Genomic DNA, 144179 nt, shown 5'->3' with positions numbered 1-144179 from the left:
TTGAAAAACAATAAAGTGATTTTCGATGTTTAAAATTTGTTTTTGTTCTCTAATCCCGACATATAAAAGGCACCCCTCGTACATTTTAAAATTTATCAAACTGTCGAAATTTACAATTGTATAATATCAATAAACTGCGTTCATACAGGGCAACTTTTGTTAAAGCAACTCATAAATTGTGGAAAAGGCGCATACGAGGAAAGTAGAGAAGCACTAAGGTACTCACGCTCAGGCAACTCCCCTTTTGCTTTCGTTCTTCCCATTTGAACATTCTGATAAATATAAATTGCTCAATTAAAAACAATGAATTTCCATACAAAATTACAACATATGAACAATATTTCTCTAAATTTTCACTGCAAAAAACTTAAAATTGTGCGCAGGACAGTGAATCTGCGGAGGAGTCTCGAAAAAGAAACCGTTTAGCGATGTACTAGGTTGTTCAATAAGTTTTGAGGTTCGATAAGAGAGGGCGCTGCTACTAGCCTATTTTTGTTATGTTGATATACTCTTCATATGAACGAATGTGAACTTTGATTTCAATCTGTCAATTCGTTCTTTGTTTACAAGCCATTTATCCACAATGGCAAAAATCAAGTATCATGCAGTAATTGAATTTATATTTTTGAAAGGTTTAAAAGCAATGGTAAAAAGAAATTTATGAATGAATGTTGAAAGTGTGTAAGGAGTTTTCGCCATCAATTAGTACAGTAAAAAGATGGGTTGCTGAATTTAAATGTGGTCGCACAAACCTTGAAGACGAGACACGTCAAGGGCGCCCAAAAACAATAGAAGAAATCGTAGAAATACAAGATATCGTATTAGAAACTCATTGAGTGACTGAAAGAGATTTAGCAGAAGCCCTAAGCATCTGATTGGGCAGTGCAAGCAATATTTTAACTGAAATATTGGGTTTATGAATGCTGTGTGCACAATTGGTGCCGCATTCGCTAAGAATGGAACAAAAACACATTCGAATACGACTTTCTCAGCAATATTTAGAGCATTTTCGAAAGAATTAAGTGAATTTTATGCAACGATTCACCACTATTTGATGAGTCTTGGATCTATCACCATGATTTTAAATCAAAACAAGAGGCTAAAGAGCGGTATGGACCTGGTTCTTCAGCTTCGAAACGAGTTCGTATCCAGAAATCGGCCAAGAACGTGTTGGTATCAGATTTTTGGGATGCGAAAGGAATTTTTTTTGTGGATTACTTGCAAACCGAATGCAAAAGAATAAATTCTGAATTTTATTGTAACTTTTTAGACGAGCTAAAGAACAAAATCGTGAAAAGACCCAGTTTGCAAAAGAAAACAATTATTTTTCATCAGGGCAATGCACCGTGTCACGAGAGTATGTTGAAAGTGGCTAAAATCTATAAATTAAAGTTCGAAATGTTGGAGCATCCACCGTATTCACCAGATTTGGCCCCTAACCACTTTCATTTGTTTCCAGACCTAAAAAATTGGATGCGTGAGAAGCGTTTTTCATCAAATTATGAGATCACAGCTGTGAAAGCGTATTTTGCAGCCCTTCTATATTCTCGCTTCAGTGATGGAATTTATAAATTGGAATCTCGTGGAAACAAGTGTATTGACGTTCAGGAAGACTATATTCAATAATTAAGTGTATTTCAAATCATAAAATTGTGCTTCTCTTATTATAATTCGCAACAAACTAAAAAATTAAAAATGTGTTTACTAAAGAATTTTTTGTCGAGCTAAGTCAAAGAGGATTTTTTTTTTGACTTTTCAATTTTTCGTAGCGTTGGGAAGCCAAAAAACCAATTTTCGGTGAAAAAATTGCCAATTTTTTTTTATTATAAGATTAATAATTATCCAAAAAACTCCCAGGAATGTGAAGAAGGACAGTCCAATTGGTCCAGTAAATTTTAGGCTATGGCGAACACGGACTTCAAAAAGAACAAGTTTCAGAAAAACGCTTTAAAATTGAGTCAGGGTGCATTAAAAACACAAATAAACACAGAGGTTTTCAATTACCGATGGTAAATGACGAAATCAAAAATTGCTGTAAAAAATATCTCAAAAAATAGTAGATCCGCCCGAAGCCTATTGTCACTGCTCTCGCGCACAATCGGCATATTACGTCTCCAATGAAAAAATAGCCCGCGCAAGTTGCAGATATGTACGAAGACAAAAAAACAAGCCCGCCCAACGAGCTAGCAAGCAGATAACTCAAATCAAAACTGATACTGTTAGACTTAAATTTAGTTATAGCCGAATTAAAAAATTATGATTATGGTTTCACAAATCGGGAAGTATGGCTACAATCTTCACTAGCGACATAAAAGGCGAAATTTGACGAAGATCCACGATGATACAAGAAATGATAGTTAGTTAATTGATTACTGGAATGGTTTACAGTGCAAGAATATATCTGTTCGATTTTCGAATTTTTAATGGAAATCAATGCGTTTTAAACAATATTTTCTAAGATTTCGGTATGGATTTCAGTTCCTTCTTCGAATTCTCTTTTATGACTTCAATTGTCTCAAAATGTTTTCCACGGAGCGGCAACTTGAGCTTGGGAAACAGGAAAAAGTCACATGGAGCCATGTCAGGCGAATACGGTGCATGCGGAACGATATTAACATGGCGAGCATTTCCTTAGCGACAGTTTTGCGTTGGTCTTTTGGAAGAAAATTCAAAAATTTTGGAACAAGACGCGCAGACACTCGTCTCATGCCCAAGACATCATGAATAATAGTATGAACGGATCCATTTGATATGCTCAGCTCACTAGCTATCTCTCTTTCGGTCACACGGCGATTTTCAAGCACAATTTCCTTTACTTTTCCGATGTTTTCGTCGTTTACTGATGTTGCTGGACGACGTTCATGAGGCAAGTTTTCAACCGATGCACGGCCCTCTTTGAACGATTTGTACCACTGGAAAACACGTGCACGATAGAGGAGAGTCCCCATAGGTTGTCTGCAACATTTTTAAGGCGTCTGAAGCCGAAATTTTGTTGGAATAACAAAATTTCAAACAAATTCTTTGTTCAACTTGAATTTCCATCGTTAAATTCGAAAAACACACTCGAGTTGACTTGTTTACAGTAGCACAGAAAACCAACTATGTGACGTATCACGCTGAAATTTGCCATGTAAGCTTATAACAGTCCTACCATCCAACAAAAAATTTATTTTTGCCATATGTCATCCGCGGACCGTTTTATTGATAAAGTCAGGTTCATGTTTGAGCAGAAGTATATAATTGGCGCGTACACCCTTTTTGAGTGTTTGGCCGAGCTCCTCCTCCTATTTGTGGTGTGCTTCTTGATGTTGTTCCACAAATGGAGGGACCTACAGTTTCAAGCCGACTCCGAACGGCAAATATTTTTATGAGGAGCTTTTTCATGGCAGAAATACACTCGGAGGTTTGCCATTGCCTGCCGATGGGCGACCCCTATTAAAAGAATGTTTTTCTTAATTTTTGGTGTTTCAACGAGATTCGAATCGACGTTCTCTCTATGAATTCCGAATGGTAGTCACGCACCAACCCATTTGGCTACGGCGGCCTTTTACTTTACTGAACCTTTATAAAATTCCTTTTATCCGTTGCGAAAACCAAACCTCATATATCACAAGATTGTCAGATGGTGATGTGAAAAATTTATGTTCATCTAATAACGCCACATGATAAGTAAATTTGATTAGCCGAAAATGTTTATGTTTGGTTAATGTTAAAAAATTTAAATAAAGCGCAGTATTGGCACCAATGTTAAGACGAAAGATGGGTTTTGGATAACAATCGTTTCACGAGGCGATGTATCATAAAAGATGTCTAATTTTCAAAACCTCTGCTACATACATAGATAGAACTACGGCAACAGAAAAACTTCGAAGTAAAAGTCCAGCGCACGATGTTGAAGAATATCTCGTGCGACGTTCACTGCGTGATGCATATCGCCACTCCATTAGAACCCCATGTCGTGAAAGTCCATATCTTTCTGTTTGGGCAAAACTAAATTGGCTACCATTGATTTGCTAAATTTGCTCTTGACGAAGATGACAATCCTGATGTACAAGCCAATGACGCTGCCGGCACAAGAACTAAGTAAGTCCGCACGAAACACTAAGTGAATGTTCGTATAAGTTCTAGTCATCCAATATACGGCAATTTTGCTTTTTAACATCCAAAGCTCTGCTTGATCGTTAAACATGATTTATTTGAATATTTTTTTTTTCCTTACTCACTTCTCTCGGGCGCATAGGGTCTCGACAAGACTCTTCCATCGTACACGGTTCTATGCTGTTGTTTTTGCACCGTCCCATGAGATGTCGGCATCTGCTAGTTCGCGCAGCATCGCCCCTCTCCAAGTGTTTTTTGGGCGACCGCGACCTCTGCTCCCCTGCGGGTTCAGTCCAGTGCCATTCTAGTGATGCTATTTGGTGGTTTTCTCAATGTGTGACCTATGCATCGCCATTTTTTTGCGTTTGATTAGCCTCGTTCGTTAATTTCCACAGTGTGTCGTTACTGATGGTGTTTGGCCAGAATATTCTGCAGATGATGCGGAGGCATTTGCTGATTAAATGAATGAAATGATTTGAATATATGTAATCCGAAAAGTTCTGTGAATCTCACCATGAAAGTAGCGGGCGGCGTTTTTTTTTTTTTGAATTCTAAGACTATTTAACAATCATAAACAAAATTCAACTAAAATAAAAAAACAAAATTTGAACACAAAAAAAAAAATACTTTTTTACGAAAAAAAATACATTTAATAAAAATAAAAAAACATCCCAAAAATTTTCAAATTTCCAATAAATTTTTTTTTTACGTTTTAAAATTTTCAACAAAAATTTCTTTTTAAATTTTCAAAAAAAGAAAATTTTAATATATTTTTCCCTAAAATTTTTAAATAAAAAATAAAATTTATTTTTAAAATTTTCAACAAAAATTTCTTTTTAAATTTTCAAAAAGAGAAATTTTTAATATATTTTTTCCTAAATACTTTAAAAAAAATTATAAAATTTTTTAAAAGAACCACAAATAAACTTTAGAAAAAAACCATTGAAGAAACTCTATAACAAAATGATCCACATTGAATAAATCTTAAAATTATTAAATTTTCTTATACTCAATTATTGATAAAATCAAATTTGCCAAAATCTTGCTTACGTACCCATAACCTATAACTGATCACAGCAAGAATAAGACCCAATAAAAATCTACATAAGCTTCTAAGTCGTAAAAAAAATATAAAAGAAATATTTTATCTAGGAGCAAAATTAATATCGAAATTTATTTTCCGAACAACTTAAAAATAATGATTTGAATCGTGGATATCTCCTTCGCTTCTCTATTAGTAGTTGTTTTTTTTTTCTTCTTAGAGTAAGTGTTCCAGTACATTTTATCAAAATTATACCTTTATTTTTGTATTTGTACAAGGTAGTTCACGAAAGACAGGGCGTGCTAAGAAGGACTTGGCTTCACATGGCGCCGATTGGTACGAAAAAGAAACGACTGGTGCGTTTTGTTCAACTCGGCCAAAGTCGCTTAAGCGCCTAGCCTAACGCGCCAATCAAGAAGAAGCAGAAGACTAAGACGCCGACAACACTTTATTGTTAAAGGCGTAGCAACGTAAGCAGGGTATTTGCTAGTTCTCAATGTAGACAAGGTCGCAAACGTCCAAAAAGTTGTTACCCAGTATGCATTTTATGAGTTTTTTAGCCTGGTTTGTCTAGTTTTATAGGCAGACGCAAACTGTTCGGTCTGCAAAGCCTCGAAGGGAGACGAAAATATTTTTCGTTACTGTTTGTGTATGTAGAATCTTTTAAGCTCTAATACGCTATGATCAGAAAGTACCGGGAATGTTTAAATAAAACAAAACAGAGTTAAATTTCAGGCAAATTTATTTTATCTCCTTCAAAATATGACCCTTCTGAAGCAACACCATGTGCCAACGTTTAACCTAGTCCTCCATGCACCGCTGGTCCGCCGACAAAGGGATGGCCTTCAGCTCCTTCGACGCATTCTCTTTGATCTCCTCTATCGACTGAAATCTCCTTCCGTGGTAACTTCAACTTGGGAAACAAAAGGAAGTCGCACGGAGCCATATCATATTTACTGGGTGTTTGGTCAAATAATCCAGCACAATTGGGCTCGGTGCGATGGCGCGTTATCATCGTGCAAAATCCAAGAATTGTTTACCCACATTTCCGGCCGTTTGCGACTTATAGCATCTCTCAAACGCTTCAAAACGGATAAATAATATTATTTATTGACGCTCTGTCTCGATGGAAGGAACTCATGGTGCACTAGGCCTTGGCAATCCAAGAGAACAGTCAACATCACTTTCCCGGTACTTTTTGATCATGAGTATATGTACGCGGCTGTCGTAGCCGAAAAGGCTAATGCGTGAAACCATTCTGAAGTGCGGATGAAACACTAAATGATATAAAAAGTGTTTTTTAATAGTGGTCACCCCTCGGCAGGCAATGGCAAACCCTCGAGTGCATTTCTCTTAGGGAAAAACTCCTCATAAAAAACCATCTGCTGTTCGGAGTCGGCTTCAAACTGTAGATACCTCCATTTGTGGGACAATATTAAGACGCACGGCACAAATAGGAAGAGGAGCGCGGCCAAACACCCAAAAAGGGTGTAAGTATGTTTGTACATGCATATTCCAATGACTTATTGAAGTTAACTAATATTCATACTAGACACCATGATTTAAGCCGGGGCCGGTTATTTGTATACCAAGTCTTCAAAACTAATTTAATGAAGCAATGGAATCTGCAATAAAATAATACCAAAGAACAACAATTATTTACAATTTTTAATTATTTACTCTTAACATATTTTCCATACAAGCCTGTCAGATTCATCTGTAGGCTGAAAATGCAAATAAATCTATTTTAAAATGTAAAGCTTTAAAATTTTATTATTTCCTAATTTCTTCACCACTTTGCAGTAATTCGTGCATTAATTTTCTGTAATCTTTCACTTGCTCCGTTGCATGCCGCGCGTTCTTGCTACTAGGTACTACGTAGCAAATTAGTTACGCCTTAAGGAGCAGTAAGGAAACGTTAAGTATTTTAAAAGCATCAACTGTCATATCCATGTCATTATAATTGTTATTACGAGATGGAAATTTGAGCCTGACATGATGAAGATGTTATCCGACGTCGACAAGTAATCCGACATGTGTCACATCAAACTAGCGGCGCTGAGACCAAGAAGTTTTTGCACACAAAAACGAAAAAAATGCCACATCCAATATAAGAAAAGATATAGCAACCAAAGCAGAACATTCACACACACACACACACATGTAGCATAATATCGAATGCAAAAATGCAGCTATGGAACGTACTTACACAGTAGTTTCCTGTTTCTTCTATTGTAAAAGTAACGCAAATTCTTCAAAACTAAAATGAACTCTAAATTTCCTTTTTCCAATGTTTGCATCCTTCTGTATCGCCACTTTCTTACTATTATTTCATATCTATTTCAGTTCATTCGCCTCAGTAAACGTGATTTTCAATGAGATATTTTATATTTTTCTTAGTCACATATGCAGGCACATACCTAAGCAGTATTTGGATTCAAGCTTTTCGAATCTACTCCTACATTTTTTGTTCATGATTTCTTCAATGATTTTATAGCCGCTGCACTGCAGTGCAACTCATAAAACGAGACCACAATAAAGAAATTCGCTCTGCTGGAAAGAACTACATGAATAATGGGTCAATAAAATGTTCGTTTAAATGTTAAGACTCCTTCGACTTCTATCGTTTAATGGGCAAAAAACTAACATGTCGCTGAAACAACGAAAACATGACAGCTGGGGAAGGCAGCAGCCGCGAGGCGTCGTGACGGGGGACTTACTGGCTCACTGACTGACTGGTGTACTGGGCAGAAGAAAATTAATTTTTCTTTGGCAATGCCATGAAGCCACTAACCGGCAGGGCATACCAAAAATACACGAACACACTTACACACATATGCAAACACTCGCATGGCATGTATACACTTTTCTTACACACACTCTTCGGGTGGCCTAATATCCGCTGGCATTTCAGCCCCGCATAATAACTTGAGGCGGTCGTAAGCTAACGGCAACACAATCAACCAATTCCTCAAATGCAGTCGGTCCCCATTCCCGACACTTACTTCTTCACTCACCTCCCCGCCCTCCCCTCTCCCACTCTCGGCGTCAATGCATTCACATTCTTAGTAGAGGCCAGCCAGCATTTCCGCTTGGCATGCGTCGTGTATGCGTGCATTATGGACGAATAACTCCAAAGAGTAAAAGGCAAAGAGTAAAAGGGTTGCGAATTCAAAACTACTCGTATAAAAGAGGAGGGAGGAAATTGCATAGAGTAGTGGCAATGCAAGCGCAGCTTTAATGGCTACTAAAATTGTGCGCGCACTCGCCTATTGAAAAGCAGGAATGTTGCCTGAACGTATGTATGAATGAATGTAATTCAATGCACATTTTTATGTACCATATGTACATATATTTACTACCTACAAATAATATATTATATGTGTATATGTATGTATGTACATACGAGTACATTAATGTGCGCTTGTGTGTAATTTTTAAAAGCTTAAAGTAGAGTATATGAGAGTTGCCTTTGTGTGCATGTATGCATGTATGCATGTGCAATCACATACTTGTTTGCCTACATGCATTTGCACTGGTGCCAAACACGCCACATGAATTCAATTTAAACGCCTAAAAGTGTGCCGTAAAATTTAGACAACGCCTTGTTGGCGGCACCTTATAAATATTATGTTTGTTAGAGACCGCCGCTATAGACCAACGATGTTACAAGTTATGCGCGGCGTACTTATTGCTTTTAGAAATTTATACTTATACGTAAACCCGTCAACAAAACAAAACCCCCGCATTCCTTGTGGTTATGGTTATATTAGGTGCGCAACTAAGTTCCCGCTGTTCGTCAATAGATCCCGCCAGCAGTGTGTGCTAGTCGATTCTCACATAACCTAAACGTCATAAGCCAAGCTTAGACAAATGGTAAACAAACTGCATCGATTAGTGATTTTGTTTTGTGAAAATGTCTCATTTTGTGCCGAATAATCGTCATTTGCGGGAAGTGTTGATTTTCCTCTTTCATTCGAAAAAAAACGGCGGCTGAAGCGCATCGAGAGCTACAAAAAGTTTAATTGAGATGCTGCTTTAAGTGAAACAACGTGCCGAGATTGTTTCCGTCGCTTCAACGACGCTTCAAAGGGGATTTTAACGTTGACGTCCGTTCGCGTGAAGGAAGGCCAAAAACCTTCGAAGACGCTGAATTGGAGGCATTGCTCAATGAGGATCCGTGTCAAACGCAAGAAGAGCCTGCTGCAGTATTAGGAGTTACCCGCCAATCTATTTCCAAGCGATTGCATGCTTTGGGAATGATTCAGAAACAGGGGTCTTGGGTTCCTTATGAGCTAAAATCAAGGGATGTTGAACGTCGTTTTTCGCCTGAGAACAACTGCTCCAGCGGCAAAAAAGGAAGTGTTTTCTTCATCGCATCGTGACGGGTGATGAAAAATGGATTCATTACAGCAATCCAAAGAAACGAAAGTCATGGGGACTGCCTGGTCATGCTTCTACATCGTCGCCTCGGCCGAATATTCACGATGCGAAGGTTACGCTATGTATTTGGTGGGACCAAGTTGGTGTTATTTATTATGAACTGTTAAAACCAAGAAAACCATCACTGGGAATTGGTATCGACTTCAATTGATTCGATTGTTCCGAGCACTGCGCGATAAGCGGCCGCAATACGCGGAGAGGCAAGTGACTCTACAGCATGACAACGTTCGGTCTCACGTTGCCAAACCTGTTAAAACCTACCTGGAAACACTGAAATGGGAAATCCTACCCCACCCGCCATATTCTGCAGATATTGCGCCGTCCGATTATCACCTGTTTGGATCGATGGCACATGGTGTAGCTGACCAGTAGTTCCATTCATATGAAGACATCAAAAAATTGCTTGATCCGTGGAAAGCCTCAAAAGATGAACAGTTTTACTGCGACGGTATACGAGATCTACCGGAAAGATGGAAAAAATAGTAGCCAGCGATGGATAATTCTTTCAATGATGCACCTGGAACCATTTTTTCAGAATAAAGTTGTATTTTCAAGAAAAAACAGCGATAACTTAGTTGCCCACCAATATATTTTGATACTTATTTTAATTTTTACAAATTTCCAATGAAAACATAATTAATTTTTTAGCAAAATCCATATGAACCAAAGTTCCTACCTTTGTACGAAAATCATCAAAATTCATCGAACATTCGAAGTTTTTACTTAAAATTCTTAGAAATTCTTTGGGGGTGCAATTTTATGGTTTAGTACAATAAAATGAAAGTCTGTATTCCTACAAATATCATATTCTTCTTGAGCAATTTTTTAATTCCTTTTTTTTTATAGAGGTTTTCCTCCATATAAAATATGTGTTAAATGCCATCAGTAAAAAAATTGTTAAAAATCAAGCATCTACCTTTTTACAATAAAATTGGATGAGCTATAAACCTCTTTAAAAACTATGATTAGAAAGTTATACATTTTTATCAAAACTTTGTGAATGTTTCTAACAACAAAATTTTCCGAAATAACAAAAGAGGTATCAAAAGTTTTAGCAGTTTCCGAAAAACTAATTTTAACCAAATAATGTAAAGAATAAAACAGACGCTATTAATTTATGTTAACAAATATTATCAAAGAATAAAATTATGGAAGTCTCTACTTATAACTACAGATGTAGAAAATCGTAGAAAATTTCTTCGAAAGAGCATCACTCAGACACTACTGCCCCGATTTCAACATTTTACATCATTGGAAAGCCAAAGGGTTGCAGATAGTTTGTGTGGAGAACTCGCTTTAGTATGATTAAGTAGTTATAAGTGCTGGAGAAAATAATTTCAGTAAGAATCTATGCGAATAAAAAAAGTATAGCGTTGCCACCTGAGTTTTATAATATTGCAAAAATAGATTGTAGATAACCCAAGATTTCATTTGAATATTGAGATATGGGTACCAAATAAAAGATGTTTAAACAAGCTCCAACAAAAATTTGTTTATAGCTGGCGTTGCCACTTATTTTTTTATATTTCTTTTTGTTTTTGTAAACTAAGTGATAAATATCTTAGCTGTGAAAAAATAAAATATGCAGTATACATATATTAATGTAAAAGTATTTTTCAATGGCGTTGCCAACTAATTTTAAAGACAAAATTAATTAATAAAAAGTTGTATTAGAGTTTATGTTATGTATCAAGCAAAATGTTGTGCAAAATAATGAGCCAAACTTTATTAAAATTATTTGTGTAAGGCGTTGCCACCTAACGCTTCAGGCGCTAATGGTACAGATGAAGTATTAGGATGTAAGTACCACACAAATTAGTATTGAAAATACCGAAAAAGACAGAATTTTGGAATGCACCAGAGAAGACAATCCATCTGACAAGCGCTGTGTTCAGTATGCCAAATATATTCTTGAAAAAAGGCGCACACTTCACAGAGTTCGGGCTTCTCATTGAAAATGATTTTGCTTCTGCAGTCGAACGAGTCCTTTTAGCAATTAAAAGCATCTGGACGACCGGAAAGCCCCACTTAGAAGTCATAAACTTCTTGTTCACTAAGCAAAAATTGAATCAAAGCTGCTTAAAGTTTTGTGGCTATTTGAAAGAAAAACCAGATTGGTTGAAAAAAAAAATCATCGCAGCCGAACGAGCACTTCACCATCGCCTACTTTTGACGAAGAAAATCTCGTTTTGAAACCTAACCTCGAACCGTGTTTCTGGTTAAAAAAGCTCTTTATATGACAATGCTTTTCATAAAATTCCTGTGTGTAGATGGTATAAAGATTCTGGCGTTTGTCGCCATGTTAACAAAATCCATCTTAACAACAAAACCTGTGATGGTCTTATGTGCCCATAAAGTATTGAATATTAATTTTTTTATTATTATAACAAATAGAAGAGGTATATTGATTTTTATATTTGGTATATATTTTTTTTTTTGTTGAATTTCTATGGTAGACCTATAGAAGGCCACATATGTATTTACTGTGTGTTGAATTGGGAAGGAAGCACATCTTGCAAACTGTTTTTAACAAAGAATTTATAATATTAATTTAAAGAAAAATCAGACACTTTTTCGATGTTTTATGGGGATAATTCGCTCAGTGAGTGACCTAATATTTCCAATTCCAAGCCCATCGTAAATAATAAATACCGCTTTAATGGAATAGGGGGTGTGAAGCAAAACTCGGGTCAAAGTACTGAAAATAACGCAGCCGTAAAGAGTTCAGAAATTAGAAAGCTCGAAGTATTTATTGTGTTGCATTTTGTGTAAGATCTTGACTTGCACACTTATAAGATCAAACTCACTTAAGAAATAAATTCTATTGATCAATTAAAGTGCCGACAATTCTCCACTACCCTTTGCAAAAGTTATGTTACGTCCTTATTGCAAAACCAAATTGCAAGTTATGCCGTCTTACTGGAACCAAATGTCGTCGATGTTTAGCTGATTAATTTTTGGAAACAAAAATGGCTCATTCACCGTAACGGCAGCTGCTACCTAATTTCGAAATAAGCACTGATGTTGCCGCCAGTGGTCTAACAGTGAACTTTGCGAACAGATTTGAGTATCTTTGTTTTCCAAGCGAATTTCTGCAATTCGGAAGCGTTGTTCTGACATCGCGATTCATGATGCGACACAGTTATCGATGTGAATAATTATCATGCAGCTAAAAAACAGCTGATACATGTTCAGAACTTTCTTTGTGTCCGAATTTGCGTAAGTACCTGGATATAAGTTATAAATATCCAGCATTCGCAACGTAAATGCCAATGTGCGAAAGATTAACAAGTGTTGCATATCTTAAGGGGAGATGGGAAGCCATTTGATATTGTAGTTTCTGTACACTTTTATGATCTTTTTATGCTGATTTGGTCTGAGAAGTTCGCTAGTGAAATTTTCTGAGGAATCATTTTCTAAAGACTTTAACCCTCTAGCGACCTTACAAATGTATTGTTTTTCAACCTTCTCCAAAGAAAGATCAAAACAAATTTAGTTTGCCGGAGGTAGTGGGACAAAATATTCTACAAAAATATTATTCGATATTTTGTCAAGATAACCACTTTCTCACGTAAGTGTAAATTTGCTTAATGTGTATTGTACGTTAATTTTAAGAATTGTTTATTTCTTGTGTTTAAGTTGAATTTGAGCTTGGATCTATTAATATAAGTCAATTAATATGATTGTTGAAAAAAGTGGAATTTTATGGCCAATATTTTTGTGGCATATTTTAGCCCGGTATATACCTCCGTTATGTGTTTTTTGGCACTTTCTCACAAAAACGGCAAAAAATACCGATTTATTGAGGAGTTAGAGGGTTAAAATATTCCACAAAAATGGACACCGATGTTTTTCTCATAGAACTGCTGAACACATCATATAACTAAAATGTAAAAATCGCATATTTTTCTATGCGGATTAACCATAAGAATGTGCATTATTGTGCAAGGCTTCCTGAAAATCATTACAGGTATGGTATAAAATATTTGGAGAATCATTGGAATGAGTGTAATTGAATTGGGAGATATTATGTTGAGTAAAAAAAACTAGTTTCATGAGGGTCGTTTGAAAAATGCGTGAAAAGACTATTTAATTGTTTGGTGTAAACCCTTTTCTATTTTTCGACATTGTCTTCTTTTAGGCGTATATGCTTCTTCCAACGCTATTCTAATTTGTTGATTTCTTCTGAATAATGGGATTGGTCCAAGTCTGAAAAATAGCCATTCGTTTCTGCAATCACCTCCTTGTTTGAATAAAATATTTTTCCCGCCAGCCTTTTCTTTCAATTGGGGAGTAAATAGTATTCAAAATGATCCGAAGGAGTCAAATCTGGCGAATAGAGGGGATGTGAAACGTTTTGGAATCCTATTTCCATTAGTTTGGCAATAACAACTGCTGAGGCTTGAGTTGCTGAAAAAATACGTTTTTTTAAATCACTCGACTTCCACGATTCAAACAAATGTCAAACAGAAAAAAATAAACCGGACTCGAACTTGTTGTGTATTCTTCCAAAAGATGCTACTAAACTATACATAACCTCGATATGCGCCAGTAGTGCCATCTCGCTGACTTTTCATGGACTTTTTAAACGACCGTTGAATTTTATTTTTTTTTTTCAACACTTTTCAAGCAACCTACTAATAGGATGGTACTGTTGACGAAGTACTTCAAAAACCAAATACTCTCCCTGAGCATTGAATTCTAAGACGCAGAATTAAAGTTAGATTAGATTAGATTTGTGGGGGGTTGGACAAGTCCAAGCACTCAGTCAGTATACCATTGTACTACACCCGGACAGATCTCAGTAGAAATAATAGAGATAGAAAAGATAAAAAGTGGATGGTAAGACGGATAAATTAATTTGAGGCCACTCTTCCACAAATCTCTTGGATTCGTTGATGAATTTTAAGAGATCCGGAAGAGGAAGAGTATGAACTTTATCCATACTCAGTGTATCGCAACCCAACATCCTAAGTCTGATTCTGGAAAATGCAGCACAGCTACAGAGAAAAGGCTCTGCAGTGTCGTCATTCTCAAGACAGGATAGGCATATCGGGCTGTCTCCGTCTCCTTTGGTAGCCATATGCTGACCACAGACATTGTGCCCTGTGATTACACCCACCAGTACTCTCAGGTCCTTTCTGCTGAGTTTTAGGAGAAAAGTCGCTGTTTTACTGTTTGGTTCTTTCACAAAGCACTTAGCTACTCTGCACGAGCTCAACTCAGACCAACGACCTCTGTGGGTAGACCTCATGAAGTCGTCAATCCATAGTTGAATCGATGCGGAATTGACACCTAGAAATGGTTCTGGGCCTAGTGCAGAGCCTTCTTTAGCCAGTTTGTAAGCTGACTCGTTCCCTTTAATACCGCAATGTCCAGACACCGAAATAAGACTAACTTGTGTTGTGTTTTGCAACATTGTTCAGTTTTGTCTAACATTCACCGACTAACTTCGAAAAGCAGCGTGGGTTAGCAAAGGCTTTCAGTGCAGCTTTACTGTCACTACAAAATCTAATACTGTTACCCCGCCACTTTTTCTCAATTAGCCAGTACGCTACATTCAAGATGGCATAGATTTCCGTAAGAATACCGTGGTGATCTGTCCTATGGCATAGCAGTACTTAGTGTCTTCGTCTAAGTACCATCCAGATCCGCTTCCATCACTGCTTTTGGATCCGTCGGTGTAGAAAGTGTGCTGATAGGTTAATAGGTTCTCTGGACTTAATCATTGATCTCTATCTGAGATCAAAACATCATACTTCCTACCGAAGCCAACGGCAGGCATCCGATTGTCCACCGGCATCGAGAACAGTGTGCATCGCTCCGACAACTGGTGGTATATCTGACAGTGCCCAGTGCTCACTTCATTTTCCCAGACTCCGTTTAACTTGTGCCTGTACGCCGCCTTCATTGCTTCCTTTCAAATTTGAAGATCTAGAGCAGTGATTCCCAAAGTGGTCTATATCGACCCCTGGGGGTCTATGACAACTTGCAAGGGGTCTGCGTCAGCGAAAAAAAAATTTGGGGGTCCATGAAATGAAAATGGGGGTCCACGATAGTGGATCTCAACACATACACTGATAGTACCTATTTACTTACATCATACTATCTTATAATATCAAAATATATTTACATTATTTATAAAAGTACCTATGAAGTAAAAAATGTATTATATATAATGTAATAAATGACGTTGGCAATATTTTAATCATTATAATAATATAATATTTTAATCATTAAAATTTTAATCATTAAAATATTGCCAACGTCAATCAATGGAAACGTCAAGTGTCAAACTTAGACAAGGACGGCACTACACGGACAACACTGAAACGACGAATGAACGAAGAGGAGTTGGCGGGAAAGAACGACAGAAGTGAAGGTTGGAAGTAAGGCGGCAACTTGTTCAATTCGTCACTCTATAAATACGAATGTGGGGAAAATACGTTTATTCAATATTCGTTTCCTGAATCTTGAAAAGGAAAGTGCTAAGAAAATATTTTGAAAAATATAAACAGAACACAAATTATAGTGAGTCAGTGTTATTTTGTTTGAGAGTGCTGGAGAAAAGTAGGTACATTATTTTTTATTAAATTTTAGTTTTGTACTCGTAGTTAGCAAAGATAGATAAATTACGCCAATCATGACTTTAGTTATTAGTAGTTTAATATTCAATCATGCAAAATTACACGAGTAGGTACTCCTCAATAGTTTCTTATTAAAAGTTTTAGCAATCGGTATTATAATTACAGTGCAATCTCCGAAATTCGAGCTAATTGTTGCAAGAAGATGTTCGAATTATGGAATGTTTTCGGAAAAATCAAAAAATATTTTTAATATACAGCTGCTGGATTTTCTGTCTTATTTAAATAATTTAATTTTGCCCACAGATGACTGATGCCATATCCGAATCCAAAAAGAAATGTAGACAGTACATTGTTGATTATTTGAAATTTGGCTTCATTCCATCATTGCCGGGCAAACAATTGTGCCTTTTATGCAACCAAGTTTTGAGCAATGACGCTATGAAACAAGCTAAACTGCAAGATCATCTGAGAAGATGCCACCCTGATAAAACAGAGAAAGATTTGAAATCCTTTCAAACCCTCGAAGATGAATTTCAGAAAACACCTACACTGGACAGAATGTTCGCCCGACGTCACAAAGAAATGATGATGGTTTGCGGGCGTCTTACAATATCTCGTTACTTATAGCAAAATCCGGAAAACCGCATACTATCGGAGAGAAGTTAATTTCGCCAGCCGTTGAAGAGGTTTTAAAAACTGTTTTACACAAACCTGCATCTGATATCATTAAAAAAATTCCCTTAAGCAACAGTACTGTTGAAAGACGTATTGATGAAATGAGTTCTGATATTGAAAGCTTCTTATGTAATTATTTGCTAACGACCCACTTCTCTCTACAACTGGACGAGTCAATTTTACCTGATGTGCAGCATTATTATTGGCATATGTTCGTTTTATTATGAATCGAGAAATCTACGAAGAACTACTCTTCGCAAGAACTTTGAAAACCGACACTAAAGGTGAATCAATATTTCATGTTTTGAAGGATTACTTCATTGTAAAAGCAATTCCTTTATCAAATACTTATAATATCAGTAGCTACAGATGGAGTTATTGTGGATTTATAAGCTATTTAAAACAAAATGTGCCAGGGGTGTTAGCAATACATTGCGTCCTCCATCAACAACATTTAGTTGCTAAAAATTTGCTTCGAATCCGAAGCAACGTGTTGAATTCGCGGTTATTTGCGCAGTTGTATGAAGAAAAGGACGAACACTTTTATCAATTACTCCTTTACACTGAAGTACGCTGGCTGTCGAAAGGCTTATGTTTGACAAGATTTTTTGCACTTTTTGAGACTATTTTAGAATTTCTGGGTACTAAAGATAAAAATTTGAAAGAAAATTTAATGAAGAGGAAAACACACATCGCCTATTTAACAGATTTGTTTAGAAAATTGAATATGGTTAATTTGTAATTACAAGGCGACAGTTTAAATTTGATTAAAACAAAGTCCATCTTATCAGCGTTTCTTGCCAGAGTTAAACTAATGAAGCAAAATATTGGACGGGGCGAATTTTCTCAGTTCCCCAATTTGTCACAGACAAGCTGCCAGGAAGACGACGTTTCAACTTACGTTCAACATTTAAACGCCCTCTATTCAGATTGTTGGGTTGGTCCCCATAATATGGGGCTCAAACCACCACTTAAGCCTCCTCCTTGCCGCGGGGAGACCAACATAACCAAAATTTTATTTTGAGTAGTTTTAATTTAAATTCAATTAGTAAGTAGGGGGTCTACCCAACACGGAAAAACATGGCAAGGGGTCTACGACACAAAAAAGTTTGGGAAACTCTGATCTAGAGATTGCAAGTTCAGAATGGCATTAAGCTCACACTTCTCTGTAGCCTGTTTGGGTGTTTTACTCGGGAATTAACCATTGTGACTTTCCACCATACTATAGAGGCGTATGTAATAATGGGTCTAATCAGGGTGCTGTACAGCCAGTGTACTATCGCCGGTCTTAGACCCCATGTCTTGCCAAAGGTTCTCTTACACTGCCAGAAGACTTTTAGTGTTCGAAAGACCTTCTGCTCGACGTGCTTCTTCCAGATAAGCTTACTATCTAGGATTACTCCTAAATATTTATCCTCAGAAGACAGTTGCAGTGTTACCCCTTTCAATGTGGGTAGTAGCAGGTCTTCCATATTGCGTTTCCTGAAAAGTGAAAAGCACTAAGGTACTTTTTGTAGGATTCACCGAAAGACCATACAATTCGCACCAATACCCAATCTTATTTAGAGCTACCTGCATTTTATTGCATGTAACTTCAAGTGATCGTCCTGAGATTAATACGCACACATCGTCTTTTTCGATTATGCTAACCCACCGTGCAAAGCCGATTCGCAAGATTTCCCACTTTGATAAGCATGTTGTCTGACGTTGAGAGCGGTTCGACTTAGAACCCTCGTCCTAATGTGCTTCCCCACCATACGTCCCAGACCCTTAAGCATAAACGACGTCAGGCTTATATAGTAGGTCTGAAACTTTTTGATAAAGCGTAGCTGTCCTTGCCTGGCTTTGGGCCAAATACAACTTTCACCAAACGCCACAATTGGGGAACATAAGCGTGCGCAAGACATACCGTAAAGATTATTTTCAAAGCCTTTATCAGTTGTTCATGATTAGGTAAATGCCATCGGGTCCTGGGCACTTAAGGTTTTCGACCGACGAGAAGGCGAACCCTATCGTTTCCTCGTTAACTATCCTGGATGCAATAAACCAATCACGTCTGCTGGTAATTATATTAACCTGATCATTGATCGATAGAGCTTTGGCCAGCAACACTTTGTACTAACTGTAATTGCTAAGCAAAGAATAAACAATTGTAACTAAAATTTAAAAGCATTTAATATGCATTTGCTTTTGTTTAGAAAATTGGGATTTATTAGTTTGTAGCATTATCTTTGATCCACTTCTTGGCCATGCATAGCTCATACTTCCCTTTCAGCTTAAAATTATTAAATATTCAGTTGAGTTCTTATTCATTTTAAATCCATAATTTTCACATTGCCACATTAATATTTTAAATACCAATAGCCTAGTTAAGGCCCGACAATTTTTCTATGGCACTCTTACCAAAAACAAAAAAAACGCTTTTAATTAAGCTCTACTAGGATAACAACGTTGCCTAAAAGGCCTAGATTTACACGAACACTACTGCCAGGCAGAACACACCAAAGCACAGACAACCGCCGACATTCACGCCGACTTGGATGCACTAATGCCATAATGCCAGGCAACAGCACCAGCACCACCGCCACCACCACCACCACTGCAATGCGAATGGCAGTGCTTGATTTGTTTGGCAACTTGCCACATTTTGTGGCAAGCTTTGCCATACCAGTAGCAGCATCAGCAGGAGCATGGGCCATACAATACGATAAACGGTATTCTAACTATAATACAAACGCAAAGCAAAAAAAAACACAAAAGCTTTACACCGACACAAACAAAGAGTTTAGATTGAGAAATAAAAAAGATCTGCAGCAGAGAAGCAAGCAGATACAGGGAAGGACACACTTTTCGGCTGCTAGCTGCAAGAACCGGTAAACTGATGTCTTTGTTGTTGGTGCAATCTTGCCTGCAACGCGACTGCAACTAAAACTACGACTGCCTGCATGTCGGAACGGTTGATGAGTAGTGGCAACGACAACAAAAACATTTTGCGGCAATGCATGGAAGTATCGTCGTAACACTGCCAAATCATTTGCCAGCAACATGACACAGCCAGCAACAACTCATTCATATACATATGAGCACATATACAACCACACACCCATATGTGAGCATATATGAATGTATGTGCATATGTCTGGACGCGGTTGTAGGCACACGGTCACTGCGTGCAATCACAGCAGCCAACAGCGACCAGCCGGCAACTTCGAGTATGGCATGCGGCATGTGGCATGTGACATGAAGTGTACAAATACATTCGGATGCCACCCAGTTGATGCATTCCAATGAACTTGTGACACATTCGCATACAATGCAACTATGACGCGCGCGGCCAACGGCATTCTATGCTACCAACTCGATTTGTTCTGCGGCCACTGCCTTTTGATTGCATCGCACCAGCGCAGGGCCAACGATTTGGCAAATCAGTAGAGGGACATCAGCTCTGCCAGCGTCACCACACCCATACAAGTATGCCAAACAGTAATCATTACAACAATTTTATTCGTAAAATTGTGTGCCACTTGATCGTACGAGTAGAATAGTATTCTAGAGAAGGAGTGGAATGAACACAACCGGCGTTGAATTCGGTTATAAAACTAAGCGGAAACGAGTTCGAGTTTCTTTAAAGTTCTAACCGATCATCACAAATTTTGATGAAATTACATGTAATACGAAAATATTTCTCTACTCTGCATGCATTACCCATTGGAAATTTAAATATCCTCACTGCCTCAATAGATGAAGCTGGAACCCAAAGATATTTCTTGGCACAAAGTGGTAATAGTTCGAACATCAAATTATTATTAACCTTTAATCTGTTGGGAAAATTTGTCATTATCTTGCCCCCAAAAACATTAATGGATCAGAAATATAATTGCAGTTGAGCTGGTAAAAATATTGCCTTTTTTATGGCAATTGCCGCCACTGCTGGTGTTCTATTGTTTTGTTGGTTACCCGTTTGCCATAGAAAGCTAAATACGGCGGCCGCCGTAGCCGAATGGGTTGGTGCGTGACTACCATTCGGAATACACAGGGAGAACGTAGGTTCGAATCTAGGTGAAACACCAAATTAAGAAAAACATTCTTCTAATAGGGGTCGCCCATCGGCAGGCAAAGGCAAACCTCCGAGTGTATTTCTGCCACGAAAAAGCCCCTCATAAAAATATCTGCCATTCGGAGTCGGCTTGAAACTGTAGGTCCCTCCATTTGTGGAACAACATCAAGACGCACACCACAAATAGGAGGAGGAGCTCGGCCAAACACCCAAAAATGTAGGTCCCTTCATTTGTAAAACTACATCGAGACGTACGCTACAAATAGGAGGAGGAGCTCGGCCAAACACCCAAACAGGGTATAAGCGCCAATTGTTTATAAATGTTTTATTTTTTCATATATTTTCTTCCCTTATGTCCAAAGGTATCGAACGCTCCTTAAGAGACAAGCAAGCTGGTTTTCGCCCTCACCGAAGCTATGTTGACCAAGCCAGCACACTTCGGATTATAATAGAACAATCAATTGAGTGGCGCTCCCCGCCCTACACGCTGTTCATAAACTTTAAGAAGGCGTTCGACACTATCAAACGAGTCGTAATATGGCTGGCACGGAGTAGAAAGGGAGTTCCCGCTAAAATAATCCGCCTCATCAAAGCCCTCTATGAGAACTCCGAACTGGCAGTGCTTCTCAAAGGCGATATCAGCGATCCATTCACTACCAACGCAGGCGTTAGGCAAGGTTGTCCCCTGTCGCCCATTTTCTTCGCAATCGTCCTTGATGACGTCATGAGCCAACTGACCCTGCACAAAAAAAGCATTGTATGGAGTGTCACCAGACATCTTGAGGACCTGGGCTTAGCCGATGACATCTACCTCCTCTCTCACAAACTCTCTGACATGCAAGCGAAGGGGGACAAGCTAGTCGCGCTGGTACGCACTGTCAAACTGGAGGTCAACATCGCCAAGAAGAGGCTATAAGAGTTAACCATAATAACGCAAGATATTGGTTGACGGATGCCCGGTGGAATTCGTCAAAAGCTTCTGCTACCTCGGCTACATCATCACGGCAGATGGTTGAGCAGATGAAGAAGTCGACTGCAGGCTAAACAAAGCGAGGGCAGCATTCGGGCGAATGCATACAGTATGGGGGAGTTCACTAATCTCCATTCGCACCGAATATTCGTAGGCTCATTCGTAAAGTCAGTATTGTTATACGGAAGCGAATCATGGCTGGTCTCTAACACCATCACACAGAGGATACAATCCTTCATCAACAAATGCCTCCGCATCATCTGCAGAATATTCAGAACAAACACCATCAGTAACGACGCACTGTGGAAATTAATGAACGCGGAACCCATCCTTAGGCAAATCAAACGCAAAAAATGGCGATGCATAGGTCACACAATGAAAAAAACTCCCAAATAGCATCACGAGAATGGCACTGGACTGGAACGCGCAAGGGAGCAGAGATTGCGGTCGAACAAAAAACACTTGGAGAAGGTCGAACTAGCAGATGCCGACATCTCATGGGACGGTGCAAAAACAACAGCACAGAACCGTCCCATTTAGCTATTTCGCTTAGTTTAGTGGACGTACAAGAAATTCAACAACACCAGAAATCGTTGAACAAATGTATGATATGCTTTAGAAGGTCCAAGATTTACTAAGCTCAAATGAACGAGTGCTCTATATTTTAAACGAAGGATCAAATATGGAAAGGCTGTTCGGAAAGTTATTGCCACCTTCGATAACAATTCAATAAAAGGATGTGTTACGGTATTTTGCAGAGCTTTCAAAAAGTCATTACAGATAACGTATACAATTATTTGAGGATCATTGATATAAATTTGTTGAAATTGAGGAGGTTATATTGAATAAAAAATGTGTTTCAATTAAAAAGTCAAATTTTTTCTTTGTTGCTCGGATGCAAGGCGAAACTATTAAAGGTGTTGTTGGTAAATAAGCTGATTTATTTTTTTTCGCCGTGTCCGTGTGGCTGTCAGCTCAGAATGACACACGGCGAACCCATTATTTGTTTTCTAGTTTCTCAATACTTTGCTTTGACAATCAAACGTACAGAACATTGTGGTTGGTTTAGTGCCACCACCTTTAATGAATGCGCCTTTGTCGGATTCAACGTGAATTGCTGGAGTGAAGGGAATAGAATCGAACAACTGTTTCGAAAATTAGAAAAATATATTGGCACACATTATTTCGCCGATTACGAGTTACTTTGAATGAAACGAAACCGATTTGAAAAAAAAAAAAACAAATAACGGCTGCAAAATGTATACATTTATTTAATAAAAAAAACAAGCGCGTTCCGAACTTAATTCGACTGCATAGCTCTTATTTGAGCTTCGCAAAAGTACTTCATACGGTTCGTGACAACAACTCGGGTTTTTTATTGGCATGGAAAAAATTTATAATAATATGATAATACAAAACATGCACAAAATCACTTTTGGTGCTCGAAATCGATTGCATTTACAAAAAGGTGGGCTAAAGTTAATAAAAAAACAACATTTTTTAAATTAGAACTGTCAAGGGAAAGAGGATAGAAGATTGGAATGAATGAGAAATAGATAAAATTAGTTTGTCGCGCATTCACAACACAGCAACAACGCTATTCCGCTTTACTGACATTTCAAAATTAAAGGCGAGTTGTAGAACAAGCAATAAACTATTCTAATCACACCACCTTCTATATACGCCTTGACGAAAAGCAAGCGAACAAACCAGTGTTGCATTTTAAATGCATATAATAGGGATAATATAAATATAAAAATATAAGCTACAAGCCTGGTAAAATCTGGTAAGTATATTATACAAAATATATTATGCGAAAACAGCGCTGTTACACGCGTCAATAATTTTCAAAGCACTTTTCTGTTATAAACGAGGTAGCGCAAAAGTAATCACCCAATTTCGTTTTGAAATCCGGTATCTACGCCAATTTTCGGCGAAACGCCTCATAAAATGAAGCTACTCTACAGGATATCGACGATTTTGTGAGGGATTTTATAGCTGCCTGACCATTGGTGAAAATGTATGTATGTATTATCACCAGCAACAATACAAAACCGCGATATAGCCACCAGTTGAGCCCAAAAAGTCCTGTAATAATCGGGAAGATGAAAGGAAACGAAGACCCCAAGTTGAATCGAGTACAACTCGAGACTCTTCCCCTGAGACTAGTCGCTTTATGAGCACTGTAGTAAGAATTGCAGTAGCTAGTGCAAAGTTCACCAGTTGAGAACGGTGTAGTTCGGGCATTAACTTCCTATGACCGTAGCTTATGTATGATTACATTGTTAAAATGTTCGATCGAATAGGCAACCAAAATTACACAAAACAAAACACCATAAAGTTTTTCAAATATCTGTTACATTTTTTAATTGCCAAAGCTCTACGCTCTCAATGCCATTAAAATGATTTTTTTTTTTTTCAAAAACAGGGATACCATATATTAAGAGTCAATTCCTGTCAAATTTTTAATTATTTTTTAATATAATTTTGATGTTTCATATCCTGGCATTCGACTTCAATTTCACAACCCTCGAATACTCGGAACTCTAACTATGATACATTGCCGCAAATAGAAGAAAAGAATGGCAACACTGAATTTTACTACGAGCTTACACCAAAAATTTCAACAATGCAATATGTAATTCAGTAAAAGCAAAAGAAACACAAATAAATCCAATGCCCTGTCACTGTTGGTGAATGTCCCAGCAGACTACGAGAGTGCAACCCCCGATTGAGAGACTTAAAAACTCCACTAACTCCTTGCATTAACATTTGCTATCACTACACACAGCTTTTGAATTTACTCAGAGTATGCACTGCAAACATGAAGAGTCAGCGAAGAAAAATTGTGGCAACGAGCATAAGAGCTCTCTCTCTCTCTCTCGCTCTCTCTATCTTTATTTCCCTGTTTAATCTGCTCACAACAGTCGGCATTGCACCGTGTGCGAGGCGGAAAACTGGAGCTGTCCAAAGAAGTAGTGAGTGAGTAAGTGAGTGAAAATTGTAAATTTGTGTGTAAAAAAATTCATATAACTAGAAAACCGTTAATCGATCGATTTGTGACGAAACAGTTCACTCCATTCCCACTTCTACTAAATAGCAGCCTCAAGTTGGACTCTCTCACGCGCTCTCTCTCTCCCTACTTAACTTTTTCATTTATTGTTTTCAATGGTCTAAAGCTAATTCATTTTTTAGTTACCTTTTTTTTCTTTCCTTTACCCAAGTTTAATTTGTATACATATTTTACTTTGTAATGGATTCTCATTGCGTTTTTTCTTTTAGCTGTGGCTATTATGCTGAGTTCTATCTTTCGCATTTTACTTTAGCTTGTAGTCCACACATAGATCTCTCACTAACTAGACCGTTACCAAATTCATCATCCCCGTAAATTACAGCACGCACCATTCACCGGCCTCCATACCCACACTCATATACATGGCCCTTCACACAAACAACATACAAAAAGTCTCCCTCCACCATAGCACATACAACAAACACTCTCACATTCATACATTCTTACTATCACTTCTGCTGAACACCTCACTCCACAAAAGAACACGCATTCCCCAAGCATTTTCCTCACCAACCGACCGCTCAACATGAATGTTGAAAACAAAACAGCAATAAAAAATTTTAAGAAAAAGGGACCAACAATAGTAGCGACAACATTGGCACACATATTTCCCTACTTTGCACATGTGTACGTAGTATAATTAAACACATGCATACATATGTATGTGCTTACAAATGCCTGCATATGTATATACATAAGTAATCTATAAATACCTACAAATGAAGTACATAGAAAAGCTCAGTAACAATTAATAAGTAAAACAGTTACTCACTTAAATATCCGAAATTTTATGGGTGGAACTAAGGTGAACAGTTTGTTTTGTTTTTTGTTTCACATTTTTTATTTGGAAGGCAAAGTATTGAGAATTGAATAGATGATGTAAAGAAACGTACTGTTGTATAGTATGCATTGTATGCCTAAGCATCAAGTTTGCGATTTTTGCGAATCAAGAGCGCAGAAAAAATTGCATGAATGCTTCAGTTTTCGATTGCGTACGCACATCAAAATCATTAATGTAAGGAAAATATGTTTGCATTTATGTAAATATATACATATATGCATGTACATGTATATATAATATTTACATATACATATCTATTTATCAAGTAAGTTAATGTGTGTATCTATGCCAAACTGATAAGATTTACGGGTGGCACGATAGTACTATTAAAAGAAGAGGAGTCATCTAGTTGGTGACATAATCGCACACGAATTTTATTATATATTATAAAATTTGAAAAAAAACCAAAAATTCATATTAAAGTCAACTAAATTTATAATTATAAAATAGAGAAATGTGGATTAGGATGACCAAAAAAAAATTGTCTTTTAATGCTACCCCCTAAATTTGTTCCATAGCAAACAAAATTCGCTTGATAATATTTAATATGAGAAGAAAAATTAAACAGACAAAGAGAAGAATTAAATCCTTTAATAAAAATATGAAAACGTGGGCATGTTTGTGAAAATTGTTTATGAATTTCTTATAAAAATTAAAAAAATAATAATTGGCGCATACACTTCTGTTAGGTGTTCGGCTGAGCTCCTCCTCCTATTTTGTGGCGTGCGCCTTGATGTTGTTCCACAAATGGAGGGCCTAGACTCCGAACCGCAGATATTTTTTATGAGGAGCTTTTTTATAACGAATACACTCGAAGGTTTGCTATTGCCTGCCGAGGGGCGACCGTTATTAGAAACAACTTTTTCTATATTATTATTTCATGTTTATGCATGGGGACTCGAACCTGTGTACTCCGAATAGTAGTCACGCATCAATCAACCCATTCGACTACGACGGCCACCATTTTATATAACAATATTAAAAAAAGGGGGTAAAATAGATGTAACAGTAATAATTTCTTGAAATATGACATTTCACATAAGTAGCTTTAAAGCTTCGAGAAAAAAATAAATTTTTTGGAAAATAATTTTCAAGCTATTTTTTATTTTTTGTTTTAATTAATAATTTGAGTTCAAGGAATGGAATGTTACCAGTTTCGTATGGTTTTGGAAAAACCTTGGAAAGGCGCATTCATTAAAGATGGTGACGCTAGACCAACAGCAACATTTTGTACATAGGAACATCACGACAAAAGAAAGTAGAAGAGCTCAAGAACATGAAGTTAGAGCTAGAAGCATACGATGATAGTGCGAATGGAACGGCTTTTCGTCATTGCATTTTATGCTAACATCAGAATGTACACGGCGAATGAAACAGCACGGCAAATCAGCTGGCTTACCGATCAAACCTTTAAAAGATTCGCCATGGGGTTTTCCCTTTATGTTAACTAATTTACCAGAGTTTACATAGGAGTTTTCTTTAAATTTTTTACCAATTTATACTAATTCGAAATTTCTTTTTTCAAAGTAGATTTCGGAGTACTATGTTTTAATTAGGTTTTTAGAAACTTAATAAGCTTTTATTCAAGAAATAATTAATTCCGTTGAAAATTAAGATCTGTAATGTATTATGAATCACAATTTCCAAGTTCTCCTCACTGTGTGTATTTTCCAAATTTCGGAATATTTTTGCTACTTACTAAAATTGTCAGTATTTTATTTTTCGGTTGAAAAGTTTTTTTGCTAATTAATTAATTTTTAATTTGTAAAATGTTTGTGTCTATTGCGTTCCTAGCAGAGGTGTTGAGTCAAAGAAACTATCTTTAATTCATACGTTGATCTCACAGACAGTGGAATACCCTGACGTTTTAGGAATTTTCATCTCACTATTTAATTAACCGTTAAAAAAAAGTATGGAGCTTGATATTTACTTAAATACTAAGAAGGTTATTTTTTACTTGAGAATTCTTTGGTACGTAGAATTTACTTTTACATATAACTCTTGTTTAAAGAACCGAAGTATGGTGCGAAATATTAAAAATAATTTTTTGAAAGTTTTAGTTCAATTTGCAATTTAAAAATAAATCATGCAGTCACTTTTCTATGACAATATACAAATATATCATATAATTCGCCTTGCAGCGTCATTTTGTGATTCTTGGAGTAAAACATCGATATTAAAATTAAAATTTTTGCATACGATGTTGAAAACGGCCTTCCATGTGAGCACAAGTGTAGCCTCCTTTAAAATTTTGAGAGCTCAAAATTGACTTTAGAGCTATGCTTTAATCGACTTTTTTCTTATAATTTCACGTAGAAGCGGAATCTGCTGGGAGTGACGTCGAAAAAAAAATAGTTCCATACAAATTGATGCACGCTAATTTATGTATATACTTATATATTCAAGTACACCCCGCGACAAAGCCAGAGCATATCAAAACTTTGAACAGTTTTGCCTATTTTGTTTTTTTTTTTTTGATGTTCATTATTTTCTTGTTTGGTAAAAATATAACTCGTTGTCTAACAAAAACCATATGAACCCAATTTTATAAAAAATTAGAAAAAAACACAAACTTGTTACATCAGTTCCACGGCAATTGTTCGACATTTTTTTTTTCATATGAAAAAAATTTGCAACACAGTCAAGGAAAAAAATTATAAAAAATCAACAAGACTTTTTATCAACTTTAAACTTACTTTTTATTTGGTTAAAGCTTAATAAGTTATGAAACTGTATGCCAAAAATCTGTCTAGTAATTCCAATTAAATACCCTGGAATTGTGATGGAAAGTATGTGAAATTTTTCTAATTTTTTTATAAAGTGTGAAAATTTCTTTTACATGGCTTTTGTTGGCAATGAGCTATATTTTTATACAAAAATAATTAGTGTTGAAAAAAAACGCACAGAAAAATAGTCAAAAATTGGTTAAAAGGGTGACGCGCTATCATTTGTATACAGCGCGCGGATGTATGTATGTATCAAACGATTGAAACAGAAAAAATCTAATTTTTGTTATATATCCCATTGTTTTGTAAGTTGTGGTTTATTGGGTTAGACGAACTACTCTTAAAAACTGCTCACTTCGTGGGTACAAAAACCCATTGTGATGCACAGCAAAGCTTTGCCCTTACCTACCCCAACATGCACTTTAGCCATACCGATATTTTTTGGCAAACCCAATCAGTTGTGCCTTAACCGCCCAGAACTAGAAGAAGTGGTCTCTAGAGATCTTACGTGTATTCTTCGAAATGCTGCACTTACTTCTCTTTTTTTGCAAATAATATTACAAAGAATTAACTTTTTTTGTTTTTTTACTTTTATTTTGTACTTTTCATATCCACTATTTTCATGAACACTACGACTTCTTCCTTTGAAAATACATTTTTAAAGGATTGTTTTTTATTGAATATTTTATTTTTATTTTCTTTCGAAGAAATTTTGTTTAATTTGTTTACTTTTATTTTTCATATTCATAGAATTCAAGGGATGGAATGTTACTATTTTGAGGTAATTTTTCTAAAATTTTAATGGTCTATGAATAAGTTCGTGCGGTTTTTTTTCGAAATTTGAATTTCGGATCATTCCCATGGCTTTTAAACGTTTGGAAATGGTTGATTAATCAACTCCCAAAGTTTTTGCAACCTCTTCTTGCGTTTGAGCCGGATCTTGATCGAGCAATTCCTCCAATTCGGTATCCATGAACTTTGGCGGCGCGGCCAAAATCACCACTTTTAAAGCGTGCAAACCACTTCTGGCACGTTCGCTCAGCTAGAGCATGCTCACCATAAACTTCCACCAAGATACGATGACTTTCGGCTGCTTTTTTCTTCATATTAAAAAATTCCCCGCAAGAACACATTATTTGGCACGAAATTCGACATTTTCAAGTGTGGTAAAAATATTGTTGTTTACGCTTCAAATAAAAAACTTATACTGACGTTTGTGCCTTACGACAGTAGCTCTCCAATGAATGTTTGGAAATGTGGATCGATGGAATAATAATCAAGTTACGCCATCTGTTGTAAAACCGCACGAACTTATCCATAGACCTATTAATAAATTTTGCAAAATTTATTGAGCCATTTCACAACACAGCCTTTGATGTTAACAATTAAAATTGAAGCATCCGGGTTCAAAAACCCCACACGTAATTACGGAAAATAAAACCAAATGCTGGAAGTGACCGTTTGTACCGATTTATTAAATAATCTCAGCAGTGGTGCTTCTTGAACGCCGTAGAACCGAAGGTTCTCTGTGCTGCGGCTCTCTTTGATCGTTGAACGGACAAAGCGTTTGTTATCCAAGCAATTCGGAAAACAAAGCAGAAACCTTCAGGAAGATTTTAGAAAATAAGAATGATAATATTTACCATTCGCATATATTAAAAGAAGCTATAATTGTTACTTTCATTTTATTTTTGAAAAGACTTTTTTAACCACCCTTTTAAGTATTCATAGATAAAAATAATTTTTTTATGCTTTCTATAAAATTCATGCATAGTGTATGTTTGTGTATGTATGTAAAAGGAGGCATACATATGAACGCACATTCTAAAAGTAATTTGATAACACCTCAAATTCTTCAGTGCATACAATATTCGAATGTCTCCCTCCTTTTTAACTCTCTGGCGTATTACCTGTTCTCTCAATGCAACAGCGGCATCCGTTTCTGAGCAATTTGCTCCATCGCCCAAAAAGCGAATGCAATGAACAGAGCAGAACCTTTCGTTGCTAAATTAAAAACAAAAACAATGTTGTGCGACGAGGGGTTTGAGACTTGACGAACAGTCCAAATAGCGGCCCGCTGCTAGCTTTCGACTACGATTTCAGCTTGAATTTCAACTTCGACTTCGGCTTTGATTTGTTTAATTTCCGTTGATGCTGCCACGCATTTCCGGCAGTGAATGAGCCACGATTACGAATAAAGGGTACGACAACAACAAATTCGATGGCACGATGGCACGATGACACAATGACAACGACGATTACGTACAAGCCTACATAAAAATAGGTACAACAACGAGGGCGCACAACGATGCAGGTGCAGGTGATTGTGACGATTACGTTATATGGCAAATGGTAACAACAATGCAACTCTATAGCTACTATGTATACATATGAGTATGAGAGCAAGCTACACACAGCGTTCCAGGTGCAGTCAGTGTGAGTGCCTCAATAGCTCAAAATTTCGATGGACAATATTCAGCTTCGCGCTCCTCTGGCACACATCTAGGGCGCCACAATCGACAATCGACTATCTTGTAGCAGGATTGGTCCACGCGTGCAGCGACTAAACGCCAGTGAGTGAAATAATGCCGGCTGTCACTATGAAAACGATCAAAGGCAAGCTGCACCGCGAAGATTTAACGTACTCAGGGTGCTCGGGTACTGATTGCATATGTGGGGAAGGTGGTTTTGATTGGTTGAGTGGGTGGTATGCGTTACTTTTCTGACGCTGTTGTTGTTCTGGTTTTTGTTGTTGTTGTGTCTAAACTGCTAGTATTTATTGGACGATTACGATGACTACGGCGATGACCTCAACGTCGGCGATTAGCGATGTTGTTGTTGGAGTTGTAGTTGTTGTTGTTGTTGATGACAGTGATGATAATGGTGGAATAGTATTTGCAGTTGTAGAAACAAACTCGTTGTATTTCGGTGGTCCAATAATCGTATTGCTCGCAGGAAGTACAAACTACTATTTCACTTTTCGCCCCACTTTTTCAGTTAAAGTTGCCATTTCTTTGCCCTTCGGTGCACTTCGCTTTTCACGTTTTTCCACCACACACTTAACAAGACTCAATACATACATATATGTATGTGTACTATACTATACCGAATTTTTTCACTTGAAAATAAGTCGCGAAGGGACAATTTTGTACAATCACACATACACACGCGCGCGTTTCACATGCGTATACTTATATATGTATGTATTTGTAGATAGGTACTAATCACATAATTTTCTCACAAAATCAGGAAATTTCGAATAATTATATACACAATTCAGTATTCGACTTTTTATGTAGGAAAAACTTTTCTTTACTCCTGACTGAATTGATTTTTTTCTATAACTTTAGGTGTGAGCGGGGAATGGAATGTGAAATTTTACTTTGGCTATGTGTGAAGCGAAGGAATGCGTCCGAATGGCAGTGCGAAGCTTTTTCTTATGCCTCGTACAACGGTTTTGTGTGACCACGAGATGGCTTGCGAGAGCATTTCACATTCATATTTGGTCCTTTTCCCCGATTTAAATCTACGAAAGTACGCATACAATTGCACGCACATACATACATGCAAACGATTCCGACGCGTGCGATACCACGCGATGTCATGCGATGCGATGCGTTGCAATGCGATGGAACGCGGTTAAACGTTCCGATTACTGCACGACTTTTACGATATGTGTTGAAAAACTACGGACAGTCATTATAAAGTAAACACGGTAGAGGCTTTTAATTTCAATATTTTTCTGTTCGATTTCCTTTCTATTCAAAAATTGTATTCCTCCTCCTATTCGAAGATTTGCAGCACTTCCTTCATAGTTATTTCATATACAAGGATTTTGTGGCGATGTGTGAACGGGACAACCTACTTCCACATCATACTCGTATTTGCAGGATTTAATTTCAGTATAATAAATATCTCTTTAGCCAAATACATCCGCCGCGAAATAGAGAGAGAGAGAGAGTGAGTGACTGAGTGGCAATGCAGAGCGCTTAGTGCAGTGGGAGGCGAGAGTTGAACATCCAAATTGGCAGCGCAGCAAAAAAATGGCACATACTCAGGATAATTTAAATGTGGAACAGGATACTTATCATCTCATGTGGCTATCGGCAATCCCAATTTTTCATTAGTATTCGTTCATTTAAATCAGCAAAGAAAATTTGTTTAACCCAAATTCTTTATGCTTTTTCTTAGGTTTTGCACACTTTTCGCTTATCGCTATTTCACTTCCGTCTCTATTTTCGCCAAATAGAGTACACAAACTTTGATATAGGAAAAATTAAGTGGTGAAAAATCAGCAACACTCTAGATATACGGTATAACACTTTTTACTTTTTTATAAAAAAATCTGTATTTTTTGTTTTTTTTTCCTAATTTCTCTTTCGTTTTCTGAAGAGGCGCACAATTTTATTGTATAAATTTCTTTTAATTTGTTTATTTAAATTTCATCCACTTTTAATATTTGCTATTAGTGGACGCGCGGCACTGCTCCACTGCTCCGCACACGCACTCGGCTCAACTCGAAGTGAGACCGAAAAGTATGCGAGCGTCGAGCATCGCTTTTGTGCGATACAATTTCCTCGTTGGTGAAAGTTCTGTAACCTGCAGTGGGTGGTGTTAACGGGCCGAGGTAGAGGCAATACGAGCGCCATTTCATACATGAGCAGGTTGGTTTGAAATGAGCGCTAAGGATTGGTGATAGTGGTGGTAGTGGTGAAGTGTAAATGCGAGAGTTAAGCTCTTCATTGACTTTATGGAAACAGTTTTGCCGGGAAATGTTAGCGCAGAGTCGCATTTTGCAACAAGACTAAACAATTATAGCTTTTGGGAGAATTTGAATAAATTAAGGATAAAACAAACAAAAAACCAAGTTAAGAATAAAATGATTAAAATTATGGTTGCCCCCCGCGATAAGCTGACTCACTCCTTGTAGAATTAAATTAGCAAGTTGTGTTATTAATTTATTATTATAATATGTATATTAAATTTATGCAACCGCCGTACCCACATGGGTTTGTGCATGACTACTATTCGGAGAATCTGGGCTCGAAACCCACGGGGAACATGAAACATCAAACTATAAAAAAAATAGCTTGAAAAGCAAGCCTTCGAGTTCATTTCTGCCAAGAAAAATACATCATCTCAGCATAAAGCTGAAGGACTCTTCATTAATCTTTACCCTCTGTGTTCTTGAAGGCCGCAGGATAAGGCCGACGTCGATAGATACAACACATAAAGCACACAGGATACTGAATGTCCCTGTAAATGTAAGCAACATTAAGACGCACACCACAAATTAGAGGAAAGGCTCGGCCAAAAATTTCACGAAGGATGTAAGCGCCATTTACACTTATTTATATTAAGTTTGTTCTATAGTCAAAAAATGCGGCACTTATTAAATATTTATTATTCCTTCTAATAAAAAAAAACCTCCCAAAGTATATCCTGCTTCAGAATGGGCGCAGTGGTGTACTAATATAAAAACCTCAAACTTCGACAGGGTTTTGTTAGAAAACTCAGATATCACCCTATTTGGGTGATTGATCGAGCTCCTCCTTCTATTTGTGACGGGCAAATGGAGGGACCTACAGTTTTAATCCGACACCAAACGGCAGATGGTTTCTTTTTTTATGATGAGCTTCTTCATGGTAGAAATACACTCGGAGGTTTGCAATTGCCTATCATTCGGTATTTCATACAAGGCAATTCGAACCTGTCATTTCCGAATGATAGTTACAGACACGATCAGTTTCAATAAAACTTTTATTTGAGCGAGATTGAACTAGGAACGGCAATGTGAACAGACCGAACTAACATTTTACCAGACCAAGAACGAACCATGACCGGCACTATGGTTTGAAGCAGCTTTAAGACCTCATTCTTTCCTTCCTTATTTACGCAATATAAGTTTTTCTATTAGCAGTGGCTCCTTAGCAGTCAAGGGCAAACCTCTTAGTGCCCTTCTGCCGTGAAAACCCATATCGTACAACCATATGCCGTTCGGAGCTCAACAAAGTGTGACAGTTATTTCTTCCTAGTTCTAACTATCGCCCAATTAGAAGCAAAAAGGGTAGGCAAATCTTTCTCCACTTAGTCTTTCCAACGTGAAGGGGGCTTACCTCGGTCTTTGGCACAACCAGCAGATACCGCCTGGAATATTCTCAGAACTAGAGCATTTGTACTCATTGCTATAGTTTAAAGCTCATTTATACAATCAGAATCAGTGGGCTTTAGCCATTCACACAAATTGCTCAACAGAGCCTCTTATTCTATATAAAGAAGGTTTATTTCCCGATAATTTTATTCGTCCTACCATATTCCATAGAGGAGTCGATGACTGCACCTTTCAAATTGACCTGCATTTGAATACATGAGGTGGTTAGTATGAACGTTATTAGCCACTGTTGGACGTCATCCTCTAATACAAAGCCCCTTCTTCCTTTTGCCACCTGCTTGGTTCTTTTCCTTCTGTAAATTTCCTGATATTGATTGTTCGTTACGAAACGACTGGAGATCTAGACATGATCAGTCTGATTCCTTCTTCAACATAAAACATCACATTTATGGGAAAAAATTGTATACTCATAAAAGCGGTCGCACTACTCAGACCATTGCTACTATTCGGAGGTGGCACAAAATGAAGGGTGCTTTGTTTGTAGGATAACATCAAGAAGCATACTAACTTATACTATTTCAGTAGGTTAGTTACTTAAAATACAAGAATATATTATATCTAAGAATTTGAGTGAAGATCCTACTTACTTACTTAATTAGCCGTAACAACCAGTTACCAAGTTATAGCCTCCCGAATAAAATCTCGCCAGGTGTCTCTGGTTTTCGCACACGTTTTCCAGTTTCTTGAGCCAAGAGAAGCAAGGTTCAATTTGGTCCTTCCACCGGGCACGAGGACGTCTTCTTCGCCGTGGACCGCCAATTACCATTTCAAACACCATCTTCACAGTTCCTTCCATACGGACGACATGACCCAGCCACCTTAGCCGCTGCAGGGTGAATCGTTTGAATATGCCAATATTTCTGTAAAGCTCATTCAGCTCGTGGTTCATTCGAACACGTAACCGTCATTTACGCGAGCAGGGCCAAAGATCTTGTGAAGTATTTTCCACTCGAAAACTCCAAGGCTGCATTTGATTGTTTGACTCTCAGGCTTCAATGCCATAGAAGAGCACCGGGGTGATGAGCATACTCTGTAAAGCGTTGCTTTCGTTCGTCGAGAGAGCGCTTTACTACTCAATTGCGCACTTAGCCCAAAGTAGCACCTGTTGACAAGAGTTATCCTTCATCTGTGGTTCCAGACGCCGCCACTCCTTGCAGGACATCAGCAAATGCTTGGTTTTGCGCTCGTTTACCGTCAGACCCAATCGTGCGGACACCTTTTCAATAGCTGTAAATGCAGCAGAGACATACCGCTTGGTATGAACGATGATGTCGAAAATCCTAAGATGATCTGAATTTAAAAAGGTAGTTCTTAAATATTTGCAAATATTCTACTATATTTGTGGAATTTAGAATTGAAAAGAATATCAGAATATTGCCTATGCTCGGATATTTAATTCCAAGCAATCCAAATCAATATTCAAATTACACTGTGGTACAAAAAAAAAAGTTGCAAAAAAACTTTGGATCGGACATGGTGAGGGTTGTAGCTTATGAAAAACTGAAAATAATGGTATAGTTGAAATTTCCAATACACCCCCAAAATCTCATTTTATGGCCATAAAACCGTTTTTCAGTAGGTTGATATGAACAATCACTCCTAACTTCGCCAATTTCCATCCGATTTCGAATTTGCTTTTTTAGTTCGAAAGAACAAAAACAAGCCTTTTTGACAGTGTGTTAACATTTTTTCTGAAATGACAACTGACGAGACTGTAGACGGAAGTATTTGGAATTTTTTTATTTTTTCTCTATTTTTTCGACTTTGACATAATTTTTACGATATTATCCGATATTGAGGATTTTTTTTAGTACACTACTGTTATAGTAAATTTAATTTTGCGTCAAATGAGCTATATTTGACTGTAATTGAATTAAAATTAGTAGAGTTGTGCGAGTTTTAAGATTTTTTGTTTTTTTTTTACTAATGTGGAATGTTGGTATAGCTTACGCTAAATGGGAATAAGGACGTGTTTTGATGCGTTATTATAGATACGTAATATTTATTGGAGTATATATGAATACATAAGAGTACACTGTACTGCATACAACAGAACTGGTTAGAACTTACGAAAATATCTGACATATTATAGCACATTTTTTTCAATAGAAATATGGAAAAGCTCCCAAGTGTGCCAAACTTCACACTGTACATTGATTAACAAAAGAAGTTTGTTATTATAATTTAACCTTATTAAAACGTCAAAGTTTTATTGTTTGTTTCATTGAAATTCAAAAGATATAAATCAAAACGTTGCCAGAAAAGTCAAATTTCTCAATATTCTCCGATGATATGGCATCATCAGCCTTATCATAAGCCAGATGATTGTTATTTTTGTAAAACGGACGTAAACGGTCATCATTATAAAACTCGAAAGCACATAAAGTATGCTGATGTTGCAACTGTTAAGAACCCCGTAGTCTTGGACGATATGATTGACTCAACTGCAGGTCATGAACTGAAGGAAGTTCAACTCATTGCTGATGATGATCAAACTGATAACAATAAACCTGATGATGAAGAGTACTTTCCGTCTGGTTCTAAGTTTTCAGAACGAGACATTGTATCAAATTCAGATTTTCAGGATCTTTCTCCTGATTTACATACTTCTATCGGGAAGACAATCTGAAACGCTCGCTTCTCGATTTAAACAATGGAATTTAGTTGATGACGACTTCAGATGAATGATGATGCTCGAATTTCTTACAGAGAAGTATTCAAAACTGATGAAGAAATGACAAATGTACCGTACCATACTAAACTCCAAAGGGCCGTTTCCAATGCATTTTTAAGTTTGGAACCAGTGCCGTTGTGTACTGCACCGTGCCATACCGTACAGTGCTGCACTGCGCAATACTCCAATAAATATTATGCGTTTATAATGACACTTGTTATTATTTTCATGCTTCGAAACGCATACCAAATCTCATAGTAAAAAAAGAAAAAATCTTAAAACCCACACAACTCTATTAATTTTAATTCAATTACAGTCAAATATAGCTCATTTGACGCAAAATTAAATTTACTATAACAGTAGTGTACTAAAAAAAATCCTCAATATCGGATAATATCGTAAAAATTATGTCAAAGTCGAAAAAATAGAGAAAAAATAAAAAAATTCCAAATACTTCCGTCTACAGTCTCGTCAGTTGTCATTTCAGAAAAAATGTTAACACACTGTCAAAAAGGCTTGTTTTTGTTCTTTCGAACTAAAAAAGCAAATTCGAAATCGGATGGAAATTGGCGAAGTTAGGAGTGATTGTTCATATCAACCTACTGAAAAACGGTTTTATGGCCATAAAATGAGATTTTGGGGGTGTATTGGAAATTTCAACTATACCATTATTTTCAGTTTTTCATAAGCTACAACCCTCACCATATCCGATCCAAAGTTTTTTTCCAACTTTTTTTTTTGTACCACAGTGTTATCATTGCTTAAATAAACAGAATTAACCACCGTTATTGGAAATTTTGTTCTGCCAAAAATATTTAAAATCATATATGAATAGAGCATTTTTTCTATCTAAGGAAATATTCTGCTGCAGTTTTCAGTGCCCAGAACTAACATAACTCGAAAAGATACATTGTTAGAGGTAATCAAGCTAGAGGTGAAGGTTTACGAAAAGATGTCAGAAAGATCATTTCAAAACTTAATATTTATTGATTAATAGAATAAGTATTTTAATTGATAAACTCTTTCAAAGGTTTGCAGTGAGCTTAATTATAAGAAATGTAGCGAAATTAAATTCTTTATTAATTCTATGTTTCAATGGCACTTAATGCGCGAAGTACCCTGTTTCCATGGAGCATTTGTAATTCACATTGGCAGCTCTCCCTCTTGTCCTTGTTCTTTGCTCTTTTCATTATTATTATTTGTTATGAATATCGTTAATAGAGAAAATACGAATTTAAAGCTAAGATTTCACTTAAGTTACCTCTTCCATTTGCCAGCAATAAGAAATAGTGCCAGCAAATAGCAGCAGGCCGGCGAACGGACCCTAATAGCTAGAAATATGGGGATAGAAGATAAATAAGTTGAGTCGCTGCCGAAAAAACAGCAACATACCATTAGATATAGTACAGGAGATGAATAAACTAGAATAAAATTTGGTCTGCATAAACATCAACATACAACCTTTTTCACAATATCATTTTTGGCTAACCTTTCCAATACTACCACGATATATTTGGATGGGGGGCGGAGGGGGAGTGGCATGGCACCATCCAAGACGATCAATAGCAAGGTCACACCATTATAACGATGAAAGTTCCAACCTCCTAGGGCCCCTATAGAACCCCCACGAAAAGCTTAAAAATTAGGTTTCTTACGATCGTATTTGCATCTTGTACTGAAATATCGTTGAACAGAAATATTAACCCGGCAAGCATTTAACTTAGATTTTATAATTTATACTATTTATGAAAATGCTGTGTTATCGTAAAATTTATAAGTGACCCTGGCGAAAAATTTATTATTTTTATAAAAATTTTATTTTATAAAAGGTTTTTTTGTTTTCTGTAACATGTATATAAACCTGTCTAACTTGTATATAAAAACATTTTTCTAATAGCGGTCCCCCTCGGCAGGCAATGGCAAACCTCCGAGTGTATTTCTGCCATAAAAAAGCTCCTCATAAAAAATATCTGCCGTTCGGAGTCGGCTTGAAACTGTAGGTCCCGGTCCTCTCCTTTCGCGGGCACATTGCCTCACAGGTCCCCTGTCTGGCCAGCTCGTCGGCTTCGCAGTTTTCTGCAATGTCACTGTGACCAGGTACCCAAACTATCTTTATGTGGAAGAATTCTGATGCAATCGAGAGTGAGACCAGGCATTCCCTGTCCAGCTTCGAATGCACCTTAATAGAGCCTAGGGCCCGAATGGCCGCTTGGCTATCGGAGTAAATATTTACCTTCTTAACAGTTATTACGCAAGTAAGTAGCCAGTCAGCTGCTTCTTTAATTGCGGCCACCTCTGCTTGGAACACACTGCAGTGATCCGGTAGCCTGAATTTGAGTTTGATGGGGAGCTCTTTCCAGAATACTCCTCCTCCAACCCTACCGTCCAACTTCGAGCCATCCGTGAACAGGTTAACGAGGCCCTGTCCCCAGGTGTTGCCCCCGATCCACTCCTCCCTTGGTGGAATATGGGTGGAGAAAGTTCCGCTTGGACTTAGCGAAGGCACACACTGGTCCGTCGAGGAGGGGATGAACTCAAAGTTTCTGAGGATGCTTGAGTGCCCATATGTGAGGTTGAGCTTATAGCCCAAGCCCCTCAGTCTGATTGCGGTACGAGCAGCGGCAATTCTGCCTGCGATGTCTATAGGCACCACATTTAACATTACATTAAGCGCCAGAGTAGGAGTAGTTCGAAGCGCCCCACTGATTCCAATGAGGGCAGACCTCTGGAATCTCTCTAGCTTTTTAACTGATGTCGTCCTCTCCAGTGAGTTCCACCAGACAGTGACTCCATATAACAGAATTGGCTTTATTATGGTCAACAACAACAACACCGAGACTCACACCACAAATAGGAGGAGGAGTTCGGCCCAACACCCAAAAAGGGTGTACGCGCCAATTATATATATACATATATATATTATTAACATGTATATATGCATCTTTTAAAATAAAAAAGCGCCGCAGGCGAAAATTTCGACTAAATATCGCGCGAGTTTTTATTCCAAATTTTCACTATTAATAAAAATATTTTTTTGTAACATATACTGGGTGGGCCATATAGCGTTTGCTTTTTGAACCAGCTATTTTTTTGAGAATGGTAACACAAGTGACATGTCAAATGTGTTCATAATTTACTTAAAGGTTTGACATTTACGAAATGGGACGCTATACGCTTGAACAAAATTGGGAAATATTGAAAACCTATTTCCAAAGTGGTGAGTCGTCTTCTTCTTTTCTGATTTTCACACCGGTGGCTACGTCAATAAGAAAATTGTCGGATTTGGGACTCAGAAAATCCACACGTTACTGTAGAGAAGCAAATGCATCTACAACGAGTCACTGTTTGGTGCGGTTTTTGGTCTGGCGGCATCATCGGGCCATTTTTTTTCGAAAATGAGCGAGGAGCCGCGGTTACAGTAAATGGAGAGCGTTACCGTGACATGCTCAACGAGTTGTTTCCAAAAATTGAAGAGGATGACATGGACGACATTTGGTTTCAACAGGACGGTGCAACTTGTCACACTGCCCAAGTTACACTCGAACTTATGGCTACCGTTTTTGAAAACCGAATAATCAGCCGAAATTCCGATATCAATTGGCCGCCTCGGAGCCCGTTGGACTATTTTTTGTGGGGAGCCGTTAAGGTACTTGACCACCTTGGAAAGCTAAAAAGTACAACATATTCAATAATTTTTTTTTCATGTTCTGTATAATATATTAAAATAAATTTTTTTTTTTATTTTTATTTAGAGCTTATATAATACAAAAAAAAATTGATTTATTAAAATTTCTTTTTTTAACATATATCCAGGAGGCGCCAAAGTCGAGGCCTGAAGAAAATCATGTCTTGCGGCGGACAGTTAATCTTAGAAATGGTAATTCTAAAACAAAAGAGAGAAACAAAATTTTCAAAAGGAAGGTTCCTTGCGTGAGAATTTACCACAAACTGACAAAAAAAAAAAAAATAAAAATTTGGCGGATGTTTGAAAAAAAGTTAAGAAAACACCCCTGTTTTTCACAATGTTATGCTTAAAAAGCAATACTTTATTAACTTTTTTTTGCAAAATGTGGTAAATTGGCATACAAAACATCTTAACAAATAAAACAAGACCAAAATCATTAAAATCGGCTAAGCAGTTTCGGAGATAAAGTGTCCGCCATTCGAAAAAAAGTAATTTCTGGAAAAACGCGTTTAAAGTTAAAACTTGCTATTTTCTTTCCGCTGAGTCAGCAAGTAATGAGTGCAGGATGCGCCTGATTTTCACTGATTTCACTTTGTTAGAATTCGAATTTAAAAAAACAGTTTCAGGTGATGATTTTTAAAAGTATAAGGATTGAAAAAATGTAAAAAAAAAAAATTTTAATTTTTTGAAACTTATAAGGTGGTCAAGTACCTTAAGGACAAATGCTATGCGAACCATCCAGAGACGATTGATGCTTTAAAACACGAAATCGAAGTTGCCATTCATGACAATCGAAAATGTGCTTAAAAATTGGGTTGATCGAATGGCCTACTGTAAAGCCAGTCGTGACAGTCATTTGAACGATATTATTTTTCATTCATAAATGACAATGTTCAATCTTCAAAATAAAAATAAAAGTTTGAAAAAATATTGATTAGTTTTTTTTTATAGCCGATTCAAAAATCAAATTTTACTCGTATATATGGATATTTCCAAATAAAAAAGTGCCGTAGGCGAAAATTTGGAATAAAAAATCGCACAAAAAAAAATTTCACTTTTTATGAAAATATTATTTTATCGCGATTTTTTAGTCCAAATTTTCACTATTTTTGAAAATAATGATTTATCGAAGGTCAAAGGTTAATTTAACTCTTTTAAAAACTACAAAAGTTCTATCTATCATTGTTGGTTGACTGGGTTTTTCTTTTTTTTTGTTTCGCTTTATTCTCATCCCATTATCATTCCTTTGACAGTTCGTCTCGCACATTTATTTTGCACGGTATTACAAAAGTTTAGAAGGACATTTGTAATAATAGAATTTTAATAAAATTCGTAGTATAATTGAGTAAAACTAGCATTAAATCAAATCTTGAATTAACAAGAGTTTATAAGTGAATACTGTTACTTTTCTGTGTTTGTATTTAAGTAAAATTAGAGTCTGCAAAGGGAATTTTTTCAGGGTTATGCAAAAATTAAGCATTTTTAACGTTAAATATTGCTATTAATTCTTAATGGTAATTTATAAAAAGTACTATAAATCGAAAGACTGATATAGTGACTACATTGAGTGTTATAATTTTTAAATTCGATCCACGCACTTAGACATTATAAGCAAATTTATCGTGGTAGCAATGGAAAGCCAACACTCAGTTTTTGCTTACATCATTAAAATTTAACTTTTTCTAGTCACTATTCAACGATTGTTAATTTTATTTTAGTTTACTCTTCCGTTTTGGTTTATCAGCTTGATAATAGGCAAGGCAATTGAGATTAAAAGTACGTTCACATATGGCAGATCAGCTGCAAAATTGACAATCAGCTGTCAGGATCGTTTTGAAAAGTTTTTCTTGATAGAAATTGGTTTGGTGTAATATTTTAGAGACTTAGGTTGTGTGGCCAATTATTATGAACGATTTGGAAGACAAAGAGAAGCAAAGTTAATTAAATTGCGCAATTTGCTGCTGCTAGTATCAGACAGTTGGAGGGAACGACGTCTACTTAGGTTACACAAAATTTCAATACGTATACGAAATTCTAATTATTATTATTTCATTTCTTTCTTTAAACTCCTTTTGGAGTATGGGGCGTCTAAGCTCGATATTATATAATATTTAATAGTAAACAATAATAGGCCAAAGTAAGAGCACACGCGTTTTTCTGTAATATGAATGCATAATTAATAATATCTAACAATTCTATTGAAGGTAGCGTCTCCCAACACAGTTACTTTATTTTTTGCCTTTTTGGCAAGTCTAAGGTCAGGCTGCTTTCCAGTACAAAACAAAAGAACAAAGCAAACAGAAGGAGGAAAAGCTACATGTTTGAGAAAATACATTGAAAGTCTTGGTAATATTGTGATTTGTGACATTTAAAATAATCAAACTAATGAAAACGAAGTTCCGCGTGTTAAATTGTGGAATCACAAATGAATATAAAGTCTCCAAAGGCAGTATTTTGCTTATGACGTCGTGGCAATTTTCTTGTATTTGGTAGTTAAAATTGATTTTGCCTACTTTTCTTCTTCACAAACAAGTAATTCCTCTTCTTTTTGTTTATTTATTCATGGAGCCTGACGACACAGGGAGTTCGAAAGGCGCAATCTCTTACTCTACCATTCTTGCTTACAAGTGAGGTAAAGCGCTCTCAAAATTTTGGCAAGGCGGATTTGTAGATGAGGCGACAAAACCCCAGCTGATTTTTTCGCCATAGATATAAAGAATGTCAAATGGGTTTGTTTTGTTTGTAAAAAAATATTTAAAGAGAAATATCCCAGAAGGAAATGGTGCAATATCTTGCCTTCATAAGCTATTACAGAACAGCTTCTAAGCAAGTGAAATGCTTATGTCAACAGCACTGCTCACAGAGCGCTTCCAGTGCTCCTTCTCGAGAAGTGAGTAGGCAAGGTGTTACAAAATAAACTGTCGAGCTAACGTTTGTACCTATACACATTTGTCGAAATTTACAGTAGGCGGTACAAACGAAAAAAAGTGACGCGTTCATTTCTGTAAATTTATTAAAAGTGTATTTTTGTGATGAAAAGACGTGCTTCGGAAAGTTAGAAATAACTTAAGTAAAATTTATAATAAAAAGAGTGAGTGTAAATTAAATAAATAAAAAGATGGGTAGAAGAGGAATGAGCGCGAGTTCTATAAAAAGAAAAATTTTAAAGGAACGAAATAATTTAATACGCAAACTTCAGCTATGTGAAAGAAAGAATGAAAAAGTAGAAGCCCCCTCCATAACAGATATTATAATGCTGATATTGGTTTACGTGAAGAACAGGAGAGATTTATAAGAAATCGACATGGCAGAATTACAAGCTACAGAACTAAAAACTGGTTCCTAAGTACCAACTCCCCAGATGATTTCTGTTGTACGAGTATAAGCCCATTTACCCTAATTAAAGTGACAGGCTTCTTGGATGAGGCTGGAGGACGTGTTAAAGGCTTGAAACTACAAAATTTAAAAAACTTTTTTGACGAACCACTGGAATCAATGACGTCTTTAGGCATCTGCACAGGAGAAATTAAATCAAATCTTGCCTTGCTAAGAAAAAAATAATTTAATTACATTTATTTATCTTTTTTGTTTAAAATTCATATTTATAAAAAATAAATAAATAAATAAATCATCTATTAAAATACTTATAATTATTAAAATTAAAATAATTTTTTGAAATTATCGTTGCTGTTTGGAAGTAAGATAACATCACATGACAAAGACGGCTTCCTGCAGCCCTTACAAAGTAAGCGAGCAAGAAGGGCATACTGCCAGGCGTTTGTGAAGCGCTTGAAGACAGCTCCTTCTCAAAAGCATTCTCGTACACGCGGTGGCATAATGACTTGCAATAACACCTTCTATAAGATGTTCCGTCGCAAGCGAAAATGTAATGCCTTGCGTTTTGGCTCATTTCATATAAAAAATAATTAAGGAAATCATGGAGATGGTAAGGCCCTCCCGATTCCAAAGAAGAGCTTCTGTAATCGTTTTTCACTCCTTCTTTTTTTTACTGGGATAGAAAAAAAACAACACATTAAAAAGTGTGTGTTGTATTTGGAGAAAGTTGAGCGGGGCAAAGGACCTTTCTTTCGCGTTCTTGGTAAGAACCGAACTTGCACATGTATGAAAATAAGCAGCTTATTTATATTTACTTGATGAAATCCAAAAACATGTACATGTACATATATTTTTACTTATACAGCGCACGCTCGATAACGTGGGTTAAAAAGGGTTCACGTTTTGAAATGCCCAAAAAACTAAGTAAATATATTTTTTCACATTTAAATTCACATTTTATTCTTGTTTTCGTAACATATTAATTGAAAATTAAGTCATACGATGGTTTTATTTAAAAAAAAATCAGTTATCTTTTTTTGTATATTCCGTTTTTCTAAAACTTGAAGCGCAGCTTTCTCCCTTAACCGTCTTAGCACACTCATATCATTTTGATCGACGTCTTCATGACCAGCCCTTATTAACGCCTTGTTGAAAATTTCAACTTCAGCTTCAGTCGGCTTAATTTTCTCCAGTTGCTCTGATACGCTGTCATCATCGGATTCGTCCTCTTGTTGATGATCGTCATCTGTATTGCCCTCCTCGATATCATCATTCCATTCATGAATGGCTGGTAACGTGAATTCAATCTGAAATTTTTAATAAAAAAAATTTTTTCAATAACCCACATACATATCTTTGAGCATATCTGCGAACCTCAGGATTTAAACTACTATGGAGATCGACGGTGTTGCTCATCAAGGAGCGAAGCTCAGCTTCCCATTTTTCTTTTAAAACCGCCAACGGAACATTATCTTCGGGACCATCATTGTTTACCGCAAAATTTAAAATACTGTTCCAGCTAATGTTGCTTCACCAACACGAAACCAAGCTACATCCATAAGATTTATAGCTGTTTTTATGTAAATTTTTTTCAACGACTCGAGCAAATCAGACCAGAACCAGTTAACCTTAAAAATCGGACAAAACTTAAAAAGAATATTCACCTGTGGAACAAATGACTCATACCGTACCTCTTCTTGAATCCTTGGAGCCATCCATCACTAGCGAAGGAGTTTGCTCCATTTTCTTTAAATTTTGCATGCAGTGTTTTTGTCTTTTCTTTCAACATTAGAGCAATTAAGGGGCAGTTTTTATCTCGCATTCGGATAAACCAACGATAAAGAGTTCTCTCCATTTTAGACAACTCAGAAGAACGCAGTGTTTTTCTATTTCTAGGTCCACAATACGGGTTGTTTACGCTTTTTAAAATCGCTTGCTTTTTCGCTGTAATGTTACAAATTGTTGATTTAGCAACATTATATTTCTTTGCTAAAATCGTGACAGATGAGCCGTTTTTTAAAAAGCCGAGAATTTTAGCCTTTTGTTTTAATGTCAAGCACACGGTTTTTGTATAACTCATTTTCACCAGAAAACATAAGACGAAACACTCTTTGCAAAACCAAAACCGCGACTGAAATATTTTACTCCTTACTTGCAATTACGAATAAAATGCCTATTTTATAATAAGGGGATTCGCCAATTTCAGAATTACTTGAGATCAATGTAAACTACATTCAAATAATTGTAACGTTATTGTTCATGTTATAGAGCTTTTTGGGTTTGTTCACGTTTTAGAGTAGTCAATGCACAAAAATTTCTGCTCACGTTTTGAGTGTTCACGCTTTAGAGCGTTCACGTTGTCGAGCGTGCGCTGTATACGGATGCTATCAACTATAATAAATTCGCCTCTACAATTAGAAGGTGAATTACAAATGAGATAGCGAATTACGAAAGGAAGAGCGAATTACGTGCCGTGGGAAGATAGCATAAAAACCGTGAACTGTAATATTACAGTTTAGGGTGATTTTTAATGTTGAATCTAAGCACAATATATAAATTTTACTTATTTTACGATCGTAGTTTAAGAGCATTAATTTTCCGATGATTTGTATACCTTTTTTCACTATTTACTCAGTTTTTCAATATTTTTACTTTGACTTGATTATTGTTTTCAAAAATAAAAGAAGAAATTATATACAGTGGCTCAATAAAGAACTCGGACAAACCTTAGTTAAAACTTTGTATAGAAAACACTGCTAAAATAATGGCAATTTGAAACAATATATTTCGATTTCTAAATGCTTTATTTATATAATTTAAGAAATAACAAAAACATAAGATAAGTCGTGTGCACTCCTTTTTCAATAACAAAAAACTTTCAAAATGAGGAGAATTCACGCCAAAAAAGAACTCTGACATCTGGCATCACTTCGTAATTTCTGACAGTTTAAATGGGGAAATCCCATTTTTTAAATTATATATAGTTAATTGAGGAACGATCGACAGTTTTGGAAGTAAATTGTGTCAAGAAAATTGTGTCAAGTACGCATTTTTTTTCTTTTTTGTAAAATGAGTCGACAACGTGGCCAAACTTCGGTGGAAGTGCGAAAAATAATTTTTGAGCAACATAAAAATGGAAAAACCATGCGTGACATCGGAAAACTTGTAAATCGACCGCGATCAACTGTATGTGACACCATAAAACGCTTTAAAGAAACAAAATTTGTAGAAAACAAAGTGAAAACAGGACGGCCAAAGCTTTTTACGGACACTAACGAGCGGTGGATAGTAAACCAAGTTAGAGCAAGTCCTCATTTAAATGATCCAAAACTTACAACACAAGTTATAGAACATCTTGAAATTGACTGCAATCCAGAAACTTTGCGATTAGTTCTAAGAAAAAACAACCTCAATGGCAGAGTCGCAAGAAAAAAACCCTACATTAGTAAGCAGGCGGCCGCCGTAGCCGAATGGGTTGGTGCGTGATCACCATTCGGAATTCACTGAGAGGTCGTTGGTTCGAATCTCGGTGAAAGCAAAATTAATAAAAACATTTTTCTAATAGCGGTCGCCCCTCGGCAGGCAATGGCAAACCTCCGAGTGTATTTCTGCCATGAAAAAGCTCCTCATAAAAATATCTGCCGTTCGGAGTCGGCTTGAAACTGTAGGTCCCTCCATTTGTGGAACAACATCAAGACGCACACCACAAATAGGAGGAGGAGCTCGGCCAAACACCTAACAGAAGTGTACGCGCCAATTATTTATTTTTTATTTTAGTAAGGAAAATAAAAACAAACGAGTTAATTTTACAAAAACCTATAAAAATAAGGATATTGAATTCTGGAAAGATGTGATATTTTGCGACGAAAGCAAAACAACATATTCAGATCAGATGGGCAGTCGTATGTATGGAGGAAGCCAAATGAGGAGCTGAAAGAGAAAAACCTGCGTGCCACTGTTAAACACGGTGGCGGTTCAGTGATGGTTTGGGGATGTATGTCTACCTCCGGACCCGGAAATCTTGGTTTTGTTGATGGCATAATGGATCACAAGCGATATCTTTCAATTTTAAAAAGAAATTTAATTCAAAGTGCTGAAAAATTGGGTATAAACGAACAATTTTATTTTTACCAAGGCAAGGACCCCAAGCATAAGGCGCTTGATGTTCGCTTGTGGTTGATGTATAACTGCCCGAAAGTGCTCGAAACTCCACCACAGTCCCCTGATATAAACGTCATTGAGCATTTATGGGCGCATTTGGAGAATAAACTCAAAAATCACAAAATTTCAAACAAAAAGGACCTCGAAGCTGCTCTTAAGGACGAATGGGCTAAAATTGATCCTTCCGTTTGCAGAAATTTGGTGGAGTCAATGCCGAAACGACTAAATGCTGTTATTAAATCCAAAGGGTTTCCCACAAAATATTAATTTTTATTTTTATTGGCTTTTAAAGTAAAATTAATTTCCATGTCCGAGTTCTTTTTTGGCGTGAATTCTCCTCATTTTGAAAGTTTTTTGTTATTGTAAAAGAAGTGCACACGACTTATCTTATGTTTTTGTTATTTCTTAAATTATATAAATAAAGAACTTAGAAATCGAAAAATATTGTTTCAAATTGCCTTTATTTTAGCAGTGTTTTTTATACAAAGTTTTAACTAAGGTTTGTCCGAGTTCTTTATTGAGCCACTGTATATATACATAATAGGGGCGTACACCCTTTTTGGGTGTTTGGCCGATCCCATCTTCCTATTTTGTGGCGTGGGTGTTGACGTTGTTGCACAAATGGAGGGACCTACAGTTTCAAGCCGACTCGGAACGACAGATATATTTATAAGAACCTTTTTCATAGCAGTAATACACTGGGAGGTTTGCCAGCGCCTTTTTCTTAATTTTGGCGGCCGCCGTGCATAAAAATAAAAAAAGTTAAATGAAAACGTAATGGAAATTTTTTAATAAGAGCAGAGACCACAAATCAAATTATTTTTACTAGACAGAATGAATTTTCTCGCTTTTTAGCTACGAAAACATCAATTATTCGAACATGCTTATGTACTGAGAATAGCAGCAAGAGAATTTTTTATTATTGTTTTGGTCATTTTTCGAACTAAAAAATACTCCATTCTCCGCATTGAAACAAGAATGTGAGTGGTAGAAAATGCACAAAATACGCAATACTTTCAAATACACCATCTAATTGTATCGTGAAGGCACCAAATAAGTATTGCAGCCCAGCCGTGGTTGCATGATTTTAGTAACATTTTAGCCAAGACTCAAACTTTTCTGACGCGCCATCTATGCGACAATAGCTCATTTAACAATCAAATGACAGACTTGCATTTTCAGAGAGGCAAACAAATGCATTAATATTTGTTAGGTAAGATTTTTTAGTACATTAACAAATTTTTGCTGCAATTGTATTGCAAAAATTTCTCAATTAAACTAATCGGCTTTATTTCACTCTCAAACTTATCACGCTTGTTACCCTGTGTTTTGTTCCCATAGCTCTTGAATAGTCAGCTGACAAAAACAACTTTAATAACTTTTAATAGAAACGGCCGAATGCAAATTATTGCAGCGTTGTCAAGGAAACTAGAAAAATAACATCGAGCCAACACAAAAACTTACGACGAAACATAAATTTCCTTCCGGTCCACTAAGCTCAAGAAAGGACTAAGTTTTGTTCTGGCCAAAACGCATTCTTTGGACTTTTCGTCCAGTTGTGTCACATCGCAGTAAGTTCCATATTGTAATTACAAATAAAGCGTCAATTTGCAATTAACAACAATCAATTGGTGCTAATTGCATTTATTGCAGAGAGACACCACGCCTTCGGCTAACAGATTAGTCTCATACAATTGAACCTACATGAACGCACAATACGGCCTTAAAATACGCCTTATTATATTTTTTCGGAAGGAAAAATAAGTCATTGCTGTAAATAAAAAGTGGACACTTGTGACTAAGGATTCTTATTTCGCCAGAAATCAGGTGCATTACACCAGTAATAAGCAAGGTAAGCTTGGCAATAGTGTTTTTAAGATATGCTAGGGAGCTGCCAAAAGGAGATAACATAAAACGTAAATATTGAAAATTATTTCCTGCACCAGGAAGTATATTTAAAACTAGTACCTTGTTAGAGAATGTTCCTAAATAAAATCTGTATAATCTGACGGAGAAGTAAAATTTTAAAACACTATATATGTATGTACATACATATGTGTTAACATGAATGTAAATATGTGTATAATAGGTTGAAATATTTATGTGCATCAATACATTCTGCTACTAACATACATGCGGGTCTCCAAGACACCAAATTCGTAGAAAGACAAAAGACGCTCATGACAACGTTCCCATGGCAGTCGGCTCTACCTTACCGGCGGACAAAGCGGCTGCCGTTTCCGAATGAGTTGGTGCGTGACTACCGTTCGGATGCGCACAATTTCAAATTTCCGTGCATGAAACACTAAATTTTAGAAAAAGCGGTCGCCCATCGGCAAGCAATGGAAAACCTTCGAGTGTATTTCTGCCATGAAAAAGCACCTCATAAAAAAGCATCGGCCGTTCGGAGTAGGCTTAGAACTGTGGTCCTCCAATTTGTACAAAACATGAAGACGCACACCAGAAATTGGAGAGCTCGTCCAAACACCAAGTAAAGGGTGTAATCGCCAATGATATATGTATGTACATATATGCATAAAGAGCTATCACTTCAGCAGCATTCCCCAAACATTTTATGGGGAGTGTTTATGCTATTACAACAACAATTACGTTCCCACTACAGTTGATTCTAAGTTACCAGGACAACCCGTACTTATATTCGACAAACGACTGTCACTTCATTTAAGGAGTAATTCTTAAAATTTTACGGGGAATATTTTATGATTTTACAACTACAACGCGCCCCACAAATTTGAAGCGAATCTCTGCCTTAACAATTTTCTAGAATGTATGAATTTTGGGGTATATTAAAATTTATCAAGATGAATTTAATGTAATTTGCAATTAAAAAGCATTCATAATCTTGCTATTTGAACTATTATTCAATATTTCAAGATGCATTGCTTATGAACAAAATTGTTGAGCTTATCGTACTTTCCTTGTGAACATAACGTTTCCGTGTGCACACAAATCTTTACAATACGAACTACATAGAAAGAAAACTGGGGAAAATTTACTTTTGTACAGTAATCATTTCACGGAACTTTTCTATTTTATGAAATTCTAAAATGGAGATTCATTACCTCGGTTAAACATTTTTCAATCCATTGAAAACGAAGTTAGAAAATTTGTTTCTATTATGTATGGCAATTTATGGGAATAATTTGTTCATATGGAACTCACGAAAAGAACGTGTACGTTAGCGTTAATGCGATTAGATTTTCTAGTATAAAAATTACTAAATACAGTAGGTTCTGTTTTTATGCGGTAGATACGTTCCGCAAGAAACAGCATAAAGAAAAAACAGCATAAAAAAAGCTACTAGTTCTATAGTAAAACTATAGATACGTTTCAAATGCTAAAACCGCATAAATCTGAAATAATCGCATAAAAAAGGGCACTAGTCCCATATTATTACTATAGATACGTTCCATAGACCGCATGAATCTGAAATAATTAAATAAAATCGCATAAACAAAATATTGTATCTTTGAAAATTATATCTTTATATATCTTCCATACTTGTAGGGTTAGCATTTCTGATGCAATCTGTGATGAGTTTTTGCTTAGCTGGTTTAGAATCTTGTTTATATGTACAATTCCCCATAGGTCGACATGCATTTTGTAATTTAAAAAAAAACCGCACTATTTCAAAACCGCATAAAAAAAAGCCGCATAAAAACAGAACCTACTGTATTGAACAAGCACATATTTCGCATACAACGCACTTACCGGCAGAACCCTAAGTTTACCATACTCCTCTAATGAAAAATAAGGGCCCATTTTCTTCTCCTGAGATATGTACTGTTAATAGATGCCGCTATGAATTTTGTTATTATTTTGGCAAACGTGTGATATATTGATACGCCACTTTTTAGTCCATCACTCAAAAATGAATTTATCTCGAGCTATGTACGCTTGTTGAAATCGATGGGTGTACTGTTTTCCCGAATAAATATTGCCTTGATACAATTGGCCATAACAATTACCACATTCATATATTGGTTATCAAAAGTGTTTAAAGTGTAAGATCATAGTATATCAAAATTGTAGTAACTTCCACAAAAATATTCGTCAGTAAGCATTGAAATTAAATTTATATTATGGCTTAATTATAGTTTAAACACATTTTAAGAGAAAGGCTTCTCCACGATGTGAAATATGTTTAGGCCTATTTCAATGTTCCCTTCTTTGCTTAATCGATATTTTTGATGTAAAACCGCAAACTTTTCGATGTGCTCTGCTGAGAATTACTTTTATCAATTCCCAAATTCCCTTTTCATTTTAAAAAAAAAGAGGTTGTCTGTAAAGTCGGTTTACTGACGATAGTTTAACGTGATAACGTCATAAGAAAATACTGATTGAATGGTTGCATTTTTCAAAAGAAAATTTTAATTTTATTTGTTTGATAGATATTTTGTATGGATATAGAGAATGAGTTAACATTAACATAACATAATATATATTACTTTAACATAACATAACATAACATAACATAACACAACATAACACAACATAACATAACATAACATAACATAACATAACAAATTACCCCGTATTAAAGCACTTATCAACAGCTTTCATTTGATACCCATATTGTACATACACAACCAAAGGTTACCCGGGTCCACGTTTTGACCTATATCTCGAGACCCCAGTCACGGAGCGGCATGAAAAATACTCTGTACTAAAGCATTCACCAACAGCTTTCATTTGATACCCATATTGTACATACACGTCCGAAGGTTACCCGGGTCCACGTTTTGACCTATATCTTGAGACCCTATCTACCAATAGGTATTCAAACTATACGGAAGTCATCTTCAATACCTACTTAACAATGCGTGTAAGTTTGGTTTAATTCGGTTCAAAGCCACGGTGGGTCCACGTTTTGGCATATATTTCGAGACCCTAGTCATCAATAGGTATGAAAATTACCCCGTATTAAAGCACTTATCAACAGCTTTCATTTGATATCCATATTGTACAAACACATTCTAGGGTCGACGTTTTGGTCTCTATCTCGAGACCCTAGTCACGGAGCGGATGGAAATACTCTGAACTAAAGCATTCACCAACAGCTTCCATTTGATACCCATATTGTACATACACGTCCGAAGGTTACCCGGGTCCACGTTTTGACCTATATCTTGAGACCCTATCTACCAATAGGTATTCAAACTATACGGAAATCATCTTGAATACCTACTTAACAATATGTGTAAGTTTGGTTTAATTCGGTTCAAAGTCACGGTGGGTCCACGTTTTGGCATATATTTCGAGACCCTAGTCATCAATAGGTATGAAAATTACCCCGTATTAAAGCACTTATCAACAGCTTTCATTTGATACCCATATTGTACATACACATCCGAAGGTTACCCGGGTCCACGTTTTGACCTATATCTCGAGCCCTATTTCCAAAATAAAATATAATCCATGTTACTCGTGATGTAGCTTTCGAATGGTGAAAGAATTTTTAAAATCGGTCCAGTAGTTTTTGAGCCTATTCATTACAACCAAACAAACAAAGTTTTCCTCTTTATAATATTAGTATAGATATGGTAAATATTACCATACATTTTTTCCTTCAGATATAATAAAAAAATAATAATAATAACATTAAAACAACAGGTATTATTAACAAACTTGGTTTTATTTGAAATTCTTCAAGTAAATCAAAATAATAATAATCAATAAGAAGGCATATGCCAATACAAATACGTGAATTTATATATGTACATATGCGCATATACATACATACATATATACGCTCACTTAAGTAGGGGAGAGCAAGATGTCGAACGTTGCCGTTCGTTTGCTTTGTTTGCTTTGTCGTTCCTTCCGCTTGCAGTTGATATGAGCAAGGTAACACTAATATGAGCAAGGTAACTACATATGAGCAAGGTAACACTAATATGAGCAAGGTAACTACATATGAGCAAGGTAACTACATATGAGCAAGGTAACGACACATTTTTTCGTGCGTGCAGCCTGTTAAATCGAATTATAAGACGTTATCACGTCAATAAGCTTAACTGCGGTAAAGCCTCTGCATTTTGAATTTAACCAGTAAACATAAAACCGTATCATATCTCAAAGCCAACCTAAATATAATTCATATCGTAAATTCACTGCGTTAAATAACCATAGCACTAGGACTTATTACAAGTAGTGACAATTAATTTTTTTTAATTTTTTTATATTTTTTTTTCTTATTTAATTTTAATAAATATTATATATATATATAATAATAATTAATATAGTTCATTCTCCAACAAACACCAAATAAAGTTTAAAACTTTGCGCAAATTAAAAACAATAAAATCAAATCAATCGTTTTAGTCAGTATTAAAATTAAAATTTATACACAGAAGAAACCACCCAACATCGTCAGCAAAAAAAAATTGTCAAAAATCAACGCTGTTTTTGAGCCATTTGAAACTTGCACTTAATTTTCAAAATTCCAAAATTCAAAATTGCGGACTCTAAAATTTTGATTAAAAAGTTTTAAATTTTTATAAAAATTGGTCGAATTTTTATAAAATTTGTACACAGCCTGAAACTTTCACTTATACGCTATTTATTGTAGAATGAACTATATATTTTTTAAAAATACAGTGCACTCGCACGACGTGCTAACTCGAACACATTTTTTCCCCTATTGACTTCTTTGTAACTCGAACAATAAAAAAGCGCTATAACTCGAACAAAAAAACAAATTTATTTGTACACACATTCTTTTCAAACATGTACATTTTGTACATAGATACATACGTAATATATTAGTATATGTATATAAATTATATGTATACTAGTGTATTGTCCATATGAATATTTCGGCGTTACTATCCCGTTAGTTTTCTGGGAACAACATCTTGCATTGACCAAATTGCTTTAAATTTGTCATTTGTAGTGTATCAGTGCACGTGAGTAATGGATCGTAAAAGGTTGAAGTGTTTAACATTAAAAGAGAGGGCTGAAGTCCTTAACAAAATTAAACGTGGACGTAGTGTTACTTCTCTAGCGAAGGAATATGGGGTAGCCAAGTCCGCCATAAGTCTTATAAAAAAGAAAGATAAGGCAATTTATGGCTTGCACTAACGCTACCGGCAACCATAAGCTTAAACTTCTCGTTATTGACAAAGCAAGAAATCCTCGTGTTTTCAAAAATTTTAACTGTCCGGTGGAGTACAAAAATTCCAAATCAGCCTGGATGACTTCGGCGATTTTCAAAGACTGGTTTCATAATTCGTTCGTGCCGCAGGTAAAATCCAGATTCATTAAAACAATTTTTTTAACCAAGTTAAATGACTTTAATATTTAGGTAAGAAAATATTTGAAAGATGGGGGACTACCTGCGAAGGCTCTTCTTCTAATTGATAATGCCCCATCACATCCCAACGAAATCGAATTAAAGTCCGAGGATGGTTTAATTTTAACTATGTTTATGCCGCCGAATGCGACACCATTGATCCAGCCAATGGACCAAAATGTAATTCGTATAACGAAACTATACTACAGAAATTTTCTACTGGCTTCCATTTTCAACAATCGATCGAAAAATCGATATCGATGACTGTTTTTTTAACATAGCACACTCAATTGATAAGTCGAACAAATTCGATAAATCGAACAGCGCCTGTTTTAATTAGTTCGAGTTATCGCGAGTGCACTGTATATTGAAAATTAAAAAAAGCAAAGCAAAAGCAGTCAAAATTGCTAAAAATAATGGTATCTATTATTTTTGTCATAGGGTTAGTTTCCTGAGGAAACCAATTGAAAAAAGTAGTTAACTCAATCGGTATAAAGTCTCGAGTGATTTTCTAAAATTAAAAGCTTTTCCTAAAAAACATCTGACGTTGTAAGGCGGCATAAAACTGTCGTTTAATCCATTTCCAGGTCAGCATCATGATGCACATCACAAATTAGAGAAGAAACTCAACCTAAGTGTGTAAATTTGCCAGTTTATTGTTATTATTATCGGCCGTGTATTGCTTAATGATTGCCTCTTAAATGTTTCACTCTTAATTTCTGATGTGATTGCCTCCATTCATGCGTGCAGGTTTTACAGAACATAATTTAAGTTCTAAAAATTAAGTAAACAAAAATCCACCAACTTAGTTGAACTTAATTACTGTTTTTATTCTGCCGAAAATCGCGTTTGAATTGCCGAAATGTAAAAAATTAAGTTTAAAAGTTTCAGAAATAATTCAATTAAATCGAAAATACAGTAGATTCTGTTTTTATGCGGTTTTGAAATAGTGCGGTTTTTAAAAAAATTAAAAAATGCATGTCGACCTGGGAATTGTACATATAAACAAGATTCTAAACCAGCTAAGCAAAAACTCATCACAGATTACATAAAAAATGCTAACCCTACAAGTATGGAACCGCCTGCATCACCATCCTGATCAGACGTGTACATTTCCTCAAGTGATTTTACACCAAATCCTAAACGAATGCGCAACATGCGGGTATTTTCTGATTCTATTTCTGACGATGTAAATTTTTTTTCGATTCTGACGTTTCTTAAATAAAGATATAATTTTCAAAAATACAATTTTTTGTTTATGCGATTTTATTTAATTATTTCAGATTCATGCGGTCTATGGAACGTATCTATAATTATAATATGGGACTAGTACCCTTTTTTATGCGATTTTATTACATTATTTCAGATTTATGCGATTCTTAGCACTTTTGAAACGTATCTATAGTTTTACTATAGAACTGGTAGCTTTTTTTATAATTGTTTATTATAAATATTGACAATTCAAATCTCTTAATCATGCTTAACGTATTGGAAAGAAGTTTTAAGCGCATTTATTATCTCTCATAAATGTTTGCTTCACTCCTTCTATTTGTGTTCCTATTTGCGAAACTTCAAGCTTCGAAAATAATTTTTTGGTATAATTCGCTAAAAAATAATATGCTTATTTCTTGAACAATAATTTCGTATGTATTATAGTTATGCCCGCAACATAAATGTGTAAAGATGAGAAATTAGGAAACCAAGTTTGAAAGAGTATTGTTCTATGAGAAATAGAAGGTTTGGTTTCTGATATTAAGAATTATTTGTGAGCATCCAAAGGTTAATGAAGTCAACCCATTAACTCAAAATTGGTTAATTTGCACTTTTTTGGCTTTTAGCATAATGGGAACGATATGTGTATGTACAGTTGCAAACACAAAAATAAAATTAATAAATGCAATATTTTTTTAATCTATGATGTGATTAGAAAGCTTTTATTATTATTTTGAAATATTTCTCTCCTCTTTAACTGAATATAATTTAAATCAATTCTATAACGAAAAACAAAAATTTGATCGTCTGAATAAAGAAAATTTTGATACCTGAAAAATACAGGTTGAAGCAATTTTCATAAAAAATAGGACGCAGAAATATGTGAATGGCAGCTGAATCAAACCAGAAGCGCCACCCGAAGCAGTGAGCGAATGGATAGATAGCAATGCCAAAACAAAATCTGATTTGGTGTTATCAATCTCTCCAAGCGAATTACAGCAAACTAAGCATTGTCGAACATCGAAGGATTTTTGGGATAAGCTTCATTCGCTATATCAGTCCCGCAGACCAGAACGTCAGGCAATATTGCTCAAATCGCTCATATTGCACAAAATGGCACCCGGTGATGATATGCACGAACATAGATGAACTATTGACCATCCTGCTATTGTACAGTATTCCTAACGAATATGAAACGTTTAGAATTGCAATTGAGACGCAAGAAAAACTACCGAAACTTGAAATGCTGAAAGTAAAGTTATTAGAGGAGTTCGAAGCACGGAAACGAAATGAAGTAGCAGAAGACGTATTGTATACGAATAGACGTAGGTTAAATAAAAGCCGAAGTCGACCACCAAACACAGCAAGCTCAGATCAACAGAAATAATATTTCAAATACGCTTGTCAAACATGCGGAAAGATGGGCCACAAAGCAATGGATTGTAAATCCGGAAATTTCAAGCACAGAAAGCCACAACAGAGGCAAGAACAAAACCATCCGTCGTGCAAAGTTGAAAGGATCGGTTTAGGTGCAAGCAGCGTAAATATGAGTGGCAGATGGTGCCTAGATTCAGGAGCATCGTCGCACATGTGTGCGTTGTGTTTAAAGAAAAACTGCATTGACAAAGTTTGTAGATACAAAGTTGTAACTAAAATTTAGTTCAATTTCCCAAATTTTTTGTTGAATGGAGTGGCGTTTTTCGTTATAATTCTACGATTGTCTTGCAGGTAATTTTTTCGTTTTCCTTTTTTACCGGCTTTTCCACAAATTTGGTTGCATTTCACATCATTTTTCCGATCATGAAAGAATAATTTGTATTTCTGTGTAATTGTATATGCTAATCTTCAGCTAAGCTCTACACCCCTGAAATCCCTTAACCCTTCGTAGATATTTGGTATTGAACCTCAATTTTATATGGTTTATAGGAAAAACGAAAATGACTTCAAAATAATTTTTTAAGTGCACTGCTATTTTTATGTTCACAGGTGTATGTACATATGTATACGTTAAATAACTATTGTACCGGAACTTGTTGACGAGTCTTGGCAATTTATTTGCTTTTTATGTAATTTTAATATATTTTTATGGAAATATAGTTCATTCTCCTGCAAAAACCGTATAAAGTTTCCAATATGGTACAATTTAAAAAAAAAAAATTAACAAATTTTCGTTAGAATTTCATACTTTTTAATTTCCAGAAAAAATTAAAGTACACAGTTTTATAGGCCATGATACTCAAACCGTCATCATCATTCATAGCATCACAGCTCGTTGTGAGCCTTAGCTTTCTTCACAATTCTTCTCTATGCATCTCGGTCCGTCGCCAGACTACGATAGATGGCCACTCTTATGCTTCTAAGGTCGGACGCAACGTTGTCTAACCACCATTTTCGCGGCCGTCCTCTTCGCTTTTCACCAAGCATGCGCGCATCTAAAACTTTGCGAGGTATTCTTTCGTCTTGCATTCTGCAAAAGTGACTAAGGCACGGATGCGCTGCGATTTGGCAAACCGCACAACGTTTTCGCCTTGCAGGAGTTGCTCTATCTCGCTGTTATATCTGATGCTATATATCCAATGTTCTTCTCGTACTGGACCCAGTATTCATCTTTACATATTATTTAATTGTATTCGCTTTCAATGTCCACTTTTCGCGTCCATATGTTGTCACTGGTCGAATCAGTGTTTTATATATTTTGATTTGCATTCTTGTGTTCAAGAGCTTGCTTTGCAAAATATTCTCTGCTTGCAGCCTGCACACGGTCTTGGATAACAATCGTGGTATCATCTATTCTAATCAGAAGCAGTCCGAGGTATTTAATTTCATCCACGCTTTCAAATTCGTGATCGCCATTGAATATAGTACCTGATGGATCAACCTCTTTAATTATATGGTCTAGGATCAGATTGAAGACAAGCGTAGACAGCGCATCTCCCTGCTTTACTCCTGATTCAACTCTGAATAAATCCGATGCTTTGCCTTGTATAAGCACTTTCGAGCACAAGGCTTCAACGTACACCAGATCTCAGCGAGGGTTAAACTTACTAGCAAAGCTAATTTTTTCGGTATACCTTGCATGCGTAGCACTTTCAATTCAATTTTGCCTCCTTCAATGCTATCGAATGCTTTCAGAAAATCTATAAAGAGGGCATGTGGGTTGATTTTATACTGATGAAACTTTTCAAATATTTCGCAAACTACAAAGCTTTGGTCGGTCGTCGACCCTCCATATCTAAAGCCACATTGGGACTCGCTTAATATTTGTTCGGCGTAATCATTCAATCTGTGGAGAACATTCGTGAAAATTTTATATGCTGTACTTAATAACGAAATTCCGCGATAAGTGTTGCGGTCGCGTCTGTCACGTTTTTTGTAGATTGGTACAATTATGATACAGTGAACGATATGAAGTGTTACCGACTTCACACTGCTTGTATCTGTAAAACAGCTCACGACATCAACGTCAAAATTGTTCTAATGACAGTTCAATATATTGTTTATAAGCCATCAAAAGCATTTGCGTCTCAGTTTTGTTGAATTTTTTTTTCTTCTATGTTGGAATTCAAACATAATAGTGTGATTGCGTTATATTTGGCTGGAAAATCACAACCAGCCATTGTTCGTGAGCTCAGTCACCTCAAAGTGAATAAAATGTTTGTGTATCGCACTATAAAACGGTTCAATGATACTGGTAGCATTGCAAAACGCTATGGAGGTGGACCAAAAAAAACCGCAACAATGCCAGAAATGTTTCGGAAAGTGAAGGCTCGACTTGAACGAAATCCACGTCGAAGTGGAAGAAAAATGGCCAAAGAACTGAAAATATCGCAAGACAGCATTCGACGCATATTGAAAAATGAGCTCAAGGTCAAGGCTTACAAGTTCCAAAAAGCACACGATCTTTGACCCCAGCAAAAAAAGTTCGGTGCGAAAGAGCAAAGGAGTTGTTGCGCTTGCACGAACGTGGCGAATTTCCTACATTGTGTTTTCTGATGAAAAAAAATTCCCAATTGAGCAATGCATAAACACTCAAAACGATCGTGTTTACTTGACCGAACGCTCATACGAGAATTTGAGCCTACGTATGGCCACTCGAAGCAACTTCCCATCGCAAGTAATGGTTTGGGCCGCAGTGACCGCTGATGGACGCTCTCCAATCGTTTTAATCGAGCCTGGCGTCAAAGTGAATGCGACTTATTTTCGGGAAAATATTTTAGAAGCTGCTTTAGAGCCGTGGGCACGCAAACATTTCGGTAGAGACTATGGACGTTCCAACAGGGCTCGGCACCGTCTCATAAAGCTCGTGTGAACCAATAATGGTTAAAAAATCATATTCCACACTTCATTTCATCCACACAATGGCTTTCGAATTCGCCAGACGCAAATCCGATGGACTATTCCATCTGGTCCATTTTGGAGAGCAAGGTGAGGACTAAAAAATATGCCAGTATGGATGCGCTGAAAAAAGCAATTATACGAGAATGGGCCAAAATACCTCAAGATCACATTCGTGCAGCATGCAGCTCATTTTTGACCGTTTGAAAGCTATAGTCAAGGCAAAAGGTGGTCATATCGAGCTAAGGTCACATACATATGTTAAAATTGTAATCATTTTTGAACAATTTTGTCTTTAAAATCAATAAAAACTAATTTCACACAAAAAAGTTATGATGTTTTGAATAGGTAACACTTCATATCGTTCACCCTGTAGTCTGCCATTCTTTGGGCATTATCATAGATTCCCATATATATTTGTAACATAAGAAGGCGTTCTGCAGTTCCGTTGAGCTCGGCAGTTATGCCTTCTTCCGCACTTGCTTTGCCATTTTTTAGCTATCGCAAGACTAATTTCATCAACTGTGGGTGGTTAGATTGAGTGCTGTTGCTATTAATGTCATCGTTTTTATTATTTAGAAGGTCTTGAAAGAGTTTTTCCATCTTGTGAGAACTTTTCCTTCTTCGGAAATAAGGAATAAGGAAAATTTTAAGTGGCTCATTATTCTCGTTGATTTTTGAGATTTTTTTTTCTATCTGCTGAATGCTCGACATGTTCTTTATATGGAAAAAAAGCACCCAATACCTTCATCAAAAAAAAATTGTCGAAAACCTACCCGATTTTTGAACTACTCGATACTTACTATACACGTTATAAAACCAAAATTTAATGGCTATAAAATTGGTTTTCAAATAATTTTCTAAATACTTTTATTAAAAAGTTTGAAATTTTTATAAAAATGTTTTGATTTTTTTAAATTTTGCCCAAATTTATAGGATTTTTGTATGGGGGTAAACTATATTTTCATAAAAAGTTATTAAAATTAAGTAAGAAACAAACAAATTCACGAAACTTGTCTATAAATCCCTGGGCTATTTATTTAAGGCACTGTATATGTACACAAGCAGATAAATCGATCCCACGGTAGTCGGTTCTACCGAAAAGAACCAGATTTACTCTAGCAACATTTCCCGTAAATATATGGGCCGTAAATATATATGCTGCTACAACAACAACAAGATAAAGCGAATATTTCAGCATCATTCATTTATGTATTTCGTTTTGACTTCGAAAAATGTTTGTTTGAACCATTGAGGTTATGTTAAAAAATTATGTATCCTTATTTTAGAATTTTAAAATTAGAAAACTTTGGCAAAACTACTTTTGTTGCATTGTGAAAACAAATGTCACTTTAGATACGCGCTTCCTGTATTTTTTTTTATTTTTTAATTGTTTTGTTTTGTTTTTTTACCCTTGAAGCAATTTATTTTCTGATGAAAAACATTGATGAGCTTTAAGGTAGAAATGTTTGAATATTCAGAAAAGTAAGAAAAAAAAAACACATTTATAGATGTGCATCTATAATCTCAGTCTAGTTAATTCGAAAATTATAGATTTTTTAAGCGCCGTAGGAATGTAGAAAAAGCGGGCCCGTTCCCTCTCCTATTTGTTTGTGTGCTGAGACATTAGATAAAATATTTGATAAGCTCTTTTCTTTGTAGCCAAATGTAATTACAACTTCTCTATTATCCGACAATAATCAAATGAAATCAACAAACTCAAAGGTTTTTAGTCAGTTAAGCTAAAGATCAAATTAATTTAAAAAAATCGAAAACGCAGTGATGTTGAGCAGCTTAATTTCAAAGTTTTCTTAATTAGTAAAGTTTCACTTTGTGTGGCCACTGAGCGGTGTGCGACTATACAAGTGCTTATGAAAATATGTGCATTTGTTGTATGTGTAACTGCAACATACATACATACAAACGAGTCGAATGAACGTATTTCTCAGTGAATATCTAACACTTTGAGAAAAGTTGGTAAAAAATATTAAACTCGTACTACCACTACGATCCCTTATTTGAGTCCATTAAAGGTGCGTGTGCCATGCAGCATGCACCATCGAACACCATGCGCCACCATACCGCCATTACGATTGAAGTTAGCCATGAAGCGTTGTGGAGGGGGTGCGTTACCGGTGTTGTGCCAGGTGTAAAAACGCTACCTCGCTATGAGTTTGAGGCTGTTGGTGTGTACTAACACCGGTCACATTCTATTCCGTTCCCCGCTACATACTTCGCGCTTCGTTGATTCGAATTTTTAGACAAGGCTTCAACGTACACCAGAATGACTGCTGTCAATAGTAATAAGCATCACATAGGCATGTACGTAGGTATGTATGTATGTACTATATATGTATGTATGTGTGTATATACATAATATCTATTTGTAGGGATATACATATGTGCATATGTTTATATGCACGCGCTCCTTTTTTGTCAAATTGTTCAAAACACCGAAATCCAGACAGTCTTGCGCAATAATTTAACAACACTGGAGTTGAACCCAAAAATATTAAATTTAGTATGTATATCAAAATTTGTATACATATTGAAATTTTTTTTTTTTTAATTTTTATTTAATTCTGTTCCTTTGTTCCCTCATGTTCCTGGAAAAAGGTGCAGCAACCCATGAATTAATGTCAAATGTACATTCAGCCAATTGTGATTTTTGAATTTAGTGAAGCAATTGAATTTTTGATCAAAATCTGCAAAGGTCCAGGTTAGAACACGCGGTATTCATTTGGAAACCGTTTCATGCAATCTATAATAAAAGATTAGAGTCTGTATAGAGAGCTTTTGTGCGCTTTGGTTCGCGCTCGATGAAATTCGTTGATCGGTCCTATCGTGCTCGTTGCTTATTAATAAATCTCATCTCCTTAGTGTATAGAAGTGTTCTGTTGTCGACGTGTTTTGTCTTTGATATTTGTGCGGGCTCAATATATAATATTGTCCATATCTGCTCAATAAAGTTAATTTTAATGTTTCCCCACGCATTCTCCGTATTGTTTCTTGTGAGTATTACTAAAATTGTTTATGGTATGAATGCTCCTTTTAGGAGGACGCTACCTCAATTTAATGCGTATCCTTCTTCCTTAGGCTGTGATTTTTCTTACGCTAAGTTTACTTTTAAGAAGTTGTTTATAAGACTCTTATCATAAGGTCTTTATTTTTAAGCAGCCCGATTGTTGAATAATAAATAAATAGATATTTCAAAGCAATTTTTTCGCCAGAAAAAAACTTTTTACAAAAACAAAAAAACTATACAATTTTACAACAAAAAAAAAAAATTTAAATAACCGAAACCAAACTGAGCTTTGTGGCCAAACATGGCTGAAGCCAAAGCCGAAATTCGGTTGTTCTTTCCCTACCTCTCTCAAACATCGAGACTGTGGCACTGCACAAACAACATATTTCTCTAATGAAAATCACGAAAGAGCTTTGAAAGCAGTAAGAAAATATACATAAAAGATACGACTAAACGGAATCAGTGACTCAAAATCCGCTTTCAAATGCATCGAATTTGCATTTTGTAAAAAAAGATAGATTTGTTTCAAGCCGTGAAATCAACCACGAATTTGCAACTTTTTCTGGTAAGAAAAAGTCCCATTGGCACGTACAAAATCTTTTCTGCGGCATGTGCTATAAAAGTTGTTCCGCTGCTAAAAAGCCAATGATTTTGCAATGGAATCAAATTCCATTTTATGCCTCAATGCAAAAAAATTCAAGACGTCATTTACAGAATGAGAAATTCCATCCGAAGAGAATTTCTAGGAGGTGGAGGTGAGGTTGCTGTTTGGGCAGTTGTTTTTTGTTTTTGAGATCCGTTCGTCATAAATAACACAGAAAAGTACGTATAAACTCTCCATAATTGTATGTTTGCTGAAGAAAAAATTGGCTTACCGATGAATCTTGCATCAAGGCAACTCAATACTCAGTCTGGTTAAAAAGCCAAAACATTAAATTTTTCTAGTGACTTCAATCTTCTTTTATAAGTATGATTATGAAAGTTTCTTTATTTGTAATTTATAAACTCGTAATTATAAAACCTAATTTATAAACATCCCATTGTGATTTAATTTCGATGAGTTGTTGCGAGACAATCCTGAAAGGTTTACGAGTTTGTTTGGACCCGATAGGTAGCGCAGTAGTCGAGATATTTTTAGAGACCGTACGTATGATCCAATTTAGTTCATATTTGGAATTTATATAAACTAGAAATACATGTTTCTTGAAAAATAAATAAGTAAAAGTCGCATTTATGGTCCGATTGATATCCGATTTGATATAATTGGTGTTTAACCGAGGTCCTCGCTCTGTTGTCACTACAACGTAACTTCTGCCCCTCTATTAATTCTCTCTCAAAAATTGCTTCAAATCCTAACGCGAAGTTAGTTTAGTCAGTAAAAAGTCTGCCATGAGTATACTCCCTTCTCGGCATCGGGCTTAAGCCAACACTGAACCTCAGGGAACGTAGAAAGGGGTTATAGGTACTGCGCAGTATGCCAAAGTTCATTGATACTCGTATATCGAAATCAAAAATTGTGCCATAAGCTATTTTATTTTTTAAATCATTTATTTATCAAATTTAATAATATGATGCGTTATTTGTCTATGGACGATCACAAATGGGTACTGCTATAACCCTAAAACGCCTTAAGTGGGACAGTCTTTCATGTATCGACCACAAAACTTTATAACGAAACTGACAGTACTATAAAACACTATAGAAACAGAAAGTAAAGAAGGGAAATGAACGAAATTCAAACCGCATTGAAAGATACATCATAATGCGTGCCCATGACAGTCGGTTCTACGTTACCGCTTTTGGATTTGATGGCATATTCTTGTGAATCTGATGGATGAGGTACTCGTCGATTTTGCTGGAAACCTCTACGAAGATTCCTAGCAGTGCAGTTTCTTGGCATAAAACATTCCATGTAAACGGAACGTACCTATATAGAACCTACTGTCAAAGTAACGATTTTTATACTGCATTTCTTCTTCCGTCGTCCAGTAATATTTTTTCTACCTTCTCCATATTTTCTTCCGGCTTCTTCTTCGTGATTAACGCAATAACCGCTTAAGCATTTTGGCCGAGTTTAACAAAGCGCGCCAGTCGTTTCTTGTGCCAGATAAAGTGAAGTCCTTCTCCACCTGATCTTCCCAAAGAGGAAGCATTCCTCTTCCTCTGCTACCACCACTATCTTACAACAGACCTATTACAGACCTATTCGCTTTGCTTCTTTATCCAGTTTGGAAAAGGCAAATCTAACGACGCGGTTGTTAAGGCCGATACCGTGCCGGAGCACATTGGACCCCACACAATTTAAAATAAGCGACTGGCGAATATTTGGAAAACCAATAAAGCTGTTTTCAACCATCTATGTTCATTTATCCATTGTTAGGTCAAAAATATAAATAGCAACCAACGTAAAATTTTACATTTCAAAAGGAAGAACCATGAAAGTGGTTCAAGTGTTTATAAAAAATTTTCCGTTTTTACCTAGTACATTTCGAGGTTCTTAATATTCCGCGGTATCTTACTAAGCGTCCTTTTCTTGTTGTTTTTATGTTTGAAATTTTTGGGCTTTTTTTTTGTTTTGTTTTTTTGCTCTTAAGGGTTTTCCTCAATTTGTATTTAGTCCTTCGTTCTTACCCCTATTTGACAACAACAGTAACGGAAAATCCTTACCAACTTAGCATTACAGCGCTAGAGCAACACTAACACACGCAGTCGCATACATACATTTGTATACACAGAAACGTTAGAGGATTGGTAACTTGTCGTAACGATAGCAAACCACCTACTTGCAGTGGCTTACTGAGCGAGCAAGTTGGCTCGAATGCAACTGCAACATCTGCAGTAGCTATTACAACTGCAGCTGCTACTCGTACTGAGTATTGCCATGAATATGTTGGTTTATATATGCATGTGAATGTGTATGTATGTATGTTTAAGTGAAATGGCGCAATTGCCAGCCGATAATAAACAGTATGCATATCCACGTATACATACGTGGGCGCATATTAAAGTATGCATGTAAGTTTGTATGCCTGCCTGTAAACGACAAATAATCAACCACGCCTGTATGCACTTGTACTGAAATCCTTATGAATATACCTATGTAAGAGCAGTTTCGTATGCGCATATGTGTATGTGGATGTATGCGTGTGAATAAGTTTATGCAGGAGGCAAATGCAATTTTACTTTAGAATTTTACTTTTTATTCAAAATGCATCAGTTGCATATATTCTCTCTAACGAAACGAAAGCCAATCGTAGTCCGTCATTATTAAACACTACCTTTCACTGCCTATACGAAATTCTCAAACTTCGCGTCAACGTTTTTCATTATTCATTACCGCTGTGACTGTGGTATTTTTTATTTTTGAACTAATTGGACTTACTTTCAAATTCATTCTTCAAAAATTTTGTGCCACTCATAGGCGTGCATATGTGTGTATGTACGTATGTATTTAGTTTTGATGTATATATGTATCCAATATGCATATGTGTTTACATATGCAGATAAAAGTGTGTTCTCAATTTGTTCATTTGTCTGTTTGATTTGCTGCTGGCTGGCATCATCGTTTCAGGGGTTTATTTGATCAATAATTCCAATTTTCGCCATACGATTTTATTATGCGCTTCGTTTACGCCGTCTACCGTTTGCCGTATCCCGCCCACACCAGTCAGGATTTGTGTATGTGTGTTGAGTAATAGTCCAAAGCCAAGTGTCCGTTATAGGACTACGATCGGGAACGAACATTGCTTGGCAAAAGTGGCTGGGTGGTGGTGTATGACAATCGCGTGCCTACTCATTCATACTACACAGTACACATCGAAAAGTATGTAGTAGCAGTGTGAGTTTGTAAACTATACAGACTTCGAAGTCATCTATTGTAATACAAATACATACTAATATACAATATATTTTGAGGTGTGAGTGTAAACAAGTTTTCCGCTGCTAGCGCAAACACTTTGTCAGTTGAATTTGATAGTTGCATTTGATTTATACAGTGCACTGCATTTCCTTCCGCCAACGCCAACGTCAACACCTTAAAAAACTAAGTTTTCAAACAACAAAAAAGGGTGACATCGTATCATTAAAACTGTGCTGTTGTTATTGTTGTTTCTATTTCACTTACATTCTACTCGTTTACTGTTTATAAACAAACTACAGTAAACAAATCACAAGAAAGCAAGCGAGGGAAGTTATTAGTCAACTATCCTTCCGTTATCTAAGACAACCACCCACATTCATATCATTTTCGGTGTATTAGTGCGCGATTGTTTTGGCGATTGTTGGGCGCTCAAATATTTTCAGCGCAGAACGAATAAATAAATTTTTTTTTATAATGTGAAAAAAAAAATATTATAAATATCTTAAACTATGTGCAAAATACAAGTGAAGTCAATTAAATAAGAACAAAAAATAAAAATAAGCAAAACGAACTACAAATCCGTTGTAAATGTGTGTACAATATTATAAAGTGAATGAGTAAGTGGAAAATCACATTGACTCAATTGCAAATATACCCTAATTGTTGAAATGTGAATATATATATTATAATAAATATTCAATTCAATTTATTTGTTTTGTTTTGTACATAGTAAGACAAAGTCTTGTGGTAGTATATCTTCTTATAATTCTAGAATACGAGGATGGTATACATAAAAATGCTAGTTAAGTTTTAAAACTATTTTAACTATTAAACTTATAGACTAAAACTTAGAATACTAAGTGAGAAAAAGAGAAAGATGGTGGGAATGGGAGAAGGGAAGGGAAAATAAAGGTTAGAAGTAGTTAGAAACTGCAGTTTTAAAACACCTTGCTTGTTTTAACAAAAAATAATATTAAAATATTTTTCCAAACATTTTTCTTCTAATTATTGCGTCATTCAATGGCTACCAATTGTAAAACCATTTATTCGGCATGGCCCACATTTGCCTTCCAGTAACGGCAAAGTCGCTCTGGACCACTGATAGATTGAAAAAGTCGATCCTACGAAAGAGACATTCAAATGTCAGTAGTGAATAATTCCTAGAAGGTGCCTTTTTTTATACCATCTTTGACATTTGTTAAGTATCAAAAGTACAAAATATCGCAAAATTCCTAATTTTGTTTTTGGTTGAAGTAATCGTCCGAATGAGTTGACAATTCAAGAGTTAGTAAAAAAATTTAAAGGTACTGGTTCTGTCGTGCATAGGGAAAGGAGTGGACTTGCAGGCCAAAAGCTAGACGTTCTGTTGAGAATATTGCTGCTGTAGCGCAAAGTATTGCTGAACAGCCATCAACAACGATATCTCGACGTTCCCAAAAATTAGGCATTCATGAATCGACTTTTCGGCGAAATTTAAATGATGTCGTATTTTGAGTAAACATAGGGAAACCTGAAAGAATCTAAATTTTTATTTTAAAACAACATCTAGGTGCGTATTTGCAAAGCCCCTTTTTATTTTGCATAATAGGATAAAGTTCAGAAATAAAATATGTTTTATAATTACAGTAAATTACATTTTTTTGTATCACGTAAGAAAATCAGTATGTGTCCGATATTAGGTCTCAGTGTTAATTGATCGCCGTTTTAAATCGTTTTAAAATTTTATTGGATTCAAGGATTTGGAAAATTACTATAAATCTATGAAAGTATACAAAGTATAGATATATGAGTTTGGAATCAATACAAAATACAATTCTAGCGAATTGCTAGCACACCTCATGTATTACGTCCATTTGCAAGTCGATCGAAGTGTCGCTAAGTACATTAGTAATTACAGTATTTTCCACTGGTTCGCTGTACATATTTGAATCCGATTTAAAAAGTTATGGAAGTCACAATTTGAGGCTTTCAGGGATTACTGAGCATAGTCTAAACCATTAGTGAAAAAAAAAATAATAGCAAATCTTAGAGAGGGTGTTTTTCACATAGTGCGAAAAAAGGTCTATCAAACATGTTGAACAAAAAAGTCAATTTTTGTCACAAAAAAACAAAATTTTTTTTTAAAGTAATTTTATGCTAAAAATTTATGAAAACTTAAAAAAGACCAAAGATATTTCACTTTCTATACCAAAATTTTCATCGTTGAACAAATCTGAAAATTACAATTTGTTTTCAAAATTTATTCAATTTACTTCTTATTGTACGCAAGCCTAAAAAATAAACAAGTTTTCAGAAAAATTTAAAACGATATCCAAAATACTTGGATCCTGTGACATGGAATTGGTTACCACGTTTTTTTTCATATATGTAAGCAACGTTTTCAAAATTATCATTGAATTCCCAAGAGGAAAATGTTTTTTGCTCTAAATTTGGTGTAAAAGCTTTACAGATCAATATTATATAATCTCTTCTTTTAATTTGCCTTCCCAAATGTCCTAAAAGTGACAAATATCCTATGCTTTACATAAAAATAAAAAACCTCTCAATTTTTTTCAATTGACTCCCAAAAAGGCCCCAAACTCAAAAAAAAAAATATGCAAACAAAAATATTTATCTTGTTGTTTTTTTCGTTACACTCAGTTTGATAGAAGGCCGTTGAGACCAACAATACAATAATGCCATACATTTTATGAAAAATCATGTCCCATGATGGTTTTATTGTGGTCTGCAACATGCAACAATAGATCTCTCGAAGAAACTGCTTATCAGCGCATTCTGAGGTGGTCAGATCTATAACTACATATGTAAGAGCTGTGCCTAACTGTAAGCCAATTTTCACCACTTTATTTGCTGCTCCTTAATTCGCATTGAATCAGAATACGTCTGTCCCACTATGACGCACAAACTTCTTTATAGGTGGATAGGCTACGGAATGCCTGCTTCGAAAATTGTCAAAACGCACAGATATGGACTCAACTTATCAATTAAGCTTAAAGTGGATGGACACCGTAACGTTCAAGGTAACCAAATAAGCGGAATGATTCAGCTCGTAATTTTCGCAGATGCACGAGGTTGCTGGACATTTGGGATTTATCAAAAGTCATACCTAAACCGGTGTGACCTTTAAGCATGGTCACTCACTCCAACAAATGTTTCATTTTCAAGACCGCACGTAAACGTATTGCTTGGATTTTAAATTGAAATAAAACAACGAAAATTCAAATTGATTGGGCAATCTTTATTATTTTTGTGAAGAACCATTCATGACATTTATGTTTTAAAGATAATGCCTTTCAAATGTTAGCCTCAACTGCGCCGCAATTCAGCCATCCGTAAACACCAATTTTTTATAGCTCGCTGGAGGACTTCGGTTTGTATCTCGTGAATAACTTTAGTAATGTTGGGTTCCAATGCCTCAATCGAAGTTGATTTATCCACGAAGCATTTAGACTTTACATATCCCCACAAATAAAAATCCAAAGGTGTAATAACATACGATCTTGGTGGCCAATTCACTGGTCCGAGACGAGAAATAAATTGCTCACCGAAACGGCGACGCAGTAAATCCATTGTTTCACGAGCTGTACGGCAAGTAGCGCCGTCTTATTGGAACCAAATGTTGTAGAGATCACGGGCTTCCGGAAATTTCCGGCATCAAAAATTCGTTTATCAGCCTCGTCTTTGCAAAAATATGGGCCGATGACTCATCCAGCCCATAGGTCGCACCAAATTGTTGTTTTCAATGGATGTAATGGCTACTCTTGAATGGCTCCGAGTTGGTATTCAGCCCAAATACGGCAATTTTGCTTATAGACGTAGCAATTAAGCCAAACATAGGCCTTATCGGTAGGATCGGAAACCATAAGTTGGCCTGAGCGCGCGATTTTGTTCATAGAGCGTCGATTTTCGTAATACAATTGTACGATTTGTAAACGTTGTTGAGGCGTAAGTTTTTCCATAATGAAATGTCAATGAATACTAACAAAAATTATGTATTTACTTGACAGTAGTCACGCGTGATCTGTCAAAAGTACCTCCAATCTGATCATCCTTTATTATTGCTCCAAAACGCAGCAATGGCATTTGTGTTTTAATATGTAAGTATAGGGGTTTTCAACAGGGATCTAAGGCAAAGATAGAGTTTAGGTGCTTCCATGCTTAAGTTACTTCAATCTTGTAAGAATGTGGACCAAGATCTGTAAGAAAAATTCACCACAGTGTGGACTGCATGGCGTGGAATCTACTGGATTTGCTCATTTTGGGTTGAAGCTCTTGTGGCTGCGATATTTGCTGTACTTCGACCACTTCACTCGAATGTACACGTATCCACTCTAGCACACATGGTTGTGGATAAAACACTTCAACCTTAGTATGTAATGTTGTGGCCCTTTCAATGTTGTAGAGAAAATTTTTTAATCCTCTTTTCGTCCTTTATGAGATAGCTGATGAGGATTATTTTTCGTGTATGCGTCAGTGAAGGGCTAGTCTGGTGATTGTTAAAAATAAGATTGAAAATTAGACTCAGAATTTTGGCACTGATTTCTGAAAATGTTGGGAACTCCTACGTGAACTTTTCAATATGATAAAGTTGAAAATCTGGAATTGACTTTTTCACACTGCCAGATTATAAAAACATTTATATTTGAATAATTGCCGATCCTTTGTTAAACATTTGGCCCAGCTTGTTCGCCTGCACGGCTCCTTCTCCTGTGATATATGCAGTGATATTGTCCTACAATTGGAGTCATCCGCAGTTTTGTCCGATTCCGAATGGCAGACGATTTTTATGAGAAGCTTTTTGATAGCAAAAATACAGTGAGGGGTTTGCCATTACCTACTGAGGGATAACTGTTATTAAAAGAAATTCGTTTCAAACATCCGCAATGAGTTTCGAGCCCGGCAAAAGAATGCTAAGCACGCATACAAAAAAAACAAAAACGGCGCTTTAGAGCTACTTGAGGAATGCCAGACTGGCACTACAACCATTTCATTTCACCTATGCACACAATGAATTTAAATACAAAATTGTTATGTTCCCGTTACTTGTGAATACCAAACACAATTCTTCTGAAAGGCATCGGGTGATTAAACAGCTGTTGTTTCGAAAAATTATTAGGCCGTTTATCTACTTTCTCTCTATACTACTGTGTCCAAAAAATAAGGTGACATTGTATTTATTTTGAAAATTCTTTATTTATTTATCCAAATCAATTTCATCCCCTTCAAAGTAATCCCCTCCCGACACAATGCACTTATGCCAACGTTTTTTCCAATTTTCGAAACACTGGTTGTAGTCACTTTCCGGGAAGGCCTTCAGTTCCGTCTTCGTTGCGGCTTGAATCTCCTCTATCGTGTCAAAACGGTGTCCCCGGAGCGGTCTTTTGAGCCTGCTGAACAGCCAGAAGTCGCACGGTGCCAGATCAGGTGAATACGGTGGTTGCGGAACGATATGGGTTGAGTTTTTGATGAAATGATCACGAATTACGAGTCCAAAAAATTCAATGTTTTCGGTACCAGTCGAGATTTGACGCGCTTGAGGCCCAAAACATCCTTCAAAATGGTATTGACTGAGCCTTTCGATATGCCAACATCATCAGCAAGGTCTCTAATCGTTAATCGACGGTTTTTCAACACCAAATCTTTGATTTGTTGGACGTGAGCTTCGTCAGTTGAGGTTGATGGTCGCCCAGGACGCTCTTCGTCTTCGACACGTTCACGACCGGCTTGGAACTCACTATACCACTTGTAAACATTTTTTTTAGACATAGCCTCATCACCAAAGGCTTTCTGCACCATCCTCAACGTATCCGAAAATTGATTCCGCAAACAAAATTTAATGCAAATTCTTTGCTCAACAAATTTCGACATTGCAAAAAACGAGAAACTCACTTTTAGCAGCTCACAAAACGACGCGTATCTCAAACAGTAAATGAATATTTCACATGAAATTTGACATAGATGTCACTCACAGTACTACCAACCTAAAAAAAAAAAGAATTCTCCTAATCCTTCAAAGCGCGCAGTTTAAAATCAAATGTCACCTTATTTTTTGGACACAGTAGTATATCTATCATCTGTAAGCTTTTATCTATCAAAGTAATATCTTCATAAAATATAACCTGGTTGCTTGGTTTTAATAAACCTTTATTAAAATGTTAAATCTTCGAATATTGTTTCCAGGTCAAGTATTAATAATTAAAACGCAATTTTAACAAATTTCTTGGACTTCATATAACTTCATAAGTATGGATGTATATTTTTTTTGGTTCATACGTTTTATTTTTATAATATAATTATTTTGCAAAAAATATCACTTACTATACAAGATGACGCAAAATTAATCATCCAATGTCGTTTTTGGGTAAGTTTATTACTAAATAAAAAATATTTATTTTGAGTGATTGAAATCATTATTTGACCTTTACGCGCTCCATTGGTTGTCTCTTTGTATAATACTAATAATTTAGTATCTGTAGTGTGACCAATGGCCGACACACTTCCTTCTACATGTTTTCTTCTTTTTCTCCACGATTTTGGCCCTTGACTAAGCGCGCCAGTCATTTCTTTCTCGTGCTAACCGGCGCCAGTTGGACACACCAAGTGAAGCCAAATTCTTCTCCACCTGTTCCTTCCAACTCAGAGGAAGCCTTACTCTTCCTCTGCTACCACCAGCTGGTACCGCATCGAATACTTTCAAAGCCGGAGCGTTTGTATCCATTCGGACGACATGACCCAGCCAACGTAGCCGCTGGATCTTTATTCGCTGCGCTATGTGTATGTCGTCGTAAAGTTCATACAGCTCATTGTTCGGTCGCCTACGATACTCGTCGTCGCCAACGTGCAAAGGTCCAAAAATCTTCCACGGAATCTTTCTCTCAAACACTCCAAAAGACGCCTCATCAGAAATTGTCATCGTCGAAGTTTCTGCGCCATACGTTACGGCGGACATGATGAGAACCTTGTTGAGTGTTAGTTTTGTTCGTCGATTCCGCAGAATGTGAAGCTAGTGATTTTAATGCAGCTTGACTATCCGAGTAATTAGCTATGTGTGCACCCTTGTGATTTATTCTCGCACAGATTGAAATCGCTTAAATTTCAGCCTGAAATAAACCCTTTGCCCATTAGTTGAGAGATTTTAATATTTAGATCATAGATCCAAGCACCGAATCCAGTATTTGTTTTCAAACCAGCTGTAAACCATCTCTTTGTATACTGCAGCTGTCTAGTGCGAAAGTGTCGAATGTGATTGACGTACGACGCCAATTGCAAAAATTATAAATCTTCCGATAAAATGATTTGGATTTTACGCCACCTAGTGTAATAAAGAAAAAATTAGTTTAATAAATACTTTTACTTATTAGTAACAAAACAAAAGCCAATTTTAAACTTTAACGCATTTGCTAATAACAAATCGTGTACATATCCGATGAAACGAAGGAAAAGTCTACCAACTCCGTTTTGAGCTGGAGAAAACCTGTGTAATATGATTTCGAATTAAAATGAGAAAGTGGGAATTTAATTTTCTTAGTTATATACATATGCACTTGAAGTAAATGCCCGTCCACTCATATTTTTTTAATATTATTTAATACGGCACGAATATTAATATTGCATTTATTTAAAAAGTTCAGCACCGAACATAAAAAACATAGATTACATAATGAGAAGAAACGTCACTTATTAACATCGTCCCAGAAACAATTAGAACATTGAACAAAAAAAATTACTTATATATTGACAAAAAAATTTAAGACGACTTTCTTACACTTTTTGCTATATTCTTTGAGTATTCAAGGCACTTCACTTGCAAAAGAATGGTAAAATTTCGCTGAATTTTAAATGGCATATGTATTTTTAACACACTTTTATTAGGACGGGTTGTATGTATGTATGTAACGGAATCTTTGAGCTTAATTTTCACTGGCTTCTAAAAATCTGATCAACTCGGAACACACAGCACAGATGACTAGATGGGAAACTCTTTTTCTCGTGAGAGCGCTGAAAAATGTGCATTTTTTATAACATTTGCCAATATTGCCACACCGGTAGAAACATGAGTTGGGTATTTTTTTAAACAAAAATTGGGAATTTTTAGTTTCCACACCACCATTGAGGTTAGTATTTAGTGTGCGGTTATGTAATAGTATATTACTCGTAAACACCTACATATACTAAAAATAAAAAATAGTTAAAAAAAAAACTAAAAAACACGCTTTTATTGCTAATCGAACTAAAAAGTAGAAAATAAAAAATAGTTTAAAAAAACTAAAAAACACGCTTTTATTGCTAATCGAACTAAAAAGTAGAAAATAAATTTTAATGACAAAGGGACCTATAATGAAGTAATAGCAAATCGAACGATCAGTCATAGTCAGCTACTAGAATAATTCAAATTAGAGTTAAAAGCGTGGGATGTATTTTGCTTCACTTTCATAAACCTCTGTACATAGGTAGTTGCCAATAGAATGATGGTAATATTTACTATATCAAGCATCCCACGCTTTTAACTCTAATTTGAATTATTCTATTTGTATCTTAATTTTGGTTATAATTCTGTTCTGAGGTAGTTGACTATGACTGATCGTTCGATTTGCTATTACTTCATTATAGGTCCCTTTGTCATTAAAATTTATTTTCTACTTTTTAGTTCGATTAGCAATAAAAGCGTTTTTTTTAGTTTTTTTAAACTATTTTTTATTAATAGGTATGAAAAATTGTTGCTGGCATCATGTGAACTTTGTACTTTGCTGTGAGATGCATATGAAATTTCACGCATATTTCATGTCAAAATTCCTTTGGTTGGCTTTTGACAGTAATTTCTCGTGAAACGCAAAATTAATACTATGCTTTAGATGAAAATTTTCTTGACTTTTTCTGAAAGAGCCGTAGTAAATTGAAAACTTTGACACCATTTTTCAAATCACCCAATCAAATATTCGGATTTTTTTAAATTATGACCTTCTACCAGCAAACGAGCGATGCTTTTGCTTCGTGTTCGTTTTTTTTTTTTAAGAATTTGCAAAAGCTTTTATGCCTATTCTATTTTTGCCCCAATAAAATCTAAATAAATTGGTGATTTTTGTTGCTTTCTTTGATTTCGCCCACTCGATGTCTTATTACAACAATAAAAAAGCAATTGCATACCAAATCACAAAATGTACGGTACTATTGTACTCATTTGTTCGGAAAGTATTTCAATTAAAGTGGAAAATGTGGAATTTCGCATTTGATGTGCCGAGTTACGCAGATTCGAGGGCAGTAAAAAACAACGCGACGCTCATTGGCGTCCCTAGCGACAGTGTCAGGTGTCATGGAAACGTTGAGCTTCCTGCCGGAAAAAATTCATAGATGGGTGGGAGTCGAACATAAAGCAAAGATGAATGTCAAAAGGTAGAGAAAAAATACCTGCAGAAGTTTAATTTCATAGCAACACCCCAGGTAAATCAGCAATTCGGAGTCATCATTAGCAACACCCGCACTTTCGTCAGCATGTACACAACCGCATAAATATAAATTCAGTCACAGTGACACATAGGTACGTACGTGCGTATATACACATATACATCCATGTACGCGCTTATGCGATTGAAGTGCACGATTTAAGGCGCATAAAATGTTTGTCAATACACACAAAATGTATGTGGCTGTATTTTGAAAGCGAAACGCGAAAAATTGAATTTATTATATACATATATACAGGTATAATATTTATTTACATTCTTCTCATATTATATGTTTTCTATTTTTATATTGCAGATGTAATCATCAAAGAGAAACTACCAAATAATTTAAATAAACAGTTGCCTTCATTTGTAAACTAAGATCTAGTCAAGAGTATTTAAGTATAAATACCAAAATAGAGCTCGAAAATAGCACATCAAATAATTTATATACACTTACATACGTATAAATTATATACTACTATACACAAACTACATTATACATATATGATACATAAAATTAAATAGATAATACAATAATTAACTAAACATAAACATCGAATCTGAGAGATATTATGACAACACGACTTGCAACTCTGAGAAATTTTATACTATCAACCGCCGCGGCTGTGGACCCAACTTCAGCCGACGCCACTACACCCACATCTGCAAACGTCACTAATATCGATGATGCCAATGTTGCAACGGTGAATGTATTGGCCACACGTGATATCAAACATGAGGAGATTTCTCTTGAAACCACAAATGCTTGCTCTTCCTCTTCACATGGTGACCACTTTGAATATATCGATGCGGCGGTGGACGTTGTGGCTGCAACCAATATGGATGATGTCATGACACAGGTAAGAAGTTTTAAACTTTTCACACACATGTGTGAGTGCATGTGTGTATGTGAACTTTACTTTGATTAATTTATGTTACCATTTTGGGTGTGCAACAGCAAAAGAAACTGGTGGCCCACGATCAAAATGAAGGCGTTGCCCTTATTAGCGTCGTGGTACCCATGGATGCATCTGACTCGACGGGTAGTGAGGTGCATGGCGATATGTCAGATTTAAGTGCAATTAAGGAAAACGTTGACCTGGCACAACAAGTTGCCAACGGCCAAGTGACACTAGTGCAGACGCAATCGACGGACGATGACGATGGTACACCACAATTTATTACAGTCACAGGTAAGTGCCATTTTTCGAAAGTTATTTGTATAATGAATATCATACTTCAAAACTAAAATATATTCATTTTCTTATTCGCACCTTCTGTGCCATTATTCTGCTCTATCCAGTCGTAGATCCACCAAACAACAATTCTTTATGATTTAAAAGATCTGTCTAAGATCAGGGATCTTCTAAAACTTTTGAAAAATGCACACTGGTTTTAAGAGAGATAAGGGCAAGTTCCCCACGCGGCATCTCAATGGGCTATATGCCTGAGTGTGCCCCAAAGTGGACAGCCGCTTCAACCTAGCCTAACTTATAAATGAATGGTACATGAAGCACATTAAACAATAACAATTTCTCTATTGTAAACTTTGAGTGCTGGTGGAACTGGTATGGTCAAGGCAATAAGTTAAGTTGTTTCCCTATTGTAGCAGTCTTACTAATCGCTGCTTGGAAAGGTGGTGCCCTGGGTGTTGCCATCAATGTGATCTAACGGAAAGTCCAGTAAACTTACGGTTTCGACATAGTGGTATCAAGGAGAGAAGGGTATTGGAAGAGTTGGTTTGGGTGGGCGTGCGTGAAATATGTCGTGATCTATTCTGGATAAGTAAGCGTTTTATTCAGCTACAATATCCGAATCATAATTGCTCCTGACTTACATCAGACTTCCTAGGCAACGCGAGCTCTTCTGGGTAGCTGGTATCCGCTAGTTAATTGACTCAAAATATGTTGTTGTTGTTGTGGTAGCATAAACATGTGTTTGGAATGCTGCTGGAGTGACAGTCCTTAACCGGATATAAATCCATGTCGTTGCGGTAACGAAAGAACCGACTGTCGTGCTAACGTGACTCAAGCAAAGTCATTGATTGCCTCGCGATAGTACGTTGGGTCAAGAAGTTAGCGTTCCTATGTTGTTACTAGTTTCGCTTTTGCTTTGCATTCATACAGGGTTGTTAATATTCGACGGATCCATCTGGCAACCCTGTATTTTTTGACAGAGACGTCAGATCGCTTAATGACATACCGAGCGCTCCCAAATTGTTGAAATTTACATTCAACAAAAGAAGTCAAATCTGAAAACTCAACGTGCGTATAAAAAATTAAATAATGTGAAAAGTGCGCCTTCTAAGAACACCATTAAACGTTTGTACGAAAGGTTTTCGACTGGTAATGCGACCAAGGCGATCGGATGAGAATATTGCTCTTGTACGGGCCAGTGTTGAGACGTCGCCAAGGACATCCCAAAATCACCGTTCTCAGCAGTTGGGAATAGCTCGGGTCACTTTACAACGAATTATCCGCATTGATTTGCATTTATTCCCGTATAAGATTCAATTGACGCAAAGATTGTTGCCTGCGGACAAGCCTCGTCGATTGGAATGGGCCCGAAAAACACATAGGTCCGTCGAATATGGGCAACGCTGATTAATTATGTAATAACTAGCTCACTTGCATTTATATAGAGAAACTCTTCTACTTTCTCAGACCCATACACAAACTTAAGAAGTTGTTCACGGCCTAAAAGAGCTTCCGTCTAAATTAGAACATGCGGTGTTTGTTTAGAGATCATACCTTTCTGTTCGCATAAAAAGTTTGTAAAATTTCCTCAGTTTCGCTTTTCTAAATTTCACACACTTATTTCGTCATATGATTCTCGCCGCCATTTGATCAGTCTACAAATCGATTTTAAATAATAGAAGAATTCTCTTAATCATATATTTTATAACTGGCATTGCCACTGGCCGGGTTACTGTCCTTCTCAGCTTGAGTGGTTGCAGTTCAATGCTCCGAGAAAAGACCTCAGCCGATAGCGTTTAATGGTAATTTTTCTACCAACAAAACTCTATCAGAGTTCAACTTTTTCGCAAAATCTATAGGCCTAGACTTCTCCCACTCTAAATTTGTTCTCAAAGCCAAATTGAAAGATTATTTGGCATTTATAAGTTACTTGATGATTCGCCGTAGTCGAAGGGGTTGGTGATGACTACGTTCCTGTAGTGCCGAAGTTCGAAACCCGCTGTGGGCATGAGATACCAAATAAGAGAAAACGTTTTTATTGTAATATCGGTCGCCTCTCGTCAGGCAATGGTAAACCTCCGAGTATATTTCTGCCAGGAAATGATCCCCTTGTAAAAAACCATCTGCCATTCAGAGGTGATGTAAGGTGGTTGGCCCCTCCATTTGTGGAAAAGTTGGAGAAGGGGAGAAGGATCTCGGCCAAACACCATAAACGGGTTTAAACGCCAATTCACACAAATATTGTACAAACTAAAATATAGGACTGTCCAATAAGACCGCAATCACGTTTTTTAGTCTACGGCATTATGAAGGAAACACAATATCCGTTAAATGCCTATACTACAACTCCTTTCACAGCACAGGATGCGCATATCAAAATTTTTCATAACTTTTTGGTATTGTTCGGGCTGTATATATTTGTAACGCGTTTGATTTCATTATTCAGACCATAGTCCATATTTTTTACGTAGGCCGTATAAAAAAGTCCAGTGGTATCAAATCGCAAGATCTCTGCGGAAATTTGAGCTTTGTTTACAATAGGGTCATTGTTGCATCCGCTGTGTGGCAAGCGGCACCATTCTGTCGAAACCACTATCGGTCCAAGATCATGTCGTCTAGTCCAGACCATAAAAGGTTTATTATCAAGTCACGATAATGTTCATCGTTCATCGTAACAGCGCAACCGATGGTCAATGCGGTAACAACCCAGCAAAACAAATGATTACATTTCTCTCTTTGGCGGAGAATACAAAAATCTCACTGTGGAAATGGTGTCGGGCAACATCAGAAGACATCCCGCCGACTGCATTCTACTAATACCCGGTGCCTAGTTAAGGATAAACCAATCGCTTTATATGTGGACGGCAGAAAAGTTCCTGTAATATATGAAATGTGTTTTCTTCATTAGAAGGTAGTGGTGCGCTCAGCTTTTGCGTATCGGCTGTTCATCGGCACCCTCATACAGTTTGATTGTCATATCAAAAAACGGAGCGATTAAAGTACGCTCTCAGCTAAAAAATTAGCAAGTTTCGTATCAAATAATCTTAAAGAGTGAGAGTCATATTTCTGTGGCATAATTTTGTAGTAGGACCTACGAGAGGCAACTGAGAGAAAAAATAGCCAACTTTTATAAACGTTAGGTTAGATTAATGTAAGTATTGAAAGAAAATAGAATAAAAAATAGGAAGAAAATAATTATTTGTGAACAAAGTTAACCATACCACAAATTCAACTCAACAATTGACTATGTGAAATTGAGTGATGGAAATCTTCATTTTGACCCTTACGCACTCCATTGTTTGTCTGTTTGTATACTGCAGCTGTCTAGTTTTCGAGTGCCAAATATGACTGACGTACGTACGACGCCATTTGCAAAAGTTATAAATCTTCCGATAGGGTGATTAATTTTGCGTCACCTTGTAGTTATCATTGCTGCCGTTCAGTTTATGACGTCCCGTTTCCTAAACATCAGATGAATTTGGTTGTCTAATAAAACATAAAAATTAGTATATGAAGAAATACTGGAGTAAAAATAGCTATTGTACTCTCATCTTAGCTGCTGTCAACTCGATGTACAGTCGAAAATCGCAAAGGTAAAAAATATGTCTCATCCGATATTTATTCGCATTACGCCCATTAAGGCGATTTACTGATTCCAAATATGAAGAAATGGCCCAGTTGTAAGTGATTAGGACCGAGGTCGTTGATAAAATAAACGAGAATAAGAAATCGTTTTCTTTAGGGAGCATCAAAAATTGTAAAAACGTAGGGTGAAGTGTATCGTGCTGAAAGTGGATTATATTCAAAAGTTAAATATCCGTGCCCTTTTTGCCATTTTTCATCACTGGTTCCTATGCGTCTCATTAGTTAATTTTTATGGTTCTTTATTAATTTTAAAGTACTTATTCTTAGGAATATTTTAAGATGTTTCAATAATCAGAAAAGTTACGATTATTTGAAGATAGCGCTGCAGCAAAGCTAAGAGGATATTTTTATATTCTTTCGCGTCTTTCTTCATAAGTCAACCAATTTTCTACTGAGTTACCTAAGAATTGATACAAATCTTCTTAAAATGCATTCCACGCAGAGCAAATTAGCATTTTTTTATCGATTTAACAAATTAAAATAAGCTTTCGATTATATTCAAAGACGGCTACGTTATATCAAACATTTAAAAAGTATTCATTTATTTGCTTTCACTAAAAATTGAGGTGCTAATCGCACCCACTGTCTCCGCCATTTCGAAAATTTTCTTCTTCTTTAATACTCGTATATGTATTTTGATGTTCATTAAATAAACCAGTAGACGACGCAAATCAATGTGAATAAGTTCTACGTCTAATATATACACCTGTATTCACAATATTATTTATTTTTTTATTTATATAAAATGTAGTTCACTCTACAACAAACACCAGATAGCTAATAGATTCAAGCATTGTACACAAATAAAAATATTCAACAAATTTTCAACGAAATTTAAAATTTTTTTATCAGAATTTTTAGAAAATTTCAGTATGCGGGTTTGTAGCCGATGGAGTTATTGAATTTATTACCAAAATTGAATGGACTATAAAACTACGTACTCGAAATTTTTCCACTTATAGAAATACTGATTCAAAATTTTCAAATTTTGATAAAAAATATGTTAGCTTTTTTTCAGAGTCTTTCAAAGCTTGATACTTGGGTTTATATGGTTTTTGTAGGAGAACGTGCTATATTTTTCTAAAAAAATTATTAGAATTAAATAAGAAACAAATATATTTTTAAAACTTGTCAATAAATTCTTGTATTAACAATTTAACGCAATATTTTTACGTGATTGGCGCGTACAATCTTTGTGTTCGGGAGAGCTTCTACTCCAATTTGTGTTGTGCATCTTAACTGTCTTAACTGTCTGATTTGCACGACGCCAAAGTGGCCTTACCCCTCAAGAAATTCAAATTTTTTTTGTTTCCTTTCCAAAATTAATTTTTGTATCGAAAGCTTGTGGGCTACATAATTATTGACTCTTATTTCAGATTATCCACTCACGCTTATTTTCAAACAGACTAAATTTGAAGAGTCAGTGTGGAAGCTACTTCAGCTTACTTTTAAGTTGTTCTACGAGTATGTATATTTTTTAAGCTCAGTAGCATTAGTAATTTGGAAGAGATTATTCAAGCATTCTGAATATGTTATTTCTTCTTTATCTCTCCAAAGAGTGCAGCTGCACTAACAGTACCACCTACTATTCATAGTAGTCATCTTTGGAACCAAAAAAATGATGAACAAACAATTATCGATGAAGCATTAAGTAATCCGACCAGCAACTGTCAACTGCAATACACTTGCAGCTACGACTACAAAACGGATTGGCTTGGCATTCTGTACCAGATCACCAATACAACCGTTGTATTGCTCGCTTCGTTTCATCCATCCGTTGTTTAGATGTGTGGCTCCCAGTTCGTTTTGTTTATTGTTGATATCACAATTAAAAGGACTTAATTTGTAATGAATCTTACCTGCAACAATCGCGCTGCGGGCTGCAACAGCCAGCGTTGCACACGTGCGTCATATATAAACGTACAGAGGTACGTTTCAGTGCGATACTCGAAACAACAAAAACAACAACGACAGCAATGAGTGGTGTAGAATGACACAAATGTATCTCTTTGTGCATGATGGGCTGTGAAGGGTTACTCTATTTGTTATGACACCATGCGCGCGGGCAGTAATATGGTGGGCTACACATCAGCGGATCACCAGTTTCGCTAGCGTGTAATTATTATATTTTTATTTCCAAAATACCACATTGGTTTTGTCCATTCCACTGTTCAGCGAGCACTGCTTTCACAGTTTCATTTCGTATGGCTTTCATTACTTATAGTATCAGTGGCACAAAGCCTTCAGGTACGCATTCCGGCTTACAGGCATACAAACATGAATATGAAGTAGGTAAATTGGCCTTACCCTATGATGTAGCTGAACAAGATAGAGATTTGTTTAATAAGGGTTTTGCGATTTAAACACGATAATTGTTGATGCCACTTTTATGTGTGCGTATGTGTGTGCATATGTTGGCTGTGTTGTTTGGCACTTCTCAATCAATATTGTTGTCAGTGATGATACTTGATTTTATTACAAATCTCCACCCCACCAAATTATACGCACTTTTTTTCAAGTAGTTGGTAACTGATACCCCTGCCCTTGCTCATTGACAGAGGCGAGTGAGCGACTCAGCGACTCGTCGACTCGCTAATAACCTCCCGTCGTGCGCTGTATGTATGTTCGGATGATGATTTTCATTTGCTGTTGATGCTTCTACTATACTATAGACTTACCTACAATCACAACGCAAAATTTTGCTTTTGTGCAATAAAGGCGATTTGCTGGCATCGAACCGCGGCTGCACAGTGGTTGATTTGCGAACATAAACGGAAATATTTATAATGTAGTTTTTTTTCCTTCTTTCATTAAAATAAATAAATACATTTTTAATTAAATACCATAAAACTGCTTGAGCAGAATTTTAAAATTAAAAAAAAATTTACCCCAAGATTATTTTCCTAATTCATTACATATCCATTTTGGACACAAAAGATCTTTCAGGTCGAAGTTTCGGTCATTGGGCACACTAAAGATTCAAAATTATTATACATATCCATTTATAAAAGGCTCATCATTAATTAGTGTTGAATTAGCTTTACCTATTTCAATTTATAAAAGGTTTGTTCAATCTTGTTTATGCCATGAAATGAGTTCAAAGGAAAAAATCAGTCCAGAAATAAATTTGCAGTCATATTTAGCTTCTAGACAGCCTCAATCTGTATTGGGTCGCGTGAATTTGAGTTGTATTTCGGGAATTTAAGAAGCTGATAAGCACACGTAAGGCTCTCAAAGATACTAGCGTTGCACTGTACTACTGATTATGCTTGAAGCCCTTAGCGATTTCTATAAAAGCTGTAAAGATGAAGAAGAGGTAGAGTCAACTAATCACCTTTCAGCACTTCAAAAAATGCGCATCAGATTTCTGTTCCACAATAACAAAATTGAAAACTTGGGCGGTAGTTACACAGAAGATACCCATACCATGAAGTTTGTAGAAATACTTATGACCTACCTTGCTTTAAGCAGAGCCTCAAGCAGTCTCAGCCTGCACCAACATAAAACTTGCTAAAGGCTTTAGGCGCATTTATCGAAAAAGTTTCAGATAGTCAAGCGACTTTCAAAGCTTTTCCAATAAAGAAAATAACAGTGGCAGACTGGCAAGCTAGCCAAGAGAGATTTATATCTTAGTCGCTTCATACTACTCATAAAATTCATCAGAGGGTTAATATCTAACACTGCTATATCCGCGGGCATAGCAAAGACGTAAATCCAAGATATGTACCTTAATAAGCCCTGCGATATCTGGACTGCTGACGAGAAGGTACTGAGATGATGCAAAAAAGAATGGAAGTAATGCCGAGTGTCACCACATGCATACCCAGCGGGCAATGCTCGATAAGGATTCCCACAAAATTCGACTTTGTTCGAATCTGCGGCTTTGTTAACCGTAGAAGATTCCTTGTGTGCCCCCAAACCAATCGTAGTCAGTACAACGTGGCTGGTGTACTTGCACTGCACTCGTTGAGTTGGCACGAAGCCCACCAACTCCAATCCTCTGATTTCGTGGGGAAACCAACACACGAATACCCTATCTAACTAGCTCATTCACTCAGGTACTCAAATGAGCCTAATTTCGAAGTCTTCGGAGGCGGTCGGAAGAAAAGCCAAGCATTCCTCTCCTGTTTGTGGTGGGCGTCTTGATGTTATTCCACAAATAGAGGAACATACAGTTTTAAGCCGACTCCGAACGGCAAATGTTTTTTTATAAGGAGCTTTTTCATGGCAGAATACACTCGGAGGTTTCCGATTGCCTTCCAAGGGACGGCTGCTATTAGAAAAAAACGTATTCTATTATTTTGCTGTTTCATGTACGGATATTCGAACCTACGCACTCCCAAATGGTAGTCACGCACCTACCATTCGGCTACAATGGCCGAATTATTATAGTATTAAATAGCCAAAATATAAGGGGAGAGGTTCCGTATTTTGCCAGTGGCATGCCTACATCCATACAAGGCAGCTGTTGCCTTCCTAATCTTATCCTTCCAAGTTAGATCTCTGTAAATCCTTGGTACTTGACCCTGTCAAACAGTATCAACGGAGCGCCCCCTATTTAGGGGGATTGAGCCCTCAGTATTTTTTATCTCGTGAAAAGTAAGAGGAGCTCTGTGATGAGAAAATTCCCATATAGGCCGAAAACCGTGGCTTATTCGACAACTGCGTTTAAGTAACCCTGCATCGATTCGGGCTCGTCTGAGAAGATGATTTTCGGCTCACAATGCGGATCTTTGAATATCGATAATATTTTTTAATAATTTCCGTAGCTGCCGTAGCCGAATGGCTTGGTGCGTGACTACCATACTGAATTCGGAGAACGTAGATTCGAATCACCGTAAAACACCAAAATGTAGAAAAATTTTTTTCAAATAGCGTCGCCCCTCAGTAGGCAATGGCAAACCTCCGAGTGTATTTCTGCCATGAAAAAGCTCCTCTTAAACGTTCGGAATCGGCTTAAAACTGAAAGTCCCTCCATTTATGGAACAACAACAAAAGATGCGGAGGAAGAGCTCGGCCAAACACCCAAAAAGAGTGTAAGCGCCAGTTATATATATATATTGTATATTTCCATATGTTCATCTAGTGTGAAATGGTCTATAATGAAATAGCAAACTGAATATCATATCATATCTGGCCACCCTTTAGTTCCTAGGTTCCAGCGCTCTTCTGCTCCTATGACACCGAAAAATCGAATCATTCCTTAACTGCAAATAATATACATAGGTTTTTTCACCAAAATGTTTCCTTTTTTACGACACAGTGCCCGCTGCTACCCTAAACTTTGTTACAAATTCTACATACTAGAGATTATTTAAGTTCGTAGTGTATCAAAGGATACGAACTTAACATATTCGCATTGATTAAATTGGGCAACGAGTCATTAAACCATTAGTGCAGAACGGCTTAAAATTTAATCTAAATGCGAAGAATGTGCAACGAGTATATAGAAAAAAAACATGCCAAAAACCTGCTATTAAAAGAAGATTACACCTTTGTACGCTTCTTATATGGGATGAGTGTTTTATGCAAGTAAACTCAGCCAGGACTCGAAATGAGACAAGCACGTGCGTTTTTCACCTATTTTATTTATTTGCTTTTCTTTTAATTTTATTTGCTGTGAAAGCGATCAAGCAGTACACATGTTTGGTTTCTTTTAATTGTTCGTCCAAACATCAATTGATTTAGATACCATCTAAGATTTGCTTTTGCCCCCTCACACACTCGTACATATATATAATACATACATAAATGTTTATTATGTTAAATTCAATGTGCCCTGGAAATCATATTTTTGTATTGTATAACTCACCCTTTTGCTAAATAAATACACAAAGTTATCAGAGATCAAAATCACACATCTAGAGGCAACTCGGAGGACAATATGAATCCGTACACATGATTTGTGCTCTCTCTTATCTACGTTTACAATTTCATAATAGAATAACAGGAAAATATGTTTTCACTTGTGATATTTTGATAGTAACTCATCAAAGTATATTCAAGTAATATTCCATGGTCAATTCATTCATATCCAAAAGCAGAGTTTTATAAAAACATTTCATTGGTTTTAGTTGTGTAGAAATAGAGAGTATCTATGGAGGAATAGATACACTTGGTAGACATAACCTTAACAACGAATGAGGGGTCATGCTATTGCCAACATGAAAGAAGCAAAAAAACTGTTTATAAGGGTGGTGCTCAAATTCCGCACTGCAAGAACATCTCGTCAACAGGATCCATGAATCGATTAATTTTTTCACTTCTGCGTAAGAGTCAGCTATAGCATGTGCTATCGATAAAAAAAATCGTTGACGAAAGGAGCAACGTCTCTAGAGCCGGATGGGCGCTTGGCGAAATCTCGATCACACATAATACAGACAAAATAAAACACCGCTTTATTTATTTTCAAAATTGATTGCTCATTTCTGCTTCAAATTATTAGTTTGTGCTAAAAGAAATCCAGTATTGTTGCGTAAAATTTCTGTGCAAATGGTTTAAAACTGTTGGTCGATCTTTAGCTTGTAGGCGATGCTGCGACTACTAACATGCAGGTCAACTTCCATTGCTTCTGATGTGGGCAGGCCTGTTCGAGGTGCATTTTTAACATCAAAAATGATTAAAGGAATCGACGAAACCAAAATGGCACGTAATTTGCTATTACAATATCGGCACCATAAACACCATTCACATTTTCCAGAAAGCTGTAAAATGTACAAAATATCCTCTTTGTTGACTTCCATTGTTAACACTCTGTAACTCAAAATTGAATGGAACAAACAAAAAAAATTGTTTGATCGATATTTACGAGATATCGATCACTACAGTCATCTACCGAGAAAATTATAGATTTATTTTTCCCCAAAACCAATTTTTTCTTACAGTACCCAGAATTCTTCGTAACGCTCTTCCTTTCTATTTAAATAAGTTCAATACAAATTTTGCTTGAAATTGTGCTGTTGAACGTGCTCTTTGGGATTTTAATAAGATCTCCAATTCTTACTTCCTAGATTTCTAAGTTTGAAAGAAAAAAATTCTGTACTATTGAACTCTATCTTTTAGTTTAGTTAAATGTAAGTTTGTAATTTAATTATGTTCATATTTTCATTATTCTTTAGTTTTAGTAGCTAGTTTGAAATAATCTTGTTTTGACTTCTTGAAATAAATTATTTTTATATTTTATCTGGACTAGTTTCTATTTCCACTCAAAAATAGTGTATAAAATTTGCCTAGTAAAATAATGTCAATGCCGCCAATGAATTACGATGAAGATAGCGCCTTACAACATTACAAGCGTTCAAGGCTAAAAATAAAAGTAGCGACCTTCGTATGTGCAATATATAGGGTGGGCCATGTAAAATTTGTTTTTTGAATCGGCCATAAAAAAAAACTAATCAATATTTTTTCAAACTTTTTTTTTATTTTGAAGATTAAACATTGTCATTTATGAATGAAAAATATTATAATATCGTTCAAATGACTGTCACGACTGGCTTTACAGTAGGCCATTCGATCAACCCAATTTTTAAGCATATTTTCGATTGTTTGTGCTCCAATTTCATGAATGGCAACTTCGATTTCGTATTTTAAAGCATCAGTCGTCTCTGGATGGTTCGCATAGCATTTGTCCTTAACGGCTCCCCACAAAAAATAGTCCAACGGGCTTAAATCACAGCTCCGAGGCGGCCAATTGATATCGGAATTCAAAAACGGTAGCCAAAAGTTCGAGTGTTACTTTGGCAGTGTACACCGTCCTATTGAAACCAAATCTCGTCCATGTCATCCCCTTCAATTTTTGGAAACAAAAACACGTTGAGCATGTCACGGTAACGCTCGCCATTTACTGTAACCGCGGAAGAAGAAGAAGACTCACCACTTTGGAAATAGGTATTCAATATTTCCCAATTTTGTTCAAGCGTATAGCGTCCCATTTCGTAAATGTCAAACCTTTAAATAAATTATGAACCATTCTCAAAAAAATAGGTTGTTCAAAAAGCAAACGGTATATGGCCCACCCTGTATTATTACACCCTTACAGAAACTTCCTCTCTGCTCTTCTTTGTGAACTGCATTACTTCCATTGTGGATGATGTAAAAAAAAATTAAAATGTAACTTTGCATTGGCGATAAAAATCCCAACAGAAGTAAAAAATTAAAAATTATGTGAATTTGTTTTAGTGTAAAAGGTACAACAAATAAAACCATAGTTTCTACCCAAGTATGAATAAAATGTCATTATATTGTATAATGTTACTTTTTCAGTTACAAAAAGTCATTATATTGTTTCATCACTGCTAATTATAACAATTATCCGTCGCTTTTTTTAAATCAGAAATTCAAGTTTTTTCTCGGGATTGTACCTTGTCTTGATTTTATCTGTATTTTGTCCAGTCAGGATTTTGTTATGTCTGTTTTATGTCATGTCTGGAATTTTAAAATTGTATTATGTCCAGTTAGGTCTACTATTTTAGTATTGCAGGCGGCCACTGTAGCCGAATTGGTTGGTGCGTGATAATACCCGGGTTCGAATCTTCGGCCATGAAACAGCAAATAATAGAAAAGTTTTTTTTGCAACAGTGGTCGCCCTTCGGCAGGCAATGGCAAACCTTCGAGTATATTTGTGCAATGGGAAAAGCTCCTCATAAAAAATATCTGCCATTCGGAGTCGGCTTCAAACTCTAGGTCCCTCCATTGCCGTTCGGGGGCGCGCAAAACTGAAGATCCCTCCATTTGTTAAATAGCATCAAAACGCATACCACAATACACACAAAACACCATAACTTTTTTGTGTGAAATTAGTTTTTATTGATTTCAAAAACAAAATCGTTCAAGTTCAATCGTACAATTTTAACACATATTCACTTTAGCTCGATATGACCACCTTTTGGCTTCAAACGGTGAAAAATGAGTTGCATGCTGCACGAATGTGATTTTGGGGTATTTTGGCCCATTCTCGTATAATCGCTTTTTTCAGCGCATCCATACTGGATTATTTTTTAGTCCTCACCTTGTTCTCCAAAATGGACCAGATGGAATAGTCCTTCGGATTTGCGTCTGACGGATTCGAAAGCCATTGTGTGGGAAAAATGAAGTGTGTGTGGAACATGATTTTTTAACCATTCTTGATTCACACGAGCTTTATGAGACGGTGCCGAGTCCTGTTGGAACGTCCATGGTCTACGACCACAATGTTTGCGTGCCCACGGCTCTAAAGCAGGTTCTAAAACATTTTCCCGAAAATAAGTCGCATTCACTTTGACACCAGGCTCGATAAAAACGATTGGAGAGCGTCCGTCAGCGGTCACTGCGGCCCAAACCATTACTTGCGATGAGAAATTGCTTCGAGTGGCCATACGTAGGCTGAAATTCTCGTATGAGTGTTCGGTCAAGTAAACACGATCGTTTTGAGTGTTTATGAACTGCTCAATTGGGAAACTTTTTTCATCAGAAAACACAATGTTAGGAAATTCGCCACGTTCGTGCAAGCGCAACAACTCCTTTGCTTCCTTCCACCGAACTTGTTTTTTGCTGGGGTGAAAGATCGTGCGCGTTTTGGAACTTGTAAGCCTTGCCCTTGAGCTCATTTTTCAATATGCGTCGAACGCTGTCTTGCGATATTTTCAGATCTTTGGCCATTTTTCTTCGACGTGGATTTCGTTCAAGTCGAGCCTTCACTTTCGGAACCATTTCTGGCGTTGTTGCGGTTTTTTTGGTCCACCTCCATAGCGTTTTGCAATGCTACCAGTATCATTGTAATGTTTTATAGTGCGATGCACAAACATTTTATTCACTTTGAGGTGACTGAGCTCACGAACAATGGCTGGTTGTGATTTTCCAGCCAAATATAACGCAATCACACTATTACGTTTGAATTCCATCACAGAAAAAAAAAGTTCAACAAAACTGAGACGCAAATGCTTTTGATGGCTTATAAACAATATATTGAACTGTCTTTAGAACAATTTTGACGTTGATGTCATGAGCTGTTTTACAGATACAAGCAGTGTGAAGTTGGTAACCCTTCATATCGTTCACCCTGTATACATATGTACATATATATATATATTAATATATATTATATGAGTACTAGGGCATTCAATAAGTTTTGCGGTTGCTACTAGCTTAAATTTTTTTTTTGTTATGTTCGTACACTCTTCATTTAAACATACTTATATCCAGTTTCATTTCAATCTGTCAATTCATTCTTTGTTTACAAGTCATTTAATATCGATTTTCTACAATGGAACAAATCAAGTATCGTGCAGTAGTTGATCTTTTATTTTTGGAAGGTTTAAAATCAAAGGAAAAAGGAAATTTATGAACGAAAGTGTACAAGGACTTTCGCCATCAATTAATGTTGTAGAAAGATGGGTTGCTGAATTTAAACGTGGTCGACAAGCCTAGAAGACGATCCCCGTCAAGGAGCAGCAACACCAAAAATCGTAGAAAAAATACAAGAAATCGTATTGGAAAATCGTCGAGGGACTGAAAGAAATTTAGTAGAAGCCCTAGGAATCTCATTGGGCAGTGTAAACAATATTTTGACTGAAGGGGTTTCAGAAGCTGTGTGCACAATGGGTGCCGCATTCGCTAACAATGGAACAAAAACACATTCGAATGTGACTTTCTCAGCAATATTTAGAGCGGTTTCGAAAGAATAAGGCGGATTTGGTGCGTCGATTCATCACTGATGTGAGATGTCGTTCACCATGATCCTAAATCAAAACAAAATGCTAAAGAGTAGTATGAACCTGGTTCTTCGGCTCCGAAACGAGTTCGTATCCACAAATCGGCCAAGAACGTTTTGGTATCAGATTTTTGCGATGCGAAATGATTTTTGTGGATTACTTGCAAACTGGTAAAATAATAAATTCTGAATATTATTGTAACCTTTTAGTCCAGCTGAAGAAAAAATCGTGAGAAAGATGCAGTTTGCAAAAGAAAACAATTATTTACCATCAGGACAATGCACCGTGTCGCAAGAGCATTTTGACAGTGGCTTAAATCCATGAATTAAAGTTCGAATTGTTGGAGCTTGAGTATTTACCAGATTTGGCCCTAGCGACTTTCATTTGTTTTTAGACCTAAAAAAATTCATGCCATGAGGTCACAACAGCTGTGGAAGCTTATTTTGCAGCCCTTCAGTGATGGAATTTATAAATTGGAATCTCGTTGGAACAAGTGTATTGATGTTCAGGGAGACTATACTGAATAATAAAGTTGTAAGAGAGAGTGGTTCGGCCGCCGTAGATGAATGGGTTGGTGCGTGACTACCATCGGAATTCACAGAGAAAACGTAGGTTCGAATCTCGGTGAAACACCAAAATTAAAAAAAAACATTTTTTTAATAGCGGTCGCCCCTCGGCAGGCAATGGCAAACCTCCGAGTGTATTTCTGCCATGAAAAAGCTCGTCATAAAAAATATCTGCCGTTCGGAGTCAACATGAAACTGTAGGTCCTTCAATTTGTGGAACAACATGAATACGTACACTACAGATAGGAGGAGGAGCTCGGCCAAACACCCAAAAAGGGTGTACGCACCAATTATATATATATATAGTATATATATAAGAGTGAACCAAAAACCGGTGGACGTACAAGCTTATACCAAATTTCGAGGTTGTGTGGCGATATCGACTATTAAAAAGCTTGATATACTCACGCAAAACGGCTTCTTCTACCTACATCATTTCCAGCTCGCTGACGGCCCTTTTTGCCACAATTGCTCGAATACAGTTGAGAGCGCAGAACACGTGGCCTTTCACTGCAGATATTTTAGTGAAAAATGAGCAGTGATGCAGACGTCATTCGAACATCCGCCGCCTAACACAGGACTTGCCCTGAATATGTGCTCGTCCATAGCTAAATGGAACGCCGTAAAAACGTTCGCAGCTAGAGTCGTGTTGAGGCTCAACCACATTGACTGTGGGAGGAAACCCCAGAAGCGACAACAGCTGTTGCAACTTCCGCAGTAACAAAAATGGCAACAGCTTAGCAGTGGAGATGAACTCTTTTAGACAGACCGACGACAGATACAACCCCTTGAGTCATCACTCAAGCAGAAGACAAGATAATAGTTTGTAAGTCCCGGACTATTGCACATATTCCGAGGAGTAGCTACCAACGGGGGCGTAAAGTCTTCATAAGCCCACCGGAGTGGAACCTGGACGCAGGAACCTGTTATGTCGTAAAAGCGACTCCACCTTCAAGAAATGTTAGAGTCATTCCAAGGTGGAAATCAGCCGAGAAGGAGGAATGTCATGGTGTTAGTGGAAGCATACCTCACATACGACTGGTGTGATAATGTTGCTGACATTTTGATTTTAACCTCATTAAATAAATAAGGAGAAAATAACTTCCTTACAAATATTTATTTTTACTTGTATATCTCAAAACCTAAGTTATCGCCCTCTTATACAATATAAAAAATTGTATAGCAGCTCCAAAACAAAGTGCATACCATATTAAAATTATTCAACTTATAATAATATTTATTTTTACTTATCTGTCTGAAAAACTTAATTCAAAATATGTTATAGCTTCAAAAAGACATACCTCATTCAAATTATTCACATTATAAAAAATATATATTTTTACTTGTCTAGTGCAAAACCTAAGTAGTAACCCAATGCCCGTATTCAAATTATTCACATATACGAAGTATGTTCAAAAAGTATCGAGAATTTTGAATTTTCGCAGGTTATATTCGAATTTCGATTTTTTTTTTTTTGACAATATGTTGCTACTCATGTCTCTCACTCATTCGACTAGTTCGGCCATTTTGAATTTTCAATTAATTCTTAACAGCTGCTTTGCTTGCACGTGTTTCGACTCGTCTGCGATTTTTACCTATTCAAAAAGATGGATCAAAGAACCTGTAGCAAATTTTGTGTAAAAAACGAAATTAATTGCGCGGATGCATTCTGAATATTGACTGTGTCATATGAAGAAGCTACTTTGGACCAAAGCAACGTTTATCGGTGGTACAAAATGTTCTCAGAAGGCCAAGAAGATGTGAATAACGAAAAGCGTACCGGACACCGAGCACTTCAACAAAAGACGAAAAAATTGATGAAGTGAAGAAAATAGTATTGGCCAATCGTCGAATCACCGTTAGAGAAGTTGCTGAGGACCTACACATATCGATTGGCTCGTGCCATTCGATTTTTTTCAATGATTTGGACATGCTCAATTTCAACCAAAAGCAGCATCGCATGAACATTGCTAATGAGATGTTGGACTCTGTCCGCGACGACCCAAATTTGCTCCAGTTCGGTCGAATGTAAAAGTTTTGCTTACCGTTTTCTTCGATTGCAGAAGCGTTGTGCATCATGAGTTCTTGCCACAGGGTAAAACGGTCAATAAGAAATATTACCTGCAAGTTATGCGCAATTTGCGCGAAGCAATCCACCAGACAGGCCCGGTTTTGTGGAAGAACATAAATTGGCTCTTGCATCACGATAACGCCCCTGCTCACACATCGTTGCTTGTGCGCTACTTTTTGTCCAAAAACAACACATTAATGATGCCACAGCCACCGTATTCCCCAGATCTGGCTCCGTGTGACTTTTTCTTGTTCCGGAAACTGAAGAGGCCCACGAAAGGACGACGCTACGCTGCGATTGACGAGATAAAGACGGCATCGAAGGAGGAGCTGAACAAGATAAAAAAAAATGTTTTTAAAGTGCTTCGAAGATTGGAAAAAACGTTGGCACAAGGGCATAATATCTCATGGGGATTACTTTGAAGGGGGAAAAATAAATATTAATGAATAAATAAATAATTTTTGAAAAACACAAAATTCGCGATACTTTGTGAACACACCTCGTATGGCCCCATACCAAAATACATGCCTTATTCCATTTATTTAAATCAGTTTTTAAGTTCTTCCCTCTCTGAAGCATATCATGTAAAGAAGCATATTCTGTAAAATTTAAATTCGCAGATATAGACATTTTTCTAATAGGACTATGAATAAGTTCCTTGCGGTTTTACAACAGATGGCGTAACTTGATTATTATTCCATCGATCCACATTTCCAAACATTCATTGGAGAGCTACTGTCGTAAGGCACAAACGTCAGTATAAGTTTTTTATTTGAAGCGTAAACAACAATATTTTTACCACACTTGAAAATGTCGAATTTCGTGCCAAATAATGTGTTTTTGCGGGGAATTTTTTAATATGAAGAAAAAAGCAGCCGAAAGTCATCGTATCTTGGTGGAAGTTTATGGTGAGCATGCTCTAGCTGAGCGAACGTGCCAGAAGTGGTTTGCACGCTTTAAAAGTGGTGATTTTGGCTTGGAAGACGAAGAACGCGAGGGTGCGCCGCCAAAGTTCATGGATACCGAATTGGAGGAATTGCTCGATCAAGATCCGGCTCAAACGCAAGAAGAGGTTGCAAAAACTTTGGGAGTTGATCAATCAACCATTTCCAAACGTTTAAAAGCCATGGGAATGATCCGAAAGGTAGGCCATTGGGTGCCGTATGAATTGAAGCCAAGAGACGTTGAACGCCGTTTTATGGCATGCGAACAACTGCTTCAACGGCACAAAAGAAAGGGTTTTTTGCATCGAATTGTGACTGGCGATGAAAAGTGGGTCCATTACGACAATCCAAAACGTCGGGCAACGTATGGATACCCTGGCCATGCTTCAACATCGACGTCGGCGCAGAATATTCATGGCCTGAAGGTTATGCTGTGTATCTGGTGGGACCAGCTGGGTGTTGTGTATTATGAGCTACTGAAACCGAATGAAACGATTACGGGGGATGTCTACCGACGACAATTGATGCGTTTGAGCCGAGCACTGCGAGAAAAACGGCCGCAATACGCCGATAGACACGACAAAGTTATTTTGCAACATGACAATGCTCGGCCACATGTTGCACAAGTGGTCAAAACATACTTAGAAACGCTCAAATGGGATGTCCTACCCCACCCGCCGTATAGTCCAGACCTTGCGCCATCCGATTACTATCTCTTCCGATCGATGCAATATGGCCTGGCTGACCAGCACTTCCGTAATTACGATGAAGTCAAAAAATGGATCGATTCGTGGATTGCGGCAAAACCGACCGAATTTTTCACAAAGGGAATCCGTGAATTGCCAGAAAGATGGGAAAAAGTAGTAGCAAGCGATGGACAATACTTTGAATATTAAATTTGTAACCATTTTACGTCAATAAAGTTTCAAATTTCGAAAAAAAACCGCACGAACTTAACCATAGTCCTATTAATTTAATTAATTTTGGTTGTTTGTTCATTCATTAACTCTCTAATTCCCAGGCCAAATTGAGTCGAAATTTTTTTTTATTAAATTGCTGTATATACAGTGTCGGACAAAACATATTGAAGTGAGTATTGATATAAACCTATTAATATGTAACATAAAAACTTAAACAAAGCCCTTAAGACTAAATTAAGTAATTATTCTTCATAATCAATACGATTTGAATTGCTATGAATTCGCAGTACCTCAAACCATCGCCTATTTTTTGGAAAATCTGGTCAGGTTGAAACGATACCACTAAAGAAACTTAAATCAGTCAGTTCTGAGTGGAAAACAACCATTTGTTTGCCAGAAGTTTTGGGAGAATTAATCGGCTCACCTTTTTGGTCACCCAAAAGATCGAATTAATGGGCTGTCTGCCTTATAGCCCTGATTTGGCACCCAATGGTTTTTTTTTTGTTCCTAAATTTTAAAAGTAAAATGTGAGATCAACTTTTTTGAACACTGGAAGAAGCTGTTGAAGCCTTTGAACAACTCGTTTTGGAGGTATCCCCTTCTGAGTGGCAAAAGTGCTTTAAAAATTGATTCAAGCGAATGTAGAAGTATATTGGCCCTCAAGAAGAATATTCTGTAAAAAAACCATTTTCACTATTTCTTTCCAGTGTTTCCATTATTGGGTGGACTATATAAAAGGCAACCCACGTCCTTTCTCCTTTATATAGGTATATGATGTCATTATAATCAGAATAATATTTGTTAGTGCAAGAGATGAGAGTATGTGCTGTAATGAGGTCCCTTCATTTTTTTTACAATATTCGCAATTTTTCCATACAAAATTTTTTTATAAAAAATGGTTCAATATATAAAAAATCCTGATAAGTCACTAAACTGTGTACAAAATTTAACAAATTAAGAAAAAATTAATTAAAATGTTCAACTTTTTAATCAGAATTTGTAGAAAACATCTGGGTATACAGTTTTATAGCCCATTAAATTGTTATAGCCAATAAATATAGCCTCAAAAGTCGCGTTGATTATTGACAATTTTTTATTGATGGTATTGCGCATTTTCTTCTATATACATATATACAACTCAAATCTTTTCTAAATATTCAGGTACAATATTGCTATGTACCTCATTTAAAGTATATTTAAATATTAATCCGATCGGATAAAAACCACGCCCAGTTTTTAAAACTAAATTTTGAGTCTTCCATCTGATGCTGTCTATGAGTTTGTTTGATTCCAGAAATTAAATTTTACTAATATGGGCGCGGGCATATAAAATTCGGTCCGCACTGCGTTTAGATTCCCTTACTTATTTTGATTGAAGTTGAACAGTTAAGATTAACGGATATTTTTGTATTAAAAATAGGTGTTAGACAAAGAACATAGAAGATAAAATCCATGTCTTTGTTACTTTAGAATAATTTTGGAGTAAAAAGACACAAATTAATACTCGGTTATCTGTACGTGACACTGAGAACTGAAGAGTTAAATCCAAACTTCCAACCACACAGTCCAATTAAATTTACGTTGAAATTGCACTTTCATCTTAGACCGTATTAAAATATTTTTAAAGCTGTTTAAACCACAACATAGGTGACCATAACATCCTAAATACCACAAACCAAACGATATGAAAATACATCATAATATAAATTACATAGTTACCTACATACATACATGTATACATATGTATCCTTGAAAACAAGAACAGCTCAAACAAAATGGAAAAGAAGAGTATAAAATGCAAATTTAAAAGTGAGCTTCAAACAAAAACACCAGGTGATAAGCATGTATACGTAAGACTATGTACCTCGTACCTCCCACACACATTCGCATTGCAAAAATTTCATAATTCGGCACATTTGGCATTATGCCACTTATTATTTAGTGGCGCTTTCAGGCTTTACGGTTGGCTGAAATGTCAAGCAAGAGAACGTTGCATATCGCCACCAGCTATCAGCCACCGTTAGCCCGGAAACAAATCTCACAACTCGGGGTTGAAACACCACACATCTGTTGTTGCTCTGACAACACCATGCAACAAGCAGCGGAGTGAAAAAGAAAAGAGATCGAGTAGCGCTGACAACTGAATACAAACACATATCCACACAGCAACGCGCCACAGATGCTGTAAACCCAATACAGTTACGTATATGATGTGTCTGTGTGTATGTGTGTGTTTGATTGTGCCTTGAATGCATATATACGTACATTAGTTGCAGGGGGAGGCGCTTACCATGGCGCGCGCACAACGGTCACATCGGATTGGTCGATTGTATGGTATTTTATGTTGCCAGCAACCCACATTCAGTCAACGATATGGTGGCGCACAGTGGATGGGCGCTAGATATGGTGGTGATACCAGAGGATGGCAATTTAAGGCTCCAAGCGACCACTTTGGATTGACGGATTGTTATAAATGTTGACGTTTTTGCTGCGCGCTGCTAATAACTCCGCTGCCTGCACTCACTGCCGTCATGATTATCCTGGAATTAGCTGCGTCGACGCAGAGCAAAGAACTGCTAACGCAAAATGCTGCATAACAAAAATCCATTAAAATAAACAACTCACCCAACAATCGTTCAAATACTTATTTTTGTGTCTGTATTATTTTTCTTGGAGATTGGAGAAGGATGAAACTATCAACATGAAGTCTCGTTGTGCGCCTTTGCTGTTACCGTTAAGCAGTGCGTATACGCAATCTGATATTTCGCAGCCTATTTGTATTGTTCACTTCCATACGTGCATACATACATATGTGGGTATGAAAGCTTCTGTGCGTTGGACTAAGATGTGCAGGCTGTGTAATGGACAACCAGCAGTAATGTACTCGTATTGGTGGCAGGAGCAATTTTAGCTCATATATAATAAAAAGGTAAAAGGTGGTTGACTACAAGCGGCCTTGTTGGTTGGTTGGTTGGTGGTGATGGCAGTGGTAGGGGTTTTGCAGACCGTTGAGCTAGGCCTTGTCGATTGATGGGGGTGGTGTAAACACGCTGAAAATCATACCGCACATAGCGCCCTTCGTCGTCGCTGACCGAAAAGCATCACCATCACCACCAAAAGCTGAACCTTATAAACACTTCACCCTCGCAAAAATCCCATTGCCGTCGTCGTCGTTGTTGTTGATGTTACTTTGCCGTCGTCATTAATATCGGAGGCTTATTGCTAGGATAACATTTGAGTTTGGTTTCAGTTGTAATTCTACCGTTCATCGTCGCCGTTGTTGTGAAACGTTGTTAGCGCGCATCTCCAAGGTTGCTAGGCGCAAGTGTACTATTCATCTAACCAAACGCTCTTTCCTAGAATTCATTATGTACTTGGAAAGAGGGTATCACCGTATTTCGCATTCGCCGACTACTCACGCTGTTCACACAACGTATTTCTGCATTTCTGTAAACTGATGCGCCCGCTAGCATCGAAAGTGGACGCTCCCGGCAGTGTGTAACTTTCACTCTCTATTGGACACTCGAATCTACCACACCTTGTCGACATTGACATCGTCATCGTCATCATCACTGCCATCTCCAAACAGCATTGCCAACGTCAACCTTCACAATATAGCCTCATATAAAATTCGGGAGTGTTCTTAGTAGTTGTAAGCAATTCGTTTTAGTCGAACGTTCGGTTAATCGGTCGGACGTTCGGTCGGTCGGTCGGTCGACCAGTGAATCGGTTGATTGGGGTCGTATAGGTCAGACAATCGGACGTTATCTTATCATAAGTACACTGTCGTAGTCAGTGTCACCATCACTGGCACTGACAGTGTCACTATCACTGTCGCTATCGTTGGGACGTTACTCCCCTTTTTCTCTACGCCGTGACGCCTTACGTTCGATACATACTCGTATATCAATTGCACTTCCTATGTGTTGTTATGTTCCGGTTTCCTAGTTTCGTAATTGGTATTTTTCGCTTTAGGAGCTGATATCAATTTCGGTCGTTACTATTAGTAATGTCGCTGGTGCCTACCTTAAATTTGTGTTATTGAACTAGTGAATCGGTGTGTTCTTTGAATACGTTTAATTTCATACATGTGTGTGTATATAATATATGTATGTAAGTGTATTTATGTATACATTGCCGGATATTTATATTATTTCTACGTGGAAAGCCTGAAGATGTTAAAGGCTGTATTGACAACCCACAACCCAAAAGTTTCCGTTACTATTGGACACTATCAATTAAAAAACAAAACAAAAAGTGCATCTTCAGCTTGTAACTCGTTTAAAATTCCGGTTTGTGCTACATTACATTAAAAAAGTCACATTAGCTGCATTTAGCATAGCCCTTCGCTGTGTATCAGCTGTTTGTCGGTTTCAATTGAGGGAGTGAAAATCGTGACGAATGCATTCGAGACTTTCTTTGGAGCATTCACAGCGTCACTTGCAACATTTGAATACCTCACCAAATTATCAGATTTTGGACAAGTGTCGCTGCAAAGTTCATCACCTGCACAACAATTGTCATCAGCAATTATTGCAACCTCCCGCACAACAACCACAGCAGTTGCCACCACAATTCCATTTTCAACAACAGTCACAGATTCCCCATCATCTGCATCACCATCACCATCATCATCATCATCACCACCAAACATTTGTGGCTACAGCATCTAGTTTTTCCGCTAGTTCTTCATCGTTTTCCGCATCTTCGGCATCATCACTATCTGCGACATCTTCAAGCATGTACCGACGACATAATAACCTCTCCTACTGTGGTGGTAAATACATACATATACATATGCATACCTTAATACTATTTAAATAAAATAATAGTTAAAGAAATTTCGATAAAAAATTCGAAAAAAATTATAAAGTCACATCAACATTAAAAATGTAAGCTGATTAGCTTCAAGAGAACGAGGAAACCATGGATAGAGGGAGTGAGCTTCAGCGTGAACTAGTTTGGGGTCTTTATATATTATATTTGAGTTTCACAGCCCGTATGGCCTATTAGCACGCACCAACCTACTTAAATATTAGCAAACATGTTACCTACTAATGATTTAATACTTTGCAAGTTCTCAAATTACGCAAAAAATTGGACTATTTTTGTACTTTGCACTTTATTGCAATAAAATTGGAAGGGTTATAAAACTGCATAGCAAAAATTATTCTAAAAATTCCGATTGACAAGTTAGAAATTTTTGAGAAACTTTGCGGAATTTTCATAATTTTTGCACGAAGTTTAAAAAACCGATTCATATGATTTTGGTTGTACAATGAGTTGAAATTTTATAAAAAATTTATGGAAGCAAAATAAACAAATTAAAACTATGATCCGTTACTTCGATGCTTGGATTGCTCAAAAACTCGCATGCTCGTGCGGATGTGGGAGTGTGAGGGTTTGCATTGTTGTGGTGGAGAATGATTCGTCTTCTGTGATTGGTTTCCGTTATTTTTCCGAACATTTCAAACAAACGATGGTGCACCATTCAGAATTTTTCGATCTACGTTGGTTTAATGGCACGGTGGTCAAAAAGCTTTTTTTGGATAGGTAGGCTCAGTCCTTGAGCTTGCGCATGAATATATATCTGCTTTTACACGGTCAGATGAAAGTAACAGACAGTGAAATAGATATATCCGGTCGCGCTTTCAAAAAATTATTCTCAAAATTGTATTCAAGGTTTTATACAGGGTGAACGATATGAAGTCTTGCCAACTTCACACTGCTTGTATTTGTAAAACAGCTCATGATATCAACGTCAAAATTGTTCTAATGACAGTTCAATATATTGTTTACAAGCTATCAAAAGCATTTGCGTCTCAGTTTTGTTTAATTTGTTTTTTCTGTGATGGAGTTCAAATGTAATAGTGTGATTGCGTGCTTGGCCAAAGACCTGAAAATATCGCAAGATAGCAATGGACGCATATTGAAAAATGAGCTCAAGGGCAAGGCTTACAAGTTCCAAAACGCGCACGATCTTTCACCCCAGCAAAAAACAAGTTCGGTGGAAGGAAGCAAAGGAGTTGTTGCGCTTGCACGAACGTGGCGAATTTCCTAACATTGTGTTTTCTGATGAAAAAAGTTTCCCAATTGAGCAGTTCATAAACACTCAAAACGATCGTGTTTACTTGACCGAACGCTCATACGAGAATTTGAGCCTACGTATGGCCACTCGAAGCAATTTCCCATCGCAAGTATGGGTTTGGGCCGCAGTGACCGCTGACGGACGCTCTCCAATCGTTTTTATCGAGCCTGGTGTCAAAGTGAATGCGACTTATTCTCGGGAAAATGTTTTAGAAGCTGCTTTAGGGCCGTGGACACGCAAACATTGTGGTCGTAGACCATGGACGTTCCAACAGGCACTGTCTCATAAAGCTCGTGTGAATCAAGAATGGTTAAAAAATCATGTTCTACACACACTTCATTTTGCCCACACAATGGCTTTCGAATTCGCCAGACGCAAATCCGAAGGACTATTCCATCTGGTCCATTTTGGAGAACAAGGTGAGGACTAAAAAATATGCCAGTATAGATGCGCTGAAAAAAGCGATTATACGAGAATGGGTCAAAATACCTCAAGATCACATTCGTGCAGCATGCAACTCATTTTTGACCGTTTGAAAGCTATAGTCAAGGCAAAAGGCGGTCATATCGAGCTAAAGTGAATATATGTTAAAATTGTAATCATTTTTTGAACAATTTTGTCTTTGAAATCAATAAAAACTAATTTCACACAAAAAGTTATGGTGTTTTGAATAGGTAACACTTCATTTCGTTCACCCTGTATATAAGAAGATTCTGTATAAATGTATAAGCATTAGATGGGAAATTACTTTACTCTGACAGTGAAATTAACAAAGTCAAATAGTTAATTATCAAAGCAAATAATGCTGGTTCCAAGTAGTGTTCTGACTAATCTTCAATTCCTCGGCAATGGAATAAGTGCTCACAAGCCGATCGATTCGACTCGAGGATTTTCATAATTTTATCGACATCTTCGACGTCTATATTAGCTAAACGAAAGTATTAAAACCACCGCTTTGCCGCTGAATTCGTTACTGTTGGATTCATAAACAGCTCAACAATAAACAGCTTACACCAGTTTTTCTCCTACGTCGTAGTGGCACTTAAGAATGCATCGCATTTTCTGTTTTCCCTCCCAATTTTGTAACAAGGCTGTAACACACTATCTTCACCAACCCACAAATTGTCAATGAACTTTTTTGTGGCGTGAATTTTAAATCGCCTAATGATGAATTTTTCAACAAGAACTTTCGTTTTACAAAATAAAACAGAATTTAGATAAAAATGATTCAAGTTTTGTTGGAATTAGAAAGAGTAATTATATGGACGGCCAGGTTACAGATGTCGATTTCTTCATCACCGTCTTCAATCACTTCTTCGCGAAATTGTGCATATGGGTCGTTAATCACGTCACAAATTTTGAGTTTTAAGACTACAATTAATGCGATTGGCTTCGCATAGACTCTGCCTTTAACATAGCCCCACAAAGATGAATCCAGTGGGGTTAGATCGCCTGATCGGTGCGGCCAATTAACAGCTAAATTTCGTTAAATTACGCGATCGGGAAATTTAGTGACACCCTCCTATTGAATCCACTTGTCAGTCATATCCATATAATCCATCAAAGGCCAAAATTCAATTGTTAACATTTCTCAGTAGCCTAATCCACTGACAGTAACCACATAGGGCACCAATCAGTCAGTGACATGTTGTGCATGCAAAGGCTTCTCAACAATCGACCTAGAATTTTCAGAATTCCTTGTTGACGTATCCAGACAAATGAAAATGAAAATTATTTCTTCAGAAAAACCAACAGCAATTCTTCTAATGAATTGAACGAATCTAGGAGCTGGGAAATGGTCGATCAGTTGCAGCTTGGAAGGCTTCCCTCAAAGTCATATATATATATTCTCTTCTTCTATTTGTGGTGTGCGTCTTGATATTGTTCCACAAATGGAGGGACCTACAGTTTCAAGCCGACTCCGAACGGCAGATATTTTTTATGAGGTCATGGCAGAAATACACTCGGAGGTTTGCCATTGCCTGCCGAGGGGCGACCGCTAATAGAAAAAACTTTTTCTTAATTTTTTGATCTTTCACCGAGATTCGAACCGACGTTCTCTCTGTGAATTCCGAATGGTAGTCACGCACCAACCCATTCGGCCACGGCGGCGGCCGAACGGCAGATATTTTTTATGAGGAGCTTTTTCATGACACTCGGAGGAAATTGTATTTCATCATTAATTTTGTGTCAGTCATATCCTAACACAAAATTCGCCATGTGGCACTCGCCAATTGTTGACACTCTCGAGAAATTGACAAATTCGGGTCTTCCTCAACGCTGTGGCTCTCGGCTGCTGTTGTTGTTTTCTCTTGAATAACGGTCTCACATTGGTGTTAGCAAATAGTGTACCGAGCCAGTTGACTCAAATTTATCGACCATTGCTTAATAGCAGTCTCAGAAGAACGATTATGCTCCCCAAAAAAACCCGATTTTTAGGAAATGTAACGTGACTACCATTCGGCAATGCCTGGGTTGGAATTTTCGGGAAAATTTCTGTAAGTGGTACTCCCTCTGCAGACAATGGCAAACGTCCGAGTGTATTTCTGTCATGAAAAAGCTCCTCATAAAAAGTATCTGCCATTCGGATGGGCCCCCTATATGTGGAACAACATTAAGTATAAACGGCAATTATACATATTAAGTATATATAATTATATATTATATATATATGTATATGCATATATAATTATATATTATATATATATATGTATATATATGGATAGGCATATATAAATAGATTTTTCGCGTTAGATGCATGTCACACATTCAATATACCTATACTGGCAGTATTTTTGGATCACAATACCAGGATGTTCAATAAGTTTTGCGGTTCGATAAGGAATACACAATTTTATTGTTTGAAATACACTTTACATATTGTTCAGTATAGTCTCCCTGAACATCAATACACTTATTCCAACGAGTTTTCAATTTATGAATTACATCACTGAAGTGAGAATCTGGAAGGGCTGCAAATGCTGTTATGGCCTCATCATTTGCTGAACAATGCTTTCCACGCATGCATTTTTTTAGGTCCGGAAACAGATGAAAGTTGATAGTGGCCAAATCTGGTGAATACGGCGGTTTCTCCAACAATTTGAACTTTAATTCATGAATTTTAGCCATTGACAAAATGCTGATGAAAATGAATTTTTTTTTTCTTTTGAAAAATTGGGTATTTTTTTACGATCTTTTTCCTTCAGTTGGTCTAAACGGTTACAATAATTTTCAGAATTTATTATTTTACCAGTTTGCAAGTAATCCAAGATCACAATTCCTTACAAATCCCACAAAACTGATGCTAACCCCTTCTTAGCCGACTTCTGGACCCGAACTCGTCTCGGAGCCGAAGAACCAGGTTCACAACACTCTTTAACCTCTTCTTTTGCTTTAGGATCATGGTGAAAGGCCCAAGTCTCATCCATAGTGATGAATCAACGCACAAAATCCTTTATCATTTCGAAAACTTTGTAAATGTTTCTGAATGTTGTTCGGGAATGCGGGATCCATTGTGCACACAGCTTTCTGAATCCCACTACTTCAATCAAAATATTGCTTACTCTGGTCAATGAGATGCTCAGGGCTTCCACTACATCTCATGCAATCACTCGACGATTTTGCAATACGATTGATGGCGAAAGCACCTTACACATTTTCAACGTTCGTTCATAAATTTCCTTTGCTTTTAAACCATCCAAAAATAAAAATTCAATCACTACACGATATTCGATTTGTCCATTGTATATTAGAAAATACTGAAGATTGAAAGATTGAAATTAAACTTGATACATTCATATGAAGAGTGTACAAACATAACAAAAAAAATGTAGGCTAGTAGTGTCGAGCTCTCTTATCGAACTATAAAACTTATTAAAACTTATTAAATATATGTAATTATCTGGAAAAAGATATCAAATTTTTGGTGAAACATGGTGAAAATTACTTATAAAGGGTCTGTCAGAAGTGGCGCGTAGATATCAGTAGTAAATAGTCCCTAGACGTCACCTTTTTTATGTTCGTTGGTTCGTTCTTTGACATTTGTCATCTGCTTGAGATGTACAATTTTACACGATAGAACAACGCGTTAAAATTATTGCAACTTATTATGAAAATGGTCGATCGTTAAGAACAACATATCGCAAAACTCGTGATTCTTTGGGTGAGAATAATCATCCGAACAAGTCGAGAATTCAAAGGTTGGTGGAAAAATTTCAAGAAATTGGTTCTGTCGAAGATAGAAAAAAACTGTACGTTCTGCTGACAATACTGCTGCTGTAGTATAAAGTGTTGCTGAACAAACTTCAACATCGATATCTCGACGTTCTTAACAACTAGGCTGTTCTTATGACTCGAATCAAATTCTTAATCTTTTTTTTAATGCGTTTTCTTTGAATTGTTTTCAGTAAAAAAATTTACTTCAATATTACATTAAAAAAATCAATTGAATATTAAAATAAATATTATATATTACTCACCTGTAGAAGTAATACGGTTTTATTTCTGCTAGATAACAATTATTGCCAAATTAAATGATTAGATATTTTAGATATTTCTTATGAAGGATGGAAATTTTACAAAACGGAGTCATGTTTTATTCAATTTCCAATTCACTCATCGTTCAGGAATTAGGAAATTTAATCACGAAATAATCAAAATGATTATTCTTCATCTGAATCGCAGTTAGCGCAACATTCTTCTAAAGCTTGGTAGAAAAGACGTTCGGTTGATGGTCGGTATTATTATTTGGAATCATTGAGGACCCGACTCGCCTATCTTGCTTAGGGGAGGCGGATAGCATTGAGCATTTTCTCTGTAAGTACCCTCCCTTTGCTAGAGCAAGACTACGAACTTTGGGTTCCGATGTCATGAGAACGAGTAATATTCGTTGTCTCAAACTGGAAGATATTTTCAGATTTACCAAAGCATCGGACAGAACTAGCTTTCTCTTCTGTCTTATCTCGTTCTCTGTGTCACTTCTCTCCTTTCGTCCTTGTCTATCTACCCTTTTACTTTCCAGAGCTTTGAATACAAGGGGCTTTTTACCCTGAGTCTGTCGAGGGGCGACCATTATTAGAAAACACTTTTTATTAATTTTGGTGTTTCACCGAGATTCGAACCTACGTCCTTTCTGAATTCCGAATGGTAGTCACGCACACAACATTTGGCTACGGCGTCCGCGCTTCGGTACTTCTTGGCTCGCCTTTTTCTAATGATGTAAAGGCGAATGATTACATTTTTTGTAAACAAATTTGATTTTTGTATAATTTCGATTTTTGGGTATCTTCTGACTGCCCGCTGTGATTTTTGCAATGATTAGTAATCCTAATGCGAAGGACATGTAAAATAGATGAAAATCATAGGATTTTTTTTTTTAATTTAATCCACCTGAAATGAAATAAACTTTTCACTTCGTAGATATAATGCCTCTATGCCACGGAATAGATATTTTTTTTTTACATTTCTCTTCAAAATGTTTTTCTACGGCCGCCTATGTTCGTTCCAGTAACTGATTTTTTTAATTTCAAAAAGAAAGGATCACTGAGTGTCAGATACGATCTGTAAAGTAAGTGGTAAGTTTTCATAATTAGCTTAGCTTTTAAAGCATCCCTGGCAACCCTATCTGTATTTTACATAAACAGCACTCTGCAACTTGCCACGTCTTTTCTATACGACTGTCTTGTATCTGGCCCAGTAAATTAGCGTAGTACTGAATGTTCATTGTAGTCAATTTTCGACACAGATTCTTCCACTTTGATTTTCTTCCCATCCAGATTTCATCAATGAGCCACAACGCGATTGCGAATTTCTTCCAAATCACACTGAAATAATTCCAAAAATATTTTCAACTCTCCTCTCGAATCATCACTGCATGCCGTTTTTTACTAATCTGTACTTCTTTTTCTATCTATCATAATTTAATTTTTCGATCGGTCAGTAATAATTTTTTAACTTTATGGACATTTTTTTCGGTAAATACCATCACATCATTTCCTTGTTGAAATGGGTTGGTTGGTTAGAGTGGTGATTCATCCAGAATCCAACTAGCGCTTCCGCACCATTTTGTTGCCACATCCTCGTTACCAAATTGTTTAACAGTTATTTACAGCAGGACTATATCCAGTCTGTGCAGTTTAGGAACCTTATTAGGTTGTTGACGTCTAAGCCAGACAGCTGCTCAAGACTCTCGAACAGCAGTTTGCCCAGGGTTGACATTCTGTCCTTCCATAGGGCAGGGCATTCACAGAGAAAATGGAAGATTGTTTCTTTTTTCTCCGGTTGTTTACAACTATGACAGTATGTGTTGTGAGGGATGCCCATTTTGGCGGCTTGTTCTCCGATAGACCAGGAGCCAGTTATGACTGCCGTAAGTCTACAGGTGTCCCGTCGTTTCATGTTTATTAATGTCGACGATTGCTTGAGGTTGTAGGTGGGCCATAACGTTCTGCTGATTTTGCATTTCGTCTGGTCTCTCCATCTACACTCTGCAATTCGAAGGTATTTTAGGGAAATTGCATTCTTGACCGCACCTAGCGGAGTGAGTACTGGCACTGCAAGAGCGCTATTCATGGCAGATCCAGATTGAAATAGCCGAGCTCATTTTTTATCATTGCATATACAAGGTGTAGAATATTCAAGAATCGATAAGTTTTCTTCAAAAAATTTAATGAAGTTTCATTTTTTAACAAAGAATCAAAGCACAGCGCGGTACTGCCATTTGCGATAATGTCAAGTTTTCGCTGAACCAAAAATTTAAATTATTGTGATCAGTAGTGAGATGATGAGTCATCGCTAAGTAAAGTTTTTCAAAAAAACACACGTAAAATTCAGAAAAATGCATGGAATTTTTATTTAAATCGATATTACAGTCCATATATTGGACTATGAATAAGTTCGTGCGGTTTTTTCGAAATTTGAATTTCGAATCATTCCCATGGCTTTTAAACGTTTGGAAATGGTTGATTGATCAACTCCCAAAGTTTTTGCAACCTCTTCTTGCGTTTGAGCCGGATCTTGATCGAGCAATTCCTCCAATTCGGTATCCATGAACTTTGGCGGCGCACCCTCGCGTTCTTCGTCTTCCAAGCCAAAATCACCACTTTTAAAGCGTGCAAACCACTTCTGGCACGTTCGCTCAGCTAGAGCATGCTCACCATAAACTTCCACCAAGATACGATGACTTTCGGCTGCTTTTTTCTTCATATTAAAAAATTCCCCGCAAAAACACATTATTTGGCACGAAATTCGACATTTTCAAGTGTGGTAAAAATATTGTTGTTTACGCTTCAAATAAAAAACTTATACTGACGTTTGTGCCTTACGACAGTAGCTCTCCAATGAATGTTTGGAAATGTGGATCGATGGAATAATAATCAAGTTACGCCATCTGTTGTAAAACCGCACGAACTTATGTATGTAATTTAATGTTTGAAGATTATTTCATGCAAATATTGACTGCGCGACTGCGCTTAGTCCAATTTTGGCATACTCTTTCCAATGTTTCGGCCGGTATCTCACATATAAATGCTTCCAATGTGAGATGTCATCCAATGCGTTAATTGAAGCAGGCTTGTCTGAATAGACATGAGCTTTAACATAGCCCCACAAAAAATAATCTAAAGGCGTTATATCGCACGATCTGGGTGACCAATTGACAAGTCCCGATCGTGAAATAAAATGTTCACCGAACTCGCCTCTCAACAAGTCCATTGTTATGCGTGCTGTGTGGCATGTGGCACCGTCTTGCTGAAACCACATGTCACGCAAGTCAAGCTCTTGCATTTTGGGCAAAAAAAAAGGTGGATATCATTTCACAGTAGTGTTAACCATTCACAGTTACATTACGATTCGCAGCGTCTTTGAAGAAGTACGGTCCAATGATACCTCCAGCCCATAAACCGCACCAAACTGTGACCTTTTCTGGATACATTGGTACCTCTTGCAATTCTTCTGGCTGATCTTCACTCCAAAATCGACAATTCTGTTTATTTACGTACCCATTGTTCCAAAAATTAGCTTCGTCGCTGAACACAATTTTTCGACTTTAAACTTTCTTAACAAAACACGCATTTTTATAATAAAATTCAATGATTTGCAAGCGTTGTTCGTTTGTACGACGATTCATGGTTAAATTATAGACCAAACTGAAGATGTTTGACAGTGAAACAAAACACGAAACGTGCGTCAGCTGTTTAAACCAACTGTTTAAAACGATAATAACTAAAAAATCACCCTTTACGTTAAGTCATGAACGGATCAGCTGTCTCTCATATTCGATTCTTGCAGCGTTTACCAATTTCCGCTTTCCGAAATGCTTATGATGGTGAATGTTGAACGTCCAACTCTTTTTGTGGAAACTCAATGTGGAAACTTTCAATTTCAATCTGTTTGAAAAGAAACTATAAACACAACTGACTTATCTTCTACCTGTTTCTGCAGTTGATTTCAAATTTGGCGTTGAATCACTTTTTTTTATATTCCTGCCTTTGATGAAGCATTATTTCTTACGCTCTTCATTTTTATTGCTAGCTGTTGGCTTAGTGTATGAGTACTACTATACCGGCATAGCAGTAGGCGCGACTTGTAGCCTCACAACTACACATACCTACTAAACACCTCTCCACTGTCACCATTCTTCCCGCGGAACTACCAAAAAGGTTTTACCTCGCGGGGCTGGTTAGCTCAAAGGCTCCTAATTGTGCGTTACATGCGCACAGATTCACTTCTACTTATTATCTCATTTCAACATAAAATCCATAATATTTTCTCCGCTTAAAATGCAATATGAGTGCTGGTGTAACTGATATGAATAAGAAATTAAAATTATCAAACGATGAGAAATAAATATAAGCGAATTATAATTGTAAATAACTATATTTTAAAATAAGGAAGTGGAAATTAAGGCATGAGGCATGTAATGCTGTTTATTCAGTCAATTTCCATATAAGAAAGCAATATTTGCACAATATTTTCATAAATTTTCATTGCAAAATATTGAAAATTGCGGGAACGACAATGAATCTCCGGAGGGGCCTCGAAAAAAGTAGTTTTGCGTTGAACATCGTTACTCGCAACAGAATCATCTGAAACGAAAACATTAAAATGGATTTGTTAAAGAAAATGTTTCTCAAGTATCCCTGGGAGGATTTTTTCCGTTTTTTTTAACTTTTTGTAGCACTTGGAAGTCAAAACATCCGCTTTCACAAAAACAAAAAAAAACGGTTAATTTGTTATTGTAAGATTAATGATTATTAGAAATTTTGCATTTTTTTTTAATAATATTATTGAAGAGAAAAAAAAACAGCTCCGATGTCTGGTGATTATGTGAAGTGCTGTGGAAAATTGCTAAACAATTAGTTCAGAAAATTTTGAGTTATGGCGGAAAAAGCAAGTTTTAGAAAAACGCTATAGAGTAGGCATAGAAATCCGGTTTGGGTTCCATGTACTCATAACCCAAACACTCAAATACTCATAACTGCGTCAAGTTTGTTATCATCGACTCGTAATTTGTACACAATAATTATATTCTTGAAATATGCATTAAATACAAAAAAATGCAAAACGAAGTTTAAATACCTTACCGCCCTGCCTAACTCTGTAAGATGAAAGTACATTTTTGTTTTCTTTTTCTTCATTTTTTACTCCACAGTTTCAGCACAGGATGCTGGTCAGAATTATCAAGTGCAATATGTGGATACAGAACTGTATCACGGCAATTCCAGCCAAACACAAATGTAAGTAAAAACTCGCACTAACACAGCAACTCGTGTGCATACTTAATAGATATGTGTGTATGTATGCGAAACAAAATTAAGTGAACTACATGAATTTTATTTTCAAATATAGGACATACCCGTTTTGTCCAGTCGGTGACTATCAAACAAATGGCCAAACCTACTATTCAGCGGCGGCAGCTAGCAATTATGCAACCGCATCGGTTGCAAACACCCCAACCACACACGCCTCGTCATTGCCATATTTGGTGCCGGTGGAGGAAGGATTATTGCTCAATACATCGTCCCAATCTCACAGTCGGGACTCGCCGCATAGCTTAACGGTAACTACCCAAAACTAATAAATTTTAGCAAACTATAAATAAAAGAATGTTTAGCATCCATGGCATTTACTTACTACATACATATGTACATATTTATTGTATTTGTAGGAAGTGGCTTATATACAAGAAGCGCATAGTACGCCGCAAACGCCCACTTCTACAACAACAACAAACTCTATAAGTGGCGGTAGCATCGGCACTGGAGGTGGTGGTGCATCGCCAGACAGCGAACAAAGTGGACTCGGCACCACAAACAAAGTAGCCTCGGCGACGGTAAGCTTCATAAATATGTATATGCACACCTTCCCATTTTGTCCATATTACTATGAATTCAATTGAGAAATCCCTACGCAAATTTTTTCAAATTATATGCGAAATTTGTAGATGGATATCTATAGCCAATTGCAATTCGATGGAGTTCTAGTCAAACATTTAAATTCCTATTCACATTTCTGTCTCTTTCGTGCTCGTTTAACTGTGCACTCTTTGCTACTGGTGGGGTGTCTGCTGCTGCTGCAGATCAAATGGTTGTCACGTAACTACGAGACGTCTGACGGTGTCAGTCTACCCCGTTCCACGTTGTACAATCATTACATACAACACTGCAACGAGAATAAATTGGAACCGGTGAATGCTGCGAGTTTCGGCAAACTAATTCGTTCGGTGTTCTCTGGCTTGCGCACACGTCGTTTGGGCACACGCGGGAATTCCAAATATCACTACTATGGCATACGCATCAAGCCAGATTCTATATTGAACCACATGATGGACGAAAAGCCGACGTATTCAACACATTCCGGAAATGGCATTCCAGGTAGCATTGGGAATTCAACCTCCGGTGGTGGTATAGTTTCGTCTAGCGGTGCCGGTGGTAGCGGCGTTAGTGGCAATATGTCGCACCATGGAAATCGCAGTGTAAAGAAAATGAGTTTCAAACCAGAAACTTATGAAACTTGTGCACAGGTAAATTTCGTGTCGATTAGAATTATAATAAAAAACTCCAAGAAAGTCTGATTATTTTCTAATTAATCTACATAAATATTATTATTAACAGTATTTGGGCGATGGCGCTGGTGCGATTCCCTCATTTCCTGCAATCGAATTGGATCACAACTACAACAGTGAGCTTACACAGGAGGATGTGGAAACATTTCGTGTAATGTACCGTGAACACTGCGAGTCCTTTTTGGATGCTGTACTCAATCTAGAACTCAGTGCCATTGAGTATTTATGGCGTGATTTTTGGCGTGCAGCTGACAACAACAATCTGGACGAATGTGAAGAGGAAAAGTATCTGAGCAAGGCAAAACTGTATTTGCTTTGCCATTGCGCAGAAGTGCAAAAGTTTATTAAGGAGGTGAGGTGGTGATTTCATGATTGTACTTCTGCACTGTACAATAGAAATACTAACTCCCCTCTGTTTTCTTGTGTCTGTATACGTTTGTATGCATCATTAGGTGGACTACCAATTCTATCAAAATATGGTTGATGTTATCATTCCCGATGTGCTGCGCTCCATACCGAATGCGTTAACACAAGCCATTCGTAATTTCGCCAAAAACCTGGAACTTTGGTTGTGCGAGTCTATGGTTGGTGTTCCCGAACGTTTGGTACAAATAAAATCAGCAGCGATATCGGCTTTTTGTCAAACATTGCGACGGTATACATCCCTCAATCATTTGGCACAGGCTGCGCGTGCAGTTCTGCAGAATAGTTCGCAAATTACTCAAATGCTCAACGATTTAAATCGAGTAGACTTCCATAATGTGCAGGTTAGTAAAATACAATAGTTGGTTTCAAAAGTGAACGTGTGAACTTACACCAGCCGACAAACTGATTTTTTTTGTCAGAACTACTCATAAAAGTCGGACTTTAATGATAAGTATTTCTCGATTTCATTTTCCTTTTTTATAATTTATATCGGTGCCGCTTCAAAAGTAAAAAACTCAAAATCTTATTTTAACACTAGTGGATTACCAATTATCAAAGCCAAGTAAAATGTAAGCTTTCATATCTTCCGATCTTAGTAGAATATTTTATATTTGACTAAGTAATAAATGTATAAGTGATGGTGGCTGTAAGCCCCAAATTTACATACAGTGACGAGTATGATGGAAAGAACAATGAAATGGCGCCTATCGTGGTCCTGTTACTTTGCTCTCAGCGAATTTGACAACTAGTTACGTGATTTTAGCTCCAGTATGGCCAGATTACCATTTTCGTAACTTGATTTAGCATTTTTTTCATGACATTTTTCTAGCCTGTTCTAATTAAAATGTAATGTTTATAATTTTGTAAAATATACATTTTTTAATAATTATTTAAATAATTCACTCAGTTTTATTTAGCTTTATTTTTTTTTTAACATCTGGTGGCATTGCCCGCGATTGCAGGTGTTGTTGGTGTTCTTCTGCTTTCGGCAGTCAAATCTCTCTCTCGCTTCTGCAGTGTTGCCTAGCTTTGGATATAAAAACGCACTAAAATGCCCATTCAAAGAAAATAACACAAAAAATCACTTAAAGAACTCTGTATGCGTGACAAATTGTCGTGCGTTTTTTTTTAAATAAATGTGTTATGCTTATGTACAATTTAATTTATGATTTTTTTTTTGTTAAGCGAGACTATTTTGTTAAGAGAACGACTTATTTGCTATATTTGAGGTTAAGTAACTAGATAAGGTACTCTTTTTGTAAAAATGTCGGTGTGGTTTCTTTAGTATTTTCTGGTATTTTGTGGCTTATTTTTACAATGAATACACCTCTTGATGCCCTATGTCCCACTAAGAATTGATGGCTGAAGAAACGATTACACCTCTATGGCTATAATCGGCATTCAGTAAATTCAAACGCGTTTTAAAATGGGTAAAAAGGTTTTCAATCTTAAGAAGAGTAGAGAGATCGGCATTTAATATTCTTGCATAACCTTAAAAGGACCAAAAAATTAAATTCACATTTTCAATATATAATTATAAGAACCCACTAATTTTCATTAGCACCTTCGTTTGTATAATAATACAGTTTTTTTTTTAACTTCAAGTTTCGGTAGCTTTAAATTAAAAATAAAAGTAAACAAACACGAAACTTCAAAATTTTCGCATTTTCGGTATAAAAAAGCACTAAATTTATTGCGAAGAGCAAATGGTTGGCAATACTGCACAACTTGGAAAAACGTGACGTCACGTACTCTCTGATGGGCGCAATCTTCTTTCTATCGTTCTTGAGTGACGAGCTTGTTTTTGCTACGACGACAAACTTGTTTTGCTACTTTTTTTATGATTTTTTTTTTTTGTTTTACATGTTCCATGTTCAAATTTTTTGTTACTCTTTTTGATTTTATTTTCAATATTTCTTTTTTGAATTTTTACAATGATCCTCGTGTTCAAATTTTTTTGTTTTACAATTTTTTTTATTTTATTTTTTTATTTTTTTAATATTGATCATTCTTTAACCAAAACTATATAAATCAAAGATTCAAACTTTATGCAAAATTTAGAAAAATTCAACAAGTTTTCATTTAATTTCGAACTTTTTAATCTGAACTTTTAGAAAAACTATTATTTTATAGCCCATTGAATTTTGACATAATAAAGTACAAGTTTTAAGTAGGTAAAAAATCGCATTGATTTAAAAAAAATGTTTGGTGACGTCTCTTGTGGTTTTTTTTCATAAGAGAAGTACAGTTTACAAAAACTGAAGTGCATTCTTTTCAATTTTTTTTTTTAATTTCCTTCCGCAAGAAGTTCATTTTTATATGAAATAAAGTTCAAAAAACCAACAGAAAGAAAAGGGTATTAAAAGTCCAAGCAATTTTTTAGCTGCCTAAGATTTACACTTATTTTTCTAAAATTTCGTGAGTTGTGTTACATTTGTGGAACAACACGCACACCACCATTCGGAAGAGGACCACGACCAAGCACCCAATAAAGTGCACCCAAAATTTTCTAAAATTTCAGATTAAAAAATTCAAAATTTATGTAGATGAAAATTTGATGAATATTTCTAAATTTTGTACGAATTTTGAAATCTTGATTTGCATGGTTTTGGTTAAAGAATGAATGAACAGTATTAAAAAAAAATTTTAATTTTTCTTTTCATTTCCCTGATAATTAGTATCTAAACTTTATAAACTTTACTATCGCTCCTAATGAGGCGTAAAGCGGTAACAAATTCCTTCCAACGTATTCGGTTTTGCGCAAGACACTTGATTTCGGGGCAAGTCCCTCAACTTCTACTTTCAGCATCCACTGCTCGGATCAAAGTCACGACAGGTCTACCTCTCCTCCGACTACCTTGTTGATTCCACTTTCAGTTTCATTTTCGGCGTTTTATTTCCGCAGCAATCCGGCTGCAGTTTGTTATGCGGTAGAGCTCTTTGTTCGAAATTATGTTTGGTCAAAATATTCTACATATCCTTTACAGGCATTTATTGATAAATGGTTGCATTTTGCTTGATATTGCCTGCATAAAACGCCACGTTTCAGATCCCTGCAACAAAACTTCGTTTGATATTATTTTATTGTGATGCTCGACGATTTCCAAACTATTCGCAGTTTGTGGTAGGCGCTGCGAGCTTTGTCTATGTGGGAATCTACGCTTGTCCTCTGTCTTTGGAGACAATACCACACTTGAAAAACATTGCAGATATAAATAATCATCGTGCACTCAGATAAACTCGTATATGTAAAGGTGTTGGTAAATTTGACAACATTTTATTTCTTTTAATTAAATAGACATTTTTATATTATAATGGTTAGATATTTAAATACGACAATCTAAATTAATTCCAATACGGTTGTTCGAAAAGAAAAATATAAAACTTTTTGTACAGCCTTTTTTATACAAATAAAGAGCCTTTTCTAGAAAAAAAGAGAGAGTAAAATGTATTATCACATCGTAAGTTAAAAGTAAAGTATTCAATACTTTCGATACTCGGTACAAAAATATTTAAATTTCTAGTACGATCGCAAAATACTCAAATCTAATACTAAATAAAACGTCACAAAAACTTTGTATAAAGGTTCTATGTCAAGGAAAAGGCATTGATATATGTACATTTTTTGTATTACATATATTGTAAAAGTTTACAAAACAGGTTCTATAACAGGAAAGACTCAGTTGTGCCATTAAGAAACTAATAGATTTTTCAGTAAAACAAAAGCTTAAAAAATGTGCATAGTAAATGAAATTTCTTTATAATATTACTCTCATTGTTGATATCAAATAAAATTTTTGACGTGATAACGTCTTATAATTCGATTTAGCCGGCTGCACGCGCGAAAAAATGTGTTGTTATCTTGCTCAATGGTCGTTATCTTGCTCATTCGTCGTTATCTTGCTCAATCGTCGTTGCCTTGCTCAATCGTCGTTACCTTGCATGAACTGCAAGCGAAAGCGCGGAATGAACGACAAAGAGCACAACGTTCGGCAACATTCGACATCTTGCTCTCTCCTACTTAAGTGAGCGTATATATGTATGTATATACGCATATGTACATATATAAATTCACATGTTTGTATTTGCATATGCCTTCTTATTGATTATTATTAATTTTTAATTTGATTTACTTATTTAAAATAAAACCAAGTGTATCATCATCATCCTTACCGAATTTATAATTAGTGACGACTAGTTGTTAATAATACCTGTTGTTTTAATGTTATTATTATTAATTTTTTTAATTACAATATGTATGAAGGAAAAAATGTGTGGTAATATTTACCACATACCTTATAAGATATGTTGTATACTAATATATGTATATAAACATGCATACATACATATACTTTGGTGCAATTTTCATAGACTAATATAAGTACATATCGCACCCTAAATACAAAAGGGTCACAACTCAAAATACTAAGATTTTCAGGAGAGACGAAAAACGTTTTATGTAAAAATTATTGTAATATTTAAAGAAAATATTGTTCCATCATGAAAATATACAACATTGAAGAAGGTTCTACTATATTTTTTTCAATTTTATATTATGTTTGCGAAAATAAAACAAAATTTTGATTTATGACTCTTTAACTGAAATTTTTTCGATTAACTAGTGATATTATCTTAAGTTGTGCCTTTTTAACTGATAAAATGTTGTAATTTTATAAGTTTCCTAACCTAATTGAACTCACTTTTCACAACTAAAGAGGCACAATGCAAAATAATATACCACGAAATTTATCACTTCTTACAGTTATAGAGGCAGAACTCAAAACAAAACTCTTTATGTGTAATAAAAGTAATCAGCTGTTCTTGAGCCCATTAACGCAACTCAAAATAATTCTCTTTAGTTGATCGTGCAAAAGCAACACACTTGACATAAAAATAGACATAACTGTATTTTTCCAGTTAAAGAAGGTAGTTATGTGAACGAAATATTTGCAGCAGTTAGAAATGTGTACTCTGAATTCATTTATGCAAAAAACTCAGTTTTGGAAAATTTTGAGTTGTGACCCTTTTGTATTTAGGGTGCGATATGTACGCGCCAATTATATATACGTATATATATATTGTATAATATACATATGTCCTATGCCAATACATATAAACATGCATATATAAAATTTCGCGCAATTTGCAAACAAAAAGAACAAATCTATATGTAAAGATGCATACAAGTCATATGGACATATCAAATGTACGAATCTATTCTGTACGCAAGCAAATGTAAGCTAATGTACATTGCTTGAACTGCAAGCGAGAATGCGGAACGAACGACAAAGAGCACAATCGGCCCCCGCGTTCGGCAACGTTCGACATCTAACGCTCTCCTACTTGAGTGAGCATACATAAATTTGTATAGTATGTACATATACGCGCATATGTATATAAATTCACATATTTGTATTTGCATATGCCTTCTTCCTGTGTGCATGGTAATGAACCATTTCTCTGTTGAGAATAGGACGATGATAGGAAAAATAGGAAATGAAAGGGAGTGTTTCGAGTGTAATGCGTCTTGAAAAAGGTAAATCGATGATGGTGCCTTTTAGTGTTGTTGACTTATTAACGTCTGATGCACAATCGAAATTGAATATATCTTTCATGAATTTGATAATTTTTCACGTATGTCTAAATGTTACTTGACCTATTCCATTGCGATTCCATTTACCTCCTTCTCTATATCCATACAAAATATCTATCAAACAAATAAAATTAAAATTTTGTTTTGAAAATTGCAACCATTACATCAGTATTTTCTTATGACGTTGACACGTTAAACTATCGTCAGTAAACCGACTTTACAGACAACCTCTTTTTTAAATTGAAAATTGGAATTGAATTTTGTTACTGACGAAAACATGGAAATTATTGGCGATCATAGTACTGGCTCTGAGAGTATTACCGAAGAATGTAATGCAATTTTCTCACACGAAACGGCTTTGAAAGCAGTTTCAAACTTAAAGCGATTTTGCAGCGATGACTTTACTGCTTTCGAATTGTTAAAAAAGATGGAAAGCGCAAGCCAATCTAATACAATATATCTAGTTTTATGTAGTTTATTAACTCAAATGTAATATTTATTTTTATTTTCATTATTACTTAAAAAAATACAAATTTTTGTTTGAGTGATATAATGTAAATATTTTTTATTCAAATATGAAATAATATTCAATTAACTAAAGAATTAAAAAGTTCTAAAATAAAACACCCTTGAGCGAATAAAAGTTGACCGACGGTGAGTGTACAGCCAAGGAAGGTTTCAGCGTATAAAGTCATTAATATTGTTATTATTGTAAGCATGTCATTTTCATTTCTTCGAATAGTTTAAAAATGGCAATTTGCAATTATTAATTTCTTAAGCTTTTATAATCATATCTTTTTTTTATAGGAACAAGCCGCTTGGGTATGCCAATGTGAGCCGGCGGTAGTACAACGTTTGGAGAACGACTTTAAATCGGCACTTCAACAACAAAGTTCTCTAGAACAGTGGGCCTCGTGGTTACAACTGGTCGTCGATTCCGCCTTACAAGAGTATCGTGGCAAGCCGAGCTATGCCAAGGCAGCGCGTCAATTCCTACTCAAATGGAGTTTTTACAGCTCCATGGTAATACGTGACCTGACACTACGTTCCGCTTCCAGTTTCGGTAGCTTTCATTTAATACGATTGCTATATGATGAATATATGTTTTACCTGGTAGAGCACAAAATAGCTGAAGCGCAGCAAAAGACCGCCATTGCAGTTATCTGCGATCGAATGGTAAGACTCTATCTAATAAAATGTTTTGTATTTTTAAGCTTTGCTCATTCGATTCTTTATGTTCTTGCAGCAAAAGGATATTGATTTTGAATTCGACTACCAATTGGAGTTTATCAACGAAAGCCATGAACAACAACAGCAGCAGCAGCAACAGCAGCAACTTAGTGCAGCTGACATCGAAGATGCAGCTTCCTCCATTAGTAATTCTGCAAAGCGTTTGAAGCATGAATGAGTGAGTGCTGTCGTAGAGCTGCAGAGCATACACAGACCGACATCCAGCAGTATTCAATGTAGCGACGTTGGTGTTTTGCAGGCAAAGTTCGCTGAGTATATTTGCTTGTTGGCGTCCTTATAGTAGTGGTAGTCAAAGTAAGTTAGCCATAATAGCTACAGGAACAGCCATAAAAAAGTAACAGCATAAATTAGCAACAATTTATGTAAAAAAAAATATTTTTATTTCTGCAACTAAAACATTTCCAGGCATTTAAACGTTAAAATATTAGAAAAGAAAAAAAGAAAAAAGGAAAAAGGAAGAAAATGACATTTGAACTTTAACTTATAGAATTTTTTCACGTATAATCATTTAAATAGAAGGTAAGCAACTTATACATGTAATTGCCACCAAATAGTGTTAAGCCGTCCAGATAAGGGAAATTGACGAACGCCCCAGCTATCTACCTATAACGGGTATACTTGTGGGTGCATATGGAGACAAGTTATTTAAATGTAAAAGAATTTTTCTAAACTTAATTGAAAATAATATATATATATATATGTATATGTATATATATTACACTATAAAAATTACTAGCATGTGTACGTGTCATATTTATAATATGTATGTTTGTATGGATATCTGTTGCCGTTTTATTACACATATACATAAATATGTTTGTACATATGTATGTATGTATATATAAAGAGAAAAGTCGTCTAATATCAGTTTTGTAAGGTTTCACTAAGAAAGAATGCAAAATGCAGCTGTTTCTAAGAAAAAGAGATTCAGCGATCTTCAAACTGGATTTCTATTCCGCTCAAAAAATTTGTATTCTGAACTAACAAAGGTTATGCAAAATTAAAATTCCTTTTCGTTGTGAAAAAAAATTGGGAAAATCTCAAAAAATTTAGAAAAGACTCTAACAATCTGAAGAAAGAAACAAGAATAGTAGGATACTCAAATAAAAATTGCAATTATTCTACACACTAAATGTTATAATACAAACTTATGAAATCTCTTCAATTTTTTTCTTATATATTTCTGGCCGAAAAGTTAGTCCTATTTTCTTGTGCTTATTCGCTTTTTTTTCAAAATATCTGAACAAAACAGGACTTCGCATTATTTTGCTTCATATGTTCATTTATCTATTAATATCATATTAGATTGAGTTATCAAAAACTTTAAAAATGGTGCACTTATATTTAACGTTCCTAATCCCACCCGCCTTAGAAGACTGCCTGTCGTCATAACACATTCAAGGGTCAATTGTGAGGAACAGTTGTACATACTTATAAAAGATGGAACATTCCTTAGTTTTAAAACTATTTAAAACGATTACTAAACCCCATAACGACCGTATCATAATGTCCGTCGCCAATGTCTTCTAATGGTCATCGTGAAAAGCACTTAGTTTCGACTGAGTTTAGCATTTTCCAATGATCCGCCGCCGTAGCCGAATGGGTTGGTGCGCGACTACCATTCGGAATTCATAGAGAGAACGTCGGTTCGAATCTCGGTGAAAACATCAAAATTAAGAAAAACATTTTTCTAATAGCGGTCGCCCCTCGGCAGGCAATGGCAAACCTCCGAGTGTATTTCTGCCATCAAAAAGCTCCTCATAAAAATATCTGCCGTTCGGAGTTGACTTGAACATTTGTGGAACAACATCAAGACGCACACCACAAATAGGAGGAGGATGGTCAAAAAGGGTGTACGCGCCAATTATATTATATATAATATATATATAAATTCACCTATGCGCCCAGTGCTTCAGTCAAGCAGTAAAAGGGTTTGTAGCTTAGATGAAGGGTTTCATTATTATATTCTATAAATTCAATTTTAGTCATATTTAGTGCCTTTATTTTTTTCTACACAACTGATTTCTTTGTAATTCCGTGACAGCTTTTAAATCTTTAAGTATAAAAAGTCATATGCTTGATTTTGAAAAGAAAAAAAATTAATTGTTTAACCTAATATTCGGAACTATTTTTTTGAGACGCAATCTAAGCTCGAATGTTAGTTAAATATATGTGAAAACCTTAGCACCCCAATCACATATATGTATATATATTATATGTGCATGCATATATACATATATGTGCATCTGTATTTTTATTATGGTATTCTTTTTAGTAAATTTGTTTTAATATATTTATTTTTAATTTTTCTTTTTTTTTATAATTGCCGTATCAGCATTTGAAGATCCGAATGTATAATAAATACGTAAAAATTTAAGAATAAATAACAAGAAATAAAGGCCTTAAATGCGCAAATGGAATGGTACTAAAATCCCCTACGGTAAATACCATAAAACTGCTTTGTATTAAGAAAGTGCATGAGTACTAAAAATATGAACAAGAATGAAAAAATTTAAGAGCTGCAATTCTAAGCAGGTGTGTTTATTGCAAAATATGTATTACTCATAAAGTACAATAATAATAAATCCGTACTGAGCACTTTGCACTTATTTGCTTAAAATTTGTCCTTAGTTGCCGTTAAATTTTGTAAAAAAATTTAGATCGACTGAAAATTTGTATTAAATGTGCTTTAATGTTTATAACTGTTTTTGAAGTCCATTAGCCACCAGCTGATATATGCTTTAATACGTTCACTGAGTCGTTTCATTTCCAAAAAGCGCTAAACAATTGTCTATCAAGAACTCTACGTAGATGATAGCTTTGTATTAAATTTCAACAAATAAGCAATCCGATTACTAGTTAGTGCATTTACCACTATTAAACGATTTTTTCTCACATACACCCCGTTGCAAAATTATGAACACACTTCGATTTTTTTTTTTATATTTTATTAATAACGCATGTAACGCAAAGATTCAAACTATGCACAAAGTTTTTGAAAATTTCACCAAAACCTTAACTTTTTAACCAAAATTTTTATAATTTTTCTGGGTATGCAGTTTTATAGCCCATTGAATTTTGGTAACGAAATTTCAACTGATTACTAAATACCGTTGATTTTTGACAATTTTTTCACGCTGAGGAGTCACACCTTTTCTGTATAAAATGTAGTACAATAAAATAACTATATACACCCACTTACACCCTTCATCTATTGGGGTTTAGCCGAGCTCCTCCTCCTATTTGTAGACCTACAGTATTTCGCCGCCTCCAAACGGCAAACGATTTCTTATGAGAAGCTTTTTCATGACAGAAATGCACACGGAGCTTTGTCATTGTCTGCCGAGGGACGACCATTATCAAAAAAACTTTCTTTCAGTTGGTGTTTTCATGTACGAGAACCTGTGCACTTCTGAATGGTAGTCACGGTTGGTTAGTGTTTATTATTATTTTATAAAAGTGTCACGCATTTTCTTTCACACAAAGTACGTTTTGTTTTTGTTTTTTTTTTTTTTTTGTTTTGAAGAATTTTTTATGTGGGTGGTAAGCAAAACACATTGCTAGTCACTTGCACCTTGCACTTTATTGTACAAAAATTGGGCGGGTATAAATCTGCATATCCAAAATTATTCTAAAAATTCGAATTGAAAAGTTTGAAATTTTACTTACAGAATTTTCTTAATATTTGTTTGAAAGTTTGAAAACACGATTTATATGGTTTTTGTTATACAAGGTGATGCAAAATCAATCTTTTTTTAATGCGTTTTTTACGAAATAAAAAAAATTAATTTAGATTGATGGGAATCTTCCTTTTAACCTATGTATACCCACTCCTTTGCTGTATCAAATATGATTTACAAAAATTATAGTATAAATCTTCTGACAGGGTGCTTAATTTTGCGCCACCTTGTATAATGAGTTAAAATTTTATAAAAAATTAAAACTAAAAACTGCTCAAAATGTCACAAACCTATTTTATTTTCATGAGTGTGCATGCCCAATTTTTTTATAAACGAACAATATAATATAATATATTGTATATAATAAATTTTATTATTCCGGTGGAAAAACCGCCACTTTTTTGGTGACGCACCCTAATGTGCATATGTATTGTACATAAATCAGTTGATTTGTGCTCCCATTTTGTAAATTAACAGCTGCAACATGATGGAGGAAGAGAGAACTCTTCTTAAATAAGAAGGGCTCTTAGACCCTTTATTGAGTGTTTTGCCGAGCTCCTCTTCCTATTTGTGGTGTGCGTCTTAACTAATTAATCTTGAATTATTTCGATGTAGATTTCCATACGAAATATAACCTCAATAGTGGCTTTGTCGAATCGGTACCGAGAATAGAAGATGTCATAGTCTAATACGCATTGGTTCACATTTTTTTTAATAATTTTAGGTCGCCCAAGTAAAAGGTGCTATAGATTGATTAATTTATCGTTCAACCGCTTGTTCAACCAAACAAAGTTGGTTGTAAATAAGCCGTTTCTGAGCAAGTTGTTCAACTTGCGTTAAGAAGGTCGTCAGGCTAAAAAAATCAAATGGTTTTAACTCTCTCGACATGTTGATCAACTTGTTCCGCTGTATATGTATAAAGAAGTTGGCAAACTCAGCGAGCGATTTTCTTTTTTAAATGATTTTCGCATATTTCTTTATTTATTCACTTGTAAGGTAAAATAAAATCAATTAGAATGCATGCATATGGCATCGGTAACATTAACTTACACAGATTTAATGCGACTAGTAGCTTCTTTAGTTCTTCTTAAAAATGTGATTTTAAAGTATATATTATCAAGGAAGGAACAAATAAAAATTGTATTAATAATCGAATTTTCACATGCGCCATGTTAACAAATCAAAAATGTTCACCGAAATTAAATCGACTGACCGACTGAATGCTCTACCTGTAAAGAATTTCTCTAAGTAAGTTGATCCTCTGGTTCAGCGATAAATCGATCCCTCTATAGGACCTATAAAGTAGCTTCGTCAATAATTTCGTAATAACGTTATTTTCAAGGTAAACATTTATTTTCTGCAGTGAAATATTCAGACAAAACCCATGCAGCTTATGCCGCTTATCCAGCTTTTGGAAATTTTAAGTTTGGTGTTGCGGACCTGCGCTTTGACTAAGATAAAGTGCCCTTTTAACTTATTTAGAGCCGACTTTAATTTAACATTAACTATAGGTCATTGCATTTAACCTTATCAAGTATGTTTTTGAAAAATATTTAAAACAGAAAAAAGCCATATGCATGAAGGCAATAAATGAATTTCCTTGATATGAATTGCACTAATTTTTTTCGAACTCACATCTTGACTCTCGGTATTTGTGTGTATCTCAGATTTTTTAATTATCTACCAATGCATTGAAATGAGATACAAATACTTGTCTGGCATGTCTACTATGTAAATTAGTGTTTATACTATTTATGGTAAGAATTGGTTTTAGGAAAAGTTTTTTTCCAAATAAATAAATTAACATAAGGCACAAAAGCGTATGCAGTCCGGTTCACTTGAGGCAATAATTTTTATGGAATAAAATGGTTATTGAAGCAACCGTATTTGATCTAGTAAACCAAGGCTTTCTGATAATTCAAGTCAAGACTGTACTTTGCTCGAAAATAAAGATGTATCAAAATACTATTACATCTAACGGTACTTCGCAGCAGTAAAACTTCAGTGCTACTGTGCGTTATTCATTGGCTCACTTGAATAGGCGCACTTACCAGAAAAGGAAAAATAATAACAAATACAGGGTGGCTGATGAATTTTGCTACATTAAGAAACTCAAATAACTTTTTTTTAGTGTATGGAATTCATTTATTTTTTTTTTTTCAAGTTGAAGGTCATTAAATTTTATTAAATGTAACTTAACTAGTTTTAAAAATAATTGAATTTAAATGCCCCCCATGCTCGTTGACACAAGTGCGGCATCTTAGTAAAACGTTGTTCATTGCTGCTTTGAGAGTTGCGACAGGAATAGCCGCAATTGTTGCCCGAATGGATTGTTTTAGTTCATCCAAATTTGTTGGCTTTGTTTTATAAACTTCTTGTTTACATAAACCCCACAAGAAAAAGTCAGGTGCAGTAAGGTCAGGCGACCTGGGGGGCCAACGAAATTCGGAGTTTCTTGAAATCAGTTTATTGGGAAATTTTCGTCGCAACTCTGTCATAACAGTCTGGGCTATGTGAGACGTTGCCCCATCTTGTTGAAACCACACAGAGTTGAAAGGAATTCTCTTTCGGCGTAGTTCTGGATAGAAAAATTCTTTCAGCATTTTCAAATAACGGTCTCCAGTAACCGTAACGGGGCGACCATTTTCTTCAAAAAAAATAAGGCCCGACAATACAGCGTGAAGAAACCGCACACCACACTGTCACGCGAAGAGGATGCAATTCCGTCTCGTGGAGTATCTGTGGGTTAGAAGTACTCCATATTCGACAATTTTGTTTGTTCACATTGCCGTTTAAATCGAAATGGGCCTCATCAGACATGAAAAGGCAGTTTAACATGTTTTGGTCTTCTTCCACCATTTGCAGGATCTTCTGGCAAAATTCCAAGCGAATCGGCAAGTCTGCTGCATTCAGTTTGTTAACCATTTGAATTTTGTAGGGAAATAAGTCTAATCTTTGTGCATTATTGTTTGCAAAGACTGTCGGCTGACACCAAGTTGAGCAGATAAGCTTCTTGTTGAAACCCTTGGATTGCTTTGTATAGCTGCAGCTACAGCAGCGATCGTTTCCTCCGTCCGAACTGGTGGGTTTCGATGATAAGGCCTTCTTGCGACTGTTCCTTGCTCAGCAAAATTATTCACCAGTCTCATTATGGTCCATCTGCTCGGGGGATCGCCGCCAAACATCCGCCTGTACTCTCTCTGCACCAAAACTACGGACTCCAGTGCGTGATAGCGGCGGACTATCCAAATTCTTGTTTGCGTGTCCCAGTTATCCATTTTAATAAATTTTAAAGATCAATCTGCAAATTAAAACAAAAATGGAACAGATAACTTAAAAAGAAAAAAGTTATTCAATTTTTTTTTTGGTATCGGCTTTCATCAGCTACCCTGTATTTAATTTTTTTTTACATTTATTAATTAAAGCTTAATAGTTTGTGCTGCCAACTTGTTTTTAAATTACTTCGTAAATACGTTGATGAATGGAATTTGAAATGAAATTAAATGAAATTTTCGACTAGTCCGTTTTAATGATTCGAATTAAAGCATTTTTATCTTCAAATTGTTGTCCATTCTCATAAACCTTACGAGCTAGCCATCCCCATAGATTTTCAATAATGTTCAAATCCGGGGCATACGGTTTCCATGCTAAAGTTTCAACGATTTGGCACGCAATCCAAGTTTTGACCACACTTGAAGTGTGTACAGGTGCATTATCCTGTTGAACGCTCACATTAATAGGTCCAAATGTTTCACGAGTCTCGGGAAGAGTTGATTCCCACAGATCTTTATAGCTGTTTCCCGTCATTTTGTAGTCTACAATTTTCAATTCGAACACGCTATAGCAAAATATTGCTCCCCATACCATAACATCAACTTCACGGCTGGGATGTCGACTCAAACATCTTTCCTCCGTTCTTAAGTCATGGAAATGGCAATTGTATCCATCCAACCCATTCAGATTGCACTTCTTGTCGTCACTAAATACTACTTTTTTCCGTTCACCGGGAGCGTTATTTATAAAACGAACTTCAAGCCATGTTGCCCCTTGCAAAATGTTTTTTTTCTGATGTGACGCTTTTAGAATAGCCCTTCGAACAGTGAATTTACTGGCTACAACATTTGCTATTTCTTTAATTTGATGCGATCCTAAGGATTTTGCAGGTTTCCTTCGGTGTTAAAGCCGTCGGAGTTCTGCCTTTGTAGTTTTTACCATAGGAGGCACCTTGTTTTACGTAAAGACCCACAACACTTAGACTTCAACCAATCTTTTTGGTAATTTGGCGATTTAAAAGTCCCTCTGAGTCATGATATTGATTTGTCCTTTTTCGCGATCTGTTCAACCTTTTATTAGAATTAAGAAGTTTTCGACCAAACACAATGAATGCTTAAAAAAAACTATCCCTTGTCACAGCTTTAATGCTCAAATAATGTAGGCAAACTGAGTGCTTCTATTCAAGTGAGCAATAAATCAAGCACAGTATTACAACTGCTGAAGTTTTACTGCTGCGAAATACCGTTAGATGGAACAACATTTAGTTGCATATTTATTTTCGAGCAAAGTACAGTCTTCACTTGAATTATCAGAAAACCTTGGATTACTATACTGTATTTGAGGTTGATTCAATAACCATTTTCTGCCATAAACCGGACTGTATGTCACAAAAATGAAAGCAATTGTAAGTTGCGATATGTGACGTATGAATGTATGTCCACATATCGCTCGTTTGGAGGAAGAACAACATAACCCCAAAAAGTTATTATTGTAAATGAGTATGCAGAAATGGCTACCAATTCTTCTTGTATGCTGTGTGAATTCATTCCATTTTCTCAAATTTTGGATTTTTCAAGCTATGCTCTTCTAGCAAACGAGCGATATACATATTATGCTTTTGTAACTAAAGCTATTTATATTCAATAAATTTTTTAATATTAGGCTTCAAGTAATAAGTCATAAATTTCCTAATCGCAAATAAGAAGGAACTTATACGTTTATTTAACAATTTTTTCCCCAGGTGAGGAATTTTTTTTTGTTTTTTGCATTTATAAGCTTTACATGTATATTTTATAAGCAATCCTTTTCACTGCACATTTGCATGAAAAAAAACACAAAAACTAAAATATAAATGTATAACAAAGTTTTTATAAAAAAAGTGTAAAAGATAACAGATACATATTATAAATATATCTTTACAACGCATACAATGTTTCATGTACAAATATGAATCGAGTATTTTTATAATGAAATAAAAAAAGAATAAATAAAATGCAGCGATAGGTGGAATTATGAAGCTCTACATACAATCTCAGCATAGTCAGTGCATTCAAAATTGCTCAAAGTACTTTGTTACTACTGTACATAACTGTTATGTGCATGCTTCGTGATGAAAATGTATAAAACAAAAACTGAAAACACATTCCAATGCTCAAATTTTCATGGTATTACATATAGACATAGCTAAGTTCTATGTATATTTCATGTCGGTACAAAATAGTCGCGCAATTCGCTTTATATCAGCGTGTCATTTCTTAATTGGTTGTTAAATAAAAGCAAATATGCTAATAACTACAGTTGTAAGAGTTGCGGAAGAAAAGCAAAATATCTAAATATGCATACAAATAAACAAGATTTGAATGTAACTATAAAACTTTTAGCAAACAATTTTGGAAAACAAATTATTTACTATGACTCTGAATTGTGTAATAAAAAATAAATAATTACCAAATAGTACAACATTGATTTTCATTCACTTCAAAATACAAAAACAAAAAACAAAACATCTTAATAAGGAATTCGTCAAAGACAATCACAGCCCTTTGCTTGGTTCCGGTTTCGATGCACACTGTGTAGGTAAATTTGATTTACTTTAACACAAACTTCCCATACAAACTTAACTTCAAAAACGTAGAACGTAGGACTACGAAATTTCCTCATATATTAATAATAATATAGTAAGTAAACCAACATAAAATTAGCAAAATCCATTTACTTTAACACATAACTCTCATGCAAACCTAACCTCAAAAACGTTTACAAATGTCGCATAAAGTGCAACGATGAATGTAGGACTCTGATAATCCTTCCATAAATTAACAATAATACAGTAATTAAACGTGCAAAAAATTAGCAAAATCAATTTACTTAGACATATACATACCTCCCATACAAACCTAACCTCAAGAACGCCTTAAACATTTCGCGCATCGAAGAATTTTGCCCATAGATTTATAATATTAAAATAAGTAAACTCGTTTAAAATGGATGTAACTGATTTCATTTAAGGGGTAACACCACTGTAGAAATTTCAAAAAATTGATTTTTTTTTATAAGCTTAAAAAATTCTTTGAACCTTTTAAAATACAGAACAAAAAGTTTTATACGTTACCGAAGTTTATTTCATAAATATTTTAAGCTTTTAACCAAGCGTTAGTGACTGCTACCTAACGACTTCTCCAAATTTCCAAACTTTAAACGCGTTTTTCTCAAAACACGTTTTCTGAAATTGGCACGCAGCATAACTCAAACAATTTTAAATATTTTTAATCAGATTTTTCACCACGTCTGTATAATAACCTTCTTAAGAGAAGAGCGTAGGGGATTTTCGATAGATTAATTTAAAGGATTGTTATAATTATTTAAGTGCCGTTTTTTTAGTCCAAAATAGAGTTTTTTCCTTCAAATGCTTGCTAATTCCACAAAAATAAATATTTTTTAAATCCCCTACGTGTTTCTCTAGCTATTCTTATCTAGATTAAGAAAAAAAATGTTTCTTTGTTCCAGATTAAAATTTGCACCCTCTGTGCTGCGTGCCGCGGAGCTCCTTCAAGAGAAACCACATTACAAAAATGTCTCCAATGCCGCCATTTTGTAAAATTTTTCGATCAAACTTTGTAATTTTGTATTTTAGTATATAAGTAATAACTTCCCAAATCAGAGTGATTGTTTTCCCTTTCCTTCCTCCTCTTATTATATCATACAAAGTGCAAACGTGTCTCAACTGAGTTATACAAAAATGAAAGGTGGAAACTCTATATGCTGTAAATAAAAATGGTGCCTCACGAGGAGTACTCGTAAAACTGGTTAACTTTTAAGATTAAAACAAAAACTTTAATTTCTCGGTGAAATGCGTCACATAAAGTACACTTTTAATTATTTTCGATCATTTCCATATTTCATAATAGGACTATGAATAAGTTCGTGCGGTTTTTTCCGAAATTTGAAACTTTATTGACGTAAAATGGTTACAAATTTAATATTCAAAGTATTGTCCATCGCTTACTACTACTTTTTCCCATCTTTCTGGCAATTCACGGATTCCCTTTGTGAAAAATTCGGTCGGTTTTGCCGCAATCCACGAATCGATCCATTTTTTGACTTCATCGTAATTACGGAAGTGCCAGGCCATGTTGCATCGATCGGAAGAGATAGTAATCGGATGGCGCAAGGTCTGGACTATACGGCGGGTGGGGTAGGACATCCCATTTGAGCGTTTCTAAGTATGTTTTGACCACTTGTGCAACATGTGGCCGAGCATTGTCATGTTGCAAAATAACTTTGTCGTGTCTATCGGCGTATTGCGGCCGTTTTTCTCGCAGTGCTCGGCTCAAACGCATCAATTGTCGTCGGTAGACATCCCCCGTAATCGTTTCATTTGGTTTCAGTAGCTCATAATACACAACACCCAGCTGGTCCCACCAGATACACAGCATAACCTTCAGGCCATGAATATTCTGCGCCGACGTCGATGTTGAAGCATGGCCAGGGTATCCATACGTTGCCCGACGTTTTGGATTGTCGTAATGGACCCACTTTTCATCGCCAGTCACAATTCGATGCAAAAAACCCTTTCTTTTGTGCCGTTGAAGCAGTTGTTCGCATGCCATAAAACGGCGTTCAACGTCTCTTGGCTTCAATTCATACGGCACCCAATGGCCTACCTTTCGGATCATTCCCATGGCTTTTAAACGTTTGGAAATGGTTGATTGATCAACTCCCAAAGTTTTTGCAACCTCTTCTTGCGTTTGAGCCGGATCTTGATCGAGCAATTCCTCCAATTCGGTATCCATGAACTTTGGCGGCGCACCCTCGCGTTCTTCGTCTTCCAAGCCAAAATCACCACTTTTAAAGCGTGCAAACCAATTCTGGCACGTTCGCTCAGCTAGAGCATGCTCACCATAAACTTCCACCAAGATACGATGACTTTCGGCTGCTTTTTTCTTCATATTAAAGAATTCCCCGCAAAAACACATTATTTGGCACGAAATTCGACATTTTCAAGTGTGGTAAAAATATTGTTGTTTACGCTTCAAATAAAAAACTTATACTGACGTTTGTGCCTTACGACAGTAGCTCTCCAATGAATGTTTGGAAATGTGGATCGATGGAATAATAATCAAGTTACGCCATCTGTTGTAAAACCGCACGAACTTATTCATAGTTCGTGCGGTTTTTTTTTTCGAAATTTGAATTTCGGATCATTCCCATGGCTTTTAAACGTTTGGAAATGGTTGATTGATCAACTCCCAAAGTTTTTGCAACCTCTTCTTGCGTTTGAACCGGATCTTGATCGAGCAATTCCTCCAATTCGGTATCCATGAACTTTGGCGGCGCGGCCAAAATCACCACTTTTAAAGCGTGCAAACCACTTCTGGCACGTTCGCTCAGCTAGAGCATGCTCACCATAAACTTCCACCAAGATACGATGACTTTCGGCTGCTTTTTTCTTCATATTAAAGAATTCCCCGCAAAAACACATTATTTGGCACGAAATTCGACATTTTCAAGTGTGGTAAAAATATTGTTGTTTACGCTTCAAATAAAAAACTTATACTGACGTTTGTGCCTTACGACAGTAGCTCTCCAATGAATGTTTGGAAATGTGGATCGATGGAATAATAATCAAGTTACGCCATCTGTTGTAAAACCGCACGAACTTATCCATAGACCTATTAATTAATACAAGGTGACGCAAAATTAATCACCCTACTGGAAAATGCTTTTTGCAATTGGCGTTGTACGTCAATCATATTTGGCACTTGTGAAGTACAGACAAGTAATGGAGCGCACAAAGGTCCAAATAAAGATGTCCACTGCTCTACACCATTTTTTTTATCATTTGTGGAAAAACATAAGACGCACATCACAAATCGAAGAAGAAGCTTTGCCAAACATCCAAAAAGGGAGGGTGTGTATATGTATAAAAGTTATTAGAAAGAATGGATGACTAATTTTGCGCCATCTTTTACAGTTAAATTAGTGGACACTTCAACTTCAAGGCTACTAAGTTTTGAATTAATTGGTATTTATATTAATAAAAAATAATCGAAGTCTACAAAAATATTATCTCATGAAAACCTAAATACTGAAAATAATAAAAAATTATTAAAAATCTCAGACGGTAATGCCAACTAATAAAAATTTAGCTCCCGTAACATCATTTCGGAGGCCTTAGTTCAAATTTTTCCATGCCATCAACCGAAAATTTTCCATTTAGCCAATCCCTGCTCTTAGTGAGAAAATATATTTTATTTTACTCTATGCGGCATGTCACTTGTTTGAAAAAAGTAGGCAACAAAAATTTACGCAGTCCGATATCAATTTTCTCAATTATAAATTTTCGCGATTTCAGCTAACTCTGAATTCAGAATTTTGAAATTTGTCACAGTTGCTAAATTAAGTGTTACTTTCTGAAACAGATAATAAAATATGCAATAAAAAATAAGAACTTACGTTTTTGTAATTTATTAGGTTGTATAAAAGTTAACTGCCTCCATTATTTATGATTTCTAATGCTTGGATTTTTGAAAAAAACGGTTCGCTAGAAAAAGAGTTTTTACAAAAAGTATTACAAATAATTGCAAATGGAGTGGATTAGATATTTATCTTAACTATTATGGAAATAATTAGCCATATATTACAAAAAAAATTTTGGAAAATAAAAAAATATATAGTCCATTGAAGTAAGCAATGCGCGGAAAAAATATTAATTTCTTTAAATTAAATATTTAAAAATATTTTATATTTTACTTAAATAAAATATTTAATATTAAATTGTTAATTTTAATTAAATATTAATTATTGGGTGAGCGGGCAATCAATCAAGTGATGTTATAACAAATGTTCTCTTAGACTGATGTTCGTTTCAAAGTTCTATCACTTGAAACAGAGATATATTCTTAAATTTTTTTATGTAGGCATTTGGTCCCGTCGCTTTATTGTAAGCCAAACTTGAAATTAAATTTGCTGTTAAATCTTGTATGGGGTATCAACCAAAGGGTGTAGTATAAGTAATAAATATAAAATACGTAAAAATCTGACCATAACAAATATAACTTTTTCCGCTTATTACCCACTGTGCGGCGCCACTGAAAAGTTACTTTGGAAAAAACACAAATCAAACTTACTATCGACTTAAAACTTCCGACTTATAATAGATACTCGTAAAAGCAAGATGAAAAGATTTTTAGAGGTGTGGTCAAGATCAGACCGTTAACCGACTTTGAGCGCATTGGAAAGAATTAGTTGATTGGCTGACGTATCTGGGGTCATGACAACGGTTTGTTTACGAAAAAACTGAGATTGTGTTGGTGATATACAAAAGAATCAACACAGTCATGTTAACTCGTTAATGTCTGAGCAACGGCTGATTGGGCAAGTGTGTGAATACGCAGGAAATTAGCGGACAGAAATCTGCTTCCCAGATTACGTGGTAGCCCAAGTATGAAAGTAAAGGCCCCTGTTTTCAGACGATACTGTGTTACTGTTATAACATTTCTTGTTAAATTGTTTCTGTAATAAACTTTTTTTAACTAACGAATTAATAAAGCCAACCAACCTTATTAAAAGCCATAGCAACCATATGAAATATTTTACTTCATACAATGAATGAATAAATTAAAGCAAGATCGTAAAATGTCCCAACTTATAAATTTTGCTTCGGATAGCCAAACCTTATAATCTATATCGTCTTTACGAGCAAAGACATCGTTGCTTGCCTCTACAACTCGACGCGATAATTTGCCTTTCCTCTTCTTTCCACCCTACCGCCTTCATCCATATAAGTTATTACTTATACTACCACATCTTCCCACAGCACGTAATTTACTCTCCCATTCGTAATTCACTTCCCAATTACCTTTCGAATTACGTAAGTAATTCAGTCTCAATTACCTTGTGAATTACGAACAAATCGTTGTCTTCCCTAACTTTTCTCTCAAATTTATCGAAACTGGAATTATTTACTATCGACCTGGAATTACTCAAAATCGCGAAGTCAGATCCGTATTCAGCGGAAAAATTGAGAAATCGAGAATCACTCAAAGCATTTAAAATTTCGCGAGCACTTGTCTTAAATTAATTCATATTTAAAAAAATAGTGTCTGAAAATGTATACTAATGCATACTTTTCATAACGTAATTCGACAATAAATAAGACGAAAGAGAAAAAACTGTCAGGACAAAAATGACAGAAATTTACTGGACCAGACAGTGTTTAGACAGTCAATAAACGACATTCACCGGGAGACCGTCACCACCTTCTTAAGCCCCCGTCCTGTGAATGCCGTAATCGGAGTCCAACCACCACCTATAGCAGATGAGGAGCTCCAGCTTTCCCGTGAGACCGTGTAACACTGGCACAATTACGTTCTGGATACTTTAGCAGGTTAAACTCCTACTTAGCCAGAATCGACACCGACATACCAAACATATGTCCGGCATGTGAAGGCACCACCTTTTCACATGCCCTCTAAAACCGACTCATCTAACACCCCTCTTCCTCTGGAACCAACCCGTCGAAACAGCATGTTTCCTGGGCCTACCTTTAGATCAGCTAGACGAAGACGACCGGTGATATGCCCTACATTGGCGGGGCTTCTATTACTGTTAACAAACAAACGAAAGAGAAATCTCAAGAATCATACAAATTTGAAAACTTTGCTATTGTCGATGCCGATTACTAAACATACTGAGCCACGATATCCGTATTTTCAGAACAGACGATGCATGAGAAATGTTTTATTATTTACTGAGCACAGCTACTAAAAGCGATCTTTTGTGCAAAGCCTGCGGAGGCACCCTTTGTTTTAAGGCGTCTTCAAAATTTTAGCGCATTCTAAGTTCATAGTTCCAATGTTTTATGTTATTACAACAATTACGGTGCCGACTCCACTACAAGGTGGCGCAAAATTAATCATCCAATTTTGTTCTTGAATAACTTTTCTACTAATTAAAAATAAAACTGATTTTGAGTGATGGAAATCTTTATTTTGGTATTTGCGTATCTTTTTCTAGTTCACAAGTGTCAAATTTTCCCACGAGAGTGAGTTCTATGTTACCGGAACGATGCGAATTTACATACACATGCCCCACAAAGTCTGCGTTCACCCTACAATAAATTTTTAGTGAATGAAACACACAACCTGATTTTATAATTTTTATAAATTTGTATATATTTATATGTTTATTATATGTTTAAGTTTCGAAAACAAAAATAAATTTCAAGATTCCCCACATAAGTTTTTAGATAATGGTGAATAATGGTTGTAACAAGTAAATAAAACGACCATAAAGTCTGCGTTCAGTCCTAAAGTCTAATACAAAAACATGATATGCTACATGCAAAAATTAAATCTAATATTTGGTTGGATATCCACGTTGCTTCAGGACTTCACTCAGCCTATTTGGCATTGAACTTACTAGTTTCTCTGTTTCCTCTGCTGTTTTCTTCCTCCGTTCTGCCTGCATGACACTCCGCAAAGCCTCTTTACTAGTAATCACTTGCTGACGAATTCTTTTCTCCAATAGATCCCACAGATGCTCAATGGGGTTAAGATCTGGGGACTGTGGCGGTGTTTTAAGCTGTTTTGGGGCGTTGTACAAGAGCCAAAGCTTTACGATCTCGGCTGTGTGCTTTGGGTCGTTATCTTGTTGAAACCAAAATGTTCTTGATAAGCCGAGATTTTCTGCACTTTGCTTTAAATTCCGTTTTAGTATGTTCAAGTATCCCCATTTATCCATCGTCGAAACAATAAATTCTAACTGACCCACCCCATTTGCCGCCATGCAGCCCCAAACCATAACCCCGCCACCTCCGTGCATAACCGTGCCAACAAGATTTTGCTTTTCAAGAGCAGTTCCAGGTTTTCGCCAAACAATTTGACGGCCTTTTATTCCGAATATACAAAATTTATTTTCGTCTGAAAATATTACTTTTTTCCAGAACTCGGGAGGCTTATTTATGTACTCATTAGCAAACTGAATGCGTTTACGTCTGTTCACAAGAGAAATGAAAAACTTTCATCGGGCGACTCTACTATGGTATCCAGCTTGACGTAGAACTTTTCTGGTAGTTTCAGCGCAAATACTTTTTTTAAATGTTTGATTTATGTTTTCAACTAATTTTGAGGATGTAATCCGGGGGTTAACCTTTGCCAAGTTGATTATAGAACGCTCTCCGCGAGTCGATAATTTTTTCGGACGCCCTGGCCTGGGCTTAGATGTAGAAATTCCAGTTTGCCGAAAATTTGTTACAACTCGCTGAATAGAGGAATACGTTGTCCCAATAGATTTTCCAATATTTCGGAAACTTTTTCTGTCTTTCCACATTTTTATAATTATTTTTCTCTCAGAAACCCTCATTTCTTTTCCCTTTCCTTCCATGTTCTTTAATTATATCCAGTTATAAATAAAATGTTCAACTAAGCTTTGTTAACATTCAGTCGAAGTAATGCGCAATCAAAAATTAATATAAACAAGGAAAAATATCTTAAAATTAACGGTATCATTAAAATAAACAAGTTGAACGCAGACTTTTTGGTGCCAGATTTATATGCTGCTGAAATTATTTTCCCGTTATCTAAACAGTGAAGTGAGGAATCTTGTTTTTTTTTTGCCCTTAAAGGCTGGGAATGTAGTGAATAAACAAATTGTAAAGATTTCAATTTAATCATAATATTATATTTTGTTTTTAATAAATTTAAGAAGGCTATTCGGGTGAACGCAAACTTTGTGGGGTATGTGTATATCCGGCCGAGGACAATATACTTGTCCCAACGATTTGAATATATGAATTCCATTCCTGAAGTGAGAATCTGATAGGGCTGCAAAATACGCTTCTACAACTATTATGACCTCATAATTTGATGAAAAACGCTTTTCCCTCATGAATTTTTAGGTCTGGAAACAGATGGAAGTCGCTGGCAGCTGGTGAATAGGGGGGATGCTCCCCCTTCGTGCCTTATTTCATGGATTTTAGCCATTATCAAAATGCTCTTGTGAGCTGATGGAAAGGTTTTTCTCTTTTGCAAACTGGATATTTTTCACGAATTTTTTCCTTCAGCTGGTCTAAACGGTTACGATAATATTCAGAATTCATTGTTTTACCAGTTTGCAAATACTCCACAGACGAAATTCCTTTCGCATCTCCAAAAACTGATGTTAACTCATTTCGGAGCCGAAGAACCGGGTTCACACCACTCTTTAGCCTATTGTTTTGATTTAGCATCATAGTCTCCCCTAATCTCATCCATAGTGATGAATCGCAAAAAATCAGTTTTATTCTTTCAAAAACGCTGTAAATTTTAGCGATTGCGGTATCTATTGTGAACACAGCTTTCTGAATCCCAATACTTCAGTCGAGATCTTGCTTACACTGCCCAATAAGATGCATAAGGATTCTACCAAATCTCTTTGAGTCACTCGACGATTTTCCAATACATTTTTTTTCTATGATTTCTGTTGTTATTGCTGGTCTTGGACGTGCTTGGCGTGGATCATCTTCAAGTCTTGTACGACCACGTTTAAGGTACTTGACCACCTTGGAAAGCTAAAAAGTACAACATATTCAATAATTTTTTTTCATGTTCTGTATAATATATTAAAATAAATTTTTTTTTAATTTTTATTTAGAGCTTATATAATACAAAAAAAATTGATTTATTAAAATTTCTTTTTTTAACATATATCCAGGAGGCGCCAAAGCCGAGGCCTGAAGAAAATCATGTCTTGCGGCGGACAGTTAATCTTAGAAATGGTAATTCTAAAACAAAAGAGAGAAACAAAGTTTTCAAAAGGAAGGTTCCTTGCGTGAGAATTTACCACAAACTGACAAAAAAAAAAAATAATAAAAAAATGGCGGATGTTTGAAAAAAAGTTAAGAAAACACCCCTGTTTTTCACAATGTTATGCTTAAAAAGCAATACTTTATTAACTTTTTTTTTGCAAAATGTGGTAAATTGGCATACAAAACATCTTAACAAATAAAACAAGACCAAAATCATTAAAATCGGCTAAGCAGTTTCGGAGATAAAGTGTCCGCCATTCGAAAAAAAGTAATTTCTGGAAAAACGCGTTTAAAGTTAAAACTTGCTATTTTCTTTCAAACAGTTTATAAAAATCAAGGTTATTTACTTACAATTTGTTAATCTGCTATCCCTGGACCATATAAAAGAATACCACTTTCATTAAAAGCATCTTCCTCTCGTTGGTGGACCTCTTTCTTAGCCAAACGACCCTCTTTTGACGCCGCCATGCTAGCTTTATCAGCATTGTAAGTTCTTTCTTCGTCTTTTTCGAGCACATACTGGTATGCAGAACGTCCAATTACTACCTTTTCTGTACGAAGGCATTTTAGAAATTCACAACACTTCTATCAATAGATAAACAAGCACTGAGAAAACTTTGAAAAAAACTAAAACCTGTATTTTGGCAAGAAACCAGTCACAATGGGTGAAACGTGTCTAATTGCTGCCTCCGCTGAGTCAGCAAGTAATGAGTGCAGGATGCGCCTGCACATTTTCACTGATTTCACTTTGTTAGAATTCGAATTTAAAAAAAGTTTCAGGTGATGATTTTTAAAAGTATAAGGATTGAAAAAATGTAAAAAAAAAAATTTAATTTTTTGAAACTTATAAAGTGGTCAAGTACCTTAAATGCAGCAACCCATCTTTCTACTGTACTAATTGATGGCGCAAACTACTTACACACTTTCTACATTGGTTCATAAATTTATTTTGCTTTTAAACCATCCAAATGATTGATTTTTCCATTGTAGAAAATACTGTGACTGTGTTGAATTCAGAGAACAGATTGAATGAAATTTCGCATACAACATAACAAAAAAAATTTGGGGTAGTAGAAACACATCGAATATGTATCAAAACTTGTTGAACAACCTTGGCTAATCGACGTATGTCGCAATTTGCAAAAAATTTAAATCTTCCGACCCAATTATTAATTTTACGCCACTTTAAGTGATTACGTGAATAGAATAGTAAACTTCTTGTGAGAATAGTACACTTCCTCGTCTTTGCACTTTTTTTTTTTTGTCGGGACAACTAGCAAGTACAGCACTCAGACAAAATTAAGTCCATTGTACTGCACTCGGTTTCCCTTTTTAAATTGCTTTAAATCTACCCGACCTCCGAAGAAATCTGAGTAGATCTTGTGGTGACAAGGTGCAAAAGTGGTATTTTCTTAACACATCAGTGCCAAAGACCTCAAGTCTGATTCGAGCGAAGGCCGGTCAGATGCACAGAAAGTGGTCCGCCGTCTCATCCTCCTCTCCACATGCTGGACATCGTACACAGCCTGAATTGACTACCTTTTCCATGTGCTTCGCCCAAAGAAAGTGGCCCGTCATCAGTCCAACCAGCTGCCTACAATCCCTTCTGCTTAAAAGCCTACGACAATCGGTCGGATATGACAAGTAACATCAGTTTTGTCCATCTGCAGCCTCTCTCAGCCTGCCAAGCGCGCTTGTGGGTTGAAGCAACCCCTGGCTTTTGCGTCTTTGTACTTACTCGTGCATAGGTGGGAATGCTACGAGACTTACCCATCCACTGGTAATAAAGGTCGCTCCTGCAACGTGTTATTAAAATCTTAACAATGCTATTCAAAGACAGGTTCATCAATAAAACAAGTAATGGAATTTGGTATTTTTTTATTTTTTTTTTTTATTTTTTTATAATATATATTAAATTTGACTTTTTTATTTCTTTTCAAATATGTACTTTAGGTAATAAGTTTTAACAAGTTTATAAAAAATTTGTTTTTTTTTCTAATTTCCTTGTTCAGATACAAAAAATTTGTTCATTTACAAAAAGTGAAACATTCGCGCCTAATGACCAAACCACCTGACTATCGCGACACTCCATACAATTCCGCAGTTTCCTTCATTCTCATTCTACACTACTACTTAAGTATGATATAAAAATAAGAATACTATTACAAACTTACATATTACGTATTACGTTCTATAGTTAAATGCACGCCGAAATTCGACATCACACACACACGTTTTATATCGTCAATGTATATGTATGTATACATATACTCCAATACACGCGCAAAATTGCAACACCATACATTCCTCCAAACGTTTCCAAATTTTCATTTGCATAGTCTGTAAGACACACATACATATACATAAATATATGTATGTATGTATATACTAATACATGGCTTTGCATGTGTGGTTAGGTAAAAATAATAATAACAAAGAGCCATAAAGCTACATTTTTTCCGTCATTGGATCATCTACTTATTTGATCTTTAATGTAAATTAAGTTTGTACTATTTCATTTAAGTTTGATGACGGTAATTATAATAAACAAAAACGCTTTTCTATACTTGTACTTTTAAGCTTTCTTTTTGGGCGCTTGGCAAAACAAATTATTACTTCGAAAATTAAAAATAAAATATATTTCAGTAAATGCAATTGCAAATGCAAACATCAAACGAATTGTTAAGTTTTGGTGTAGGTATCGTTGGTATATATAAACATAAATCTATGAAATTACGTTGTATGCATTATTATTTTGATTCTTATAACAAATATTTACAGCTAGATTTGTTAAGTTTTTATTTTAATTCTATACATTTTTTTAATTCTATACATTTTTCAATTGACTGTCTTATTGAGTTTTTCACCTCACCTGTTCACCCTAAAATCTATCATCTAAGTATGTACCTATATATTTATGTACACATATGTATATATACACATACATACATACATATCTACTATAGTGAATGTAGTCGTCGATATTTGAAAAAAGTATTCTGGAATTTTGTTTTCAGTTGAAAATCTTAAATACTGAGCTGGCAAGATTGGCTTTTTATTTATGACTTACATAGGTTTTAATTTATTTATTTAGAATTAACGAGCGGCAATGTTGTGAGGAATGACTTGAAATGTAGTAATTAACAAACTAGAAGAGCCGTTCGATAAGTTAATTTCTACATTAAAATTAAACCATTTTCGTTTGTCGAAAATACCGAAATTTGTATTAATTGTAATTTCACATTATTTTTTGAATCGT

At 36.0% G+C, this 144179-nt stretch overlaps 1 protein-coding gene across 1 annotated transcript; it reads left to right on the top strand.

Moving 5' to 3' along the window:
• Positions 1 to 49939: 49939 nt before the first annotated feature.
• LOC129235511 (DNA-binding protein RFX2) lies at positions 49940 to 122659 on the top strand. Its single transcript, XM_054869398.1, has 12 exons — positions 49940 to 50111; positions 50194 to 50392; positions 78043 to 78589; positions 78688 to 78922; positions 113497 to 113581; positions 113694 to 113904; positions 114013 to 114177; positions 114424 to 114867; positions 114959 to 115261; positions 115362 to 115676; positions 121736 to 122104; positions 122175 to 122659. The coding sequence occupies exons 3-12, from the start codon at positions 78302 to 78304 to the stop codon at positions 122334 to 122336; spliced, it is 2577 nt and encodes an 858-aa protein (XP_054725373.1). The 5' UTR covers positions 49940 to 50111; positions 50194 to 50392; positions 78043 to 78301; the 3' UTR covers positions 122337 to 122659.
• Positions 122660 to 144179: the final 21520 nt, after the last annotated feature.

The sequence above is a fragment of the Anastrepha obliqua genome, chromosome 1, assembly GCF_027943255.1.
Source record: "Anastrepha obliqua isolate idAnaObli1 chromosome 1, idAnaObli1_1.0, whole genome shotgun sequence".
Classification (NCBI taxonomy): domain Eukaryota; kingdom Metazoa; phylum Arthropoda; class Insecta; order Diptera; family Tephritidae; genus Anastrepha; species Anastrepha obliqua.
Note: the sequence above shows the minus strand (reverse complement) of the source record. Positions and strands in the feature narration are given on the sequence as shown.

What these genes read in the sequence shown, in the direction of transcription:
- LOC129235511 (XM_054869398.1), top strand. Translation starts at nt 78,302, where the DNA reads ATGACAACACGACTTGCAACTCTGAGAAATTTTATACTATCAACCGCC. An exon ending in AATTCCAGCCAAACACAAAT is followed by an intron (nt 113,582 to 113,693) that starts GTAAGTAAAAAC and finishes TTTCAAATATAG; the next exon opens with GACATACCCGTTTTGTCCAG. An exon ending in TGCAAAAGTTTATTAAGGAG is followed by an intron (nt 115,262 to 115,361) that starts GTGAGGTGGTGA and finishes ATGCATCATTAG; the next exon opens with GTGGACTACCAATTCTATCA.